The sequence below is a fragment of the Salvelinus sp. IW2-2015 genome, linkage group LG33 (assembly GCF_002910315.2).
Source record: "Salvelinus sp. IW2-2015 linkage group LG33, ASM291031v2, whole genome shotgun sequence".
In the NCBI taxonomy this organism is placed as follows: domain Eukaryota; kingdom Metazoa; phylum Chordata; class Actinopteri; order Salmoniformes; family Salmonidae; genus Salvelinus; species Salvelinus sp. IW2-2015.
This window is the reverse complement of record NC_036872.1, coordinates 30249263-30393441: the sequence shown is the minus strand read 5'-3', so window position 1 is coordinate 30393441 and position 144179 is coordinate 30249263. Positions and strand designations below refer to the sequence as shown.

Genomic DNA, 144179 nt, shown 5'->3' with positions numbered 1-144179 from the left:
GATCTTAAAAAAATTWAATAACAGTAATGGCATTATGTAACAAAGCAAAATATTTATTTCAAAACAGATAGTAGTAGAAGTAGTAAAAGAGGATACCTTTCAGACCATGCTGAAAAGGCTATTACAACAAGAACACCTTTTGTTCTTACAAATGTTCAACTATTCTCTGTGTTTGGAATGTCTTTACAACCTCAAGGAAAGTATTTCCCGAAGTTTCACAATCTGAACCCCCTTATTCCTCTTGTGTTGCAGCAGTGAACTGGTGGCGTTGTGGAGAGAACAATGTACTACAAACTAAAAAGTTGTGGGTTCAAATGGGGTCACAAAGTACAATGTTTATTCTGTCACAGTGCATGGACCAAGTAAATCAAATCAAAGTTTATTTGTCACGTGCGCCGAATACAACAGGTGTAGGTAGACCTTACAGTGAAATGCTTACTTACAGGCTCTAACCAACAGTGCAAAAAAGGTATTAGGTGAACAATAGGTAAGTAAAGAAATAAAACGACAGTAAAAAGACAGTGAAAAATAACAGTAGCGAGGCYATATACAGTAGCGAGTATTGATGAGGCTTATGTTAATAGTCTACGAAAGTACATATGTCACAAACTGCAGGATGTAAAGAAGACTGGAGCCACTCATCATCATCGGAAACAGTTGTCTGTGTTATGATTGCTCATTAAAGAGAGTCAGAGCAGTGGCTAATTAACTGTCAATTCCAGTATAAATGCAATTTGTAAATCAATTCCAAACTTGCCTTGAAGTCACAGGTATTTGATGCCGTGGTCAGATGGGCTTCCAAAGCAACCACAGAACAAGGTAATCCAAAACTCTGATAGTGTAAAAACCAAACTTATTTTCCAAACAGAAAGTATTTTCATTGGCTATATTCCATCAATGATTAAAGTCAAAGCGATCAGATTTACACTGTAAGTAAAAGGTATAGACTAGTAGCAGCTTTCTTAGTTCTAAGTCTTAGCATAGAGTGGAGGTCAAAAAACTTGAAGGTACTGCCATACCTGAGGCCTAGTAAACCCATACTGCCAAAAACCTAAAGGGATGGGGAACATGGGTAAAAAGGGGTGTGCCCAGGAAAGGCTCCATAATGCTTTTAAATACCGATGACAACCATAATAGAAAACCAAAAGATATGAGTTCAACAACCATACTCCATAATTCGTAGTATTATTCTAGCAAAAATGTAGCAAAAACAATACATTTAGCACAAATAAAGAAAATTCGAAWTTGGCTCCACCATCCAGTAAATTACTCAAATTACTTTACCTGCGAGCTTAGTAAACCTTTGGCAAAATCAGCACATATTTACAGTTCATTAGCTACTGCTCAGATAGATTTTTGCTAGAAATCATAATGTTGATGTCTGTTCCAAAAAGTTCAGTGTGTCTCCAGATTGTTTACATTCGGCAGTTTGACATATGAACTTTCAGAATGTATTAAAGCATTGAAGTTCTATTAAAATGTCTTTTTACTTCCCATTTGTTGCACCCCCTATGGGAAAATATGACTCCGCTACCCTTTACACCAGGAGCAACGGGGAGATCTGCATGGCATAGATACACTGAATATAATGAGAGAGAATACTTAAAAAAAAAATTCTCATCAAGAATCGGTTGGATAATTGTTATGTTGTTTTTGCATCATGAGCAATAATGTAACAAGAACACGCCAGACAAGAACACGCCAGACCCCCCCCCCCCCAGAAACTAAATATGGTTCACAGCACCTCTAGGTAGAGGTGGCATGACACACACATCTTCTTCGATTAAGGGCACACTTACATGCAAGTATCACAATATAGGTGATATAATTTAGGGACACCTTAACTCTCAAATAGTATATTCATATATTGGTTTTAGAACTTCACCCGGTTAATCACAGGTTAAAACAGTTGGTAGGTTTCAAATGGCAGAGCCAGCACTATTGGGCCTACTCAAGCTCACAGATTTAGCAGTAGGCAAAAATACAAGAGCGGCATGGAAATAAAATATATAAAACCAAAAGAACAGTGGCTGCAACATGTGCAAAGATGCAATGTGTGAAGGGGCTCTGCAAAGACACAGCATATTAGTCTCCAACACAAGTGTGCATTTGTATGACAAGAACCATGAAACAGAATTAAAACATGCAAGTGAGAACATACAAATATAAAACTAAAATACAAAATGACTTTACAAAGTCGCTGGTAGGCCAATGTGTATATCCAGTCACTCCCACAAAMACAGCGAAAGCCATGAATGTACACACATTCAAATATTACAACATTGTGAGTCCTGCATCGGGTTGGATACTCGCAGATCCACAAGGATAATCTGCAAGAAAATCTATTTGTGGGAGTATGCACTGTAAACCCACGGGTCAGGTTGCGGTTCAAATAAAACATATTGTGGGACGGGTTCAATTTTAATGATAATAAGAAAATAATTGATTTACCATATACTGTATATATACTGTTGAAGTCGGAAGTTTACATACACTTAGGTTGGAGTCATTAAAACTTGTTTTTCAACCACTCCACAAATTTCTTGTTAAACAAACTATAGTTTTGGCAAGTCGGTTAGGACATCTACTTTGTGCATGACACAAGTAATTTTTCCAACAATTGTTTMCAGACAGATTATTTCACTTACAATTCACTGTATCACAATTTCAGTGGGTTAGAAGTTTACATACACTAAGTTGACTGTGCCTTTAAACAGCTTGGAAAATTCCAGAAAACGATGTCATTGCTTTAGAAGCTTCTGATAGGCTAATCATTTGAGTCAATTGGAGGTGTACCTGTGGATGTATTTCAAGGCCAACCTTCAAACTCAGTGCCTCTTTGCCTGACAACATGGGAAAATCTAAAGAAATCAGCCAAGACCTCAGAAAAAAAATTGTAGATCTCCACAAGTCTGGTTCATCCTTGGGAGCAATTTCCAAACGCCTGAAGGTACCACATTCATCTGTACAAACAATAGTACGCAAGTATAAACACCATGGGACCACGCAGCCGTCAGACCACTCAGGAAGGAGACGCGTTCTGTCTCCTGGAGATAAACGTACTTTGGTGCGAAAAGTGCAAATCAATCCCAGAACAACAGCAAAAGACCTTGTGAAGATGCTGGAGGAAACAGGTACAAAAGTATCTATATCCACAACAAGTCCTATATTGACATAACCTGAAAGTCCGCTCAGCAAGGAAGAAGCCACTGCTCCAAATCCGCCATAAAAAAGACAGACTACGGTTTGCAACTGCACATGGGGACAAAGATCGTACTTTTTGGAGAAATGTCCTCTGGTCAGACAAAACAAAAATAGAACTGTTTGTCCATAATGACCATCGTTATGATTGGAGGAAAACGGGGTAGGCTTGCAAGCCCGAAGAACACTATCCCAACCGTGAAGCACGGGGGTGGCAGCATCATGTTGTGGGGGTGCTTTGCTGCAGGAGGGACTGGTGAACTTCACAAAATAGATGGTATCATGAGGTAGGAAAATTATGTGGATATATTAAAGCAACATCAAGACATCAGTCAGGAAGTTAAAGCTTGGTCGCAAATGGGTCTTCCAAATGGACAATGACTCCAAGCATACTTCCAAAGTTCTGGCAAAATGGCTTAAGGACAACAAAGTCAAGGTATTGGTACGGCCATCACAAAGCCCTGACCTCAATCCTATAGAAAATCTGTGGGCAGAACTGAAAAAGCAAGTGCGAGCAAGGAGGCCTACAAAACCTGACTCAGTTGCACCAGCTCTRTCAGGAGGAATGGGCCAAAATTCACCCAACTTATTGTGGGAAGCTTGTGGAAGGCTACCCRAAACATTTGACCCAAGTTAAACAATTTAAAGGCAATGCTACCAAATACTAATTGAGTGTATGTAAACTTCTGACCCACAGGGAATGTGATGAAAGAAATTAAAGCTGAAATAAATCATTCTCTCTACTATTATTCTGACATTTCACGTTCTTAAAATAAAGTGGTGTTCCTAACTGACCCAATTTTTACTAGGATTAAATGTCAGAAATTGTGAAAAACTGAGTTTAAATGTATTTGACTGAGGTGTATGTAAACTTCCGACTTCAACTGTACAAAGCGAAGCACAGCCGAGAGCTGCCCAGTGACACGGGCCTACCAGACAAGCTAAATAACTTCTATGCTCGCTTCGATGCAAGTAAACCTGAAACATGCATGAGAGCATCAGCTGTTCCGGACGAATGTGTGATCACGCTCTCCGCAGCCGATGTGAGTAAGATCTTTATCTTCTTCAGGATTGGTGGGTCCTCTTCTGGACGGTTGAGCTAACGTAGGCTAATGCGATCAGCATGAGGTTGTAAGTAACAAGAACATTTCCCTGGACATAGACATATCTGATATTGTCAGAAATCTTACATTCTTGTTAAACAGGTCAACATTCACAAGGCCCCAGGGCCAGATATATTACCAGGACGTGTACTCCGAGCATGCGCTGACCAACTGCCAAGTGTCTTCACTGACATTTTCAACCTCTCCCTGTCTGAGTCTGTAATACCAACATGTTTCAAGCAGACCAGCATAGTCCCTGTGCCTAAGAACACTAAGGTAACCTGCCTAAATGACTACCGACCCATAGCACTCACGTCTGTAGCCATGAAATGCTTTGAAAGGCTGGTCATGGCTCACGTCAACACCATTATCCCAGAAACCCTAGACCCACTCCAATTTGCATACCGCACCAACAGATCCACAGATGATGCAATCTCGATTGCACTCCACACTGCCCTTTCACATCTGGACAAAAGGAACCCCTATGTGAGAATGATATTCATTGACTACAGCTCAGCATTCAACACCATAGTGCCCTCAAAGCTCATCACTAAGCTAAGGACCCCGGGACTTCACACCTCCCTCTGCAACTGGATCCTGGACTTCCTGATGGGCCACCCCCAGGTGGAAAGGGTAGGTAACAACATATCTGCCACGCTGATCCTCAACACGGGGGTCCCTCACGGGTGCGTGCTCAGTCCCCTCCTGTACTCACTGTTCACTCATGACTGCACGGCCTGGCACGACTCCAACATCATCATTAAGTTCACTGATGACACAACAGTGGTAGTAGGCCTGATCATCGACAACGATGAGACAGCCTATAGGGATGAGGTCAGAGACCTGACAGTGTGGTGCATTGACAACAACTTCTCCCTCAATGTGACCAAGACAAAGGAGATGATTGTTAACTACAGGAAAAGGAGGGCTGAGCACGCCCCCATTCTCATCGACAGGGCTGTAGTGGAGCAGGTTGAGAGCTTCAAGTTCCTTGGTGTCCACATCACCAACAAACTTACATGTTCTAAGCACACCAAGACAGTCGTGAAGAGGGCACGACAAAACCTATTCCCCCTCAGGAGACTGAAAAGATTTGGCATGGGTCCTCAGATCCTCAAAAAGTTTTACAGCTGCACCATTGAGAGCATCCTGACGGGTTGCATCACTGCCTGGTACGGCAACTGCTCGGCCTCCGACAGCAAGGCACTACAGAGGGTAGTACGTACGGCCCAGTACATCACCGGGGCCAAGCTTCCTGCCATCCAAGACCTCTATACCAGGCGGTGTCAGAGGAAGGCCCTAAAACTTGTCAAAACACTCTAGCCACCCTAGTCATAGACTGTTCTCTCTCCTACCGCACGGCAAGCGGTACCGGAGCACCAAGTCTAGGTCCAATAGGCTTCTAAACAGCTTCTTCCCCCAAGCCATAAGACTCCTGAACAGCTAATGAAATGGCTACCCAGACTATTTGCATTGCCCCCCCCCCACACACTCTTGTACACTGCTGCTACTCTCTGTTATTATTTATGCAAGGTCACTTTAATAACTCTACCTACATGTACATATTGCCTCAATTACCTCGACACCGGTGCCCCCACACATTGACTGTACCGGTACCCTCCTGTATATAGCCCCACTATTGTTATTTACTGCTGCTCTTTAATTATTTCTTATCTCTTACTTTTTTGGGGGGTATTTTCTTAAAACTGCATGTAAGCAAGCATTTCACTGTAAGGTCTACACCTGTTATATTCAGCGCATGTGACAAATAAAATGTGATTTGATATTTGTGTGCAGTCAGAATGCTGTTTTTTGAATGTCCTGTTCAAGTAAAAAGTAAAAAATATATATATATATATTTTGCTAAACAGATGAGGGATAAATATAACCACTCACAAAATGGACCCGTCAAATTCATGAGATCTAAAAAATTGTTTTAACCACGTTTTGAAGCTATGCAGTGTTTGTTTACATTTAAATTGTTTGTTTAGAAACAATGAAGTAAAACAAGCTTATATTTTGTTTGGATGTGGTAAGACAGTTGACTTACGCTCATGAGTTATATTCTTCAATAATCAATAGCTTTATATAATTAATTTAAATGTCCAAAAATGTATGTGCCGATTTCAGATTGCCCCTTTTAAAGCTGCAATTATGTTACTTTTTAGGCGACCCGACCAAATTCACATAGAAATGTTAGTTATAGATATGTCATTCTCATTGAAAGTGAGTCTAAGAAGCGGTAGATCTGTTCTAAGTGTGCTAGTTCTATGCTTCCCGTTCGTATGTTTTGTTTTTGTGTCTTTTACTTTCGATTTTGTGCACCAGCTTCAAACAACTGAAAAATACAATATTTGTGGTTATGGAAAATATATTTCACAGTGGTCACAATGATTCTCTATTCAATGACTGCTTGTTTTGTCACAAACTAAAATTAGGCTAACTATTAGAACTTTACTAACCAGGAAATGACGGTGCGATTTCTGCATATTTCACCCTTAACAAACAGATACTTTAAGATGGTGCCACATCATCTTGCTGAGTCTACCTTCCTTTAACTTTAACTTGTGCACTTTTCCCAGCCTTTTCAAATAGGTGTGTCGATAGAGAGAGAGAGAGAGACCATGCCTCAGGATTACCTGGCCTGATGACTCCTGGCTGTCCCCAGTCCACCTGGTCCAGTCCACCTGCTCCAGTTTCAACTGTTCTGCCTGCGGCTATGGAACCCTGACCTGTTCACCGGACGAGCTCCCTCTCTCTCTCTCTCTCTCTCTCTCTCTACCGCACCTGCTGTCTCGACCTCTGAATGCTCGGTTATGAAAAGCCAACTGACATTTACTCTTGAGGTGCTGACCTGTTGCACCCTCTACAACCACTGTGATTATTATTTGACCCTGCTGGTCATCTATGAACGTTTTAACATCTTGAAGAACGATCTGGCCTTAATGGCCATGAACTCTTATAATCTCCACCCGGCACAGCCGGAAGAGGACCGGCCACTTCTCAGAGCCTGTTTCCTCTCTAGGTTTATTCCTAGGTTCCTGCCTTTCTAGGGAGTTCTTCCTTGCCACCGTGCTTCTACATCTGCATTGCTTGCTGTTTGGAGTTTTAGGCTGGGTTTCTGTATAAGCACTTTGTGACATCTTCTGATGTCAAAAGGGCTTTATAAATACATTTGATTGATTGAGAGAGGGAAAAGAAGTGGACCAGGTCTGATGACCATAGGCTGACACTTGTGATTAAACAGGGTTGATACTGGTATGTTTCGCCACAGGGCAGTAAGATCAGATCTAGAGATGGAATTCCATTAGAGTTTTTTAAATTAGGGCTTTGTCACCACCCCAGCACTCGATGATCACAGTAGACTACAATGTTTTTTGCTTCATACATGCATCCTGATGGTATCAAAAACAAACAAATAGGCCTCCCGAGTGGTGCTGCAATCTAAGGCACTGCTTGAGGCATCACTACAGACCCGGGTTTGATCCCAGGCTGTGTCACAACCAGCTGTGACCGTGAGTCCCATAGGGCGGTGCAAAATTGTCCCAGCATCGCCCGGGTTAGGGGAGGGTTTGGCCAGGGGGGCTTTTACTTGGCTCTTCACACTCTAGCGACTCCTTGTGATGGTGCGGGCTYCTGCAGGCTGACTTCGGTCATCAGTTGAACAGTGTTTCCTCTGACACATTGGTGCAGCTGGCTTCCGGGTTAAGTGTGCGGGTGTTAAGAAGTGTGATTTGGCGGGTCATGTTTTGGAGGATGCATGACTTGACTTTTGCCTGTCCCGAGCTTGTTGGGGAGTTGCAGCAATGAGACAAGATAAAATAAGCAGTGTGAGTCAGTCCTTTGTTCCACTGGTTTCCTTCCCTCTCTTTTTAGCTAACTTCAGCCACCGCTAATAAAAACAACTATAGGAGAAATTGGGGAGGGAAAATAAGTTCAACATTTGTGGCCAAATCAACTCAAATTAACTCTCTGACTTGGTTGGAAGTCACACGGATGTGATTTGGCCACAAATGTTGAACTTTATTTTGTTCCCCAATCACTCCCATAATTYTTTTCTTAGCGATGGCTAAAGTTAGCTGAAGTTAGTAATGGCTATTTAACCAAAACTGAACCAGGTAAGGAACCATCTGACTAGAAGGTGTAAAATACTGAACTATCCCTTCAGAATAGGAAATGTGGCAGGGGAATTATACAGCACTATAGGAAGGCAAATAGTGCTGTCACAGGTGCAGACATGGAGTGTGGCTTGCCTTTTACAGAGAGAGAGAGAGTCAAATGCTGCAATTTATATCCCAATGTTTGCAGTTTGCATCTAAGTTGCACCTACTGTTAGGAATTCCCCTGTTAAGAGCCCTCACTCCAGCCTCACCCATCCCCTACTGGCTCAAAGGAGGCTGGGGTCACCAATAAATGGGCACATTTCATCCAAATAGTTTGCAATGTAAATATTATTACACAAACATAATAAATAATGTTCTAATGCAATGTCCTTATCCACAATTGAAATGACTGAAAAATGCAGATCAAAATGTAAAAAAAGTGTCTCATTAAGAAAAATATAGCTTGATAAATCAAATTTTTCAAAGGGATATTGTCTATTCTCATGTGCATTCAACAGTAGCCTAATCTGCAAATGGCAAAGGAAAATGCATTTACGTCTCCCTTTACTTGAAAATKAAGTCCATTCGTCTGTCCTTCAGAGTGAACCGTTTCGTGATCAAACCGATCCAAAAAAGTGTTAGATTCTTGTCTCTGGTATCCAAAACTTTCATTTTGTCGCTGATAGATACACAGCAGAACCCCATTTCCTTATTTTATTCTGTAGAACACGAAAGCGTGCATCAGTTTTGATGAAAATCTCCTTTGACAGCCAGGACCATACACAGATCTTTTGGGGGGAATGTGCTCCCCCCAAAAATTGTCAACACAAAATGCTTTTTCATGATTATTACATCAAAGCAAGAACAAAAAATGAAGAATCTGATGAGTAAAGTATTTTGCTAAACTATTTTAAACTGCAATAAATGCTGCACTTTTCAGCAATGACCAACAATTCCAGTCACAATAGAAGATTGGAAGAAATTTAGCTTACTATTACTATATCAACCCAACTTGTTGACACTATGTATCCAACCTGACTGAAACTTTGATAAAGTGGAAGAAGTATTGAGGAGCAGGGAGGTTGAAGGTCACTTCAGGAATATAGCTGCTGCTTCACACTATCCCTAAAGAAGTCAGTAATGAGAGTAAAAAAAATGATAAAATAAATACCTAATTCCGTTTAGGTTTTCCCAAATTCAGTTCTCTCTGTTTTGTTTTTCCAGGTTTCAGATTTTTCCCTGTTTTTCAGGTTTTTGCTCTGAAAATCMCACTTTGATATGCTCCAGTACTTTAGCGACTTGACACTATATGAACTTTAAAAGTGAGATTTTCACTGGGCAGTTACTTTAAACTAYATCAAGAGACCACTTTTGAGGTCTGGGAAAAATCAAAGAAAAGTACATTTTGGGGTGTAGAAACCCTTTAATTTAAGTGCCACTGGCAAGAGCCTTGCTTGGTTAGGATGTTCCTGAAGCACACATCCCACTGGGCAAAAACTGGTCGAATCAATGCTGTTTCCATGTCATTTCAACCCCAAAAAATCTATGTGATGACGTTGAATCAAGGTGGAAAACTGATTGGATTTGCAAAAATAAAGGGCAATTTGACTTTAAAATTAAATCCAATGACAAATTAGTTGAAAACTTTACAAAATGTAAATCAAAACTAGACATTGAACTGATTGATGTCTGTGCCCAGTGGGATGTGATTGCAGAGTTTGCTGAACAAATTRCCACTGAAAAATCATGATATAATTCTTCCAGCTAGGCATAGACTACTTTGTAGTTAACATTTAATTGAGAAGGTTTTCAGGAAAGCCTTTCCATCTACCAGAAGATGGTTGTCATTAGCCTCAATGCTAACGGCTACACATAGTTGTAGACAAACGCTCACACACAGACAAGGGCATTTCTGTGCCATTGCCTGTTCAGAACAACAACAAAATATGTATACAACATTTTTTGGGGAAATTATACCACCACCCAAAAGAGCAATTTGAAGACTGGAAGGGCAAAGGGGTGTGTGATCTGCACAGGTAGAGCTCTATCTCTGCACGTGCCTGAGTATCATATCCAGAGGCCATCAGTAGCTGTTGTCCCTATCGGATGATTTCTGTCCCTTCCTCTGATGAAGGCCAGGAAGCACAGGTGTTGGTCTCCCACTCTGAATTACACAAAATTGTCCTTGGAAAACCCCAAATATATATATTTTRAGGTGCAGTATATTGTCCATTTGTTAGGTTGTTTTGCTAGCTAACTAGCTTCATTCAGTTCAAGGGATGCAACGCCAAATAATGTAGACAAGCCCACGTGTGCAGAACTTTCCCCAAGGTTAGCCACACAACATGTTAAGGCAATACGCATGGGCAAAACATGAAATCGTCTCAATGCAACAAATGAAGCTAGGCAAAGCAGCGAGACCTATGCTGACCCTGTCCATCAACACTGACTGGAGTCTGGAACGACCACACGGATCAACAATATGAATGGATGGGAAGGAAGGCATGCATATCCTGGCGCCTTTCCTGAGGTTTTGATACAGTTGTAGAACAATTTGAAATTTTGAGCATAAAAAACAACAGAATCATTGATAAAAAACACCAGATAACAAAAAATAATTACTTAACCATTTTTTTTWATCACAGGGTAAGCACTGCCTACCCTGACTGCATGTCATTGCCCCACACCGTACACACTCATATTGGAGTGATTCATCCAGCGATCAGATTTCCACCTCAAAACACATCTCTTTTCATGGTGTTAATCTAGAACCAACAAGTGCTCACAGTCGCACTGCAGAAATATACTTTTTTCCACGTTTCTCCAAACATCAAATTTCAAAGTTGCTCCAAACATCAAATGTTGACATCTTTGGGTTGAAAGTAAATTTCAAACAATTATCATACACATCAACCTACTCAGAATTGCTACACTCATAATATCTTGTCTGAATTTTCTAACATCTCTGGCATTGGCTTACAGGCAAGGGAATAAAACAAATATTGCTAGAAGCTATTTCTTGAATTCTAAATATCAGACCTTTGAAAGCTCTAATTTTGACCGTCATAATACCTCTGATGGCAGTAACTTTACAAGCACTAATTGTGGTCAATTTATACTGAGAATAGTATGGATATTTGGAGACTAAAAACCCCAACCTAGTGAGATATACAGTGGGGCAAAAAAGTATTTAGTCAGCCACCAATTGTGCAAGTTCTCCCACTTAAAAAGATGAGAGAGGCCTGTAATTTTTATCATAGGTACACTTCAACTATGACAGACAAAATTAGAAAAAAAAATCCAGAAAATCACATTGTAGGATTTTTTATGAATTTATTTGCAAATTATGGTGGAAAATAAGTATTTGGTCAATAACAAAAGTTTATCTCAATAGTTTGTTACATACCCTTGATTCGCAATGACAGAGGTCAAACGTTTTTTGTAAGTCTTCACAAGGTTTTCACACACTGTTGCTGGTATTTTGGCCCATTCCTCCATGCAGATTCCTCTAGAGCAGTGATGTTTTGGGGCAACACGGACTTTCAACTCCCTCCAAAGATTTTCTATGGGGTTGAGATCGGAGACTGGCTAGGCCACTCAAGGACTTGAAATGCTTCTTACGAAGCCACTCCTTCGTTGTCCGGGCGGTGTGTTTGGGATCATTGTCATGCTGAAAGACCAACAACGTTCATCTTCAATGCCCTTGCTGATGGAAGGAGGTTTTCACTCAAAATCTCACGATACATGGCCCCATTCATTCTTTCCTTTACATGGATCAGTCGTCCTGGTCCCTTTGCAGAAAAACAGCCCCAAAGCATGATGTTTCCACCCCCATGCTTCACAGTAGGTATGGTGTTCTTTGGATGCAACTCAGCATTCTTTGTCCTCCAAACACGACGAGTTGAGTTTTTACCAAATAGTTCTATTTTGGTTTCATCTGACCATATGACATTCTCCCAATCTTCTTCTGGATCACCAAATGCTCTCTAGCAAACTTCAGACGGGCCTGGACATGTACTGGCTTAAGCAGGGGGACACGTCTGGCACTGCAGGATTTGAGTCCCTGGCGGCGTAGTGTGTTACTGATGGTAGGCTTTGTTACTTTGGTCCCAGCTCTCTGCAGGTCATTCACTAGTCCCCCCGTGTGGTTCTGGGATTTTTGCTTACCGTTCTGTGTACATTTTGACCCCACGGGGTGAGATCTTGCGTGGAGCCCCAGATCGAGGGAGATTATCAGTGGTCTTGTATGTCTTCCATTTCCTAATAATTGCTCCCACAGTTAATTTCTTCAAACCAAGCTGCTTACCTATTGCAGATTCAGTCTTCCCAGCCTGGTGCAGGTCTACAATTTTGTTTCTGGTGTCCTTTGACAGCTCTTTGGTCTTGGCCATAGTGGAGTTTGGAGTGTGACTGTTTGAGGTTGTGGACAGGTGTCTTTTATACTGATAACAAGTTCAACAAGGTGCCATTAAACAAGTAACGAGTGGAGGACAGAGGAGCCTCTTAAAGAAGAAGTTACAGGTCTGTGAGAGCCAGAAATCTTGCTTGTTTGTAGGTGACCAAATACTTATTTTCCACCATAATTTGCAAATAAAATCATAAAAAATCCTACATGTGTTTTCTGGATTTTTTTTCTCATTTTGTCTGTCATAGTTGAAGTGTACCTATGATGAAAATTACAGGCCTCTCTCATCTTTTTAAGTGGGAGAACTTGCACAATTGGTGGCTGACTAAATACTTTTTTGCCCCACTGTACATGGAGAAGACTTAATCAAGCTAGTCGTCTTGACTACTTTCTTGTCTCTTTCTCTCTTGCATCAAAGGTTAAAAAAGTTTTAATAGGAGACAGAATGTGATCGGATCATCATCTAATTGGCATTCACATAACTCTCATAGATTTTCCACGTGGACGGTGATATTGGAAATTTAATCAATGTTTACTGGAGGACAACTTACTTTAACTAAGACAAAATAATTTATAACTGAATTTTTCCAGTATAATATAGGCTCAGCAAATCCCCTTATTGTTTGGGATACCTTTAAATGTACCTTCAGAGGTCATTCAATTCAATATTCATCAATAATAAAAAAAGCAGTTTCTGGCTAAAGAGACAAGACTAACAAGGGAAATCCATGAACTAATAGTACAGGCAGATAGCAATAAAAATGATACTACAGAGATACAAAATAAGTCAGAGGAAAAACAAAAAGAACTTGAGGAACTTATTCAAGAACGATCTAATGTAAACTTTTACAAAAATTAAGCACACTGGATGGAAAATGGAGAAAAATTCCCCAAATTCTTCCTGAATCTCCAATACAGTAACACTAACAAAAATAATTTGCAGAAACTCGTTACTGAAGACGGAGTCGTCTATGATTCTCCGAATGATATTTTAAAAGAGGAAGCTAATAATTTTAGGCAGATGTTCTCTTTTCTGTCTCATCCTTTCTCACTGAATGAAGATTATGGTAAGGAATTCTTTCCAAATAATATAAAAAATTGAAGATGAACAAATGTACAGAAAGATCAGTGTGAAGGCCAAATTACAGAGGAAGATTTTTTTGAGGCTATTCAATTCTTTTTCTGGAAAAACCCCAGGGCTTGATGGCATACCGGTAGAGGTATATGCAGCCGTGTTCATCGACCTGGCCAAGGCTTTCGACTCTGTCAATCACCGTATTCTTATCGGCAGACTCAATAGCCTTGGTTTTTCTAATGACTGCCTCGCCTGGTTCACCAACTACTTTGCAGACAGAGTTCAGTGTGTCAAATCGGAGGGCATGAAGTCTGGACCTCTGGCAGTCTCTATGGGGGTACCACAGGGTTCAATTCTCAAGCCGACTCTTTTCTCTGTATATATCAATGATGTCGCTCTTGCTGCGGGCGATTCCCTGATCCACCTCTATGTAGACGACACCATTCTGTATACCTCTGGCCCTTCCTTGGACACTGTGCTAACTAACCTCCAAACGAGCTTCAATGCCATACAACACTCCTTCCATGGCCTCCAACTGCTCTTAAACGCTAGTAAAACCAAATTCATGCTTTTCAACCGTTCGCTGCCCACACCCGCCYGCCTGGACGGCAGCATCACCACCCTGGACGGTTCCGACCTAGAATATGTGGACAACTATAAATACCTAGGTGTCTGGCTAGACTGGAAACTCTCCTTCCAGACTCATATTAAACATCTCCAATCCAAAATCAAATCTAGAATCGGCTTTCTATTTCGCAACAAAGCCTCCTTCACTCACGCCGCCAAACTTACCCTAGTAAAACTGACTATCCTACCGATCCTCGACTTCGGCGATGTCATCTACAAAATAGCTTCCAACAATCTACTCAGCAAACTGGATGCAGTCTATCACAGTGCCATCCGTTTTGTTACCAAATCACCTTATACCACCCACCACTGCGACCTGTATGCTCTAGTYGGYTGGCCCTCKCTAYATWYTCKTCRCCAGACCCRCTGGCTCCAGGTMATCTATAAGTCTATGCTAGGTAAAGSTCYGCCTTATCTCAGTTCACTGGTCACGATAACAACACCCACCCRTAGYACACGTTCCAGCAGGTATATCTCACTGATCATCCCCAAAGCCAACACCTCATTTGGCCGCCTTTCCTTCCAGTTCTCTGCTGCCAGTGACTGGAATCGAATTGCAAAAATCGCTGAAGTTGGAGACTTTTACTTCCCTCACCAACTTTAAACATCAACTATCTGAGCAGCTAACCGATCGATGCAACTATACATAGTCCATCTGTAAATAGCCCACCCAATCTACCTACCTCATCCCCATACTGTTTTTATTTTATTTACTTTTCTGCTGTTTTGCACACCAGTATCTCTACTTGTACATCATCATCTGCTCATTTATCACTCCAGTGTTAATCTGCTAAATTATAATTATTCGCTCCTATGGCCTATTTATTGCCTACCTCCTCATGCCTTTTGCACACACTGTATAAAGACTTTCTTTTTTCTACTGTGTCATCGACTTGTTTATTGTGTTATTGGCTTGTTTATTGTTTACTCCATGTGTAACTCTGTGTTGTTGTCTGTGTCACACTGCTTTGCTTTATCTTGGCCAAGTCGCAGTTGCAAATGACAACTTGTTCTCAACTAGCCAACCTGGTTAAATAAAGGTGAAATAAATAAMAATAAATACATATCAAGTCATTTTTGATATACTAATAGCCCCATTGTTAGATTGTTTTAACTACTCCTATATAAATGGGAGTCTGTCAGGTACTCAGCAGGAAGGTCTGATTTCTCTATTATTAAAATAAGACCCAAATGACAAATATAAAGACCCAGTCTATCTAAAAAACTGGAGCCCCCTTACACTTCAATGTTGTGATGCAAAAATACTAGCCAAATGCATAGCACTCAGAATTAAAAGGGTTTTACCAGGTATTGGTCATCCTGATCAGACAGGTTTTTTACATGGACGATACATTGGAGATAATATACGACAACTACTAGAAATAATAGAACATCATGAAACATATAAGAAGCCAGGAATGGTATTTATAGCGGATATTGAAAAGGCATTTGATAAAGTAAGAATGGATTTTATTTATAAATGCCAGGATTTTTTCAATTTCTGTAATTCTCTTATAAAATGGGTAAAAATAATGTATAGCAACCCCAGGTGTAAAATAGTAAATAATGGCTACTTCTCAAAGCGTTTTGAATTGTCAAGAGGAGTTAAACAAGGGTGTCCGCTGTCACCATATCTATTCGTTATGGTCATCGAAATGCTAGCTATTAAAATCAGATCCAATAACAACATTAGAGGCTTAAAAACAAAGGTGTCCATGTATGCCGATGACTCAAGTTTTATATAATGTCCGCAAGCTAGATCCCTGCAATGTCTCATTGAGATCTAGATAACTTTTCTATTCTCTCTGGACTAAAACCTAATTATGATAAGTGTACAATATTACATATTGGATCCTTAAAAAATACAACTTTTACATTACCCTGTAGTTTACCTATAMAATTGGCTGATGGTGAAGTAGACATACTCGGTATTCATATCACAAAATATATAAATAAGCTCTCCACAATGAATTTCAATAGAAAACTTGTAAAAATAGACAAGCTCTTGCAACCATGGAGAAGTAAATACCCGTCTATTTATGGAAAAATTTCCCTGATTAACTCCTTAGTCATATCTCAGTTTACTCACTTACTTATGGCGCTGCCTACTCCTGATGATTCGTTTTTCAAATCATATGAGCAAAACATATTTCGCTTTATCTGGGACGCTAAACCAGACAAAATAAAACGTGCCTATCTATATAATGAATATGAATTGGGTGGATTGAGATGATTAAATATAAAAGCACTAAACCTCTCTCTAAAAGCTTCACTCATTCAAAAGTTGTATTTGAACCCTAAAAGGCTCTCAAGTAGATTACTAAGAAAAGCTCATCCATTGTTTAAAAATTGCCTTTTTCCTTTGTGCAGATTGCCATGTCTCATTTTTGATTAATTGAAAATGATACTTTTTTCAAAGTATCTCTCTTTTTCAAACAAGCATTGCAGAGCTGGCTACAATTTCAATTTCATCCCCCTGAAAAGATAGAACAAATATTACAACAAATATTATGGCTGAACTCAAATGTGCTGGTTGATAAAATACCTGTATTTATGGGAAAGATGTTTGAAAAGGGTATTTTGTCCTTAAATGATATTGTAAATATATATTGTAAAGGATCATAGCTGGCGGAGGAATAAAAATAGCATAAATAGGAAAGTATACCAGTTTCATTTGAGGACCAGGATGTTGACAACTGTGCCATACAGATTGCAAAATAGTTGGGAAGAGATTTTTGATTTACGATTCCATGGTACATGAGTTGATATATAAAACAACGCAGGATTCAAKACTTCGTGCTTTTCAGCTAAAATTATCATATAGAATTCTTGCCACCAATAAAATGTTGAATATTTGGGGCATAAAATCATTGAAGCTATGCAGATTTTGTTGTGAGGATACAGAATCAATAGACCATTTATTTTGGTATTGCAGCCTGTTTCTGGTCTCAGGTTCAGGAAAGGCTGAAAATGCATATCAGTGATCTAAAATTAACCATAGAAATAGTACTGTTAGGAGATCTGGAGAGACCGGGTACGTCAATTACTAATATACTAATACTCTTAGTAAAAGTATTTATCTTCAACTCGCAATCTGTGGATTCTATTCGATTAGATAGATTGAAATTGTACGTTAAACATCACCGCATATTTGAAAGATATGTGTTGCATAGAAACCCGAAGTGGTTAGCAGAGATAGATGGGATGGGCTGAGGGAAAAACAAAGTGTTGGAGAAGGAAAAATAAAAGTGCAATATGTGCCATGTAAAAAAGCTAACGTTAACGCTCAGAACATGAGAACATATGAAAGCTGTTGGTTCCTTTTAACATGAGTCTTCAATAGTCCCAGGTAAGAAGTTTTAGGTTGTAGTTATTATAGGAATTATAGGACTATTTCTCTCTATACCATTTGTATTTCATATACCTTTGACTATTGGATGTTCTTATAGCTTCCGTCCCTCTCCTCGTCCTTACCTGGGCTCGAACCAGGAACACATCGACAACAGCCACCCTCGATGCATCGTTACACATCGCTCCACAAAAGCCCCTCTGCAAGGGGAACAACTACTTCAAGGTCTCAGAGCGAGTGACGTCACCGATTGAAGCGCTATTAATGCGCACCCCGCTAACTAGCTAGCCATTTCACAWCGGTTACACCAGCCTAATCTTGGGAGTTGATAGGCTTGAAGTCATAAACAGCTCAATGCTTGAAGCATTGCGAAGAGCTGCTGGCAAATGCGCAAAAGTGCTGTTTGAATGAATGCTTACGAGCCTGCTGCTACCTACCTCCGCTCAGTCAGACTGCTCTATCAAATATCAAATCATAGACTTAATTATAACATAATAACACACAGAAATACGAGCCTTTGGTCATTAATATGGTAAAATCCGGAAACTATCATTTCTAAAACAAAACGTTTATTCTTTCAGTGAAATACGGAACCGTTACGTATTTTATCTAACGGGTGGCATCCATAAGTCTAAATATTCCTGTTATATTGCACAACCTTCAATGTTATGTCATAATTACGTATAATTCTGGCAAATTAGTTTGCAACGAGTCAGGCGGCCCAAACTGTTGCATGTACCCTGACTCTGCGTGCAATGAAACGCAAGAGAAGTGACACAATTCCCTAGTTTAATATTGCCTGCTAACCTGGATTTCTTTAAACTAAATATGCAGGTTTAAAAAAATATATACTTCTGCTGTGTATTGATTTTAAGAAAGGCATTGATGTTTATGGTTAGGTACATTGGTGCAACGATTGTGCTTTTTTCGCAAATGCGCTTTGTTAAATCATCCCCCGTTTATCGAAGTTGGCTGTCTTTGCTAGGAAGAAATAGTCTTCACACAGTTCACAACGAGGCAGGCGGCCCAAACTGCTGCATATACCCTGACTCTTTTGCACAAAACGCAAGAGAAGTGACACAATTTCTCTAGTTAAAAGAAATTCATGTTAGCAGGCAATATTAACTAAATAATAAAAATATATACTTGTGTATTGGTTTTAGAAAGGCGTTGATGTTTATGGTTAGGTACACATTGGTGCAACGACAGTTCTTTTTCGCGAATGCGCTTGTTAAATCACCCGTTTGGCGAAGTAGGCTATGATTCAATGATAAATTAACACGCACCACATCGATTATATGCAACGCAGGACAAGCTAGATAAACTAGTAACATCATCAACCATGTGTGGTTAACTAGTGATTATATTAAGATTGATTGTTTTTTATAAGATACGTTAATACTAGCTAACACCTTACCTTGGCCTCCTGCTGCGCTCGCAGTGGAGTGCAATGTAATCGGCCATGATCAGTGTCCAAAAATGCCGATTACTGATTGTTATGAAAACTTGAAATCGGCCCTAAATAATCGGCCATTCCGATTAATCGTTGACCTCTAGTTTGTACACATGCATTTACTTCAACACTCTCTTCAAATAAACACATACAAGAACACACACATACATGTAATAGTGCCAGACATGCACAAACATATACAGTTGCCATTGCTGTTATGATTTTAATTGTCTTGATGTCCTTTGTTTTAAATGATTAATTCTTTTTAAATTGTAATTGTTGTTTGCTGTTTTCTTCTGTCTTTTCCTTTTTCTCTTTAGTTCATTCTCTTGGTTGTTAGTGCATTGGGGGGTTCTTGGGGGTGGGGAAAGGACTTTTTTTCTGGGGGGACTGTGGGAGGGGTCTCGAATGGTTGAGGGACAGCTWTTGGGGAACTGTGGGGATCTTGGAAGGTTCGGGTTCACGTTTTTTGGCCTGGTGGTAGATCGGTCAACATGCTCTTGAGCAGGGCACTGACCCTGGATGCTTCTGTGTGTCGCTCTGAATGGGAATCTGTTGGATGACTGGTATGATGTAGTCGTTGAGCGGCTTCACTGCAAGTATATTGTATTTTTCGAATATTCAATATATATATATTTTTTAAATTCCCCCCAAAAAATGCAAACAATTACCTATCATTGGGATTGAACGAGCAACCCTCGGAGCTGGAGCTCGCAGATTACTATGCACGTGTATGCGTGCACATGTATGTTTGTGCAGTCAGTGTAGAAATCTACGTCGTAATGCAGATAATTACTACCATGTGCTATTGACTCGGACCAGGTATGGTCTGACAGTGTTTCAGTGGTTGTAACCCAAGCTGCCTGCTGTGTTCATTAGTGACCACCAGCCTGAGGATCTCATGYCTGCCCATTTACATGGCAGGACCAATGGTGGTCCTAATTAAAAGGCCCCTTTAAAGCTCCTTAATTGAAACAATAGCAAAGCTGTAACGGTCGTCATAGTCGTTCTCCTCCTCAGACGAGGAGGAGCATGGATCGGACCAACACGCAGAGTGGGTAGTGCTCATGATAATTTATTAACTCGAAACTGAACACTTACAAATACAAAAAACAACAAACGTGACAAAACCGAAAACAGTCCCGTGTGGCACGAACACTGACACGAGATACAAACACCCACAAAACACACGTGAAACCCAGGCTGCCTAAGTATGATTCTCAATCAGGGACAACGATTGACAGCTGCCTCTGATTGAGAATCATACCCGGCCGAACACAAACATCCCAACATAGAAAATCACACAGACAAACCCACCCAACTCACGCCCTGACCAACTAAATAAATACAAGACAAAAGAAAACAGGTCAGGAACGTGACAAAAGCGGTCACCACGCCTGTGTTTTGGTCAAAAAGACAGATCTATGGATGCAAGGGCCGACCATCCATGATTTCAATACTATAGTTTAATCATGTTTTGATGCTATACAGTGTTTGTTTACATTTATATTGTTCACCAACATTGGAGTAAAACAAGGTTGTATTTTGGGTTCTGATGGGGTMCAACAGTTGAACTAAGCTCATGAGGCTCATGAGGAGTAAGTTATATTTTTCAAAAATCAATGGGTTTATGGTGTTGTCCGTTTTGCTCTACGACCCCCACAACTGTCATGGGACTCATCTGAAGGTAACCCGGTACAGGTTTAAAAAATGTATGGAAGTATGGAGGTGCCAACAAGCAAAGGGGTTAAATATGTGTCCAAAAAACAAAAATATTTCCTTAGCTTTCTTATATCTCCTAGATACTGTATTGTACAGACACTTCAAAACCTTATTCCCTTTTCCATGAATGTGTTATTCAATGTGTTTCTATGGGCTATAGACTTTTAGAGGTTAGCCAACTATTTAACAGTCTTATGGCTTGAGGGTAGAAGCTGTTCAGGTTCCTGTTGTCCAGAATTAGTGCCATGCAGTAGCGGAGAGGGAAGTCTATGACTTGGGTGGCAGGAGACAATTTTTGGGGCCTTCCTCTGACACCGCCTGGTATAGAGGTCCTGGATGGCAGGGAGCTCGGCCGTAGTGGTGTACTGGGCAGGTGATACAGCCCGACAGGATGCTCTCAATTGTGCATCTGTAAAAGTGTGTGAGGGTTTTAGGTGACAAGCCGCATTTCTTCAGCCTCCTGAGGATGWAGAGGCGCTGTTGCACCATCTTCACCATGCTGTCTCTGTGGGTGGACCATTTCAGTTTGTCAGTGATATGTGTGCTGAGGAACTTAAAACTATCCACCTTCTCTACTGCTGTCCTGTCGATGTGGATAGGGCGGTGCTCCCTCTACTGTTTCCTGAAGTACACGATAATCTCCTTTGTTTTGTTGACATTGAGTGTGAGGTTATTTCCCTGGCACCACACTCCGAGGGCCCTCACCTCCTCCCTGTAGGCTGTCTCGTTGTTGTTGGTAATCAAGCCTACTACCGTTGTGTCGTCTGCAAACTTGATGATTGAGTTGGAGGCGTGCATGGCCACGCAGTCATGGGTGAACAGGGAGTACAGGAGGGGACTGAGCACACACCCTTGTGGGGCCCCAGTGTTGATGGTCAGCGAAGTGGAGATGTTGTTTCCTACCTTCACATCMTGGGGGCGGCCCGTCAGGAAGTCCAGGACCCAATTGCGCAGGGCGGGGTTCAGACGCAGGGCTTCGAGCTTAATGATGAGCTTGGAGGGTACTATGGTGTTGAATACTGAGCTATAGTCAATGAACAGCATTCTTTACAAGGTATTCCTCTTGTCCAGATGGGTTTAGGGCAGTGTGGGTGTGATGGCGATTGCATCGTCTGTGAGTACCTATTGGGGCGGTATAGCACCATTTAACTGGTGTCTAGGGTGACAGTAAGGTGGAGGTTGATATGATCCTGACTAGTCTCTCAAAAGCACTTCATATGAGACAGGAAGTTGAGTGCTACTTGGCGATAGTCATTTAATTCTGTTACCTTTTGCATTCTTGGGTAACCGGAAAACAATTGAATGCAATCTTGAAGCATGTGGGGGACAGCAGACCGGGGATAGGGAAGATTGAATATGTCCGTAAACACACCAGTCAGCTGGTCTGCGCATGCCTTGAGGACGCACCTAGGGATGCCGTCGGGTCGGCAGACTTGCGAGGGTTAACATGTTTAAATGTCTTACTCAGTCCTTGGTAGCTGGCCTCGTCAGTGGCACTGTGTTATCCTCAAAGCAGGCAAAGACGTGTTTAGCTTGTCCGGAAGCAAGATGACGGTGTCCGCGACGTGGCTGGTTTTCCTTTTGTAGTCCGTGATTGTCTGTAGACACTGACACATACATCTCATGTTGAGCCGTTCAATTGCTACTCCACTTTATTATACTGACATTTTGGCCTGTTTGATTGCCTTGCGGAGGGAATGACTACTTTGTTTGTATTCTGCCATATTCCCAGTCACCTTGCCATGGTTAAATGGGGTGGTTCGAGCTTTCAGTATTACACGAATGCTGCAGTCTATCCATGGTTTCTGGTAGGTTAGGTTTTAATTTCTGGTTGGTAGTAGTTTTAATAGTCACAGTGGTTACAATATCTCTTACATACTACTTGATGAAATCAGTAACCGTCTCAGTGTACACGTCAATGTTATTCTCGGAAGTTACCCAGAACATATCCCAGTCCGCGTGATCAAAACAATCTTGAAGCGTGGATTTCGATTGGTCAGACCAGCGTTGAAATAGTCCTTGGCACGGGTACTTCCTGTTTGAGTGATGCAACAGGACAACGACCCAAAACACAGAAGTAAAATCAACACAGAAGAAAAACGCCTTCTGAGTGGCCCAGTCAGAGTCCTGACCTCAACTCGATTGAGATGCTGTGGCATGACCTCAAGAGAGCAGTTCACACCAGACATCCCAAGAATATTTACTGAAAGAAAGAGTTGTAAAGAGGAATGGTCCAAAATTCCTCCTGACCGTTGTGCAGGTCTGATCCACAACTATAGAAATCGTTTGGTTGAGGTTATTGCTGCCAAATGGGAGGTCAACCAGTTATTTAAAACCTCTTGAGAATACAGAGGTTAATTATTTCTTTCGCCTTTAGCATTATTTGCTCTAAGCGATTTAAACTTGCCTTACTTATTCAATCATTGCTCTTACTATATGCATATGAATCATACCATTGGAAAGAAGACAATCTCTTAGTTTCTAAATCAGTTTTCAAATTTTGTCTCTGAGTGATACAGAATGTCAATCAACAGCACTTTCCATGACCAAGAACATAAAATCAGATTGTGTTTTATGCTGGCTTCAAAGCTCTGCCTTATAGTGCGTCGTGCCCCCTATGACCAGAAACCACCTCGTTCTCCTTTCCTCTGGTTGTCAAGATGACTCAGAGGAGAATTCTTTGTTTATCTGGGACTTGACGTGAAATAGGAGCCCATTCTTGGCTGTGAACGACAACTTCGGGTTTACTGAATCGCTCGATATTTGAGCTGCGTTTGGTGTACGTGTTTTTGCCTGGGTTATATGCAAACCTATCTCCTGGTCGAAATTTGTTTGATTACATGGTGACCATATCATCGTAATGTATGTTTTTTTTCAATATAGTTTAACCTTTTGTCAAATAGGGGGAGACTGTTAGCATTATTTTTTTTTTTACATTTCAAATTAAACTGCCTCGTACTTCAATTCTTGATCGTACAATATGGCATACTTATTGTTATTATTGGATAGAAAAAACAGGTCCTATAGTTTCTATAGGATTTGAAATTTTGTCTCTGAGTGTACCAGAACAATTTTAACAGCACTTTTCATGACAGGGCTTCAGATTTCAGAAATTTTTTTAACCTCTGATCTGGGGTCTGTTTTATAACGGCCACAGTGAATGCTATGAAGAAACCGACACTGCCTTACGGCTTCCTCTGGGTGTCTTGTACTCCATCACGTTTTCAATGAAGTGGGACTGGGACGTTCACAGCCAATTATAAATGACCAAAATGTACACGAGACGTTCTTTCTCAACGTGCGCCTCAAGCGTGAAGCATCGACCTGTTCTCGTTCCAAGTCGTTTTCTAACCAGCAATATTTCTCCGGTCATGTTTCAGTCGTTATATTTGTTAACATCATAATTGTATGTGAATTTTGAACCGTTTTATATCAATTTATATTCCTTTAGTGCGATTTTTGAGGAATTTCTTTTGTTGTGCGTTCTGAGTTTGGACACACGTTTTAGGGATCGGTGTTGGTGCTGGACATTTCGAAGGACAGAGGACATCTATCGACCAAAAGACGTTTATAACATAGAAAGGATACATTGCCCAAGAATATGATGGAAGATCAGCTCAAAGTAAGCAATATTTTAATATGATAAACCGTGTTTCTGTTCGAAATATTTTAAACGCACTTATCGCCATTTTGTTTGGTATAGCTTTCACTTGGCCAACCCTGTATTTGAAAAAGTAAGGATTAATTTTTAAAAAATGTAAAATCAAGCGGTTGCATTAAGAACTAATTTGTCTTTCGATTCCTGTCAACCCTGTATTTTTTAGTCAAGTATATGATTAGCTTTTAATTGAAACTAAGATTCACTCTGATAGATGACGTCAGACATATGAGGCTTGATTTCCTAGTATTTCCATTGTTGTAAAACCACGGTTTGTATTGGCTAAATATGCACCTTTTCGAACAACTGTATATGTATGTTGTAAAATGATGTTACAGGGAGTTCATCGGAAGGAATTCTGAGAGGTTAGGTGAAAAAATTAAATATCTTTTGGCGGTGGTTACGTTCTTTTATTTATAGCGCTCTTCTGGCTGAATCGATGCTCTGGTACGTTGGAAAACATGTGAGTATGCTAACTTATCGATTTATTGTTTTTCGTCTGGAAAAACGCTTAAAAAATACTGAATATGATCTGAAATCAAACAAGACTGGGCTTTCCATTGCTGCTTTGTCTATTTTTATGAAATACTTTTTTATGATGAGTAATGTCCATGCACTTGCTCATATCTAGTAAATTCTAGTGGATTTGTGATGGTCGGTGCAATTGTAAACTGTGATTTCTACTGAAATATGCAACTTTTTCGTAACAAAAACTATCCTATACATGATATGTTTATCAGACTGTCATCTGATGTTTTTTTATCAGGTTATTGGCTATCAATATCATGATATACGAATTGGTGATAGCACCTGAAGGAGTAAGAAACTTATGGAGTGTAGAATAGTGGGTGTATATTTGCTAACGTCTTTAGCTAAATAGATTACATATTTGTCTTCCCTGTAAAAATTAAAAAATCGTGAATATGGTGGCTTTATTCACCAAGATCTTGTTATCTTTCATTGGTTGTCATTGACTTGTGATTCAATGATATTTAGATTGCTCTTACTATCTCTTCTGAAGCATGCTATCTATGCTAAATCAATGTTTTGGGGGTGGGGGGTCTCCGGATCTCGGGTTTCTGAGGCAGTAAAAGTTAATCAGATTATTTTGAATTTTTCCGGGAGTTTTTCGGTGTACCGTTGTCGGATTGTATTTACGTTTTTGAGAAATTCGTGCCACTCGGCCGAACCTGTGCTAAATGCACGATGGGAAAAGACATTTCTGGAACGGAACCAACGACTCATCTTGACAAAGACCACTTATCAACATTCTGATGACCAAGATCAGCCATTAGTAAGACCCAATTACGTTATATCATAATCTTTGTGCCATTTGATTGAACTGGACGTGGCGCCTAGCCGAAATCTGCCTTGGTAAAAAATATCAGTGTCCTCCGCTACGTGGTTAGCTAATAGATTACATATTCTGTCTTCCCTGTATAAAAGTTTAAAAATCTGAAATGGTGCTTTATTCACATAGACCTGTATCTTTTCATCTGGTGTCTTGGGACTTGCTGATTTAATCGATATTTAGATGCTACAAGTTGCTTGTGACGCTAGCTATCTGTGCTAATCAGTGGGGGTGACGTTGGGCGGTTGCTACCGGATCAGGGTTGCTACTCGTGAGAAGTTAATAAATCTAAGAGTTCACATACTTTTCCCACCCTGCACTGTGAATGCTTACACGGTGCGTTCAATAAAGACAAACGTATAATTGTTTGTGACTTATTAGTTTCAGCAGACTGTGATTGTCTATTGCTGTGACCTAGATGAAGATCAGATCAAATTTTATGACCAATTTATGCAGAAATCCAGGTATTTCCAAAGGGTTCACATATTTTTTCTTGCCACTGTATGTTGTCTTCTTTCAACGATTATTATCCCCTCGCACCCTCTCTCACCTTTCCCTATTTGTTATGATGCCTCCCTTCCTCTCTCCTCTCCAAATCTATCATTGCCACAATATTTACCCTTCTTTGTCTCCTCCATATGCTCTCTCTCCACCTAATGTGCTCTCTCTCTCCTAATTTTGCTCTCTCTCCTCATGTGCTCTCTCTCTCCTCATGTGCTCTCTCTCTCCTACATATGCTCTCTCTCTCTCCTACATATGCTCTCTCTCTCTCTCCTACATATGCTCTCTCTCCTCCTAAATTTCTAAAACTTTATTATTTTAAACATAAAATATTTTTAAATAACTGGGTATGCTATACCTTAGTACTATACATAGTACATACACAGTAACACTATGTTCAATGCTTTGTGCAGTACACAGATATTCATGGACATACAGTACATGAGAGTACATATAGTGAGCGTATCTAAGTTTCATTAAGGCCCAAGGGGCATATTTAGGTGACTCAGCAAGCAAAGAACTCTATCGAGCGGGGGAATATCCCACAGTTGTTACAATAACTCTCCAAGGAGGTCTCTGAATGAAAAACATTCCCCCCTTTCATTTCATTAGGAAATTACACACCATTGGTCAACCATTCCTGTCTTGGTTTCCTAGGCAATCCGTTTGCTGTAATTGAGTCTAATTCCCTAGCTCCTGGGCCTTTCCTCTCTTGTTGTTCTACATGATAAAAGAGGAAGACTGGATACACACACACACACAGGAAGGAAGGAATCATCCTCCAGTTTAGTCTCTGGTTCCTATACACGCCTGGAAACAAACTGCAAGCCCACTGTCTGAATGTTAATGATCCACTGGTGAGACGACCTAAATGGGCTCAGACCTGCTCATTCTCCACACCTAGACAGAATGACTGAAATAATACATGTAGTTCTATAGTATAATATGATTTTTAATAGAAAGTCAATGTCTTCATGTTCCTCTGGATATTCCATAATGAGATGCATGTCCTCTCTGAACACCCTAATGTCGAACTGTAGAAGGTGAGACAGAGAGCGAGGGAGGTCTCTCCTTTCAAACGGGACAAAAGCAATGGAAAATTGTGCGTTTCAGTAGAGTAAATATTGAGAGTAGGGAGACATGAATGTTGAGAAGAAAGGCATTTCTGGGCCATGTCTGTGTAGCGGTGCCAAAGGAGCCTGCGTCATCTGATCCATTGTTTAGTGAACGGGGGGATCAGTAAGCAAGTGGTTCGCCGGCCCGGCCCCTCTCCCTCCTCTCTCCCCAGCTGTAGCCTCTTCTCTGTTTATGTTTGCAAGGCCCTTGCCTTGAAGTGGGACTACACAAGCAAAGCCCCACCATATGTGAGTGGAGTGGAGTGCGCTCCAACCTCTCTTGCGTGCACAATCACTTTCTCTCTCTTTCTTTCTCCCCATCTATCTCTGTAATGTGGGGTCCTCTGTCTGCCCCTCTCTCTCTACCCCTCTTTCTCTCTCTCCATTTCTCCCTCTCTCTGCCTCTCTCCCTCTTTCTTCATCTCTCTKCCTCTCTCTCACTCCATTTCTCCCTCTCTCTCCATCTCTCGTACTTTCTCTGTCTTTCCTGCTCCCCTCCTGCTTGCCGAAAGTTCACCTTGTCCTTGACAGCACGCTCTTTAGGAGGAGATGAAAGGTAGGAATTTATATTCTTGAGTTTCAAAGACCTGCATCGAAGGACAGGGAGGATGGGTGGTATTACTTTGGAGGGAAATAATTACGCTTTGAAACGAGGTGAAAATCCTTTTTGATGTTCACAAAAACAAAAGTTGAGGGATATGGTGGAAATTATGTCACAGAAACATGTCAGAGAATGTAAATGTTCAAATATTTATTGTGGTGTGTCATACTTATACGTATATAGATTCTCTTTTTTTTTTATTTTATTTTTTTTCTACCATGTTATTGACTTGTTTATTGTTTACTCCATGTGTAACTCTGTGTTGTCTGTTCACACTGCTATGCTTTATCTTGGCCAGGTCGCAGTTGCAAATGAGAACTTGTTCTCAACTAGCCTACCTGGTTAAATAAAGGTGAAATAAAAATAAATAATTTTGTCATGGTTCCTGTCCAGGATGTCCTAGTTCAGCTCTGATGACTATTCTGGGCCTGCTCCAGCCTGTGTGTTGGGGTGATCTGGCCTGGTCCATAATGTGTGTTGAGTTGATCTGGCCTGGTCCATAACCATGCGTGTTGAGGTGGTCCGGCCTGGTCCATAACCATGCATGTTGAGGTGGTCCGGCCTGGTCCATAATCATGCGTGTTGAGGTGGTCCGGCCTGGTCCATAACCATGCGTGTTGAAGTGGTCCGGCCTGGTCCATAAACATTCGTGTTGAGGTGGTTCGACCTGGTCCATAACCATGCATGTTGAGGTGGTTCGACCTGGTCCATAACCATGCATGTTGGGTGGGCCGTGGTGTCTGTGTGCTTGTTTTGGACGCTCATTGGACTCTTTCCTCCCTGTTTACTTCAAAAACAAGCACTCAGCCTTAAAAGACAGCTAGGCTTTTGTTCTGTCCTCTCGCCCACCCACACAGGACCACTATATTTCATTTTTTCATACCCTCCCCTTCTTGTGTTCATCACTGAATGGACAATACTGGATAGGTGACTCAACACATGTGCCCGGCAGGGATGCGTGCTCAGCCTCCTTCTGTACTCCCTGTTCACCCACGACTGCGTGGCCAAACGACACCAACATCATCAAGTTTTTCTGATGATACCACAGTTGTAGGCCTGATCACTAACAACAATGACTCAGCCTACACGGAGGTCAGAGAACTGGCATTGTGGTGCCAGGACAGTAACCTCTCCCTCAACATCGGCAAAACAAAGGAATTGATTATCGACGTCAGGAAGCAGAGAGGTAGCCTTGCAAGCCATCTGTGCAGCGTTTCATGCAAGTTTACATGAAACGCTGCACGGATATCAATAATGTAAGCCTGGGGGATAAGGTCGCTTTGTGAGGCTAACAGAGAGGAGGACATGCCCCAATCCACATCGACGGGACTGCAGTGGAGAGAGCCAGACGTTTTAAGTTCCTTAGCGTAAAATCATCTTGGACCCCACACACCCCAGCCAAAGACTGTTCACTCTCCCAAAGACTGTTCACTCTCCCAAAGACTGTTCACACCCCAGCCAAAGACTGTTCACTCTCCCAAAGACTGTTCACTCTCCCAAAGACTGTTCACTCTCCAGACTGTTCACTCCCAAAGACTGTCCACTCTCCAAAGACTGTTCACACCCCAGCCAAAGACGTTCACGTCTCCCAAAGACTGTTCACTCTCCCAAAGCTGTTCACTCTCCAGACTGTTCACTGACCCCAGCCAAAGACTGTTCACACTCTCCCAAAGACTGTTCACCTCCAATCTGTTCCACCCCAAAGACTGTTCACACCCCAAGACTGTTCACTCTCCAAAAGACTGTTCACACCCAGCCAAAGACTGTTCACTCTCCCAAAGACTGTTCACTCTCCCAAAGACTGTTCACTCTCCAAAGACTGTTCACTCTCCAAAGACCTGTTCACTCTCCCCAAAGACTGTTCACTCTCCCAAAGACTGTTCACACCCCAGCCAAAGACTGTTCACTCTCCCAAAGACTGTTCACACCCCAGCCAAAGACTGTTCACTCTCCCAAAGACTGTTCACTCTCTTACTGCTGGGCAGACGATATCGGAGCATTGGGTCTCGGACCACCATGCGCAGAGACAGTTTTTACCCACAAGCCATCAGCCTGCTGAATACTTGAACTGGGATTGAGCCTACGCACCTTAGCACACATGCACTCACTCATTGTCACACACAAACACACACACACACGCACATTCACACTACACATGCATCACGACAGTTGCTGCTAGACTTCTATTTATTATTGCTAAAAATACAGCACAATTTAAACACTTTGCTCTCCATWTTATCCTCCCCAAAACACAAGGAAATGTTGTACTAAACATTTGTTGAGTGCCTTCATGCATTTGTATTTTATTTTTATTCCATTGAGCTTAAAATTTTTTGTGGCATTATTGAGAGGGAACCTGCAAGTCAGCGTTCTGCTTAGAGTCACATTGGCACAAGCTTTTTGAGATTTGGTTGGGGAACCCTCCCACCTTTCGGGCAAAACAAATATATTTCAATTTTAAAACTAATTTCATGCAATTGTACTCCTTTTGCCAGTGGGCGGAGAGAAGCTTTTGCATGCTTGATGCACATTTACTGTAATTCTGCACATTTTGCCATGACTTATGCCATGATCATAATGATATCTGACAGAGAGTGTCTAACAAAATCAATGGGGACCCCCTGGAGGTCAGGGCCCCTGGGCACATGCCCAAGGTTTAGATAGCTGGCTAGACTACCGTACCTAGCAATCTAAAACATGTTCGCTGACATGGGCTAATTGAGTGACTGTCAGTGACTGGCATAACAAGAGAGAAACTGCTGATGCAATACCAAATTTTGAAGTTGCACCATATGAATTATATTATTCTAACTCTCAACATTAAGCTGAGTCCCTACTGAGTTCCTAAAAACACAGCGCATAGCCTGGGTATAGGCAGATTACTTCATCCGACTCTCTATCTATTTATCTCCTTCTCTCGCCCTGTCTCTCTCTTATTCTCTCACTCACCTGTTCTTGCTCTCTCCCCATCAAACATACAGTTTTAAATGCTGAACTTGTGCCAACGTGACAAGGGTTCAATTGACTCATCACTTGATCCATGAAAAGGCTTTGAAATAGAACACTGAAAGGTGGTATTTAACGTGTTCAAGGTCCCACCATATAATGACCCAGTACCTCAGGTGTGGAAAGTCCAATCAATGAACACAATAAACGGAACACTTTTGATTTCAGGAGAAAGTGACATTCATCCTTCAAACTGTGGGTTGGAAGGAGAACGTACAGTAGCGTGAGTAACTACTAGTCTGTGTCAAACAGATCTGTCACTGGAAACTCCCTGTGTTTCACCAGGCAGACACTTGTGGTGTTCTCTACTGTGTGTGTGGTGCCTAATTCTTTCTAACCAGAGATGAATCTGTACTAATTGTGCCATTGGAACTGCTGTGAAAGGTGTATATTGAGTGCCCTCTAGTGGCTCTAGTTGCCATAGCACTCTGTCATCCAACCTGGGTGCTGGGTCTATCCACTTGGAATGAAACTGAACTCAAACGGGGAAGGACTGACTACATGAACTTGGCCAAGAAAAAACGCTTGTTTTCCTTTTCAATTGTGTAACGTTTTACTATGTTTATGCTATGGTTTGCACTAGTGATGTACAAGTCGACTCATAACCTGCAGTCCCCGCGGTCATAGTTTTATCTGGGTGGGATGAATAAACAGAAAACAACACCTTAAAAAATACATAAATGTAAACTGTCATTCTTGTGCAATTTATATCTATAGGTTGAGGTTTTTCTTTCATTATTTTAGGCTATCTGGCATGAGTGTATAAGCCTAAGGTTTGGACAGGGGTGTCAAACTCATTCCATGAAGGGCCTAGTGTCTGTAGGTTTGAGTTTTTTCCTTTCAATTAAGACCTAGACAACCAAGTGAGGGGAGTTCCTACTAATTAGAAACCTTAATTCATTAATCAAGTACAAGGAAGGAGCGAAAACCCACAGCCCTAGTTTGACACTGGTCTTTATGGCTAACATGCTGACTAGACCGGGCAGGCACTTCTGTCTGCGTGCGCCATCTTACGCAGGTTGATTTTGTTCATCCACACCAGAGGCGATCAGGACACGCAGGTTGATTTTGTTCATCCACACCAGAGGCGATCAGGACACGCAGGTTGATTTTGTTCATCCACACCAGAGGCGATCAGGACACGCAGGTTGATTTTGTTCATCCACACCAGAGGCGATCAGGACACGCAGGTTGATTTTGTTCATCCACACAGAGGCGATCAGGACACGCAGGTTGATTTTGTTCATCCACACCAGAGGCGATCAGGACACGCAGGTTGATTTTGTTCATCCACACCAGAGGCGATCAGGACACGCAGGTTGATTTTGTTCATCCACACCAGAGGCGATCAGGACACACAGGTTGAAATATTGAAACAAACTCAGAACCAACTATACTAATTTGGAGACAGGTTGAAATGCATAAAACACTCATTTAACATGCTGATCCCCCCCCACTCCCGTTGCAAAACATAAATGTACATATACATGTTATTCAATCATTGCAAGTCCCGCATCTCCCATCTCCTTTTAGTAGCATATTACCACATGGGTGATTGAAAGATGAACTGAGGTCCACACTTCAGTCCAGTTGGTGGTGGTAATGCACCTTAAAGTTGTTTGCCAGCCGCCATATAAAGTCCAAAGAAGAAGAAGAAGAAGACTGAAGGAAGAGAGTACTAGGAACTAACTCAGTTTACGCTTTTATCTGTGGATTAATTGTCGGAGTAGAGGACTTTTTGCATTTCAGGTAAAATAACAATCCAATGTTTATATCCCAGGACAAATTAGGAAGCTAGCTAAATTGCCATGAATGTTTAATGCTTTTTGATTTGTCCCCAAATGAATATAGTTGGTTCAGAGTTAGTTTTGATATTTCAACCTGCATGTCCTGATGTGTCTTGTGTGGATGGACAAAATCAACTTGCGTATGCCCGGTCTAGTCAGCATGTAACTGTAGGCGGACCAAATACCCTACACCAAGCCAAATAGACTCGTTTTTTCCCTCTGTGTATCAAAATKAACTATGTCAGAGTTGAATTCAATAAGGGAAATTCTGCAAAATGAAGAGTTGACAATAACGAGGGACAGAAAATAAATGTTTGAGAGAGATTTGCTGAAGTGGTGGAAGAGGATGATAGCAGTATGTTATGTGTGAAGATTGTGAGGTGCTATACAAATTCCACAGTCACAAGATGGGGATTTTAAATAGGCCTATGGCACCTCAAAGGAATTGTAGTCTACTGTTCAGATGGGTTAAAGCTACAATATGTAACTTTTTGGGCAACCCAACCAAATTCACATAGAAGTGTGATTTATAGATCTTTCCTTCTCATTGAAAGCAAGTCAAAGAAGCGGTAGATCTGTTCTATATGCGCTATTTCTATAATTCCCATTCTTAAGTTTCGTTTTTGCCTGGTCTAACCTCTCACATAGCCTTCATATTAACTCCTGAAGAATTAGGCATTTCCCTCAGTAAAATTATACACCAAATGTATGCAAAATGTTGGAGAAATACAATTTCTTTCATTCAGCATCTTGATAAAATGAGAATGAATGCACAGTTAGATGCCTTCTGTAGGGGTGCTATCTTAATCATTTTAATCAGCATCATAAAAGCTGATAGTATTTCAACCACATAAAATATGCATCCAAGCCAAACCGAAATCTTATCAGAAACATGTTGGTCATTTCACAGCTTTCTGTTTCCTTAGAACCAGTCAAACTGATGTCATTTAGAAAGGTTTTCTGTGCAAAATGTCTGTTTCTTTTATTTGTTATGGCATTTTCTCCCTGGCCCCTAAACGTCTTTGCTCCCCGACAGCAGAGATGACAGAGAACTTTACCGATGTCAAATAGATTGAGGCATTCATTCTATCGATTTGTGTCATTATTCTGGTGAGCAAGGGTTTATTTAGTATTCTAGGGAAACATATTAGGGAAGAAGAGAAGCTGAATGTAGGCCTGTCTAATTATAGACATGTTGACTAACAGCCTACCAAAATGTCGGTAAATATAAGCAGAAACATATCTAAATCAGGAAAATTACGTAAAAAATGTATCGGCTGTCTCTGCCTATACTATAGCTTATTTTCTATATTAGCCGGTTAGGCTAGGGTGCATGCCTCAGTTTTCACTTCATCACAAAGTTGGGAAGATGTGGATGGGTTATTAGCAATAGAATCCCACAGTGGAGGTGTCATAAACCCATTAAACTTAGCAGTCAAACAGGGAAATGGTTCCAATAATTTTACCACCATTTTGCCCATAGGGTATTTTGGAAACATTTAAAATAAGGGCTGTGTTTTGATAGGCTTACCCTGGCATGACCTTTTGATAACTATGTACAGTCGTGGCCAAAAWTTTTGAGAATGACACAAATATTAATTTCCACAATGTTTGCTGCTTCAGTGTCTTTAGATATTTTTGTCAGATGTTACTGTGGAATACTGAAGTATAATTATAAGCATTTCATAAGTGTCAAAGGCTTTAATTGACAATTACATGAAGTTGATGCAAAGAGTCAATATTTGCAGTGTTGACCCTTCTTTTTCAAGACCTCTGCAATCCGCCCTGGCATGCTGTCAATTAACTTCTGGGCCACATCCTGACTGATGGCAGCCCATTCTTGCATAATAAATGCTTGGAGTTGGCCAGAATTTGTGGGTTTGTAAGTCCACCCGCCTCTTGAGGATTGACCACAAGTTCTCAATGGGATTAAGGTCTGGGGAGTTTCCTGGCCATGGACCCAAAATATTGATGTTTTTTTCCCCGAGCCACTTAGTTATCACTTTTGCCTTATGGCAAGGTGCTCCATCATGCTGGAAAAGGCATTGTTCGTCACCAAACTGTTCCTGGATGGTTGGGAGAAGTTGCTCTCGGAGGATGTGTTGGTACCATTCTTTATTCATGGCTGTGTATGTACTAAGGCAAAATTGTGAGTGAGCCCACTCCCTTGGCTGAGAAGCAACCCCACACATGAATGGTCTCAGGATGCTTTACTGTTGCCATGACAACGGACTGATGGTAGCGCTCACCTTGTCTCCTCCGGACAAGCTTTTTTTCTGGATGCCCCAAACAATCGGAAAGAGAATTCATCAGAGAAAATGACTTTACCCCAGTCCTTAGCAGTCCAATCCCTGTACCATTTGCAGAATATCAATTTGTCCCTGATGTTTTTCCTGGAGAGAAGTGGCTTCTTTGCTGCCCTTCTTGACACCAGGCCATCCTCCAAAAGTCTTCGCCTCACTGTGTGTGCAGATGCACTCACACCTGCCTGTTGCCATTCCTGACCAAGCTCTGTACTGGTGGTGCCCCGATCCCKCAGCTGAATCAACTTTAGGAGACAGTCCTGGCGCTTGCTGGACTTTCTTGGGTGCCCTGAAGCCTACTTCACAACAATTGAACCGCTCTCCTTGAAGTTCTTGATGATCCGATAAATGGTTGATTTAGGTGCAATCTTACTGACAGCAATATCCTTGCCTGTGAAGACCTTTTTTGTGCAAAGCAATGATGACGGCACGTGTTTCCATGCAGGTAACCATGGTTGACAGAGGAAAAACAATGATTCCAAGCACCACCCTCCTTTTGAAGCTTCCAGTCTGTTATTCGAAATCAATCAGCATGAMAGAGTGATCTCCARCCTTGTCCTCGTCAACACTCACACCTGTGTTAATGAGAAAATCACTGACATGATGTCAGCTGGTCCTTTTGTGGCAGGGCTGAAATGCAGTGGAAATGTTTTTGGGGGATTCAGTTCATTTGCATGTCAAAGAGGGACATTGCAATTAATTGCAATTCATCGGATCACTCTTCATAACATTCTGGAGTATAAGCAAATTGCCATCATACAAACTGAGGCAGCAGACTTTGTGAAAATTAATATTTGGGATTTTGGATTTTTGGATTTCTATTTGCCATATATTTGTGTTATTCAAAACTTTTGGCCACGACTGTACATACTTWTTTTTTTTCAAATATACCTTTATTCTCCGCAAACCATACCACCCCTCCCCCAATTGGAGTAAACAAATAAACAATAACACTTGCACGGAACCCAAACCGGCTGCGCGCGTGCGCCATCGTTCGCTATTGTGCATAAATGTATTTTGTCCCCCTACACCAAGCGCAATCACGACATGCAGGTTAAAATATCAAAACAAACTCTGAACCAATTACATTATTATGGGGACAGGTCGAAAAGCATTAAACATGTATGGCCTTTTAAATAAAACTCTGTTTTTATTCCATGTTAAGGTGCGGTGAGAAGAAACTGGCTCACGTCAAATGCAACAGACCAAGAAGTCTTAACTCAAATAAATATAGTGTGTCATGATTTAGTTTACTATAGGAATAGGCCTGTGCTCAAACTGGAGCCAATAGCACAGTTCAGTTTACAGGCGTGAGCTGTCTGGATATCTTTACAACTGCTTGAGGTCTATAATTTCCATCCGGTTGTGCGTTTCCCGAAACAAAAGTGTTTCCAGCAATTCTGAGCGACGGGGAGGACAAAATAAATAAACAGTGGTACTTACAGATAGAGAATGTTTCAGGTCAGTGTAAACTAGCTAGATTATAGAGCCTAGATTCAATCAGACCAAGTGGTTACCGGTGAYAGCCGACACCCGCATAGCTGATGTTTGGCGGTTTCGGAGGTGTACTGTATTGGAGCTGTCAAATCGGTGAGCAGCTGCTCTTGATCATTGCCGCGAAGCCACAGCATCCCATTTGCATTAGAAGTTGAGCATGTGTAGGATGTATAGAATAATGACGCTCAAATTAAAAAGCATTAAACGAAGTAATGAGGATTTCTATCAACCTAATCGAGGTGTAGATTACATCTCACATTCCAGTGTTCCAACTTGTAAACAGGGCTGCATGGGATTTCTCTTAATGTGATTCCGTGCAGCCAATTTGACAGCTCTAACGCAGTTCAACYTCATCCACTGCCAAAACAACCACTATGCAGATGTCGACTAAAGGGGATCTGATTGAATTGAGCCCTTGTTCAAGCAAACCGCTATCCCTTTTCTCTCTCACACACACACTTGCTGACAATGTGAGCGATAAAAAAAATTGTAGTCAGAGCTAGGGAAGGATTTTGCAGTGTGTTCTTCTATCCTGGTGTCCACCTAAAATTGATTTCCATTCAAAATCTTATTTCCCTAACCTTAACCCAAATCCTACACCTAACCACTTACCATAACCCTCATTGTAACTCTAAACTCTAAACCTAACCCCCAAGCWTAAAATAGCCTTTGTCTTCATGGGGACATGGGAAATGTCCCCACGGGGGAGAATTTCTTGTTTTACTATCCTTGTGGGGACTTTCGGGGATTTTAGGTCCCCACAAAGATAGAACATAACGTGTTTGTCTTGTGTATTGAGCACTTCAATAATTTTCTTCAGTGATGTCTTTTGCTTTCGGAATTATAAAAAATAAATAAAAATCACCTTTATTTAACCAGGTAGGCTAGTTGAGAACAAGTTCTCATTTACAACTGTGACCTGGCCAAGAWAAAGCAAAGCAGTTTGACACATACAACAACACAGAGTTACACATGGAATAAACAAACATACAGTCAATAATACAGTAGAAAAAACAGTGTGTGCAAATGAGTTAAGTTAAGGGAGGTAAGGCAATAAAATAGGCCATAGTGGCGAGGTAATTACGATATAGCAATTAAACACTGGAGTGATAGATGTGCAGAAGATGAATGTGCAAGTAGAGATACTGGGGTGCAAAGGAGCAAAATAAATAAATAAATACAGTATGGGGATGAGGTATTTGGATGGGCTATTTACAGATGTGCTATGTACAGGTGCAATGATCTGTGAGCTGCTCTGACAGCTGGTGCTTGAAGTTAGTGAGGGAGATATGAGTCTCCAGCTTCAGCGATTTTTGAAGTTTGTTCCAGTCACTGGCAGCAGAGAACTGGAAGGAAAGGTGGCCAAAGGAGGATTTGGCTTTGGAGGTGACCAGTGAAATATACAAAATCAAATCAAATCAAATTTATTTCTCACATACACATGGTTAGCAGATGTTAATGCAAGTGTAGCGAAATGCTTGTGCTTCTAGTTCCGACCATGCAGTAATATCTAACAAGTAATATCACCTAACAATTCCACAACAACTACCTTATACACACAAGTGTAAAGGAATGAATACGAATATGTACATAAAAATATATAAATGAGTGATGGCCGAACGGCATTGGCAAGATGCAGTAGATTGTATAGAGTACAGTATATACATATGAGATGAGTAATGTAGGGTATGAAAACATTATATGAAGTGGCATTGTTTAAAGTGGCTAGTGATACATTACATCAAGATGGCAAGATGCAGTAGATGGTATAGCGTACAGTATATACATATGAGACGAGTAATGTAGGGTATGAGAACATTATRTAAAGAGACTAGTGATAAATTGATTACATAAATTTTTCCATTATTAAAGTGGCTGGAGTTGAGTCAATATGTTGGCAGCAGCCACTCAATGTTAGTGATGGCTGTTTAACAGTCTGATGGCCTTGAGATAGAAGCTGTTTTTCAGTCTCTCGGTCCCCGCTTTGATGCACCTGTACTGACCTCCTGTGACATCGGGTGGTGTAGGTGTCCTGGAGGGCAGGTAGTTTGCACCCGGTGATGCGTTGTGCAGACCTCACTACCCTCTGGAGAGCCTTCCGGTTATGGGCGGAGCAGCTGCCGTACCATTTACATTTACATTTAAGTCATTTAGCAGACGCTCTTATCCAGAGCGACTTACAAATTGGGCGGTACCAGGCGGTGATACAGCCCGACAGGATGCTCTCGATTGTGCATCTGTAAAAGTTTGTGAGTGTTTTTGGTGACAAGCCGAATTTCTTCAGCCTCCTGAGGTTGAAGAGGCGCTGCTGCGCCTTCTTCACCACGCTGTGCGTGTGGGTGTACCATTTCAGTTTGTCCGTGATGTGTATGCAGAGGAACTTAAAACTCTCCATCCTCTCCACTACTGTCCCGTCAATGTAGATAGGGGGCTGCTCCCTCTGCTGTTTCCTGAAGTCCACGATCATCTCCTTTGTTTTGTTGACATTGAGTGTGAGGTTATTTTCCTGACACCACACTCCGAGGGGCCTCATCTCCTCCCTGTAGGCCGTCTCGTCGTTGTTGGTAATCAAGCCTACCACTGTAGTGTCGTCTTCAAACTTGATGATTGAGTTGGAGGCCTGCATGGCCACGCAGTTGTGGGTGAACAGGGAGTACAGGAGAGGGCTGAGAACGCACCCTTGTGGGGACCCAGTGTTGAGGGTCAGCGTGGTGGAGATGTTGTTACCTACCCTCACCACCTGGGGGCAGCCCGTCAGGAAGTCCAGGACCTAGTTGCACAGGGCGTGGTCGAGACGCAGGGTCTCGAGCTTAATGGCGAGTTTGGAGGGTACTATGGTGTTAAATGCTGAGCTGTAATCGATGAACAGCATTCTTACATAGGTATTCCTCTTGTCCAGATGGGTTAGGGCAGTGTGCAGTGTGATGGCGATTGCGTCGTGTGTGGACCTATTGGGACGGTAAGCAAATTGGAGTGGGTCTAGGGTGTCAGGTAGGGTGGAGGTGATATGGTCCTTGACTAGTCTCTCAAAGCACTTCATGATGACGGAAGTGAGTGCTGCAGTGCGGTAATCATTTAGCTCAGTTACCTTAGCTTTCTTGGGAACAGGAACAATGTTGGCCCTCTTGAAGCATGTGGGGACAGCAGACTGGGATAAGGTTTGATTGAATATGTCTGTAAACACACCAGCCAGCTGGTCTGCGCATGCTCTGAGGACGTGGCCGGGGATGCTGTCTGGGTCTGCAGCCTTGCGAGGGTTAACAYGTTTAAATGTTTTACTCACGTTGGCTACAGTGAAGGAGAGCCTGTAGGTTTTGGTAGCGGGCCGTGTCAGTGGCACTGTATTGTCCTCAAAGCGAGCAAAAAAGTTGTTTAGTCTGTCTGGGAGCAAGACATCCTGGTCTGCGACGGGGCTGGTTTTTCTTTTGTAGTCCGTGATTGACTGTAGACCCTGCCACATACCTCTCGTGTCTGAGCCGTTGAATTGTGACTCCACTTTGTCTCTGTACTGACGTTTAGCTTGTTTGATTGCCTTGCGGAGGGAAGAGCTACACTGTTTGTATTCGGTCATGTTTCCGGTCACCTTGCCCTGACTAAAAKCAGTGGTTCGTGCGTTCAGTTTTGCGCGAATGCTGCCATCAATCCACGGTTTCTGGTTGGGGAATGTTTTAATAGACTCTGTGGGTACAACATCACCGATGCACTTGTTAATAAACTCACACACCGAATCAGCGTATTCGTCAATGTTGTTGTTCGCCGCAATGCGGAACATATCCCAGTCCACGTGATCGAAGCAATCTTGAAGCGTGGAATCCGATTGATCGAACCAGCGTTGAACAGACCTGAGTGCGGGTGCTTCCTGTTTTAGTTTCTGTCTATAGGCTGGGAGCAACAAAATGGAGTCGCGGTCAGCTTTTCCGAAGGGAGGGCGGGGGAGGGCCTTATATGCGTTGCGGAAGTTAGAATAACAGTGGTCTAGGGTTTTGCCAGTCCTGGTAGCACAATCRATACGCTGATAGAATTTGGGGAGCCTTGTTTTCAGATTAGCCTTGTTAAAATCCCCGGCWACAAAAAATGCAGCCTCAGRATATGTGGTTTCCAGTTTACATAGAGTCCAATGAAGTTCTTTCAGGGCCGTCGATGTGTCTGCTTGGTGTGGAATATCGACGACTGTGATTATGATCGAAGAGAATTCTCTTGGTAGATAATGCGGTCKGCATTTGATTGTGAGGAATTCTATGTCAGGTGAACAAAAGGACTTGAGTTCCTGTATGTTGTTATGATCACACCACGTCTCGTTAATCATAAGGCACACACCCCCACCCTTCTTCTTACCAGAGAGAYGCTTGTTTCTGTCAGCGCGATGCGTGAAGAAACCAGGTGGCTGTACCGACTCAGATAGCGTGTCTCGAGTGAGCCATGTTTCCGTGAAACAAAGAACGTTACAGTCTCGGATGTCTCTCTGAAATGCTACCCTTGCTCGGATTTCGTCTACCTTGTTGTCAAGAGACTGGACATTGGCGAGTAGTATGCTCGGGAGCGGTGCGCGATGTGCCCGTCTACTGAGCCTGACCAGAAGACCGCTCCGTCTGCCCATTCTACGGCGCAGTTGTTTTGGGTCGCCGGCTGGGATCTGATCCATTGTCCTGGGTGGTAGGCTAAACAGAGGATCCGCTTCGGGAAAGTCGTATTCCCGGTCGTAATGTTGGTGAGTTGACGTTGCTCTTATATCCAATAGTTCCTACCGACTGTATGTAATAAAACCTAAGATTACCTGGGGTAACAATGTAAGAAATAACACATAAAAAAACCAAATACTGCATAGTTTCCTAGGAACGCGAAGCAAGGCGGCCATCTCTGTCGGCGCCGGAAGTACATATAACTGCTGGAGCGCGTGCTGTGGGTGGGTGCTGCTATGGTGACCAGTGAACTGAGATAAGGCGGGGTTTTACCTAGCAAAGACTTGTAGATGACCCGGAGCCAGTGGGTTTGGCAATGACTATAAAGCGAGGGCCAGCCAACGAGAGCATACAGGTCGCAGTGGTGGGTAGTATATGGGGCTTTGGTGACAAAACGGATGGCACTGTGATAGACTGCATCCAATTTGTTGAGTAGAGTGTTGGAGGCTATTTTGTAAATGACATTGCCAAAGTCAAGGATCGGTAGGATAGTCAGTTTTACGAGGGTATGTTTGGCAGCATGAGTGAAGGATGCTTTGTTGCAAAATAGGAAGCCAATTCTAGATTTCATTTTGGATTGGAGATGCTTAATGTGGGTCTGGAAGGAAAGTTTACAGTCTAACCAGACACCTAGGTATTTGTAGTTGTCCACATATTCTTGGTCAGAACCGTCCAGAGTAGTGATGCTGGATGGGCGGGCAGGTGCGGGCAGCGATCGGTTGAAGAGCATGCATTTAGTTTTACTTGCATTTAAGAGCAGTTGGAGGCCATGGAAGGACAGTTGAATGGCATTGAAGCTCGTCTGGAGGTTAGTTAGCACAGTGTCCAAAGAAGGGCCACAGGTATACAGAATGGTGTCGTCTGTGTAGAGGTGGATCAGAGAATCACCAGCAGCAAGAGCGACATCATTGATGTATACAGAGAAGAGAGTCGGCCCGAGAATTGAACCCTGTGGCACCCCCTTAGAGACTGCCAGAGGTCCGCACAACAGGCCCTCCGATTTGACACACTGAACCCTATCAGAGAAGTAGTTGGTGAACCAGGTGAGGCAATCATTTGAGAAACCAAGGCTGTTGAGTCTGCCAAAAAGAATGTGGTGATTGACAGAGTCGAAAGCCTTGGTCAGGTTGATGAAGACGGCTGCACAGTATTGTCTCTTATTGATGGAAGTTATATCGTTTAGGACCTTGAGCGTGGCTGAGGTGCACCCATGACCAGCTCGGAAGCCAGATTGCATAGCGGAGAAGGTTAGGTGGGATTAGAAATGGTCGGTGATCTGTTTGTTAACTTGGCTTTTGAAGACCTTAGAAAGGCAGGGAAGGATAGATGTAGGTCCGTAGCAGTTTGGGTCTAGAGTGTCTCCCCCTTTGAAGAGGGGGAAGAATGCGGCAGCTTTCCAATCTTTGGAATCTCAGACGATACGAAAAAGAGGTTGAACAGGCTAGTAATGTCTTCTTTGTATTGCTGTAATTATGTCTCACGTGTGTACAGGTCACTTAATTCAGGGGAAGCTCTGGCCCAATGAAGGTGGCTCAGGGAATTTGCTGTCCCAAATGAGGCTTTCTAATGGAAGATGTCTGGTTTTAATCTAGGGAACCATTGTTGAATTGCTGGCTGACATGCGGTTACACATTGGGTCATCTCTGGCTGGCTTAAGGCACCCGTATCTGGGCCACTTCAGGACCGTAATTCCATACCAAATGTGGACCGGAAGAAGGTGGTCATTGAGGGCCAGGTCCATCCCAGATACATTTTGTTATCTTGGTAGGGTTTGGCTCAGGGCTATGACTAGCTTTAAGGTCACGGCTGTACAATGTATTACCATTTTAGGCTTAGGGTTAGCACTGTTATCCTACCCCTCTTTGGAGCCAAGGTGCGGGAATTAGGCTTTGGGCATCTCTGGATCAATTTGGGCAGCGGTCTAAGGCACTGCATCTCAGTGCAAGAGGCGTCACTACAGTCCCTGGTTTGATTCCAGGCTGTATCACATCCGGCCGTGATTGGGAGTCCCATAGGGTGGAGCACAATTGTCCCAGTGTCGTCTGGGTTTGGTCGTCGCTTGTGATGACGATAAACTGCCACTAGATAGTGACACAGACTAAAAACAATACATGTTACATTCTTTGAAATAATGTTAGCCATCCTAATATGCTCCCATTACTGTGCTTTATCAGTGAGACACACACGACATGCTGAACAATGTGTGTGTGTGTGTGTGTGTGCTTGCCTGCCTTCTTTTGCGAGTGCGTGCATATGTGTGTGTATGTCTGTCTGTCTCCCCTGTGTCTTGCTGTGTGTTGATAATGAGAGTGACAGACTGTTTGTTTCCCTCCTCTAGCTCAATCTCTTTCTCTCTCTGTCTCGGTCTTGAAGGGACTCCGACAGTAATATGCAGAACGAGGGAAGATTTTGGTCTCGGTCAATCTAACCTCCTCCCTCTCAACATCTATCATCTCTCCTTCTCATCTCTCCTTCTCATCTCTCCCTTTCTTCCTCTATCTACTGTATATTCTCTGACTCTATTCCCATCTTTCTCCCTCTAATTCATCATGTCCAATCACTCCAGTCACACTGTGCTTAGCCAGTCAACCTGCTCTGACAAGCTGGAACAACATCAGCTACCGGTAAGTGGGATGGAAAGTTATATTTGCTTCTTATTCTTATAAGTGGCCTTGTTGATTAGCTGTTGTTCACATCATCCCACAGTTGAGGTTTATATTTTTGAAAGCTTATATATGAATATTTTTAGTGATTTACTAAAGAGTGTAGACAGACAGACTGGCTGTCTGGTCATTCAATCGCCATCCTGTCTGTCTCGCAGCCTGGATGAGACTACACTGATACGAGTTACAGACACACTGTGTGTGTTAGTGTAGATATGGCTCCAGTCTCACGTCTTCACTCTGTTCTTCAATGAAAATTATTAGGAGTGTTCTTTACAACCAGGTCACACATGATACAAGTCAGTATTCCACGTAGGGACTTTCTCTGAGGATGTTGGGCGATGATGTGGAAACCTGCCACTAGGGGCAAAAGTGAGCACTGTTACCTTCAAGTAGGTTTCAGTTTTCATATCGAATTGTATTTGTCACATGCACCAAATACAACAGATGTAGACCTTACAGTGAAATGCTAACCTGTGCCCCCGCATATTGACTCTGTACCGGTACTTACTGTATATAGCCTTGCTACAGTTATTTGAATGCTGCTCTTTTAATTATTTTTAAATGTTTTACTTATTTTTTTTACTTCACTTTTTTCTTAAACAATCTCAGTTGCTCTCCACACTTTCCTCACCCACCTAGATAAGAGGAATACCTATGTGAGAACTCTGTTCATTGACTACAGCTCAGAGTTCAACACCATTGTCCCCTCTAAGTTTGTCACCAAGCTTAGGATTCTGGGTCTGAACACCTCCCTTGCAACTGGATCCTGTACTTCCTAACCGGCTGACYCCATGTGGTGAGGGTAGGCAACATCCCCTCTGCCACGCTGACCCTCAACACAGGGGCCCCACAGGGTTGTGTGCTTAGTCCTCTCCTGTACTCCCTGTTCACCCACGACTGTGTTGCCACGCACTACTCCAACACCATCAAGTTTGCTGACGACACGACAGTGGTAGGCCTGATCAAAGGCGACGATGAGTCAGCTTACAGGGAGGAGGTCAGTGACCTGGTAGTGTGGTGCCAGAGCAACAATCTCTCCCTTAAAGTCAGTAAGACCAAGGAGCTGAACGTGGACTACAGGAAACAGGGGGAACGAGCACACCCCCATCCACATCAACGGGGCTGCAGTAGAGCAGGTCGAGAGCTTCAAGTTCCTCGGTGTCCAAATCACTAGACTTTAAATGGTCCAAACACACGCACACAGTCGTGAAGAAGGCGTGACGGCGGCTCTTCCCCCTCAGGAGGAAAGTTTGGCCCTCAAACCCTCAAAGTTCTACAGCTGTACCATAGAGAGCATTTTGACTGGCTGCATCACTGCCTGGTATGGCAATAGCACTGCCCTTGATCACATGGCGCTACAGAGGGTCGTGCAGACAGCCCAGTACATCACTGGGGCCGAGGTCCCTGCTATCCAGGACATCTATATCAGGCGGTGTAGTAGGAAGACCTGTAAAATCTGCTATCAAAATGGCTACGCGGACTTTCTGAGTTCATCTTGTATCTTTATTGACTTTTTATTTATGCACTGTCTCTGTGCACACTCACAGCCCCCCCCCCCCCACACACACACTCCATAATGTATCTCATGTAAGTCGCTCTGGATAAGAGCGTCTGCTAAATGACTTAAATGTAAATGTAATTCCTCATCATTTGAATATCTCTGGTACTTGTAATGTTTTTTTAAATGTTGTATTTAGATATTAATGCATTTGATTCATCCACTGTCTTAATGATGGATGGTAATTTGATTTCCAGTCAATAATTTTTTCCCCCAAACGATTGTTGAGAGAAATACGGTCAAACCCATTGGGTATCTCATCACACCCTCATATGCCATATCTTGAAATATGCACATACTGGATGCATGTTTTGGAATATTTTTTATTCTATACAGGCTTCCTTATTTTCACTCTGTCAGTATTGTGGAGTAACTGCAATGTGGTTGGTCCAACCTCAGTTTTCTCCAATCACAGCCATTAAACTCTAACTGTTTTAAAGTCACCAGTGGCCTCATGGTGAATACCCTGATTGGTTTCCTTCCTCTCCGGCAACTAAGTTACAAAGGACACCTGTATCTTTGCAGTGACTGGGTGTAAGGGGCTAGGCATCCCGCTAGCGGSACAACTTCCAGTGAAACTGGAGGGCGCGCACTTCAAATAAATAATCATAAAAATCATGGATATTAAACATTTAGGTACATATGTGTCTTCTATCGGTTGAAAGCTTCAATTCTTGTTAATCTAACTGCACTCTCCGATTTACAGTAGCTATTACAGCGAAAGCATGCCATGCGATTGTTTGAGGATGGCGCCCCACATCAAAATATTTTTTCACCAGCACAGGTTTCATAAATTCACAAATAGCGAATAAATATTCACTTACTTTCTGAAAATCTTCCTCTGATTTGTCATCCAAAGGGTCCCAGCTATAACATGTAGTGTCGTTTTGTTAGATAAAATCCTTCTTTATATCCCAAAAAGTCAGTTTAGTTGGCTCCATCAATTTGAGTAATCCACTCGTTCAACATGCAGAGAAAGGAATCYGAAAATCTACCCCTAAACCTTTTTTCAATAAGTCAAAATAAGTTTCTATTTACCMCTCAGATACGCTAAAATGTAATCAAACTATAATATTTCTTACGGAAAGAAGTWTGYTCAATAGGAAACCGATTTTATCAGGTGCGTCCTGTCTTCATGGCGGGCAAACACGAATTTCCAAGACTATGTCCCTGTACTAAAACTGATATTTCTTCTTCATTTTTTAAGTTACAAGCCTGACACCTTGAACATAGACTACTGACACTATGTGGAAGCCATAGGAATTGCATCCAGGGAGCTAATTTTCGAAATGATCTCGTACTTGCCATTCTAAGAGGATGGTCTCTCAAAACAAAGACATTTCTGGTTGGTTTTTCTTTGGATTTTCTCCTACCATATCTATTGTGTTGTATTCTCCTACATTATTTTTTACATTTCTACAAACTTCAAAGTGTTTTCTTTCCAATGGTACCAATTATATGCATATCCTGGCTTCAGGGCCTGAGCAACAGGCAGTTTACTTTGTGCACGTCATTCAGTGGTCATTCAGTGGAAATTGAGAAAAAAGGTGCCTAGCCCTAAGAAGTTTTAATTTGAAGTGACAAAGTGTAATTAATAACTTCAGCATGCTCAAAGGGATATTCAATATCTGCTTTCTTATTTTTACCCATCGACAATAGGTGCCCTTCTTTGCGAGGCATTGGAAAGCCTCCCTGGTCTTTGWGGTTGAATCTGTGTTTTGAAATTCACTGCTCAACCGAACCTTTGTATGACAATTGTATGTGTGGGGTACAGAGATGGGGTAGTTATTCAAAAATCATGTTAAACACTATTATTGAGCACAGAGTTTGTCCATGCAACTTATGTGACTTGTTAAGGACATTTTTACTCCTGAACTTATTTAGGCTTGCCATAACAAAGGGGTTGAATACCTATTGACTCAAGAAATTTCAGCTTTTAATTTTTATTCATTTGTAAAAATGTCTAAAAACATTATGGGCCATTTACACAATCTCAATTTAATCAATTTCAGGCCGTAACACAACAAAATGTGGAAAAAGTCAAGGGGTGTGAATACTTTCTGAAAGCACAGTATATGATGATAAAATAGTGTATGTGTTGCAAGTGATCTATCACCTATTTCCCCAGTCTTTTCTTCACATATTCCAGTAGACTGTCCTGCATGCTCTCACTATGGAGGATCTGCTTGGGAACAGTCTTTACCATCCAACCCTGTAGGAGGGAGAGAGGCAAGTGGCATGGTTTCAGTGATGGCTCTGACTATACACTGTAAATACTTCTCCTTTCCAAATCTGTAAATGTTCTCATGTGTTTTACCAGTACTGTGTGACAGATGCTGCCGTAGGTCTTGTCCCCGGCTAGGAGGTACTCCAGGGACGACCTGACAAAGTCCTCCGCTGTCAGGGTCACCATGTTGGGCTTCTGGTAGCCCGTCATGGGGGTGGACACGCCAAATGGAGCCACTGCCTGTGACACAGAGATACAGGAAAGATAAATAGAGTAAATCAGACAAATAGAGCAGACAAAGTCAGAGGTCAGTTCCATTTCAATTCAGTCAAGTGGGGAAGTGAATTCAACTTCCAATTGAAAAGTGCCATTTATTTCCCTTGAGTACTTTTTTAAATGATTGATTTAGCTAGAATTTCAATTCACCCGCTAAACTGACGGAATTTCTATAGAATTCACCCCAGCTCTGATAGCAGATCCCCAGTACACAGTCAGTGCACATACGGATCATTTGAGCACCCTTCCCCCATTCATATGAATGTAAAATAGATGCATGCACACTGATGCTTAGATGTATCACTGCACCTGTATCATGACTCCTTTAGCTTTATATTCAGCCTGCAGACCTTGAGAGAACCTCTCCACAAACACCTGGACAARGACCGCCACATAGAAACGTTGAAATCACTTTGGAATTAGTAGTTTGTGTAACAAATAATCAGAATAATTTTTCAACAACTTACTGATCATCCTGTACTTAAATTAAGCTAAGTGAAGCGATTTCAAAGTGAAAGACAGAGCAGATCTGTACTAGCCTTTGATGCGCAGTACATTGTGTATATGGGGGAAGGAACACTGGCCACACCAGAGGAGATGTTCACGATCATTCCCTTCCCTCTGTAAGAGAATATACATCCAAATACATGGCTCTGGTCAGGACTACTCAAGCTCTACTCCTAACATTCATCAACATATGTTCATCAAGCAATTAACAGACAATTTCAGTAAACTGGACTTTTGATTAATTGACAGTGTGAATTCTCAATATTATATTGAGCAAAACCTCTCTCCAAAAACACCTCATCTCCATCCCTGGCAGGACTATWTGGCACATCTGTGGGAKAAAGTATAAGACAAGTCAGTTAAAAACAAGAAGACACCTAAAGCGATACCCATAGACTTCCACTCATTGCGCTAACGCTACTTAGCATTGGCCCGCGAAACAACCTATAACTTCCCTCATACAGGACACAGAGACATAAAAATGGTATCCAAGAGTTCATCTGACTCTGGGGAAGTAGATAAAGGGCGTCATTGCCAACATCCCGAGGTATACCTTTTAAGCATAAACACCTGATGTAATTCAATAGCAGTAGGTCTACCCACCTTGACCAAGGCTTTCACATTGCAGTTGATCACTTTAGTAATTTTCTGGAAGGAAAACAAATACAATAATGAAGTGTGTYTCCCTTTCTTTGTCTTCCGTCTCCCACCAGGTAACATCAATGTAGGTGAGAGGACATGTGAGGTACGAGGTCAGGCTAATAGATAACCAATAGTGTCTGTCTCCTCTCACCTGTTCMAGGTCTTTAGTCTGCAGGAACTTGCAGGGAATATGACTGGGTAGAATCCCCACGTTATTCACTGTGTGGATTGGATAAGATGTTAACTTTCATTGGCATTAGGTAGACCATTTTTGGAGATCATTATTTCTCCTTGTCTTATTTATAATACTATACTTAAGCAATAAGTCCCGAGGAGGTGTGGTATATGGCCAATGTACCACGGCTTAGGGCTGTTCTGAACGCACAACGCAACACGGAGTACCTGGATACAGCCGTTAGCTGTGGTATATTGGCCATATACCACAAACCCGTATTGTGCCTTATTGCTATTAAAAACTTGTTACCAATGTAATTAGAACCTTAAAAATAAAAATATAGATATTTTTTGTCATAGCCGTGGAATATAGTCTGATATACCATGACTTTCAGCCAATCATCATTCAGAGCTCAAACCACCCCGTTTATAATCAAATTTTTAACATTTCCAATAAATACGACTGAATGACACGACTTACTGCACTTACAAAAATCTGAAAACCACGTACCTAATACACCAATATTTAAGCCTTTCAGCTTCTCCTCAATGCACTCGTACATGTCATCCTCAGTGAAGTCGGCTACGATCACTTTCACTTTCTGACCCGTGGTTTCTTCTGTGAAAGAGCAATGTCACGGAATGAAGATCAATAGATACATTATTGATCCCATTGACCTAACATCTAAACAGTCCCCAATGACAATGTTGCTCATCCCAGAAGAAGAAGGATGTTAGTTCCTCCCACCTATCTCCAGTGCCACCCGATCCAGTTTGTCCTTGGTTCTGCTCAGGATCACCACGTTCAGCCCACGTCCTGCCAGCTGCACAAGTGGGATTGAACCACAGGAGTTAGTGATGGAACGTCAGGTAGGATTGAACCACAGGAGTTAGTGATGGACAGACAGGTAGGGTTGAACCACAGGAGTTAGTGATGGACAGACAGGTAGGGTTGAACCACGGGAGTTAGTGATGGAACGACAGGTAGGGTTGAACCACAGGAGTTAGTGATGGAACGACAGGTAGGGTTGAACCACAGGAGTTAGTGATGGACAGACAGGTAGGGTTGAACCACAGGAGTTAGTGATGGTAAGACAGGTAGCATTGAACCGTAGGAGATAGTGATGGACAGGTGGGATGTCACAGGCATATTCAGAAACAACAATGGGAACTTACTTCAAAGGCATATGCCCTCCCTATTCCGTCTGACCCACCAGTGACCACTGCAACAGAGGAAGATGGGATAGGATGTGACTGGAAAATCTCTTTCCACATAGCTGATAGAAGTAACCAGGCAGTAACATTTCCCACCACTACAGGCTTCATTCACCACAGCATGGGTGTACTGCTCCACTTAGAACTTCCCTTTCCTCTTCCCTCTCCTCTCCTGCAGACAATAAAAATAGGAATTTTCTTCTGTGTTTGTTTGCATATGCTATCTTGTCCTGACACAGTGTACTCATATACATACAGTGTGTTCCTCAGTTCTGATAAAAGGACCGCAAGGACAGAGAACCAACAGGAGATCAGTCTCTGTGTGTTTAATTTGACCTTTGTCCTGATGAGTCTGATTTCTGTTCACGCACACACACGCAGTATGTCCTCATTCTAGAACTGTGTGTGTTTTATACACTGTCAGATGTTTGACATTATACAATGGGTGGGTCTAATCCTGAATGCTGATTGGTTAAAACTGCATTCCAGCTGGTGCCTATTCCACAAGTTACCACCGGGTAAATCTACAACGTTAAATGCCTATTTACTCTGTTCCATCTGACTGCGCAATCCACTGTCTTATCAGCCCAGCCAGGCACCTTATAAACTTGATCTCCACTATAAAAAAAATCTAGACATTATCTCACATTTCTTTTCGACTAACATTTAGTTTTGCTTTCTGTCTCTCTGACACTTAATAAAACATTGTTTCAATATTTAAATTCGATCTCCAGCTGTCCCATAGTAATGAACATGTCGGGGTTGGGACGAGAGAGAGAGAGGCAGGCAGAGTTTCTCAGCCAGTYGAAATCATGAATCAGCTGGCATCATTTTTCTGGATATTTACAAAGAAATGTCAATTGAAAAAAGGTCAAACGAAACGAAGTGTAGCTAGTTTGCAGTCTTTCCAGCTTCAGTATGAGGTTATTGTGTTAGCTGTGTTGTTGGCTWGTTCCTCTGAACAACAGTGTCCTAATGAGAGAGCACAGGCGAAATCGTGCTTCRTTAGCGCATTGTTATGGATGTATCCAAAAAAATGTCACTAGAAAACAGCTTAAAATATTATTCTGGCAGCACTGTTTGACGTGTCTGTAAATTAGCCATAGTTGGCTATCTACCAAGCAAGGGATAAGAACGTTGTCAGCCAGTATGGCAATGGAACATTTAGAATGAACGTCTGGGTTGCGTCCATAGGTAAAGAACAAAAAGATTGAACAACTGGGTCGCATCTCTGGCAACCGAACCGATAGAACAAACGACCAGCTGGCTTGGGTAGCAACCCTAGATTTGTGTCGGAAATATATATATTTGGAAATATTAAATAGTATGGATAAAATAATCAAAATATTGGTAACCCGTTGTATAAATGTGATAATGCCCTCGAAGCCGGTGTTTGGTGAATATATTGGCACGGTTTGCCGGSCCGAGACTAAGTTTTGCCAGCTTCTCAGGCATTATCACTTAAGTAGAACTAACTCCAGATAGAATTCAGGGTGAATTGTATTGGGCAACTAAGCAAAACACTACAATTTCAGATTTGGACTATTCATTTTTATACAGTGTCATGCTAGCAGTGTCATGCTAGCAAAAGAGATACATTACTTTCATAAACTGCAGAATTAATTTGGAGAGTTTTCAATATTGCTGCGGTATTTGCAGTCCAGTGTTTATTTCTCTGTGGTCCCAGTAACAAACTCATCCATACTTTCTGACCATGAGGCAGTGCCTGGCTTGAAGAGCGAACAAAAACTAAAAATGTTTGTCTTCACCATGCCTTGGTAAACCAACAGGGCAGAAGAATCTTGTTGTTTGTGTTTGACTAATGCAATTCACTAATTGTATATGCTTGGGAACACACACATACAGTGATAGTGAACATAAAAGTTCAGAATAACAACTCCAGCCTTCGAGAACCTTCGAACCAAACTCTACCAAAGAAGCCCTGGTATGTTCCACTCTGAGGGGAAGGGAGGGATGTTAAGGGAGCATTGGTTATTGACCTTAATATAACAAAGGCAGCAGTATCTTAACGGAACTGAGTGGTCTTAGGGCTGTCCAAGCTAGCCTGCGTGTCTTTCTCCCTCAGTAGCTAGCTGAAGTATATCCAGTCTCCTCTGAATGTACAATGTCAGACTGTCTGTTTTCCTCCTCTTGACTCCTGTCTTCTCCTGAATTGCTTCAGGGCAGAGCGATGAAGCAAGAACAGACACAAAGCACATCTTGACGCACCAGAAACTTCCCACAGAGGAAGAATTAGAAACAACACGGTATGGGACACTGAAGGCTACACAAACACAAACACACACAACACAAAGACACACACTGAAGGCTACACAAACACACACAACACAAAGACACACACTGAAGGCTACACAAACACACGCATACACACAGACACAGACAGAAGGCTACACAAACACACACGCACACACTCTAACCAAACATGTCACGAACACTCAAAAAGGCTTGATAGTTAAAGGAAACAGAGAAAGAGAAAACAAACGTATGTTCATTTGATTTCAAATGAGCTTGAGAGACTCTTCCAGGTTAAGGGGAAGGAAGAGGATAATACGCTCCAGAACATACTGTTCTAATTGCTTTTTTCCCCCCTGCGCTGGATTGGAATTGAATAGAAGCAGAGCTTGGGAAAAGGGAGGTGGTCAGGCTACGTATTGTTGGTCCTTTATGGGGAAAGAGAACACCACAGTTTATAGCACTGTGGGAGGCAGAACACACTCAAAGGAGGAGAAGAGGACCCAGTAACACCAGTTGACTGCTCCCTCAGGACCACAGGACTAGTTGTGTGTGTCCCTGTGTGTTTCAGTTTGTGTGTGGGCGTGTATGTATTTTGATTGCGTAGCTCTCAGTGTCCCATACCGTGTTGTATAATGTTAGGTCAGTCAGTATATGATCTTTTAGGAAACTGCCTCGGAGACTTTCAGCCACTCCCATAGAGGGCCTGATAAGTCTAACTATATAAGTCTGACTATATAAGTCTGACTATATAAGTCTGACTATATAAGTCTGACTATATAAGTCTGACTATATACACTGCCTTCAGAAAGTATTCACATCCTTTCCACATTTTGTTGTGTTACAGCCTGATTTTWWAAAATTGATTACATTTAGATCACTGGCCTACACACAATACCCATGATGTCAAAGTGAAATTATGTTTTTCAAAATCAATCAAAAATGAAAGCTGAAATATCTTGAATCAATAAGTATRCAACCCTTTTGTTATGACAAGCCTAAATATATTCAGTAGTAAAAATTTGCTTAACAAGTCACATAATACGTTTCATTGACTCACTCTGTGTGCAATAGTGTTTAACATGATTTTGGTGTTTAACATCATTTTAAAATGATCTCATCTACAGTTGAAGTTGGAAGTTTACATACACCTTAGCCAAATACATTTAAACTCAGTTTTTCACATTACCTGACATTTAATCTAGTAAAAAGTCCCTGTTTTAGGTCAGTTAGGATCACCACCTTATTTAAAGAATGTGAAATGTCAGAATAATAGTAGAGAGAATGATTTATTTCAGCTTTTATTTCTTTCATCACATTCCAGTTGGTAGAAGTTTACATACACTCAATTAGTATTTGGTAGCATTGCCTTTCAATTGTTTAACTTGGGTCAAACGCTTCGGGTAGCCTTCCACAAGCTTCTCACAATAAGTTGGGTGAATTTGGCCCCTTCCTCCTGACAGAGCTGATGTAACTGAGTCAGGTTTGTAGGCCTCCTTGTTCGCACCCGCTATTTCAGTTCTGCCCACAAATCCTCTATAGGATTGAGGTCAGGGCTTTGTGATGGCCACTCCAATACCTTGACTTTGTTGTCCTTAAGCCATTTTCACAACTTTGGAAGTATGCTTGGGGTCATTGTCCATTTGGAAGACCCATTTGCGACCAAGCTTTAACTTCCTGACTTATGTCTTGAGATGTTGCTTCAAAATATCCACATCATTTTCTTCCCTCATGATGCCATCTATTTTGTGAAGTGCACCAGTCCCTCCTGCACCAAAGCACCCCACAACATGATGCTGCCACCCCCGTGCTTCATGGTTGGGATGGTGTTCTTCGGCTTTCAAGCCTCCCCCTTTCTCCTCCAAACATAATGATGTCATTATGCCAAACAGTTCTATTTTTTGTTTCATCTGACCAGAGAATGATTCTCCAAAAAGTATCATCTTTGTCCCCATGTGCAATTACAAACCGTAGTCTGGCTTTTTTATGGCGGTTTTGGAGCAGTGGCCTCTTCCTTGCTGAGCGGCCTTTCAGGTTATGTTGATATAGGACTCATTTTACTTTGGATATAGATACTTTTGTACTGTTTCCTTCAGCATCTTCACAAGGTCTTTTGGTGCGAAAAAAGTGTAAATCAATCCCAGAACAACAGCAAAGTACGTTCATCTCTAGGAGACAGAAGGAGTTGTCACGATTGTTATAAGGAGTGGACCAAGATGCAGCGTGGTATGTTTCCTACCTATTATTTGGAAGAGAAACTTAAAGAACAAAAACAATAAAGTGAACAAACGAAACGTGAAGCTCAGCGTAGTGCTCACAGGCAACTATACCTAGACAAGATCCACAAAAGCACAATGGGAAATGCTACATAAATTTGATCCCCAATCAGAGACAACAATAAACAGCTGCCTCTGATTGGGAACCATACCAGCCAACATAGACATATAATTCCCTAGATAACGACCCATATCAACACCCCGACCTAACCAACATAGAGAATAAACAGCTCTCTATGGTCAGGCGTGACAGTACCCCCCCCCCCCCCCCCCAAAGGTGCGGACTCCGACCTGACTCAATAGGGGAGGTTCGGGTGGGCATCTACCGTCGGGGGCGGCTCCGGTACAGGGGCGGAAGTACCCACTCCGCTCGTGGATTCATCGAGGAACTGGACCGTGGCTCGTCGCCGGAAGAACCGACCGTGAGTCGTCGCCGGATGAAACCGGACCGTGGGTCGTCGCCGGAGGAACCGGACCGTGAATCGTCGCCAGATGCTCCGGACCGTGGATCGTCGCCGGGGCTCCGGGCCGTGGATCGTCGCCGAAAGAAACCGGACCGTGGTTCGTTGCGGAGGAACCGAAGCGTAGATCGTCGCTAGGGACTCCGGACGCGTGGTTCGTCGACGGGACTCCGGACTGGGAACCCTCGCAGGAGGCTCTTGGATTGAAGAACCCCCGCTGGAGGCTCTGGACCGCAGACCATCGCTGCAGGCTCTGGACCGCAGACCGTCGCAGGAGGCTCTGGACCGCAGACCGTCGCTGGAGGCTCCGGACCGCAGACCATCGCTGAAAGTTCCGGACTGTGAACCGTCGTTGGAGGTTCCGGACTATGAAACGTCGCCAGAAGCTCTGGACTGGGAACTGTCGCCGGAAGCTCTGGACTGGGAACTGTCACCGGAAGCTTGGTGCGTGGGGCCGGCACTGGTGGTACTGGGCTGGTGACACGCACATCAGGACGAGCGCGAGGAACAGGCACAGGACGTACTGGACTGTGGAGGTGCACTTGAGGCCTGATGCGTGGGACCGGTACAGATGGCACCGGGCTGTTGACACGCACCTCAGGGCGAGTCCGGGGAGGAGGCACAGGACGTACTGGACTGTGGAGGCGCACTGGAGGCCTGATGCGTGGGACCGATACAGGTGGCACTGGGCTGATGACACGCACCTCAGGGCGAGTGCGKGGAGGAGGCACAGGACGCACTGAGCTGTGAAGGCGCATTGGAGACACAGTACGTATGGCCGGCACAGGATATCCTGGACCGAGGAGGCGTACTGGAGACCAGGAGCGCTGAGCCKGCACAACCGTCCTGGCTGGATGCTTACTTTCGCACGGCAAGTGCGAGGAGCTGGCACAGAACGCACCGGGCTGTGGATGCGCACTGGAGACACATTGCGTATCTCCGCAAAACAGGGGGCCTGACTGGTCCCACGCTCCTCACTGCGACTGTCTTGCTCCAGACACCAAACCATCCACTCTACCTCATCACTCCCCACAACTATCTCACAATACTCCTCGCTCAGTCTATCCCAATATTCCTCTTCGCTCTCAGACTCGCCCCTCGGCTTCGCCCACCAACCCGTGTGCCCCCCCCCCCAAAAAAGTTTTGGGGGCTGCCTCTCGGGCTTCCGTCGTGGTCGTGAACTTCGGAGTCACCGTTGATCCTCCTTTCTATCCCGGGCCCAGGATGTCTGCTCCTTCTGGCCATGCTGCTTGGTCCTTTGGTGGTGGGATCTTCTGTCACGATCGTTATAAGGAGAGRACCAAGATGCAGCGTGGTATGTTTCCATCCTTTTATTTGGAAGAGAAACTTAAAGAACAAAAACAATAAAGCGAACAAACGAAACGTGAAGCTCAGAGTAGTGGTCACAGGCAACTATACCTAGACAAGATCCCACAAAGCACAATGGGAAAATGGCTACCTAAATATGATCCCCAAACAGAGACAACGATAAACAGCTGCCTCTGATTGGGAACCATACCAGGCCAACATAGACATATAATTACCCTAGATAACCCACCCTTAATCAAACCCCGACCCAAACCCCGACACGAGTCTCCTTCCTGAGTGATATGACGGCTGCGTGGTCCCATGGTGTTTATACTTTCGTACTATTGTTTGTACAGATGAACGTGGTACCTTCAGGTGTTTGGAAATTGCTCCCAAGGATGAAGCAGACTTGTGGAGGTCTACAATTTTTTTTCTGAGGTCTTAGCTGATTTCTTTTGATTTTCCCATGATGTCAAGCAAATAGGCACTGATTTTGAATGTAGGCCTTGAAATACATCCACAGGTACACCTCCAATTGACTCAAATTATGTCAATTAGCCTATCAGAAGCTTCGAAAGCCATGATATCATTTTCTGCAATTTTCCAAGCTGTTTAAAGGCACAGTCAACTTAGTGTATGTAAACTTCTGACCCACTGGATTTGTGATACAGAGAGTTATATGAGAAATAATCTGTCTATAAACAAATGTTGGAAAGATTACTTGTGTCATGGACAAAGAAGATGTCCTAACTGACTTGCCAAAACTATAGTTTGTTAACAAGAAATTTGTGGAGTGGTTGAAAAACGAGTTTTAATGACTCCAACCTAWGTGTATGTAAAATTCCGACTTCAACTGTGTCAGATATGGGCAGAAAGCTTAAATTCTTGTTAATCTAACTTCACTGTCCAATTTACAGTAGCTATTACAGTGAACGATTACCATGCTATTGTTTGAGGAGAGTGTACAATTACTCCACAATACAAACCTAATTGACAGAGTGAAAAGAAGGAAGCCTGTACAGACTACACATATTAAAAAACATGCACTAAAGTAATACTGCAAAACATGTGGCAAAGAAATTAACTTTTAAATTAAGCGTTATGTTTGGGGAAATACAACACAACACATCACTAAGTACCACTGTACGCTTGAAATATATGGCAAGACTTGAAAATGGCTGTCAAGCAATGATCAACAACCAACCTGACAGAGCATGAAGAATTTAAAAAATAATCATGTTAAATATTGTACAATCCAGGTGTGCAAAACTCTTAGAGATTTACCCAGAAAAACTCACAGCTGTAATCTCTGCCAAATGTTATTCTAACATGTATTGACTYACAGGGTTGAACACTTATCTAATCAAGATAGTGTTTTATTATTAATATTTATTTTTACAAATGTTAGATTTTTTCTTCCACTTTGACATTACAGAGTAGTTTGTGTAGATTGTTGACAAAAAAATTACAATTAAATCCATTTTAATCCCACTTTGTAACACAACAAAATGTTGAAAAATTGAAAGGGTGTGAAAACGTTCTGAAGGCACTGTAAGTCTGACTATGTAAGTCGAAAAGGAAAAGTTGTGCGTGCATATGTATTCACCCCCTTTGCTATGAAACCCCTACATAAGATCGAGTGCAACCAATTACCTTCAGAAGTCACATAATTAGTTAAATAAAGTCCACCTGTGTGCAATCTAAGTGTCACAGGATCTGTCAGATGATCTCAGTATATATACACCTGTTCTGAAAGGCCCCAGAGTCTCCAACACCACTAAGCAAGGGGCACCACCAGGCAAGTGACACAATGAAGACCAAGGAGCTCTCCAAACAGGTCAAGGACGAAGTTGTGGAGAAGTACAGATCAGGGTTGGGTTTAAAAAAAAATATCCGCAAACTTCTGAAACATCCCACGGAGCACCATTAATGCCACTTATTTCAAAATTGAAGATATTGGCACCATAAACAAACCTGCCAGGAGAGCGGCCGCCTCCAAAACTCACAGACCCAGGCCAGGAGGGCAATTAATCCGAGGGTAACAAAGAGAACCAAGATAACTCCTGAAGGAGATGCAAAGCCCACAGCGGAGATTGTAGTATCTGTCCATAGGACACTTTAAGCTAGTAGCACTCCACAGAGCTGGGGCTCCTAGGAAACGAGTGGCAAGAAAAAAGCATTGCTTAAAGTAGAAAAACCAGCAAACACGTCTAGTGTTGCCAAAAGGCATGTGGGAGACTGCCCCCAACACATATGGAAGAAGGTACTCTGGTCAGATGAGCTAAAATTGAGCTTTTTGGCTCATCAACGAAAAGTCTGTCGGTGCAAAACCACGCCCTTCATTACCCGCCAGAGAAGCACCATCCGCACAGTGAATGCATGGTGGTGGCAGCATCAATGCTGCATCGTGCATCTCAATGACCAATTGAGAATCTGTGGTAAGATTGCTGGTAACACCAGCAGAACCAATCAACTTGAGAGTGTTCTGAGCAGTTGTTTGCCTTAAAGAATGGGGGTAAAAATCCTAGCGGTTAGATGTGCCAAGCTTAAAGAGACATACCCCAAGAGACTTGCAGCTGTAATTGCTGCAAAATATGGTTCTAGAGAGTATTGACTTTGGGGGGGTGAATAGTTATGCACGCTCAAGTTTTCTGGTTTTTTTGTGTTATTTCTTCTTTGTTTCACAAAAAAAAATATTTTGCATCTTCAAAGTGGTATGCATGTTGTGTAAATCAAATGATACAAACCCCCCAAAAATCTGTTTTATTTCCAGTTTGTAAGGCAACAAAATAGGAAAAATGCCAAGGGTGTGAATACTTTTGCAAGTCACTGTAACTCAGTTCTAAATCAGTCCCTGATTTGCAGTGGAACTGCTTTGAGGTCCAGAGTTGAGTTTGMGGGCTATGGGGTCTAAGAAAGCAAAATACCCATACATTCTATACACTTAGTTTAGGTGTGAAGCATGGAAACAGTGTTCAAATATCATGCTTTCCTTTCCTGGACTATCAATGATGTCAGCCAGTCCAATAATATTACCAGATAATACAATGTGTCAACATGACATCAATGTGACATTAAAATGGCGTTGATACCTGTGTCATGACATTGATAGTTATGGCATAACATTGATAGTTATGGCATGACATTGATAGTTGTGTTAAAAACAACTTTAATTCACTCACCAAAACTCCCCTCTATTCTTTAAAGGGACAATCAGCAGTAGAAACAACAACAAAGCGTAATCCCCGCCCCCTGTTTCAGTAAAAAGCTGATGGAACAAATCAAAATCAAATCAAATCAAATTGTATTAGTCACATGCGCCAAATAAAACAGTGAAGAAACCTTACACCTTACAGCTGACCTTACAGCTGGAGAAATGTAACCACTCTCAAATTCATAGACAGAGCTATGGATGCRAGGACTGACCATCCATGATATCAACATTTTAGCTTTAACCATGTTTTGAGGCTAYATAGTGTTTGTTTACGTTTACTTTGTTTACAAACGTTGGATTATAAAAAGCATATCTTTTAGGTTCTGATGGGGTTTGACCGTTGAACTAAACTCATGAGGCATTTAGAAGTTATATTCTTCAAGAATCAATGGGTGCATATTATTAATTTATAATATAAGTCCAAAAATTGATACAGCAACTGCTGATTGCCCCTTTAAAATCTCCTTAAGTGAACCACTGGGCTGTGAATGACCTTACAGAGTGTTCCCCAGGCACCCAGACATTTAAAGATCTGGGGGAAAAATTAATGGGTTTAATCTGGGTCCAGATGGAACTCGTTGTCCTTCAGTATAATTTGCACAGTGAGATCACACTGTGACCACAAGATGCCACACTTCTTTACATCCAGTGCAATACCTTAGGCCAGCTAGTCAGAGGTTTGATGCCACAAGGTGTTACAGGGAAAGGCATTCAAGTATAACATTTTCATATAAATGTTTAACCACTTCATGAGACATTACTTCCAGATGATCCTTCCAAATGACTTACTTATACAATAACTTATTTTCGCCTCCAATGGCAATATTCAGTGAACACACACACACACACACACACACACACACACACACACACACAAACAGTCCCCACAAGTATAGTTAAACATGTCAACACACACACATAAACACATACTCAGAGCTCACCTGCCCACTCTCCCATGGATGTAAAGAAGGACTCTGGCTGCGGGAACCAAACTCTGGGATGAAACATCTTAGCGAAGCAGACCATTTTCACTCCATAAAATACAATGACTGCAGTGCCAAGAGAGACAAAAAACACCTCCATGAAATCCATAGCACACAGACTAGCCCTTTAGAACTGCCTGTCTGCCTGCCACAACAAACTCTGACTCAGTCTGCTTTGACCACACTACAGCTCCTCAGCCAGAAATACCCACTGGGGAATGACCGGGGAATAGCCATCCCAAGCCCCTCCTCCTCCACACCACCACAACCACACACACACACACACACACACACACACACACACACACACACACACACACACACACACACACACACACACACACACAACACACACACACACACACACCACACAAGGCTACATAAACAAAACACACAAAAACAACAAACAAACAAACAACAAACACACACACACACACACACAGAGAAAGCCACAACAAAAACATACACCAAAATTAAAATCCAATCATATCAAGCTACAGCTTCCATTTCAGTGAAGGACAAAACAGAGAAGTTGTCAGATGTAGCCTCTACTTCTCTGTATCAAATTCAGAATGATTAATGACTTAATGTAGAAATGCTCTCATGCATTTCCTCACAGCTAAATCAAGACGACTTACTTTTGTAGTGTTTGAAAATACATACAGGCTTTCTTCAGAACAAGGAGATCGTTCCAGATTGACGTCGAAATTGGACGTCCTGAAGATGTCGGGAAATACCTTCAAAACCGGCCACGAGAGGTGAGAGGTCTATTGCCATAAAATAAGCTTGGGTTTTGCTAAGGTGTTGTGTACAGGGCTGCTGAATGGCTGTAATTACATTAAATGGAACGATTCAAAACAGCAGGATGTTTTGGTGATTAAACCAATGTACTTATTATAGTTTACAGTAAACGTCTACGTAAATGTCTACAAACAAAATGGATGCACAATGAAAGGTTTTGAATGTAAAACTGTCTGCGTTACAAGTGTTACCAGTTTGGAGTTCTGTACTAAGAGTTTTGAAAATTCACCACATAGTTGTGAAAATAGTACCATAGCGATTAAAATAAACAGTATAGTGTAGTGTACAAGGCAATGCTGAAATACCTGKGTTGTATATAACAATATATTCCATTCATTATCTGAATTTCATTGATACACTGTAAGCTGATGAATTTCAAGCAGAGAGACAGGCGATACTGTATCAGTTGACAAGTCACATAGAAAAGGTGATCTTGTACAATGTTGCATATAAAAGGTATACAACACCTTGCTAAGTTTTTACAGTAGTCAACTGCTTTACAATACCCCTACTTCTGATTGTGTCTTATGTATGTACTGTATAAGGGCAATAAAACTGTAAGGCTGACATATTTCTCAACTTGCTCACAACCTGCCATTGGAACTTTTTTTTTTTTAAGTTTAGTTATAGTCAAATACTGTATGGAAAATGATATTTACCACCTACTATTCTTTCCATTCAGCACTTTAAAAAGAACAGATTTGAAATGTGTATCTTTAATCTTTTGCTATTGTATTAAATGGTAGTTAAAATGACTAAATGGTGAGCCTATCATTATCTGGTGTATTGGTGACTAAACAAAATGTGCTCATGATATTTCACRGAAAACTTTGATTTTACATGAATGACTCAGGKGTGAAAGATGTGTGCACAATTAAAAGTTCTGAACATAAGATAGGGRCATTACAAGTGTTATCACCTTAGAGTTGTTTTACTTGAATACTGTACATCTGAAAAATGTGCCAAAGTGATTGAAAAAAACTGTTAGGGAAATGTGCAATACGTCTGGAAAGTAGAAACAAAAAGTATTTTATGTACTCAAATGTACTACTATGATGAGGACTTGTGATTTTACTTCACAGTAAGTTTTATACAAATCTGATATTGACAAGATCAGAGATGTGCTGTATGCAACAAATCAAATCAAAGTTTATTGGTCACGTACACAGATTAGCAGATGTTACAGCAGGTGCAGTGAAATGCTATTGTTTGTAGCTCCTACAGTGCAGTTATACAATACCAATATGCAAATAATACAGAAAGTCCAAAACAGAAATACATCCCCATGAGTGTACCACCCTCCCTCAGGCCATGGATGAAGCATGCAATGATTTCAATCCAGACCAACAGTAAACAACTCTGGAACGTTTTACTGCAGCAGGCTGTAAATTATGGTTAATTCTGGGAACATTGCTGTTTTTCAAATGGTACTGTAATTCATCCCCACAGAATAGTGTACTATACAGTATCTTTGGAGTTCCAAAAACCTTTTGACCACTAGTGGGTGCATTGCATTGTTGTTTCTGGTACATTAACATATTTTGAGGTGTATACATTTGTTTTTATTAAAAATATTTTCCTTCTTTATTATTTTCCCCTAACCCTATCACCCCTCCCCTAATGGGAGTAAAGTAATGGACAACAATACTTAGGGTTTTATATACTATATACATTTTATGGACATGGTATATTTTACATTAGTTATATTTTTTCTGTTCAGCTACCCTCAACCCCTCTCATCTATYTCTGAAAACCATCCAGTTTTGATTTCTAWTTGCCATATAATTTTCAACTGTGCTGTGATGTTTCACAAAAGTTCTGAACCTTTCTATTCTCAAAGTGTCTAAGATTGTAAATTAATGATAAACATTTTTGCTGAGTATTATTATATTATTGATCGATTGACTATGACTTTTCAAATCACCCAGCTAAACATTGTTTCTTTACTTTCTTTAATTTTATTACATTGTGAAATATGTCTTCAATGATCACATCTCTGATCACACATGGGATAGAAATTATGGAAATGTGATGTTCAGTCAATTTGAATGGGTAGTGCAAATGTATTGCCTAATGTGAAAACAGTGTAATGTACAGTAATTTACAGTACTGCAGCATAATACATTCAAATAACAATTTTAAAACATGGATCTTAAATGTTTTGCTATTGGATTAACTGGTTTTTAAAATTACTAAATTGTTGTATTTTGGTGATTAAACCAATGGACTTATTATGTTTCACAGTAAACATATTTTGGATCCATGGTTGTGTGGTGAAAGATCTCTACAAACAAAATGAATGCACAATGAAAGGTTTTGAATGTAAAACTGGCTTCGTTACAAGTGTTGCCAGTTTGGAGTTATGAAAATTCACGACATACTTGTGAAAAAAAAACTAACATCTGGGAATAATCTATTCTGAGTAAAACATATGCAAACACACACACACACACACCCAACATTCTCACACAGATTACATCACATGACAGCTGATTGTCAAATATTTTGATATTTTCTTGTGAACCTATTTAATCATGGGATAACGGGTCAATATTGTGGCATTTTGTCACCCTCTACTGGACCACACAGTTCATAAAAAGGCACAGAGATCACAACAGCAGAGTATATGGTACGCACTTTCACCTCACCTTCGAGMAAAGTGTGGGAACTGGGGCTAGACAGTGGCATGATGTGCACATGAAAACTTACCCCTTTACCACAACTACAATGTCTGATTGATTTTTAAAGGGGCATTCCAACGAAAAGGTTTAGTAAAGTACTATAGAATTGTAAGAGCGGGTAATGTTTTGTCATTGTGTCAAATCKGTATTTTTCACTTCCTCTAGATGTGAGCAGAGGAGTGTGTTCCGTCTTAGCTTCCTACATGCTCCACAACTCCCTGGCCTATAGGGCTGACTGGTCGTGCCTGTTCCTGGATGAGCCTCCCCCTGGAGACCACAGAGCAACAGTTCCATACAGGAAGACACCTAAGGATTCAGTATGAATCTCCCACTGCCAACTTCAATAAGATGACACAGGAAGTCGTGTTTATGTACCTGAGAGCTTATCCCCACCACCTGCTAGCTCTGTGGCATGCCCACTTCCCTGTCCCAACCCTTCTAAGACCGCGTTCTGCATGTGTGGCACTGTGACTGGACCCCACAGGTCACTTGCACTGTGAAAGCCCAAGGTGRATAGGGAGATGGTTGCCAGGCTGGAGCACCAGCAAAGTAGAAGTTGAGACTTGTTTAGTCTCATTGGTCAAACCCATGAAATCAGGAGGCAGAGACAGACGAATGCAAATATTTTACCTGTGAGGAACATACCTGTATCGCCTACTTGAATGTTCAAACAAAACAACCAGCACAGGTTAAATTATCATTTTTTTATAAAAAAATCAAATCTTGAAGATAGAGCGCTTACAGTAAAATGCAAAAACTGTGATACAAAACACTGTCACACATTTAGATTTTTTTTACTGAAAGTGCTATATGTTGAAAACTTTACTGATGTATAATTTTGGGGAGCATATAACAGTGGACTAATGAACATTATACAAAGTTTTTTGAGTGAACTATCACAAAAGTATGCTTGCTTCCCTGACAAGTGCATCATGGACTTGTTACAACTGTGTTGAGAAATGTTCCAGGAAAAGCACTTCTTCCATGTATATATTACTGAACAAAAAATGTCAAAGATTGTAAACATTCTGTGCAACAAATTTGAGAGAAATAAGCATGAAAGTATGGAACATTTCTGGGATCTTGTATTTAAGATAATGAAACACGGGCCACTTTACATGTTGCATTTATTTCTTTGTATATATATATATACACTGAAACATTTGCCATGGATCCTCAGATCCTCAAAAGGTTCTACAGCTGCACCATCAAGAGCATCCTGACTTGTTGCATCACTGCCTGGTATGGCAACTGCTTGGCAACCGACCGCAAGGCACTACAGAGGGTAGTGCAAACGGCCCAGTACATCACTGGGGCCAAGCTTCCTGCCATCCACGACCTCTATAACAGGCGGCGTCAGAAGCACCTAAAAATTGCCAAAGACTCTAGCCACCCTAGTCAGACTGTTCTCTCTGCTACCGCACGGCAAGCGGTACCAGAGCGCCAAGCCTAGGTCCAAGAGGCTTCTAAACAGCTTCTACCCCCAAGCCATAAGACTCCTGAACAGCTCCCCCTCCCTTTATTTTACAGTGCTGCTACTGTTATCGTCTATGCATAGTTACTTTAATAACTCTAACTACATGTACATATTACCTCAACTAACCCAGTGCCCCCACACATTGACTCTGTACTGGTATCCCCCTGTATATAGTCTCACTATTGTTATTTTACTGATGCGCTTTAATTACTTGTTACTTTTATTTCTTATCTGTATTTTTTTTAAACGTTATTGTTGGTTAAGGGCTCGTAAGTAAGCATTTCACTGTAAGGTCTACACCTGTTGTATTCGGCACGCAACTAATAACATTTGACACACACACACACACTTTACAATACAAATACTGTATTTGGATCCCCAGGTTTCTCTTCTGTGTGTGTGTGAGACTTGGTGGACATCTAAGCTTAGTTGGATATAATCATGTATTATGATCAATTGACCGTTTTGATTTTGCTTAGTGCAAACCTCGACTACATTCAAATAACCTGTAGCCAACATGCATATTGAGGTCTAAAAAATATAAAAGACAAAAACATAATATACATGTTTTAATAAGAAGTGCACATACTAGTACWTTCAGCAAGCACATTCACAATACACCAGGGTCCAGTAAAACAACCTCTTGACCTCCCAACACACATCTCCCAACACAAACAAAATAAGTCAATGATCCTTAACACTCAAGAGTTCCAGATGGATAATATTTGGTGGACTACTTATCGTATAAAGTTCTTGGGGTAGAGTTTGAATAACTTTCCTTCCTGTGTGGGTTCAAACCCGTATTTCTCCAGCTGTTCCTTATCAAAGGAGCCTTCCTCAAAGTCTTTCTGGATCTGTGGGGCCACMGTCTCAGAGAACAGACCCTCAGGGGTGACAGCGGGCTCCGTTCCAGCCGGGGTGCGGTACGACACGTAGGGCTTGAGTTTGAATCCCTCCAAGTYWGGCACCACAAACTGAGGGATCATTGCCTGTACTGGAACAAATTTTCTGCTGGAGGTCAGTACTCCCGTTGGCTGTGCCCCTCTGCCTTTGTAGTGAGTCCTTGAGCCACGCTTGCTGGTGAATTCAGCCATACGATCTGCTCCTCTCACAAGGCCCCTTCGAAGAGCATTCAATACACCCATCGCATCGAAGAGTTTGTCTCGAGCTGGAGGACAAATCTGTATGGAGTCAATGAAATGGGTGAGATTACAACTGATAGTTTAAACCTACTCTGGAAACAATATTAAGCAGCTAACTCAATCACTGCAGTTCGCTCCTCACTGTGGTGAACCTAGGTACCTTTATGGTATCAGTTCTTTCACATTAGTTTAAATTAAGTAAATGAGACTAAGATGAAGAATGAGAAATCAATTGGTATATTCTTGACTTCAGTTTCCTACCMTGTGCAAATTAGTCAATTGTTGAGCAACTACTGCTTCGCTTTCTCGCTAGCTACTAGTAACTAACGTTAACGGTCGATGTTATCATGCTTGTACCGTTAACGTTAGGCACGACTCTAATTACCACATGTTCCATGTTGTGATTCTTCCTGAAGAGATGGCTAATAATTGAAAACGTCTGAACATTGTCCTCTGTCCATAGTTTCGTTGCTGGCTGTTATAACTAGCTACATTGTATGTTGATAGCACGAGTTAACTAGCTAACGTTAGCTACTGTAGCTCGCAAAACACATGGCATGGGTTAACAACACACTCTCGGTTTCTAAACAGCTGTAGTGCGGACATTAATTGTTGAAGTAGCTAGCTAGATCAACATTTGGATAAAACGCACGATAGTTACTAGCTACATGACTTCGATTAATCTCACTTTAGCGATAATACGTGGAAATTCTACACACTCACCTTGAACAGTGCCCACCGGAAGATAGAGCGCACACGAAGACACCGACCTCAGAATAAAACGTTTTGTTATTGGTTGGATTCAGTCAGTGGTAGCCAATTGGAATTCCAKATACTGGCAGTGATTTAWCAAGGGCATGAAAATACATCTGTACAAKACTTTGACAGTGGAGAATAAAGTGGAACGTTTGGTAATACGAGCCAGTAAGYGAACATATTTTAATTTAACCATATAGTGTGGTGCAATTCCTTTGTGTTTATTTGACTGCATGGCAAATAAACTGCATAGCGGGACTTCGTATGTTTGTCTGTCAGTCCATTGAGCTCTGCGTGACAGTTGTTACCCAAATGGCCATATAGCCGACCGAGGTAAAGTTGGTTTTATATTCACACATTCGGACATTCAACAGACATTCGCCAAAAGCAATAAAAAAAATAAAAAAGCAATAAACAATTCACCATTTGTCACAAAATCATCAAACTAGATATGATTTATTCTATAAATGTCTAGCATACTGTAATGAAACAGCAGGGAGCAGGTCTGGAACCCTCGACCTTCTGGCCCGAGGTCCGGCGCGCTATCGACTGGGCCGCAAAAGCATGCTCGTGTGGCAGTTTCGATTTCCGCGCTTATAAACCCGGGGTCGTTACAATACTTTTACAATCTGTTTTGAGTAGAAATTCCAGTTTTGATTTAATAGAAATACATCAAATCTATCAAATGCCATTAAAAGCCGTATAAATCAATAACTAATTCACTGTTTGTCACAGAAACATCAAACCATGTATGATTTATTCTATAAATGTCTAGCATACTTTTACAACCTTTGCTTTGAGTAGAAATTCCAGTTTTGATTTGATTGAAATACATAAAATCTCAAATATTGCATTTAAAGATGAAGAGATCAATAACTAATTCAGTGATTGTCGCAGAAACATGTTAAAATATGCATTTATTTGCAATAACTTTAAAGAAATGTTAATTTCAAGTGCAATTTGTTCTAYATGAAGTTACACAATGTTTGCAAATAGTTATTTCTGCAAGGAATGTGAATTGAAAGGGATWTGGTAATACCTAATACCTTCACAGAACAGCGCAAACTGGCTCTAACCAGAATAGAAAGAGGAGTGGGAGGCCCCGGTGCACAACTGAGCAAGAGGACAAGTACATTAGAGTGTCTAGTTTGAGAAACAGATGCCTCACAAGTCCTCAACTGGCATCTTCATTAAATAGTACCCGCAAAACACCAGTCTCAATGTCAACAGTGAAGAGGCAACTCCGGGATGCTGGCCTTCTAGGCAGAGTTGCAAAGAAAAAGCCATATCTTTGTCCAGTGTCTGTGTTTTTTTGTCCACCTTAATCTTTTACTTTTATTGGCCAGTCTGAGATTTGGCTTCTTCTTCGCAACTCTGCCTAGAAGGCCAGCATCCCAGAGTCGCTACTTCACTGTTGAAAACAAGGACATTTCTAAGTGACCCCAAACTTTTGAACGGTAGTATATGTTATGGTTCACTCTTAGATTTCCTTATCTCCACTGTGGAATGTCCATGTTGATCCTCTTGGTTGTCTTGGTCCTCTTGATCCATCCACCTGTCTTCTTTGTTAGTCAGGCCTGACACCTTAGTTTTTTCCTGTAATCTAATTTAATATGACTGAAGATGCAGAATTKTATGCCAGSMCCCTTCTAATAGGGTAYAACAGACTCGTTAGAACTTTGACYACATGGCCTCTAGACGGACTACATGCCCTCTATCAAATCAAAACTKTAATGTTTACTCAAAACAAAGGTTGTAAAAGTATGCTAGACATTTTATAGAATAAATCATACATAGTTTGATGTTTATGTGAYAAACGGTGAATTAGTTATTGATTTTTACATTTTTAAATGGCTTTTGGTGAATGTCTGTTGAATGTCTAAAACCAACTTTACCTCGGTAAATAGCCGTCCACTGCCTGGACCTATGAGCACCAATTTAATATCTGGGATTAAATGTAATTGATTGGAAATATAGTCTTATTCTTCCATATTTCTTCAATAGATACATTAAGGCAAGGGAAACGTTTGTAGAGTGGTATGCCTGTGTTTTGTCAGTTTGTTGATCAAGCACAGCTAGGCAAAAAGTCCAGTTCTTGAAAACAATCCTGCAGTGCACCTGCTCAGTATTTTATGAACTTCGTTAGATCAGGCAAATTTGATATTTGATATACTCAGGTCTTATACAGGCCTTATTTGATTTGACTTTAAACCATTGTTATGCCTGTCATGAACAATCTGTTTACTACAATCTGTTGTGTAGTGTAGCCTCCTTGTTTGGGTGAGTCTATTCAAGTATGCAAGTGCAGTGGCCAGAGGGTGTCTGGTTACAGAGTGCAGSAGAAAGACACACTGTGGCAGTTCTCTGTGACTACAGCCAGTGAGTGATCCAGTGTTCTCATTTCTAATCTGTTTTGTTAGGGGAAGTTTTGCCTTAATTACTTTTTAGGAGTTCAATAATTCACACAATGCACCTTTAACCCCATTCCCTTCTGATTAGGCCTATCACTGTATGGAATGATTGAAGTGTGGGAGAAAGACTTTCTGACATATTCTCCAGTCTCTTCCACTGTGACCTTGTTTTGTTGTTGCCAGGAATGGATGACAAGGTGGATGACAAAGATGAGGACAGCTGCAGTACATACCCAGTAATAAACCAAGTTATATGTCTCCTACCCACTCTGAGGCAATAGTCTACCCTGTCTAATATGCAGTCTTTGATTCCATTCCTCTATCTAACCTCCTAAATGCTTGGTCATGAATACACATCAGATGAATGTTGGTTTCCTTTCGGTTTTGTAGAGCCTGGTGCCTCCAGAATGCAACATTGGGTGGAGGACAGAACAGAGACTGCTATGCCATTGGTAGGTAGCTACCCAACACTTTMTTCTCCAGCACTTACTCTGCAAAAAATGCTTTTGTGGCTGTTCTTAGATCAGCATGCCAAAAGCCTACTGTTTCTGCATCCCAAATTGCTCCCAGAGTAGGCCTACTAGGGCTTTGGTCTAAAGTAGTGCATTTTATAGAGAATAGGGTGTCATTTGGGACAAACCCCTAGCCAATATATTAGTGTGGATGTGGTTTGGTTCACRCCAAATAATCATCTTCTTTTCCCCTCCCAGTGGACTGGTGTGCTGATCGTAGCTGTACTGGGAGTGTCTCTCATAGGCGTTGTTGTGGTTTTATTCTACAGAAGACACGAACAGTACAGTCTGTATTGCCTGCCTCCATTCCCTAATAACTGAAGAGCTTACTATTTGATTTAATTGTTAGAATCAGTTGTTGTACAGTAACTACCTACTTGAATTAGCAAATATTTGAAACCAAAATATTTGAAACCAGTAAAATAGTGAACATTGTTCAAGTTTGTAACATTGTAATGAACCCCCCCCAAAAACAGTAAATTAGCTCTAAAAGCCATTTAGGCCTAATATGTTCATGGCATGTTTCTGTATGTGTTTTTCAGAGGAGCAGCAGCCTCACTATTTCTTCAGGAAAAGAGACAAAGTTATGCTTTATGGCAGAAAGATCATGAGAAAGGTCAGTCCCTCACATATTTTGTCTAGTGTGTCTCCCATAACTGTTATTGCGTTATTGTCAGTATAAATAGCACATAGAGATACAGTAGATTGTCTGTATGTTAGGCTCTACTGTAGCCTGGTCAAGCGGACTGAGCACTGCGCTCTGGTTTCATTTCACTTCACTTGTCAGAATGTGAGCTACCGCGCAATCAGGCTGGTTCCACAGAGTATATTTAAATAAAAATATGACTCCCTGTTTTTCTCCATACCAGGTGCAGACCTTGTCCTCTACCTCAACCCCTATCTCTACCTCAGGGTCCCAGAAGCAGCGAATCAGGAAGAGAACTAAAGTCCTGTCTATAGCATGAAAGTGAGTCATGACTACATTGTGTATTCAGATKATACCTGAAGTGATAACCTCTCTTTTCCTGATGAACAATTTGACCAAGTTTTGTTAGTTTTAAGGATGAGTTTGATCGCCACGCACTAAGGCTAACACTTTGTGTCCCAGATCCTACGCATTAGCAAGGAGCCTCCCACCCTGGTGGCTAAGGAGCCCCCTCCCTTTCTGCTGGAGGCTGACCTCAGAGTTTGACGTGCAGAACTCCCACCTGCCCTCTGAGGTGCTCTACATGCTCAAACATACGTCAACACCTAGACCAGGGATACTCAAATCTGGACCTTGAGTCCAGTTACACTGATAATTCTTATTCTTGCACTTTAATCCAGGCCGAAAATGTAAAAAATAATTTGTTCTTAATTGACTCGCCTGGATAATTATTATTTAAAAAAAAAAATAGGTTAAACAACAACAAACCCAGGACACATGGTGAGTTCAATTAACTACCAGATAAAAAATAAAACCAGAGTGTACCTAGACTCAAGATCCAGATTTGAGTATCCCTCACCTAGACTGAGTAAGTTATGGGTTCTCATGTTGTAAGGTGTTGCATTACCAACAGTTGTGTTAGCAAAGCCTGTGAGTGATAACCCATGTGTAATCCATCTCACCAGGGTCCTGGGCCACTTTGAGAAGCCTCTGTTCCTGGAGCTGTGTCGACACATGGTGTTTGTGCAGCTCCATGAGATGGAGCCTCTTCCCTCCCGGGGACATCGACGACAGCATCTACGTGGTGAAAGATGGCCGTCTGGAGCTCTGCATACATGAGAGTGTAAGGTCTCCACATGCTATATCTATCTGGTGCTGGAGACAATGTTATTTCACCTCAATGAATAGGAAAATGACAAAGGTATTTGCAGTGATTGAAAGGAAACTGTATTCCATCTGACAAACATTTCACCCCAAGGTCATGAGGTGAAGTGATCTCCGCCATTACGATGCGTTTACAACTACATGTATTATGTATGTAAAATTTGACAGTCAAATGAAAATTAAATGTATTTTGTTATTGGATGGRACAGATGTGGTTGTGAAGGAGGTGTTGCCAGGAGACGGTGTCCATAGTCTGCTCAGTATCCTGGATGTCATCACTGTACGTTACGCTTTCCACTCTGTCATTTACCCTTTGACTCAACTAGTGCATGTTTTTATATCCACTCCACTCTGATAAGTACCGAAGACACAGGAGGCTGGTGAGGGGCAAACGACTCATAGTAATGGCTGGAATGGAAAACCATGTGCCTGATGTATTTTATACCATTCTAGCCATTACAAGGAGCCCGTCCTCTGGTTTAAAGTGACACAAGCCACCACTGAACTAAGCTAGAATGAATTCCTCTCGTCCTCTACCACCTTATGCATCCCAGGGTCACTCAGCCCCCTACAAGACTGGATCTGCCAGAACTGCAGCCCCTTCTACCATACTGCGTCTTCCAGCTGCTGCCTTCCAGTGTGTGTTTGAGAAATACCCAGAGACTCTGGTCCGCGTTATCCAGGTACTGTTACTATCAATGACAGACTGTGTGCGTCCCACTACTTTTCCTAGGGTGTCCTAGGGTGCGTCCCACTACTTTTGACCAGGGCCCATCTGATTCAGTGCCATTTGGGATGTGATCTGTAGATAGGGAAATCAGCGATTATATAATATCACTCAAATACTGGAGATTACACCCCTGACTGGTTTGTATGCAACTGAAACATTATTCTGTAGCTACACAGCTAACCGCAAGATACAAAAATCGCTGAGTATTTAGTATTTTCAGGGACACAGCCTGGCTGTACTCTGTTCTGCTCTCCCAAAACAGTGGGGCCGTTGTTACTTTTTGTTGTCCTTTCTAGATCATGGTGTGCCTGCAGAGAGTGACCTTCCTAGCCCTTCACAACTACCTAGGTCTCACCACCGAGCTCTTCAATTCAATGTCAGACACATACACACAGACCTCAATAATTGTCAAGTTGTCTAGGTGTTATAATTATTTCAGCTCTGCCCAAACTTGAAAATGGCTTGCTCAACACGTGAAGGATGCAAAGGGACAACTCAATTCCTTTTTAGTGTTTTATTATGGTTTTGATGCCATTTGTTGAATATGTTGAAACAGTTGATTTGTTGAATAGAGTAGTTGAATGACAGAGGAATTAGGAATAGGTTGATAACCACTTCAGCGCCGGACAATGTTCTCCAAAAAAGTGTTCAGAGGTGCCACCAAACCTCTTTATCCCCCATGCATTCTGTGGTCAGAAAATATCCACAAAAAAAGAAATCACCACTCATTAAACATGTAAATTGTGCTAAGCACTGGATGCAACATAATAAATAATTCCAAACATTACATACCAGTTGCGTCTTTAGTGTTGAACAATTAGCTGTTTGTATGTCGAGGACCCAAGCAAAGCTAAGCCCAAACATTTTATACCCATGCTTATCTGCCAGGTGCGCATGTAAAAGTAGTCCTTCCAGAAATCCTGGCTCAATTTTTTAGTTCCACCYGTGTTTTTGGGTTATCTGCCCTCTTGAGGCCTGGAGTTCTTTAAAGGAAGAGCTGCCATTGTGCTCATGTTTTGAGTGTTCTGTTTTTTTCGCAACAATAATGAAAGATGATCCATGACTGGGTAATCTCGTGGGCAGACTACGTAAACATACATTGTATCATAGATCTGACAGACAGACACTGTATTTATACTATGGCTGCCGATAGCTAACGAGCAGCAATAGGTCTGGTGCTTGGGTTTTTCGACACTTGTTATTTGGACAAATTATGTTTTCGCAGGTTTTAGCATATTTTGAATTCTCAGAAGGGGTCGGGACATTCAGCCCATAGACTTTCCTATAACTTGCAAAGAGAGAGGGTGGAGCGCCTCGTTCCAGTTCCGCTCCTCATTCTAGCATCTCTTAATCTCTTCTTTTAACATGTATGGACCCAGCAGCTGACCAATTACTCAAGACTTTAGTTCTGGGTTAACCTGAGATTAATGACTGGGTATTTCATCTTTGAAGGGAATGCATAAACCTGATGGTTCTCTGTGTGTGTTGTGTTTCAGGAGAGCCAGGCAGTCCCCTTGGTGGCAGTGTGATAGGTGAAGCCAACCCTGACAGGGGTCTACACAGACAGCACTCCCGGTCTGAAGAGGCTGGGCCTGAGAGAGGGGGTTCTCATAGACCTAGGGCCTAGTGACACAGGTCAGTTATTATGRGATGGTCATCTCACTGGTCAGTCTCAGCATCATTGCATTGAATGATCATTTATCCTTTGGTTTTGCATATGTAACGCTTGTCATCTGGAGGAGAAGAAGAGGACCATGGTGCAGCGTTGTAAGTGTTCATATCATTTAATAAAATATGCAACACTAAACACGACAAACGCACAGTCCTGAAAGGTGACACAAACACTAAACCGGAAACAACCACCCACAAACAGGTGGGAACAGGCTACMTAAATATGATTCTCAATCAGAGACAATGATAGACATCTGCCTCTGATTGAGAACTATATCAGGCCAAACACACAGAAATACAACACAAGGACAACATAGAACACCAGACATAGAATGCCCACCCAAACTCACGCCCTGACCAACCAAAACAGAGACATAAAAAGGATCTCTAAGGTCAGGACGTGACAGCATAGGGTTCCATAATTCAGGTAACTTTCTCTCCAAAAAACAAATCCCAGTTGAAAGATTCCTGAAATCAGGAGGGTATAAGCAGAAAATCTGGGAATCCTCCAACTGGGGTTTCTGGGAAAACGTGGCAATTTTGGGAAAGCTACTGGAAATGTGAAACTCTAATCTGGATTATGTCTGGATTACATTTGGAACACTTTATCATGTAAATATTGATCCAGATGGATGAATGTGGAGGCTGTTATGTTATGTCACTATGGTGGCTTTCTGGAAACACATACTCATGGTGTTGCTGTATACTCATGGTGTTGCTGTATGGTGTTTCAGAGAATGGGGAGAGGAAGTGCTGTCTTTTAGATAGCAGCCCCACCACTAAAGGAAAGAGGTCTCGCTCTCAGTCCACTCCTGTGGCAGTGTCAAGTAAGCATCCATTACCTCATGCACACACACACACACACACCTGTACTGTACAAGCCCTGCTCCGTGTGTCTGAATGCTCTCTCCTCACACTCTCAGGTGTCATGTCTGCTGACCTCAACATGACGTATCAGCGAGCCAGAATACGAGAAGCAGCAGCTAAAGCAGAGACACCACCAGAAATGATGTCATAATGTCAGGCATGCACTCTCTTATCTGCTTTAGCACATTAGTGTCAAGATCAATTCATTGTCATAGTTGATGAAAACACAAACACATTTCACCTCTCCTCTATAGTGTGCATGAGTCCTGTCTGTCCAGTTGGCTGGGGCAGYAGGAGGACATCCACCGCATCGTTCTCTACCAATCAGACGATACCCTAACCCCCTGGACTCAGCGCTGCATCCGTCAGGCCGACTGCATCATCATTGTGGGACTAGGAGAGGCTGAGCCCACTGTGGGCGAGGTACAAAACGCACAGCCTTTAAGAAAAAAAAATCTTTAACCTTTATTTAACTGGGAAGTCCCATTCAGAAGACCTCTTTTACAAGGGGAACCTGATGAAGGGCAGCTGAATAAAGAATCAACATATAAAACCTTATCTGCCTAATTGGAATTAGGATAGTCAAGGGACTACTTTGTTTAAAGCAATATCTTATCAAGTGGAATTACTGGTAAAGAGTAATGAGTGTGTTTGTGTGTGTGTGGATTAGTGAAGTGTAAAGGGATTCTTAATTAGCTTTGTTAGGTTTAACCCCTATTAAAGTAAGTCTGTTAATTAGGGGTTGAATGACTGATGCTCTAGCTYAATGAGGAAGGAGATTAACAAAGCTTGTCTCTTTTACCCTTTAGAGACAGACTTTACGGTATGTTGCCTGTAAAATAAAAAATCTGGCAATATTTTTTAGAACCCAATTCATACAGTCCCATTTTTACCACATTCTCGCCAGGGTAAGCCTTTATGCCGGCATGTTTAGGAGTATGAGTAGACGTGGGCCGATGTGGTCAGACATCTATTTGAATAAATCAACTGAATATACACCATCCAAAGAAATCCATTATTAATTTGTTTTAAGAAACATTCGAAGAATAATGAAATGCATTTTCAAAATAACAGAATGGCATATTTTGAGCTCAATTATGTGCAGCCATGACGGCATCATCCAAATGAAATGTTATTTTGTTCATTTAAACAGACAAAACACACCTACCCTGATTACAGTCAACACCCATATATTTTATAGTAAGAATATAATGGAATATAACGGAATAAAATACAAAGAATATTTTTTCCACACACAACTGTCATATTAAAAAAAAGGTGATATTTTGAAACTGAGCCCAAGGCAAGCTCATGGTTTTTTAAATCCACGTTTCGTGTCTTTTCTACCCTCACTCTGCTTTGTTAAGGAGCAGGCATACGGTCTTACATTGAGTCTCTTCATCATGATACCCATAGAAAAGAATAGCTTGTGATCATATTTCACAACCTCCACAGGCTTTTGGACTATTTCATTCTCTGCTGTCTGATTGCTATGAAGGGATAATATTGATGGGCACCCAATCCCTCTTAAACAGTGTACTTCTTATAAAGCTACTACTGAATGTTTGAACACATATGGATCTGGTCCAATAGTTTATTATTACATGATGGATAGGACATCGTGTGAGATGCAGCTTGTGACAGAAGACTTTAGAGTTTCACAGCTATTTGTATTTCCAGATAACATTTCCACCCAGCTGTCAGTGACATCATGACTTGGGATGTGTTCCAGATGGCTATGGGGCTCTGGTCCAAAGTAATGGCCTATATAGGAAATAGGGTGCCATTTGGAATACAACCTTAACTCCACTGTGGGTATGACCCTGTTGTCTCTGTGCTGTGGCCTCTGTCCCCTAGTTGGAGCGGATGCTGGAGGGCAGTGCTGTGCGGGCACAGAAGCAGCTGATTCTGCTGCACAGGGAGGATGGTCCCCCGCCCTAGGGCACTGTTGACTGGCTCAACATGAGGAGCTGGATCTCCAAACACCTGCACCTCTCCTGTCCACACAGGGTCTTCTCCAAGAGGAGCCTGCCTAAACTGGTACCTTATATATATATATATATATATATATATATACACACACACACACACACATACAAACAGGCACAGAGACACACAGGCAGGCACAGGCAACGCAAGCACACGCACACACACACTTTTCCAAGAGCAGCGTGTCCAAGCTGGTACACACACACCTCAGCCAGAATAATCCCAGCTCCTCTCCTCTTGGATCATTCTGCTTCACTGCTCATATGATGTAGGTCTCAGAAAGAAGCCTTTAAAGGACAGCCTAACCTAGTCTGCTTCCCAAATAGCACCCTGTTTCCTATATAGAGTACTACATAGCACTCAAAAGTAGTGTACTAGGGAATAGGGTGCCAATTGGGATGAATCACTAATTTGCAGACTCTTCCCCTCTACCCCTGGTCTTGTGTTCCTGCTGTGGTCCTGTGTGGTCATCCTCAGAGAGAGATGTACGAGCGTGCTTTCCAGAAGCCTCCGGACCGCCACTCTGACTTCAGCCGTCTGGCCAGAGTACTGACAGGCAACACCATCACCCTGGTGCTAGGGGGAGGGGGTACTAGGTACTGCTACTCTCTCTTTATTTCACACTCCAGTGTAACATGCTCATGAACATGCAGCACAATCAGTAGGACTTTTGAAGCTGATTAGATATGTAATCTGCAGTAGTCATATTATGATTTCCATGCTGCATATTGTTACAACTCTGCAATTATATAAAGACCATTATTTTGTGATTTTAGTCCCATGTAATGGTTTTTCCACATTTTTGCATAACTTTACATTTATAGTATAGTGCTCTTAGTCTGTTTGCTCTGCATTACTCTCTCCTCTGTCTACCTTGCTGTGTTTCTGTGAGGCCTGTCTTTTGATTATGGCCTTTCTGTCTGTCTTGTCTACTTTCTGCTTCTCTTTCCTTTCTGCTCTGGCATGTCCAGGAGCTGGGTCAAGGTGGGTACTACTCACTCTAGTCCCCTAAATACTGCTCTACTTGAATGTCCACTAAAGGCTTCTTAGGCTGAACATCCCCCCTTTCCCCTTCTTTTACTCACACACTGACTGTGCTTATTGTACAGTGTTATTTTTGGGGAATCTGTAACCTAACCGTGGTCTGTGTTCCTCTATCCAGGGGCTGCTCTCAAGTTGGCATCCTGCGGGCGATCAACGAGGCAGGAATCCCTGTGGACATGGTGGGTGGAACCTCCATCGGCTCCCTGATGGGGGCGCTGTACGCTGAGGAGAAGAGCAGCAGCCCTATGAGGGTTCACGCTCGCGAGTGGGCCATGGTGAGTAGGTACAGGACCACAATGAAAATAAGTCAGACTTTGTGTTTAGCATTTTTGATGATTTTTGATGTATGTATTGTTGTACTCCAGTGGCTGAGACAACTCTATATTTTAAATATGTCAAATTAAATTCAAGGAACTGGATTAAATGCATTAAAGAAGTTTACTGTATCTCTCTCCCCTCTCCATCCCTTGGACATGGGGTCCATCTTCAAGAATGTGTTCGACCTGACGTACCCTGTGACCTCCATGTTCTCTGGGGCTTCCTTCAACAGCATAAGCTCTGTCTTTAAGGACAAACAGATTGAGGTGAGACTGAATAGGTTATACTGTAGTCCACTCCCAATGACAGGATTCCATTTCTAATAGTGACTGGTTAAAGAATAAGCCTCGTGCTGTTTTTTTTGTGGTTAATATGACCACATGTCCTGAATTGTGCGGGACAGTCCTGCATTTTGGCCCTTTGTCCCACAACCAAACAATCATATCCCGCATTTTATCAACAAATTCAAACAGCACTAATTTAGATGGGTTGATTTGTCCTGCATTTCAGTCAGACATTCCAACTTGTCTCTTGCATTCACATTGCACATATGAAAAGATATACAGTTCCTTCAGAAAGTATTCATAGCCCTTGACGTATTCCACATTTTGTTACGTTACAGCCTGAAATCAAAATTGATTCAAACATTTTCTCACCCATCTACACACAAWATCGCATAATGACAAAGTGAAAACATGTTTTTAGGAATTTTTGCAAATGTATTAAATGAAATACAGGAGTATCTAATTTACATAAGTATTCACACCCCTGAGTCAATACATGTTAGAATCACCTTTGGCAGTGATTACAGCTGGGAGTCTTTCTGGGTAAGTCTCTAAGAGCTTTGCACACCTGGATTCTACAATATTTGCACATTATTCTTTAAAAAGTATTCATGTTCTGTCAAGTTGGTCATTGCTAGACAGCCATTTTCAAGTCCTGCCGTAGATTTTCAAGCAGACTTCAGTCAAAACTGTAACTAGGCCACTCGGGAACATTCAATGTTATCTTGGTAAGAAACTCCAGTGCATATTTGGCCTTGTCTTTAGGTTATTGTCCTGCTGAAAGTTGAATTTGTCTCCCAGTGTCTGTTGGAAAGCAGACTGAACCAAGTTTTCCTCTAGGATTTTGCCTGTGCTTAGCTCTATTCCGTTTATTTTTATTTAAAAAAAAACTCCATAGTCCTTGTTGATGACAAGCATACCCATAACATGATGCAGCCACCACCATGCTTGAAAATATGAAGAGTGGTACTTAGTGATGTGCTGTGTTGGATTTGCCCCAAACATAACACTTTGTATTCAGGACATAAAGTTAAATTCTTTGCCATATTTTTTGCAATTTTACTTTAGTGTCTTATTGCCAACAGGATTCATGTTTTTGGAATATTTGTATTCTGTACAGGCTTCCTTCTTTTAGTTCCCCAGAGCTTAGACAGTTTGTTTATAAATAGTACAACGGGATAAAGTGGGAGCAGGTGAGTTCAGCTGTGTATTGACAGGGGTCGCATTTCATATTGAAAGTCAAGTGTTTTTTTGCTTGAATAGAGTGATCAGGGACATGCAACTATAGTTTTCCTTCAAAGAAAACTAATTAGTGCAACACATTTGGCCAAAAATAGCTTAATTTTCATCAGATGACAAGTAAAATGAGCTTACATTGAAAAAGCAAGGTATTTTTTGCGAAAACAATTAATGTCCATCATATTTCTAGAGCGTTGTCTGCTGATAGAATGCCATTTCATGAATTCTCATCCAAGTGGAAAAGTGCAGCTGAAGCACAAAATGAGTCTGATGCTGCCCCGAAATTCCAATAAGAAGCATTTTAGTTCTGTTTTTACAAAACACAGCAAGATATTCTATAATTCTGTGTTAACGCGACCTCTTGACTTGCTAGTTATCTAAGTAAGCAGCTGAATTAATAAGGTTACAGAGCATCATATTGTGTTAGCTTTCTGCCGTGTTTAAGAAGTCAAAGCCCTTGAAACCATCAAATCCTCCTCTCCACCCTCTCAGGGTTGGCCGTCTTAGGCTCTGCACACTCCTGGATTGCATCCTACCTGGCAGGTCGCTCCTACCAGGTGGTGTGGAGAGGATCTGTGTCTGCACCACGTACTCTCACTACTGGTGTCCCCCAGGGCTCGATTGTAGGCCCTCTACTCTTTTCTTTTTACACCAAGTCACTTGGCTCCGTCATATCCTCACATGGTTTCTCCTATCATTGCTATGCGGACAACACTCAACTTCTCCTTCCCCCCTTCTGACACCAAGGTGGTAGATATCTCAGCTTTAGGGCTGACCCTATTTAGTCGAGTGGTCGATTGTTTGGTCAATAGGCTGGTGGTCGACTGAGATTTCTTTAGTTGAGCAGTCGCAAATAAAAAAATGTAATCATGGCACACGAGACACCTGTCTGATTCGTGTCCATCTCAGTGGACTGACTAATCCATTGCGGAGGCCACGGGGATGGCAAAGTCCATCACTCTAAGACAGGCATTGGCAATGTAAGGCATGCGTGCTACGAGGGTATTTGCCTCTGCACACCAATAAATGTTATAAAATTGAGAAAATAAGTGAAATTGCATTTGTTTCAATTGCATTGGTTCTCCATAAATGGCTACTGATTTGGACATGATACCGTTTGTGAGAGAGTATTCCTTAAGCCTACGGTATGTGTGAAGATAATGTGTCTTGGGTGTAATTTTCAAATGTTGAGTCAAGGAGGGCTTTGATGCACAAGGCACATCTCTCTCCAGAATGCACTCTTTCCGCCAATTTGTGTGCATTCCTTGTTTCATAACTGCATTGTGTGAACTGTTTTCCCTTTGATTGTTAGTTTGATTGTCTATCAATTCACCATTACATGTGTCGTGACGTGACTATCATTAATGTGTTGATGGTTAAATTATCAATTCAATTAACTAGGTTTAACTATTAAGTGATTAAATTAATCATGTAACAATTAACTCATTAGCAATCTTGGGGCACCACAGAAGTTTGTTTAATGAGTTACCATTTCCCGAATTAACTCAAGAATATATCGGAATATCGTTATCATACCAGTCATTCATCAATCATTTATTACCTCATATCAGTCTCATTCTGAACGTCATTGATTTCAAATCTGCACGAACCCTAGTCTAAATGATGACTCAGCAATACACAAATTGGCGTAATTATTTATTTATTTACTAAGTAACTGATCCCACAGAATTACATAAGCACACACACAGGATAGATTATATGTTGAACTGATTACTAACATAATACAATGAAAAGTCCCTAGTGGACTAACCCGATATGACAGCTTCTTAAACAATAGAGAGGGGGTGGGGACAGATAAAGAGCAGGAAAGAAATCATACATACAGTTGGAAACCTATGCTCATGAGAATGTGAACACTTTGCACATGAACGACCGCTCATTCAAAAATAATTGTAATGTATATATATACACTTGTATGTCTTTGTTGTCTGTTGAAACCACTCGATCCGTCTACAGCGAGTAGTTCGATGCAAGTCTCTGGTTGTTCACCAGAGGTCACAATGTCCTTAGTAGTTGTAGAAGGCTTTCTTTGTCTCTGAGTGTTCGTTAGACTGGATACATCAAAGGTACATACACGGTGGTCCTCGGTCGAGTTTACTAGGCTACCGGTATTTAAACAGCTGCAGACTGAATGTTCCGGTATATTCCCTATCCTCTTCACTCGCAAGTTCCAGAGGGTCCCACCATTTTCTGGTCTTATAGTTTTAAACCATTTGTCACATATTCAGCTCATGCTGCACGTATGCTGGTCTGGTAGTTTTAAACCCTTTTACACGCCAGTAGCAACCCGGCAATGTACTGGTCTAGTGGTTGACTATTCAGGGTACAGATAGAACCACTTTACACACCGGCAGCAACCCGGCATGTTTTGGTCTGATATGTTAATTCTTTAGGAGTCCTTTATAAGCACTCTGGCAAAATGGACGTTCCATCCTTTTGGCATAATGTCTGTGCTCACGTGGGTGTCATTACTGACTGGGTAAAACTTCATTTGAAAAACAATTATCTAATTTAGAAGGCTAAAATCACATTTCATCTTCTCACAAATAGATTTATATTTAATCATATAAAGTTTTACAACATTTAGATGTAACTGACATATATATTGTGAAAACTCAAAGTTAATGTTTCTGTTATAATGTCTTTAATGATATCAAAAAACAATAAATTATCTGACATGATTGTTCTTTAAGTCCCTCCCGACCATTTCCCACATTCTTTGTGTTAGAAATATTGTTTATTATCCACTTTTGGATGTTGGGAGTTTTGGCGGGAAGAATCGATTTGTAACAAAATAGTTATTTCCCCTCAATTCTGCATGGCAAGGGAGAGAAAGTTCCTGCAAGGAGAGGGTGGGGGGGTTCTTGAAACCTTTGATCTCCACCCAGGAGGGCAAGTCATGACACATCACCAGTAGGCCTAGTACATTTACCGTTAACTTGTTTGGGCTGCAATCCCGACACAGGTACACTTATGACGTTCTGCATCGCAGTGCATCGCAGTGCACATCGCAGTGCACTGCATCGCAGTGCTAGCTGCGCCACCAGAGTCTCTGGGTTCGCGCCCAGGCTGGGCTGGGTTCGCGCCCAGGCTCTGTCGCAGCCGGCCGCAACCGGGAGATCCGTGGGGCGACGCACAATTGGCATAGCGTCGTCCGGGTTAGGGAGGGTTTGGCCGGTAGGGAGGGTTTGGCCGAGGGAGTTGGGAGGGATATCCTTGTCTCAGTATGTAAAAATTTAATAAAATGTATGCACTCTACTGTAAGTCGCTCTGGATAAGAGCGTGTGCTCGGCCGGTAGGGATATCCTTGTCTCGTATGTAAAAAATGTAATAAAAATATTGCACTCTACTGTAAGTCGCTCTGGATAAGAGCGTCTGCTAAATGACTAAAAAATGTAAAATGTTAAAAAAAAATGACAACATCCAGCTCAAGGGCAAGGCGCGGAAATTCAAAATCTAGTTTGTTAAAATATTTAACTTTCACACATTAACAAGTCAATACAGCATATGAAAGGTAGACATCTTGTGAATCAAGCCAACATGTCCGATTTTTAAAATGTTTTACAGGGAAGACAAAATATGTAAATCATTAGCTAACCACGTCAGCCAAAAGAGAGCACTTTTCTAACTCCATCAGTTTTTTACTCCGTCACTAGCTATCACTAATTCGACACAAATAAAGATATATATAGCCACTAACCAAGAAACAACTTCATAAGATGACAGTCTGATAACATATTTATTGTATAGCAGTATGTTTTTTTTTGAATGGTATAAATCATAAATTACATTTCAGCTACAATCAGAAATTGCACCGAAAAGCAGCCATAACATTTACAGACACCAACGTCAAATAACTAATTACTCTCATAAAACATATCTGAGAATAACATACTGTGCAGCAATTGAAAACAGGATTCTTGTGATTCCAGACAATATTTCCGATTTATTAAATGTTTTACAGCGAAAACAAATTGTAGCGCTATGTTAGCATAGCCACAATAGCCAGAACCACACTGGGCGCCCGCGACCAGTTGACATGCACGACAGATATATGAAATAACATTATAAATTGGGTTCTACTTTGGCTGATCTTCATCAGAATGTGGATCAGGGTGTCCTTTGGCCAGATGAGTCGTTGTTTGGAGTCAGGATGGCAACTTTCCCTTCTCACTTAGCATTGGCACTGGTCGACTGGCACGGATTTGGTCCAACGTTAAAAAGTCAGAGAACGGAACAGCGCAAAACTCCCGAAAAAAATTCAAATAATCTGATTAAACTATAATTGAAAAAACATACATTTACGATGATAGGTCTCATTTATCAAATAAAAACCCAGCCGGAGATTGTTCCGTCCCAAACACAGCAAAACAGACGCAATATCACTCCCAAGTCGCCGCGCTTCAGACTTCCGGAAGTGGTCGGTCACGTCAAAGAAATAGCTTCTTATTCAACCTCTGAACAAAGATATTCACTAAATTTCTTCTCTCATACCCTCTTGACACCCAGAGCAAGGCGTACGGAGTTGTTCGTAGGGTCTTACGTATAATGACCATGTATAGGCATAACGTTGAAGCGAGCATAGATTTCTGACATTCTACTTCTTGGTCAGGGAAAGTGCTGCCAAATGACTTCTGTACCACTCAGAGAAAAAATTAGAACGGTTTTAGAAACTAGAGATTGTTTTCTATCCAATATTAATATTAATATGCATATTGTAAGAGCAAAAATTGATTAAGAGGCCGTTTGAAAATTGGCACATATTTTCCAGTTTTTCCAATACGCCCCCTGCAGCCATAACAGGTTTTAATTCCCATCATTTCTCATCTACAATGTTTGTTTGGTTATGATAACTTCTGTTAATGCATTCAATATACAGTATTATTATTATTATTATTATTATTATAACAGTCATTTACCGTTCTCATTGTCGGAGTGGACACGTTTGTTGGTGGGGCTCACGACCTATGCTACACTTGTGAGAAACAAGTTTTGGTTTATTTCATTCTATTTACGAGTTTTGTAAATGTATTCCTTATATTCTGTTTGGAGCACTCCTGTCAATGTTGAGCCAGGGCGCACACCTGATTACGCAGAAGTAGGCCTATAGACTACCGGGCCTGTGCGCAAATGAATAAATCTGCCCATTTGGGGATTTCTGATTCTTAACTCACCACCACTAATGAGCTGTGGAGCTTGGTAAAGTATTCTTTCTCCTCCTCAAACAGCAAGTAAACAAAGTCTGTCTTTATATCCATTGAGAATGACAATACGTCCTCAATGTATTAGAAAAATATTTCCAGCTCGCTCCCTTTCGATAACCAACGAGCCTCAGTGTGAAAGGGAAAAATGTAATTCTCTGATCCAGTGTAAACTTAATCAAATACCTGGTTACTTCTTATCCCTTGCGCAAATACAGCCATGTCTGTCTAGAGCTCACCTGCTCAGGACACTCTGAGGGCCCARAATAGTTTATACAATGTTGCAAGTTTGCTAGTCATGCTGCTGGGCCTTATCCATGCTGCTGGGCCTTATCCAGTTGATACAATGTTGCATGTTCGTAGCAGACAGGCTAGAGAGAGTAGAGAGATGAATGCAGGGAAAATGTATGGAGTAAAAAGTACACACTTTTCTTTAAGAATGTAGTGAAGTAAAAGTTGTCAAAAATATAAATAGTAAAGTACAGATACCCCAAAAATTACTTAATTAGTACTTTATAGTATTTTTATTTAAGTACTTTACACCACTGATAGAATATTTATTTATATCAGGATATTCTACCTGAAATGTTTTTATTGGTTGGCTTTATGTAGGCAATTTTTATCTAGTTGGCAAGAGAACAAAAACATGTTATTATAATTGATATAATTGCATAATGGCAGAATCTGCAAAGGCCAACAGGAGCGGGAGGAAGGGGCGGGTCGGGAACATTTTTTTTCTTTCTGGTTAGGCTATCTTGATCTCTGGCTCCCTTTTGAGTAATATGTGTCTTAATTATTTATTCAAACAGTGCGCTTAAAGTATCAGACAAGCTCAGTGCATTGTTGGTATGTCTACAGTGCATTCAAAAAGTATTCAGACCCCTTGACTTTTTCCACATATTGTTACGTTACAGCCTTATTCTAAAATTGATTAAATGTTTTTCCCTCATCAATCAACACACAATAACCCATGCCCCCTTTAACAAACCATCTCCTTTTTTTCTGCCATTTTTAACCGACTCAAGCTTACCCTCTTCCTCTCTGTCTCTCTTCTTCCCTCCATTCCTCCTCTGTATTTATTCCAAGCATACATATACTTATGATAATACTGCACTTCTCCTGACATACATCTTGTTCTTGCCTTCTCAAGGGATGTCATTTAGCCGGCTGTCACAATCTCTGTACAATCTGCACGAACCCCTCGGGATGTAGCACTCAACAGTGCATCCCACTTGTAAAGCAGCTGTTTCGTCTTGATGTTCTTATTTATCAATAGCTACCGCGACACTTTTCCATTTCGACAGTTGCTATCCATTGGAGTGCTGCGATTAGATTATCAAAATTCTGGGGCGGGGCTTAGCGAAGGGTCAATTGGAGGCTGCATTTTATCCATTTCTATAATGATATTCAATAGGCTACATCTGTCGGTACAAACTTAGGATGTCAGTTACATTTTTATTGTGCTCTTACCTTATTCAAATTTACATAAGGTCAAACAAGATAAGGTGAAATCCTCTGTGTGGTGGTTTTAGATGATCCTCTCTTAATTTCCCTTTCCCCCTCTTGCTCCTCATACTGTCCTAGGACCTGTGGATCCCCTACTTCAACGGATATCACTGCTTCATCCATGAGGGTTCACACTGACGGTCTGTCTGGCTTTACTCTCTGTCTATGTCCCTATGTAGTATACTACTTTTGACCAGGTCCCTTAGGGTTCTGGTTAAAAGTAGTTCACTATCAAATCTTATTTTATTTGTCACATGCGCCGAATACAACAGGTGTAGGTAGACCTTACCGTAAAATGCTTACTTACAAGCCCTTAATCAACAATGCAGTTCTAAGAAAATAGAGTTAAGAAAATATTTACTAAATAAACTAAAGTATAGTGAATAAGATATAATTTGATGTGTGCCCTGGTCAAAAGTAGTGCACTATATAGGGAATAGGGTGCCATTTGGGACATATCATCTAGCTCTTTGACTCTCTAGAAGTATTAAACCTCAGCATTCCCTCCTCCTGTAGGTTCCCTGTGGAGGTATGTGCGTGGCAGCATGTCACTGTCTGGGTACATGCCTCCCCTCTGTGACCCCAAAGATGGACACTTACTCATGGACAGTGGCTACATCAATAACCTACCTGGTCAGTTTTCATATGACCATGTCTCAAATGACTATAAAACATGAAATTAAAAGTCAGCATACTTGTAATACTGTACAAGTTAGAGACATTAACTTGCATGTGATGTACAGTACACAGTAGATGCCATGGTTATTGGTCAGTCTTTACCTCTGTCTCGCTCTCTGTATATAGCTGACGTAGCTCGCTCCATGGGGGCCAAAGTAGTGATTGCCATCGACATGGGCAGCCAGGACGAGACTAACCTCACCAACTACGGCGACTTGCTGTCTGGCTGGTGGCTGCTATGGAAACGCTTCAATCCCCTGTCAGAGAAAGTCCAGGTGAGTAAGGGGGCTGCTAGATAGCCCAGTATACTTCAGGGTTATTTAGTTGACAATGAGTAATCTCTCGGTTGTTGATCACAACAGATCTATCTAGACTGTTTTGAGTGCTCCCTCCTGTTTACCAGGTATTAGTCCGTTTTTGGACATTTTTCTGGGTAAGCCCTGGAATTGGATTCCTGTCATTGTTGTTTGGAGACCCCTGCTACTTTCCTTTGCTTGCGTAAGCGTGGAGGCCTACCTGCACTCCCATGTATTTGTGTGCTCTAATTCACTATAAAGATCCTGAACATGGCTGAGATCCAGACCAGGTTGGCCTATGTCTGCTGCGTTCGTCAGCTGGAGTTGGTTAAAGACAGTGAGTACTGCGAGTGCATCCGGCCGCCCATCGATCACTATGGCACCTTGGAGATTTGCAAGTTCGACGAGATCGCTGTGATTAGCCCTGTTTCTCACTGGYGGCATCCCAAATGGCACCCTATTCCCTATATAGTGCACTGCTTTTGACCAGAGCCCATAAAGTAGTGCACTATGTAGAGAATAGGGTGCCATTTGGGACATAGACACCTTAGCTGTGTCATCATGATCTCACCTAATCCCCCTTTCTTTGTCTCTGTCTCAGGAGGTGGGCTACCAGCACGATAAGACAATGTTTGACATGTGGAGTCGTAGTGGAGTTGTGGATAAGATGATGAAAGACAGACATCAAGAGGAATTTCACAAGACCAAGAGCTGCAATGTGAGTTAGCAAGTTACACAGACAGCTTCCTAACTGCACCACATCTAGTTTCTATTTCAGATGTGTTGCACCAGCATTTCCAACCCTTACTCCGACCTTTGCGCACCTCTGGCTCTTGTTGTTTTGATATGGTTTTTACTGTCATTTCTGACTGATTGCTTCCAACACTCGCTGTTAGGAACCTGTTATGAACTGGAGTGTAGCAGTTTTCTCATTTACAGTAGCAACGGTCATCAAAATTGTTAAAAGATTTTGAAAACAATTCTAATAAATGCAACAGTTGGACAATGGATGTAGATTCTCCAAACTTTTTGAATTTTTATAATCCATCAGATATTGACAAAGATTGTGTTGGCACAGACAAATAATGAATGGAGTTCAGGGATTTTGGTGGGAATTCAGGTATTAGATTTGTCAAATTTCACTTTTTTTCTTAGAATGCACTCACATATAAATTGTCTTATTGTATCAGGTATTTTTTTTTTWATATTGTGGGTTAAAATAAAGAAAATGATATGTACCTAATTTGCATGAATAAACAGGCTGTATTTACACATATTAATACATTAACATAAAGAAGTGGAACAGGGCTGCAACCACCATATCACTATAATCGTTGCTAATTTACAGTCGCCAATAAATGTTCCTTTGGACTTCTTTGACTTAGCCTAGGTCCCAGCCTGTTTCTKCTCTCTTGCCAATTCCCTATTGAATTGTCATGCCAATTGTTTGCCGTGACAAGGAGTTGGCAAGATGGCAGAAAMAGATTTGAGACCAGGCTATTATTGACTGCCTTTTGTGATCCTCGGTCTGTGTGTCTCTCAGGTGGTCACATGTCCCAATGCCTCCTTCACTGACCTGGCAGAGATTGTCTCTCGAATTGAGCCTGTCAAACCAGTCCTGGTGAGAGGGACGGACACACACACACCTAATGTACCTTTCTGATTCCTGTGTTTTTCGCTCTCCGTCCCTCAGAGTTATCAGACGATTACCAGATGGACTATGATGATTACCAGACGGACTATGATGAGGAGGCCAGAGAAAGTGCTCTCTCTGACTTTGACATGTCTAATCCCAACAGTGGAGTGGAACACACAGAGGGGGAGGAGACTGCAGACACAGCTGACACAGTATGTACAAGTTTGAGTTCCAATTGGTCCCCAATTCCCATTCGGAATGCACACGTAGACCCACTGAAGCAGGATCCAGTATTACCTTTACTAAAGTTATGCTAACTACTAAATAAACAAAGAACCAAGGAATTCTCAAGAAGAAAAAAATAAAGTCAAGAGATCAGTTTTACAAAAACATTGTTTTCCTTGTTTAATCTCCTACAACTACTCACCTCTTTTCATTCTGTTTCATGTTATCTCTCCATCTTCCTATCGCAGGATGAAGAGATTCAGATCAGGGTCCGACATCACCAAACCAAACGACCACCAAACCGCTCAGACAGTGTTGATGATGCATAACATCCATCATATTCATGATGTACTGTTTCTCTGTCCGGTTGACAGTGGTCCTCAATGCCAGTCTAGACATTATTATTATTATGTTAGGATGTTTATCATTTTTCAGCTGTTATGTTAAGGTTAGGTTGTATTATGATCAAGGTCATAACATTTACATTTCATTCATAATACTTTTGGTTACATGAAACTATATGAAGAGAAGTTGTACAATGCAATGTTTTTTGCTGCCATGTGTGTCTTTCACATTCATGGTGGTAACAGAACAGCTCCTTTCTGATTCATCGATTGATAGTGATTGATTGTAGCCAGTACCAATAATTTATTAATGGAGCTGGAAGCCTGACCTGGGGGCAACTATGATAAAGGAAATATTAAATCTTATTAGATTGGGTTGCAAAACAATCTTATCATTCTGCTAGTATTAACATTATACATGGTATTGTTGTTTTACAGTGAATGTATTACTTTAATTATGTAGAATATGTATTGTTATTTACATTGTTAGAAAGGACACTGTTGAGTGCCATATTATCAGGGATTTGTGTGTGATACCTAACAGTAGTTGTATTTTTTTTTCTCCTTCCCTTTCTTTAGATTACTTTAGATTACTAGAACGTTTTAGTCAGGGTTATGTAACATCTGTAGTACACTACTAAGAATAAAAGGTGGAAAATAGTTCCTACTTTGATATGATTTTGCAAACACTATGGTTTTGTCCTTTATGATTTGAAAACGGATGATTTAACCCATAAGAGTCTAAGCCCAGTCTAAGGGAGGTTGTACTAAGCTATATGGAATTGTTTTAATGAGGTCATACCATCATTTAGCTATTTGATTTGGAATTATAAGACGCCTGGAAATATAAAAGAATATATATAAACAAATAATTGTGGGCCTTACTGCTATTAGCCCATATAAACACATTGAATAACAGATTCACTACATGGAACAGATAGTACCCCAAAAAATGAAAAGGAAGTTTGTTCTGAAGTGTGAGAGATATACAGTATTAGAAAGATGTCCCAAAAAAATGGGAAAAAAAGTTTTCTATGCCTGTAACCCCTTATTTTTTTGTCACTAAACAGTCTTCATACAGTGCCTTCGGAAAGTATTCAGACCCCTTGACTTTTCCCACATTTTGTTACGTTACAGGCTTATTATAAAATGGATGCAATTGTTTTTTCTTCCCTCATCAATCTACACACAATACCCCATAATGACAAAGCCAAAACAGGTTTAGACATTTTTGCTAATTTATAAAACACATAGGTATTCAGACCCTTTACTCAGTACTTTGTTGAAGCACCTTTGGCAGCGATTACAGTATTGAGTCTTCTTGGGTATTACGCTACAAGCTTGGCACACCTGTATTTGGGGAGTTTCTCCCATTGTCTGCAGAGCCTCTCAAGCTCTGTCAGGTTAGATGGGGAGTGCTCCTGCACATCTATTTTTATGTCTCCAGAGATGTTCGTTCGGGTTCAAGTCTGGGCTCTGGCAAGGCCACTCAAGGACATTCAGAGACTTGTCCCGAAGCCACTCCTGCGTTGTCCTGTTGGAAGGTGAACCTTCGCCCCAGCCAGAGGTCCTGAGCGCTCTGGAGCAGGTTTTCATCAAGGATCTCTCTACTTTGCTCCGTTCATCTTTGCCTCAATCCTGATTAGTCTCCCAGTCCCTGCAGCTGTAAAACATCTCCACAGCATGATGCTGCCACCACCATGCGTCACAGTAGAGATGGTGCCAGGTTTCCTCCAGATGTGACGCTTGGCATTCAAGCCAAAGAGTTCAATCTTGGTGTCATCAGAACCAGGGAACCAGTCAGGCATTAAGTGCTCAAACCACCTGTTTTATAATTAAGCAATAAGGCCCAAGGAGGTGTGGTTTGTGGCCAATATACCACGGCTAATGGCTGTTCTTACGTACGACGCAACACGGAGTGCCTGGATACAGCCATTAGCCGTGGTATATTGACCATATACCACTAACCCCTGAGGTGCCTTATTGTTATTAACTATTATTAACTGGTTACTAAGGAAATTAGGGCTCCCGAGTGGCGTAGATGTCTAAGGCACTGCATCTCACTGCTAGAGGCGTCACTACAGACCTTGGTTCGATTCCAGGCTGTATCACAACCGGCCGTGATTGGGAGTCACATAGGGTGGCCCACAATTGGCSCAGCGTCGTTGGGGTTAGGCCGTCATTGTAAATAAGAATTTGTTCTAAACTTACTTGCCGAGAAGGTTAATAAAAATATATATATAATAAATTGAACTGATTTATGTTGATCAATAATAGCATAGCATTTGATGATAGTTTACATAGCTTTGTAAACTCAACTCCGCCCAGAGATCTAAACCAGAGCTACTGTTTACATTACATTAGCCCAGGGGTTCTTAAACTTTTTTAGCTCGAGACCCATTGGGCTGCCCCAAATCGTCCTCCAATGACACAAATGAATAAGTGTACTTTCGTAAATTGCTTCCAGTGTGTCAGAGTGGGTTTTGGGTTGTTCGTAAATTCAAAGCGTTGTCAGATTGTCTGTTCGTAAATTCGAAGCGCTCGGCAGGTTGATCAGAGCGTTCTGACCTCACAATGGCAGTGTAGCACCCAAACTATCGAAAAGTTGGCTAGCTTGCTAGCTACTTCCAGACACAAATGCGAGAACACCTCACTGACCATTTTCCTCGCCCTAGCAGAGCTGGTTTGGATGTTTTCATCTTATATAGAGCGACTGTAAATGTGTTGCTGGCAACAATTGAATTACGTTTTTTTTGCCCACGTTTACTGCGCGTTTGTAAATGCATTAGTTATTCTGCGCCCTGGCACTCAGACGAGAGTGCTCTGAAATCGGAGTAGTTAGTGAATTTACGAACGCACCTAGTGTGGCTACCTCACGTGCCTGTTATCAAACACGTATTTATGTTTTATTATGACATCTCAATAGAATGATATAGATCACTACAGGATATTGTCATACGCGTGGCAGAAACCTATTGAAAAGCGACGATAAAACACAAATGTCGTACAGCAAAAGACAGGGCAGTATGCAGTCAGCGGATACAGAGCAGCCAACGATGCTGACTCTGCAAGAACAGCGACTCCGCATACAACAATTAGGTAAAAGTTATTTGTCCACGGGTAGGCCTATTTCTGAGGGATAATACATGCACGTTTAGTGTAAACATTCAAAAGATAACTAAGTGAAGTTCTAAACCACTGTAGCCTAGATAGATATCGAATGCCTGGCTATCAGTCACACCTTGACACAATTATTGATTCCGTGTTTGCCATGAGGTCGCATCGGCAAAGAGCTCCTGTACATTTTGTAAATATTTCCATAACTAATAAATTTTGGGCATTTTTCCTCTGCAAACATTGTTTTAAAAATCTACATATATAGCGAATTAATATCAGAATCCACCACGGAGTTTCAAAACTGAAGTTGGCAAGCTAGCTAATGTGTTAGCTGGCAATTGTTTTAATTTGAATGCCAGCCATCTGTCCGGAGGTTTAGGATGGAGAAAAGCCCGAAAGCAAGACGGCTGATGTATTCACTGTAGTAAGGACTAAGTAACAAGGCTACTATTGAATTGTTAATGAAATGTGGCGTGCTTTCTGGCGTAGCCCCACCCAAGTGTGTGCTTAATTTTGGTAGTAGTGAAGCCTAGCTAGTTTTCTACACCTACAACGGAGTCCATGAACTGCAGTTGCTGAGCTCAAASTTCATCAGTCCTACTATATGGAGACGCCAAACAGACGACGAGGCACCGTAATGGCTGCCTGCCACTTGACTTGCTCCAGAGACCATTGCGCTCCCCCTCCACCTTCCGATGTTGCATGATCACTCAAGTCATGAACTTTCCGACGGTCTCATTAGCCTAAACAATGCAGCCGGCAATACAATCGTATCCCCGTGGACCGGTTCATACCAAAAACACCCATTCAGGCTGCAAATGCATCGTTTTTCATCCTTAACTAGATTTAATGGCGGGAAAATAGCAATACTTTCTTTAGAAAAACACAATTTTCCACAACAATGCTAATGCTACTTCCTGATGACTTGCACCCTTGCATTCAGCCAGGAGTAAACAACAGACTGCTGCAACTGTATTGGCTGAACGCAACATGGGACAAGCGTTCCTAGGCATGAGCTACTTTAGCATGGTGGGGGGAAAAATGGTTTCATAAAGAAAGTACACATATTTCCGTTTTTCCCCCCGCCATCTCGCCATTAAATTGACTTAAAGAGGAAGTCAACGCCTTTACTGACTGTATAGAGAATGTTTTATGTACGAACCGGTCCACGGATGATATAGTGTATGTGTTTTTTTCATGCTRCATACGATGCGATGCGTTTGGACGCAGATGAAAACGACTCAATATCACCATCTGCTGGTCTTTGAGCTGTTCTGTTATGACCATCCATCTCATGGATTATGTTTTCTAAATTGCGTGTCTTTTTAGTGTTGCTTTAAAGTGCTTTGATATTCTTTATGTAATGAATAGCGCTATAAAAGTTGAATAAATTATTTTTAAAATACTTTTATTGCTAAATATATGATAGGCTACATAAAATTTACTAAATTTGTTATTTAACCTTTATTTAACCAGGTAGGCTAGTTGAGAACAAGTTCCCATTTGCAACTTTGACCAGGCCAAGATAAAGCAAAGCAGTTGGACACATACAACAACACAGAGTTACACAAGGAATAAACAAACATACAGTCAATAATACAGTAGAAAAAGTCTATATACAGCATGTGCAAATGAGGTAAGATAAGGGAGGTAAGGCAATAAATAGGCCATGGTGGAGAAGTATTAACAATATAGCAATTAAACACTGGAATGGTAGATGTGTAGAAGATGAATGTGTAAGTAGAGATACTGGGGTGCAAAGGAGCAAGATAAATAAATACAGAATGGGGATGAGGTAGTTGGATGGGCTATTTACAGATGGGCTATGTAYAGGTGCAGTGATCTTTGAGCTGCTCTGACAGCTGGTGCTTAAAGCTAGTGAGGGAGATATGAGTCTCCAGCTTCAGTGATTTTTGCAGTTCGTTCCAGTCATTGGCAGCAGAGACCTGGAAGGAAAGGCACCCAAAGGAAGAATTGGCTTTGGGGGTGACCAGTGAGATATACCTGCTGGTGCATGTGCTACGGGTCGGTGCTGCTATGGTGACCAGTGAGCTGAGATAAGGCGGGGCTTTACCTAGCAGAGACTTGTAGATGACCTGGAGCCAGTGGGTTTGGCGACGAGTATGAAGCAAGAGCCAGCCAACGAGAGTGTACTGGTCGCAGTGGTGGGTAGTATATGGGGCTTTGGTGACAAAATGGATGGCACTGTGATAGACTGCATCCAATTTGTTGAGTAGAGTGTTGGAGGCTATTTTGTAAATGACATTGCTGAAGTCGAGGATCGGTAGGATGGTCAGTTTTACGAGGGTATGTTTGGCAGCATGAGTGAAGGATGCTTTGTTGCGAAATAGGTAGCCGATTCTAGATGTAATTTTGGATTGGAGATGCTTAATATGAGTCGAAGGAGATTCAGGCTAACCAGACACCTAGGTATTTGTAGTTGTCTACATAATCTAAGTCAGATCCGTCCAGAGTAGTGATGCTGGATGGGCGGGCAGCTGCGGGCAGCGATCGGTTGAAGAGCATGCATTTAGTTTTACTTGCATTTTTGATCAGTTGGAGGTCACAGAAGGAGAGTTGTATGGCATTGAAGCTCATCTGGAGGTTAGTTAACACAGTGTCCAAAGAAGGGCCAGAGGTATACAGAATGGTGTCGTCTGCGTAGAGGTGGATCAGAGAATCACCAGCAGCAAGAGTGTCATCATTGATGTATACAGAGAAGAGAGTCGGCCCGAGAATTGAACCCTGTGGCAAGTGGTCCGGACAACAGGCCCTCCGATTTGACTCACTGAACTCTATCAGAGAAGTAGTTGGTGAACCAGGCGAGGCAATCATTTGAGAAACCAAGGCTGTTGAGTCTGCCGATAAGAATGTGGTGATTGACAGTCGAAAGCCTTGGCCAGGTCTATGAATACGGCTGCACAGTAATGTCTCTTATCAATGGCGGTTATGATATCGTTTAGGACCTTGAGCGTGGCTGAGGTGCACCCATGACCAGTGGGATTCGAAATGGCCGGTAATCTGTTTGTTAACTTGGCTTTCGAAGACCTTAGAAAGGCAGGGTAGGATAGATATAGTTCTGTAGCAGTTTGGGTCTAGAGTGTCTCCCCCTTTGAAGAGGGGGATGACCGCGGCAGCTTTCCAATCAATGGGAATCTCAGATGATACGAAAGAGGTTGAACAGGCTGGTAATAGGAGTTGCAACAATTTCGGCAGATCATTTTAGAAAGATAGGGTCCAGATTGTCTAGCCCGGCTGATTTGTAGGGGTCCAGATTTTGCAGCTCTTTCAGAACATCAGCTATCTGGATTTGGGTGAATGAGAAATGAGGGAGGCTTGGGCGAGTTGTGGTGGAGGGTGGAGGGTGGAGGGCTGTTGATCAGGGTAGGGGTAGCCAGGTGGAAAGCATGGCCAGCCGTAGAAAAATGCTTCTTGAAATTCTCAATTATAGTGGATTTATCGGTGGAGACAGTGTTTCCTAGCCTCAGTGCAGTGGGCAGCTGGGAGGAGGTGCTCTTATTCTCCATGGACTTCAGTGTCCCAGAACTTTTTTGGAGTTTGTGCTACAGGATGCAAATTTCTGCTTGAAAAAGCTAGCCYTAGCTTTCCTAACTGCCTGTGTATATTTGTTCCTAATTTCSCCGAAAAGTTGCATATCACGGGGGCTATTCGATGCTAATGCAGAATGCCACAGGATGTTTTTGTGCTGGTCAAGAGCAGTCAGGTCTGGAGAGAACCAAGGTCTATATCTGTTCCTGGTTCTACATTTTTGAATGGTGCATGCTTATTTAAGATGGTGAGGAAGGCACTTTTAAAGAATAACCAGGTATCCTCTACTGCCAATCAAATGCTCTATAGATTGCAATTATTTTATTCATCACCCCTCTCTCATTGACTTCTGTTCCCTGTATATGATGTTCAGAGCGGCAGGCCCAGGCAGAGTACAGTGCTGCCAATGAGATTTTAGAGAATGATCAGAAAGCCCCACGAGGTGGAAGGACCCTGAGCAGGTCACTGCCCAAGCCAGGACTGTCAATGGAGGTACATATACACTGAACAAAAATATAAACGCAACATGTAAAGTTTTGGACCCATGAGCTGAAATAAAAGATCCCAGAAATGTTCCATAAGCACAAAAAGCTTATTTCTCTMAAAWAAAWWWTTTTTGGCACACATTTGTTTACATCCCTATTAGTAAGCATTTCTCCTTTGCAAATATAATCCACCCACCTGACAGGTGTGGCATATCAAGAAGCTGATTAAACAGCATGATCATTACACTGGTACACCTTGTGCTGGGTACAATAAAACGGCCACTCTAAAATGTGCAGTTTTGTCACAACACAAAGCCACAGATGTCTCAAGTTTTTATGGAGTGTGCAATTGGCATGCTGACTGCAGGAATGTCCACCAGAGCTGTTGCCAGAGAATGTAATGTTCATTTCCCTACTATAAGCCATCTCCAATGTCATTTTAGAGAATTTGGCAGTAAGCCCAATAGCCTCACAACCACAGACCACATGTAACAATGCCAGCTCAGGACCTCCACATCTGGCGTCTTCACCTGCGGTATCATCTGAGACCAACTACCCAGACTGCTGATGAAACGGTGGTTTTGCACAACTGATTATTTTCTGCACAAAACTGTCAGAAACGTCTCAGGGAAGCTCTTCTGCGTGCTCGTCATCACCAGGTTCTTGACCTGACTGCAGTTTTGTGTCGTAACCGACTTCATTGGGCAAATGCTGACCTTCGATGGCCACTGGCACGCTGGAGAAGTGTGATCTTCATGGAGGAATTCCTGTTTCAACTGTACCGGGCAGAGAGCRTGTATGGCATCGTGTGGGCGAGCGGTTTGCTGATGTCAACGTTGTGAACAGAGTGCCACATGGTGGCGATGGGATTATGGTATGGGCAGACATAAACTAAGGACAACGAACACAGTTGCATTTTAACGATGGCAATTTTAATGCACAGATACCGTGATGAGATCCTAAGGCCCATTGTCGTGCCATTCATCCGCCGCCATCACTTCATGTTTCAGCATGATAATGCACAGCCTTATGTCGCAAGGATCTTTACACAATTCCAGGAACTGAAAATATCCCAGTTATTCCATGACCTGCATACTCACCAGACATGTTACCCATTGAGCAAGTTTGGGATGCTCTGGGTCGATGTGTACGACAGCATGTTCCAGTTCCCGCCAATATCCAGCAACTTCGCACAGCCATTAAAGAGGAGTGGGACAGCATTCTACAGGCCACAATCAACAGCCTGATCAACTCTATGCAAAGAAGATGTATCGCGTTGCATGAGGCAAATGGTGGTCACACCAGATACTGACTGGTTTTCTGATCCACGCCCCTACTTAAAAAAAGATATCTGTGACCAACAGATGCGTATTTGTATTCCCAGTCATGTGAAATCCATAGATTAGGGCCTAATGAATGTGTTTATATTGACTGAATTCCTGATATGAACTGTAACTGTAATATCTTTGCATGTTGTGTTTATATTTTTGTTCAGTTTAACTTCAAATCAGGCAGAGAGAGAGGTGGCAAGCTTGTAATGACCCGTGCGTGCGTAGACAATATTAGCTTTGTATGAAGGCATTACATTTTTGGAAGAGCCCAGTTGTATATGCCGGCTTGTCCATAATATGCTTGTATATCTCTGTGCGTAGAGCATTGTGGAGCGGGAGAAGCGTAGGCGGTGTACTCTGATAGAGCAGCACAACGGGTTGCAGTGTTCCGTGAGGGCCAAGGGGTCTCACCTGCTGGAGATGGAGCAGGCCATGAAAGCCCTGGAACTGGACTCCAATGCGGATGGAGACGAGCAGCACTACGACCAGGTGACACTATATAGTGGAAAGGGTATCATTTGACAGACTCAATTGTCCCCAAAAACGTAGAAGAAACCAAATGTCAAGGTTTAGCACCATGGACAGCACCACTCACACAGTTCTTACTGTTCAGTTTAGTTTATTAGGATCCCCATTAGCTGCTGCGCATGCGGTAGCTACTCTTCCTGGGGTCCACATAAAACGTACAAATACAGTTGAAGTCGGAAGTTTGCATACACTTAGGTTGGAATCATTAAAACTCATTTTTTCAACCACTCCACAAATTTCTTGTTAACAAACTATAGTTTTGGAAAGTCGTTTAGGACATCTACTTTGTGCATGACGCAAGCAATTTTTCCAACAATTGTTTATAGACAGATTATTTCACTTATAATTCACTGTATCACAATTCCAGTGGGTCAGAAGTTTACATACACTAAGTTGACTGTGCCTTTAAACAGCTTGGAGAATTCCAGAAAATTATGTCATGGCTTTAGAAGCTTCTGATAGGCTAATTGACATCATTTGAGTCAATTGGCAGTGTACCTGTGGATGTTTTTCAAGGCATACCTTCAAACTCAGTTGCCTCTTTGCTTGACATCTTGGGAAACAAAAGAAATCAGCCAAACCTCAGAAAAAATTGACCTCCACAAGTCTGGTTCATCCTTGGGAGCAATTTCCAAATGCCTGAAGGTACCACGCCTGTACAAAACACCATGGGACCACGCAGCCGTCATACCGCTCAGGAAGGAGACGTGTTCTGTCTCCTAGAGATGAACGTACTTTGGTGCGAAAAGTGCAAATCAATCCAGAACAACAGCAAAGGACCTTGTGAAGATGCTGGAGGAAACAGGTACAAAAGTATCTATATCCACAGTAAAACGAGTCCTATATCGACATAACTTGAAAGGCCGCTCAGCAAGGAAGAAGCCACTGCTCCAAAACTGCCATAAAAAGGCCAGACTACGGTTTGCAACTACACATGGGAACAAAGATTGTACTTTTTGGAGAAATGTCCTCTGGTCTGATGAAACAAAAATAAAACTGTTTGGCCATAATGACAATCGTTATGTTTGGAGGAGAAAGGGGACTTTCAAGCCGAAGAACATCGTTCCAACCGTGAAGCACGGGGGTGGCAGCATCATGTTGGGAGTGCTTTGCTACAGGAGGGACTGTGCACTTCACAAAATAGACCGCATCATGAGGAAGAAAAAATGATGTGGATATATTGAAGCAACATCTCAAGACATCAGTCAGGAAGTTAAAGCTTGGTCGCAAATGGGTCTTCCAAATGGCGATCACCCCAAGCATACTTCCAATGTGTGGCAAAATGGCTTAAGAACAACAATCAAGATTGGTGGCCATCACTAAGCCCTGACCTCAGTCCCATAGAAAATGTGTGGGCAGAACTGAAAAAGCATGTGCAAGCAAGGAGGCCTACAAACCTGACTCAGTTACATCAGCTCTGTCAAGAGGAATGGGCCAAAACTCACCCAACTTATTGTGGGAAGCGTGTGGAAGGCTACCCGAAACGTTTGACCCAAGTTAAACAATTTAAAGGCAATGCTACCAAATACTAATTGAGTGTATGTAAACTTCTGACCCATTGGGAATGTGATGAAAGAAATAAAAGCTGAAGTAAATAATTCTCTACTATTATTCTGACCTTTCACATTCTTAAAATAAAGTGGTGATCCTAGCTGACCTAAGACAGGGAATTTTTACCAGGATCAAATGTCAGGAATTGTGAAATAATGAGTTTAAATGTATTTGGTTAAGGTGTATGTAAACTTACAACTTCAACTGTACATGACAAAGTACAGAACAGTAATAGACAACAAAAAATAAAATAAGTTATATGTACCAAGAGACAACAAAAATAGTATTTCCACACTCCATATATACAGGACAATTTCATTAAATCTTTAGAAAGAGGAGAGGCAAAGGAGTTGGTGTGTGAATGACCTTGTGCAAGTTGACATTGAGTGACCATGACTTGTTATGATACCCACGTGAATGATGTCTAGGATCCAAGCATTTACGCTGCACAGTAATTGGCTTGATGTTTTTTTATTGTTGACATTTCCATCTTCCATGGCAGCGTGTGAGAGAGCTGGAGAACAGTCTAGAAAAGATGACCATCAAAATCACAGAGGCTGAGAGGATCCAAAAAACCTACCTGCGAGTCTGTGACCACCTACATCAGGTCTGTAACACTATCACATTCACAAATATCAGCCTTTCTTTGTGGACATTGAATTAAATAAAATTGTTAACATTGAATTCAAGTCTCCCTTGGGAGATATTCTCCAGTCAGTGTAATCCCGATCAACAGACCAGTGTGACTAGGTAGGACTGGCAAAGTGGCTCAAATGGCATCCTATTTCCTATACAGTGCACTGCTCTTGACAAAAGCCTTATGGGCCATGGCCAAAAGTAGTGCACTACAGAGCATTGGGCCAATGCGTTTTTTGGATTATGACGCATTTACATGACACTTCAACGTTCTATGGCAGCCATGTTAGCGCCCCATTAACATTACATATGGAATATTTAAACAATGCTACAACTGAATGTCTAGAATTAKAACAATATTCAACATTCTAAATATATGGCTATGGTGCACAATGTAGGGAATAGGTGCCATTTGGGACGCTGACAAATCTAGCTCCAATGTAACCTGGGGTTGGGTTGTTTGTTCCTGGTTCAGGAGGTGCGTGAGATGCCCATGGCTCTGGATCAGCTGCAGAACTCAGTGGTCAGCGGGCAGACAGAGCTGGGAAAGGTGGCCCACATGTCTCACACCGCAGTGGCTGCTGTGGACTGCACTAAGGTAAGGCAAATCGGGGATCCAGTAACTTTTAGCCCCCACTTGTCTATTTTGGGATGTTTACATTTGAATAACATAACATTACCTTCGGTTACATGTCTTTGTATGATTGGGAAAAAATAAGAGAAAAAAGGTAAGGCTCGTTTGAATACCGGCCAGGATGTGTGCATGTCTTTTCACACTACATTAGTAGGATGTGTGTATGTCTGTCTGTCTTTCGCCTCGAGTCAGCTGGTTCAGATGGAGAGGCAGCTAATGGTGGAACGCAGGATGATGGAGAAGGAGTTGAGTGAAAGGAGGGGAGTGAAAGAGAAGGAGGTGGAGGGTCGGCTGGAGAGAGAGAGGGAGGGAGAGCGACGAAGCAGCAAAGGAGCTCAGAAGTTGAAAGAGCAGGTGAGAGAGAAAGAGATGGAGGGAGAGAGAGCGGGCTGAACCTGTGGGGAACAGAGGGAGAGAGAGGGATGGAGCTGTGGGGAACAGAGAGCGAGAAAGAGAGGGAGGGAGGGAGAGCAAGAGGGAGGGAGGTAGGGAGAGGGATGGGCCTGTGGGGAACAGAGAGGGTGAGAGAGAGGGAGAAAGAGAGAGCGAGAGGGATGGGGAACAGAGAGTGAGAAAGAGACAGAGGGAAAGAAAAAGGGAGAGGGAGACAGAGGGATGGACCTGTGGGGGAGAGAGAGAACAAGAGGGAGGGAGGGACCTGTGGGGAACAGAGAGCTAGAAAAAGAAAGAGCGATTGAAAGGGAATATTTAAAGTGAAAGAACACACTAGTCAAGAGCTGGAATGGGCAACTATGATGGTGCCACAAAAAATCTGAASTCATCATGAGGGGCCACAGTGACTCACCGGTCTGCATACCCACACATGCAGTCTGAGCCGGCCCTAAGCAACATTTTGTTGGGGATACCTTGCAAGAATTTATTGTTTGCTTGACAGCGGAGAGAAAAAAAAATGTTTTAGAGCTAATTTACTACTGGCAGCTAGACTAACTTACCAAACTAAAAAATGTTAGCTGACATGGGCTACTTGAGTGACTGTCAGTGACTGACATGATGAGAAAAACTGCTGATGCACAACCAATTTTCGAAATTGTAACTTGTGTATTATACTATTCTAACTCTCAACAGTAAGTTGAGACCCCGACAGAGTAAAACAATTAAATAAATAAATAAAAATCGGAATTGATCCACAGGCTTACAAAAGAGGGGTGCCCCACAGGCCGCCAGTTGCCCATCTCTGGTCAAGAAGGATGTCTATTGCAGTCAATGAGCGTTGTTGTTTTGCAGGTTCGAAGAGGGACTATCAGAGAGGGACTGGCTGAAGAGACAGCTCATATCAGAGGTACTATGACAGGGGATCTTTCACCACAGACACTTATGTATTCAAATAAATACAGTGAATACTACGCATCAGATCACCCATGTCCAGATAGTACTCTAGCTTGAAGGCAATAATATTCTGAATCATACATCATTTGCATGAGAAAAGGCAATATGCGTACATACAACGATATCCATTTTTCATGTGCTCACATTTTATTTCCCCATGTAGAGCAGGGAGATGATGAAATGATGCGTGTCTGTGTTGTGTTCTCCTCCTGCAGCCCAGCAGACCACCCCTGTCTCCACTACTCCCCAGTCCATATTCAAACTGGTGGAGGATATTGATGCTCTGAGAGAAGCTCTCAGCTGCACTGATCTGCAGGTATGGTGGCCCACTTGGATCATTTAGCACTATTATATGCAGTATCTAATAAGCACTAATAAGCAATGCATTACCTATTATTCATCTTACCTTTTTATGTAAGCCACTGTTGCAAACAGCACTATGTCCCGTGACACATTGATGTAGGTGTTTCATTTTGTTGAGTTATATTGCAGTCAGAGGAGCCTAGTGAGGGGGAACGGCTCATAATAATGAATGGAATAGAGTAATTGGAATGGTATTAAACACATGGAAACTTTGATGTGATGTTTGATGTGTTTGAGACCTTACGTGAAAACCACATGAATTTCACGTGAACATGTGAAGTGTTCCAAAAACACGTTCTCATGTGATCACGTGATCTTATGTGAAGTTAATGAGATAACGTGACAACATGTGATAGCATGAAACTACACATATGAAAACGTGATCACTTGTTACAGAAAAAACAAAGGTAGTGAAACAAACCCCAAGACTGGTAACTTTGTTCAGAGACTGACAGTCTCTGAACAAAAATGTAATCCACACTGGTATAAGGCTTCAAAAGTGTTTAACAGGACAATGTTTCTCCCCCAAACTGGGTCTTTGTCAGGGCTAATTGCTCACCAAGTACCACTGTATATACGTGGACTTCCTGGGCTGCCGAACTTGAGTTGGTCATCCTGTCAACATGGCAGTCAGGTGCTTGGAAGTCTCTTTGAGCTGACTATGTGTCCACCTCTTCACCTGTTTCTCTGTCCACTGTGTAGGAGCTGGAAACACGGCTGGTCTCTCAGAAGGCCATCAGGGAGCAGCTGCACAACCAAATRACCCAGTGTGAGGAGCTGGTCAGGCAGAGCATGGATACCTTGGCTGCCTTGGAGCTCCAGTACGCCCAGCTCAAGTTCAGCGCTGGGCCCAGCTCTGACAGGTACAGTAGAGCTACACAGAAGAGTGGTACTCCTGTGTCATCCATGGAAAAAGAGGAAAAGATCTGAAGAGACTTCAGATCTCGAGCCTCAGAACTTGTGGAGGAGAGAGGAAATACAATTGAGACTCACCCTGTTTATCTAAAGGTTTGAGCAGCTGAAGGAGGAAATGCAGGCGGAGCTTGAGCAGGAAGAGGAGCGTTGCAGCCATTGGAAGGACAAGCTTGGAAAGGCCCAATCAGTGCTGCATGGGGTGGAGAAGGGTGTCAACAACCTGTTCTTCAGGATGAGCTGCGTGCAAGTGAAGGTAGCCATTTTATCCCTTTCTTTATATACAGTGCATTCGGRAAGTATTCAGACCCCTTGACTTGTTCCACATTTTGTTACGTTACAGCTTTATTCTAAAATGGATTAAATCCTTTTTTCCCGCTCATCCTGAGTGCTCTGGAGCAGGTTTTCATTAAAAATCTCTCTGTACTTTGCTCCGTTCATCTTTCCCTTGATCCTGACTAGTCTGTGCCTCGACACAATCCTGTCTCGGAGCTCTACAGACAATTCCTTCGACCTCATGGCTTGGTTTTTGCTCTGACATGCACTGTCACCTGTGGGACCTTATGTGTGCCTTTCCAAATCATGTCCAATCAATTGAATTAACCACAGTTGGACTCCAATCAAGTTGTAGATGGACAGTTCAGTCTCATCTGGCCCTTTCTTGGTCACCATGAAAAACAAACCCCTGGTCACCTATCAGCCAGAGGCTCTGTTCTTTACCACTACAGTTCTCATTATACATGCCAGCCCTTGGTGATCTCAATCAGGAATAGAGAGGATTCTAAACCAAATTTCTCTGTCTTGTTGTAGGACTCTCCCAGGGAGTTGGGGGGTCTGGATGCAATAGAGAAGCTGAGGGAAATCGGCGCCCGTCTGCCCACACTGCAGACCACAGCTTCAGAGAAGACTGAGGAAAACACAGCTGACCATGAGAAGGTGAAACACTGGTTTACTTTCTTTCCTCAGCCCTCATCTCTCTCTACCTCTTTTCTCTGAGCCTGAATCTCTCCCCTCTGATCTCACCCCTCTCCCCTCTGATCTCACTCCTCTCCCCTCACCCCTTTCATCTCACATCTCACCCCTCTCATCAGTCATCTCACCCCTCTCATCAGTCATCTCACCCCTCTCATCAGTTCATCTCACCCCTCTCATCAGTCATCTCACCCCCTTCATCATCTCAGCACTCATCTCACCCCTCTCATCAGTCAATCTCAATCCCCTCTCTTAGTCACTCTCACACCCTCTCATCAGTTCATCTCACCCTCTCATTCAGTCATCTCACACCTCTCATCAGTCATCTCACCCCTCTCACTCAGCTCATCTCACCCCCTCTCATCCTCAGTCATCTCAACACCTCTATCAGTCATCTCACCCCTCTCATCAGTCATCTCACCCTTTCATCCTCATCTCACCCCTCTCATCAGTCATCTCACCCCTCTCATCAGTCATTCTCACCTCCTCTCATTCAATCATCTCACTCCCTCTCACAGTCATCTCACCCCTCTCATTCAGTCATCTCACCCCTCTCATCATCACTCCATCATCTCACCCTCTCATCAATCATCTTCACCCCTCTCATCAGTCATCTCACCCCTCTCATCAGTCATCTCACCCCTCTCATCAGTCATCTCACCCCTCTCATCAGTCATCTCACCCCTCTCCCTTCCCCTCTCCCCTCAGGTGTGGAGCTTCCTGGAGCAGAGCACCATGATGGAGCCCAGGAACTACAAGAGGGCCAGCAGCCCTGTGTATGACAGTACCTCAGAAGGTATGCTTTTTTGGGGGTGTATGGTTATGCATGGTTTTTCAGTATATTGTAAACAAAATCTTATTATTAACAGCAGGAAGTCATTGCTGTACATTTCCATAATGGCTGTTGAGTGCTTGGCTAATGGTGTTTGCTTATTGTRTGTATTACCTCCGGTTCCACCTGCTCCTCACTGCTCCTCTCCTCCCTCTCAGATACATTCCAGTTCCGCAGTCAGGAGGAGGACTGCTCCATGTCCCGCGAGGAGATCAAGCGTCGCAGCATCCAGCTGATCGAGGTGCACCAGCCAAAGAAGAAAGCTCAGAGGAGCAACACAAAGAGCTAGAGACAAGCTCCAGCTGTGGCCCTCTATATCCTACAGGGAGTAAAGCTGAGGAAATAATAAACAGGCTCCTAGTATGATTTTACTTTTTTTGTTGTCTACTTTATACCTGAGTTTGTTACTGCTATGATTAAAGTGGAACTGACAGCGTTTTAGCTACATGAAATCCTATTATAATCTGTTCATATACATCTCCAGGAAGAATGACACCTTTCGTGAAATCCAAATGGCAGTTATAGTCTTGTCCCATCACTGCAACTCCCAACTTCGGAGAGGTGAAGGTCGAGAGCCAAACGTCCTCCGAAACACGACCCTGCCAAGCCACACAGCTTTTTGACACACTGCTCGCTTAACCCGGAAGCCGGCCGCCACAAGGAGTCGATAGAGTGCGATGGGACAAAGACATCCCAGCCGGCCAAATCTTCCCCTTACCCGGACGACGCTGGGCCAATTGTGCGCCGCCTCATGGGTCTCACGGTCTCGGGCGGCTGCAACACAGCCCGGGATCGAACCCAGATCTGTAGTGACTCCTCTAGCACCAATCAGTGCCTTAGACCGCTGCGCCACCGGGAGGCATATGACACCTTTTTTTTCTTCTTTTTTACATTTTCTGACAAACAAGCACTTAGATATGGTCATTTTCATAAATGTCTAGAATGTTTGGGAATGATATATAGTAAGGCTTTTGTGAAAATTCTATAGCAATACAGAGTGGGAAAGCGGCCATGTATATGGACAAGTAATAGACACTGCAGTAAATAAAACCATCCGTCTTGTCGTTGTCTACACAGACCGGTGTGCCATAGCCAATCAGAGCTACAGTAGGCCTATATGCAAATAAGCCATTTGCCACATGGGCCTGTCATCATTCACTTTGAACTGGACTGTGTGTTTACAGGCAGAAGCAACAGCGCAACATTAGATTAGAATGCATNAAGCCATTTGCCACATGGGCCTGTCATCATTCACTTTGAACTGGACTGTGTGTTTACAGGCAGAAGCAACAGCGCAACATTAGATTAGAATGCATTTGCCAAAAGCAACTAAATACACCTGAATGAATTTCTGCAAATATGTAAATACCACGGGAGTCCATTTAAATTTGGGAACTTCACAGTCCTATTGATCAAACAACCATGAAAAGGTAGGCTCTTCTTCCGTTACGCACATCAACAACAACAAGATCAACAGCTAATGCTAGCCAGAATGAGATAAGCTAAAAATCTAACGAGGGAACATTCAGTGAACCTTTCAAACTTTTTTAAACTAGTTGGCTGTCAAAATTGCACGAAACGATGGGGAATAGTAGCTTGCTCATCCTGCATGCTTGTCCCAACCCATGTTTTGACAACAGAATGGGAACATGCCTGCCTGCCCGCCCATTCGATCGATGCCAAATACATTTGATTGACAACTAAGAGATATGCTAATTGTGGATAACAGTCGTTCAAGTTCAGCATAGCTAGCTAGCAAAGTGATTCACATTTCTTGTCATCTAAACAAATGATACCTTGTCTCTCTAGCTGTAGCCACCAAAACACGATTTGAGTGGAGTCGGTCACTCACCCCCTCCTCTAATGACATGACATCCTCCCAGCTGCTAGGTAGATAATATTAGGCTCTGTGTTTTTAGCTTGCTAAATAAATAGCTAGCTACATGAATAGATACGCTAGCCCAGGGGTGTCAAACTTAATCACCGGACGAACCATATTGAAAAAAACAACGAATTTGCGAGCCAGATATAGCCTATTTGTTTTTACAAAAAAACGTGCAACTCCGATGCAAACTGGCTTTTGTTTTATTAGAAGAAAATTTCCCTTTTATAATTTACATTTATAGGATGCTGTATATAGCATTTTAACATATTAAAACAAAAGAGAGAAATAGTATTTGTCCAGCCTTTGTTGCTGTGCTTGCATATGTGCACAATATTCTGTGACCCTAATAAAGAAGTATTTAACAACTCCAAATAACAAAAATATGGCTATAGATTGTTGTTACATTTTAACTTGAAATGTGTTTTTAAAAATGTTTGCAGCTTGGATCACCTGTGTGGGTGAATGCAGCATTGCTGTATGGTGCACTCAAAATGTATTGTAATGACCCTTGGTTTATAAGCGCGGAAATCGACTCTGCYGCACGAGCATGCTTTTGCGGCACAGTCGATAGCGCGCCAGACTTCGGGCTAGAAGGTCGAGGGTTCGAGACCTGCTCCCTGCTGTTTCATTACAGTATGGTACTTGAGTCAGCCTAAGATACTTCTCAAATGTTGCTGTAATAGCCCTTCATGTTTCTTCTTTGCATGGTGTTTTATTACAGGTTTAGTTTTTGGTTATTCATTGTCAAGCTTTAAAAACCTCTTAACCTTTACAGCCCCGGCGTTCCGCTAGCGGAACTCCTCCCACATTCCACTGAAAAGGCAGAGCGCGAAATTCAAAACATATTTTTTAGAAATATTTAACTTTCACACATTAACAAGTCCAATACAGCAAATGAAAGATACACATCTTGTGAATCCAGTCAACATGTCCGATTTTTTAAATGTTTTACAGCGAAAACACCACATATATTTATGTTAGCTCACCACCAAATACAAAAAAGGACAGACATTTTTCACAGCACAGGTAGCATGCACGAAACCAACCAAACTAACCAAGAACCAACCAAACTAACCAAGAAACAACGTCATCAGATGACAGTCCTATAACATGTTACACAATAAATCTATGTTTTGTTGGAAAATGTGCATATTTGAGGTATAAATCAGTTCTACATTGCTGCTACCATCACAGCTACCGTCAGAAATAGCACCGAAGCAGCCAGAGTAATTATAAAGACCAACGTGAAATACCTAAATACTCATCATAAAACATTTCTGAAAAATCGATGGTGTACAGCAAATTAAAGACAAACATCTTGTGAATCCAGCCAATATTTCCGATTTTTTAAGTGTTTTACAGCGAAAACACAATATAGCATTATATTAGCTTACTACAATAGCCTACCACACAACGCATTCATTCAACAAGGCACGTTAGCGATAGCAATAGGCACGTTAGCGTTAGCGAATAAACCAGCAAAAGATATAATTTTCACTAACCTTCATAAACCTTCCTCAGATGACAGTCCTATAACATCAGGTTATACATACACTTATGTTTTGTTCGAAAATGTGCATATTTAGAGCTGAAATCAGTGGTTATCCATTATGCTAACGTAGCATCTTTTTCCCAGAATGTGCGGATATTTCTATTAGACTCTCACCTATTCTGACCAAATAGCTATTCATAAACATTACAAAAAAATACATGTTGTATAAGAAACGATAGATTCATTAGTTCTAATGCAATCGCAGTGTTAGAATTCTAAAAATATCTTCATTAAGGCTTACGTTATGGCGAGAGATGCCCAAAACCTGGGTGCAAAACTACTAGTACACAGTTCGACAGATATATGAATAGCATCACAAAATGGGTCCTACTTTTGGTGATCTTCCATCAGAATGTTGTACAAGGGGTCCTTTGTCCAGAACCGTCTTTGTTGTATTTAGAACGTCGTTTTTCCCTCTTGAATTAGCAAGCACACTGGCCAAGTGGCGCGAAGCTATCCTTCCTGAACATATGCAGACAAAGCAACACGCCTAACGTCCCGAAAAAATTTCAATAATCTAATAAAAATATATTGAAAAAACATACTTTACGATGATATTGTGACATGTATCAAATAAAATCAAAGCCGGAGATAGTATTCGCCTATACGACAGCTTTTCAGAAGGCAATTACAGGTCCCTCCACGCGCCTTCCAGAAAACCGAAAATGGGGGACACGTCATTCCAAGAGGATTCATCCATCTCAGTCCAAGATAATCACCTCATTTCTCCTCTCACTTCCTCTTGACATTCTAGGAAGGTGTATGACGTGCAAGTATATTCATACGTATCATGCCCATTTATAGGCAGGCCCTTGAACACAGCATCGATTTCAGACTTTCCACTTCCTGGTCAGAAAGTGTGCTGCCAAATGAGTTCTCTTTTATCACAGACAAAATTCAAACGGTTTTAGAAACTAGAGAGTGTTTTCTATCCAATAGTAATAAAATATGCATATTTACGAGCAAGAATTGAGTACGAGGCCGTTTAAATTGGGCACGAATTTCCCCCAAAGTGAAAACAGCGCCCTCTTCCTTTAAGGATCGGACCCTTTTTTTCAATTTTCGTCTAAAATGCACAACAAAATCTAACTGCCTCTAGCTCAGGACCTGAAACAAGGATATGCATATTCTTGATACCATTTGAAAGAAACACTTTGAAGTTTGTTTTAAATGTCAAATTAATATAGAGAATATAACACATTAGATCTGGTAAAATATGATCTCAACCCGAAAAACTCAACTCTTTTTGTATTTTTTTGTACAATCTTTGAAATGTAAGAGAAAAGCCATAATGTATTATAATGTACAAATCTGCCTCAGTTCCACCAGCTCTGTCAGGAGGAATGGGCCAAAATTCACCCAACTTATTGTGGGAAGCTTGTGGAAGGCTACCCGAAACGTTTGACCCAAGTTAAACAATTTAAAGGCAATGCTACCAAATACTAATGAGTGTATGTAACTTCTGACCCACTGGGAATGTGATGAAAGAAATAAAAGCTGAAATAAATCATTCTCTCTACTATTATTCTGACATTTCACGTTCTTAAAATAAAGTGGTGATCCTAACTGACCTAAAACAGGGATTTTTACTAGGATTAAATGTCAGGAATAGTGAAAAACTGAGTTTAAATGTATTTGGCTAAGGTGTATGTAAACTTCCGACTTCAACTGTATGTCTATGTCCTGGGATTTTTTTTGGTACTTACAACCTCATGCTAATTCCATTAGCCTACGTTAGCTCAACCATCCCGCAGGGGGACACCGAAGCCAGATTCAACATTTTAGTGGCCTAGCATGGCCGCGGCTTGTGTCTGTACACTTTCCTCCGCTGCACGCTGTCAACGGGACACACAAAAGCAGCACAATTGAATTGTAATCAGGCTGTAATTTGTAAAGTAGATACTCAACTGTTGACACTTTATACTCGCTTGTGTGTCCTATTCAGCCCTGCGGGCCTTGTGTTTGACACATGTGTGCTAGTCTATTAGCCACGTTATGAATGCCTTGTGATCATTGCCCTTGTTAGTTTCATTGTATTGACATTCCCAGACTGTTCAAATGTCATTGAAACAAAAACGTGCATCCCGAATGGGTGGAGGCAGCAAATAACGTACTAGTTGAGAGAATGCCAAGAGTGTAAAAAGCTGTCATCAAGGCAAAGGGTGGCTACTTTGAAGAATCTCAAAAAAAAAAAAAAAAAAAAAAATATTTATTTTTTATATTTTTTTTACACTTTTTTCGTTACTACATGATTCCATATGTGTTATTCATAGTTTTGATGTCTTCACTATTATTCTACAATGTAGAAAATAGTACAAAATAAATAAAAACCCTGGAATGAGTAGGTGTGTCCAAACTTTTGACTGGTACTGTAGATTATGATTGTCTGTTTGTTTCATATCTGCAAAGTAGTTATTAAAATATTGTCAGTTCCACTTTAATGATTTGGTAGGGTCAAAAGTCAGGGAGATTAAAGTAAGGTCTAACAAACTACATTTTTTTGTTTTGTTGCCATCCTCTGCATATCTTAACAATTCATAAAATGCATCATCTGGGACATAATCAAACCATGGAGAGTGGAGACCCAATGAGCTGGAGTGCGATAGTGTGATACTGCACCTCTCTCATTAACCATAGGGTGGTGGCATTGTGCATAATATTCTGAAGTGTTGAGTGTGTACGACAGAGAGTGATATGGAAACGTGATTGAATATGAAAGGCAGAGGAAGTTATGGAAGAATCTGATTATGAGATGAACTAGCTGGGGAGGTGAAAGAGGAGAGAGCAAGAGGGATGGACCTGTGGGGAACAGAGAGAAAAAGAGGGAGGGGAGGGAGGTAGGTAGAGGGATGGGGGGGTCATCTTGCCTAATGGCTTGGTTTGACATTCCTTTTGTTTATAAGGCTATAAACATCTAGTGGAAAGCCTTCCCAGAAGAGTGGAGGCTGTTATAGCAGCAAAGGGGGGACCAACTCCATATACATGCCCATGATTTGGAATGAGGTGTTTGACGAGCAGGTGTCCACATACTTTTGGGCCTTTGGAAGAAATTAACCACACTAGATCATAAAGAATATAAAGCCCATGCAGAGCCACCTGGTAGAGAAAGCTGAAAATAAAAATTGAGAGAGTGATCGCTAGCAATATGGCTAAAACCCTAAGGGCAGTATTGATTTAATCTGTTTTAGTGGTCCGTCTTGCTCCCATTTTCAATCCTCAGCACAGAACTCTCCTCCTTCTCCCCGATCCTTCTCCATTCCTCCTTTCCTCCCCCCTCCTCCTCCACCATCTTCCTCCTCCTCCTCCAGATCCCAGCTTCCAATATCATCCATTTTGAAGGGGGGGGGGGGGAATCTGGTCCCTCAGGCAGCGAGGCAGGTTAGTGGGGCACCGCGCAGAGGCAGACAGCTCCAGTCCGAAAGCCCCTCCGGCTCACATGCGATACATGCAGCACACATGACCAATTAGCTCCCTGAGTAATTAGCATGTGGTGACGATGGTGGCACGTTGCTCAGTCAGTCGGGCCACACAACCAAATCAATGAGCCAACTGTGTGCCGTAAACATACTATTTCCTATATACTCTTAGATAAAATGTTGTCAAAAAGGGTTATTTGCAGAGGGATAGGGTTCTACCAAGAACTGTTTATCTGACCCTTTTGGGGGGGTTCTTAGAAACACTAAGGTTCTTTGAAAGGCAAAGGGTTCTACGTAGAACCCTTTTCATCCTACAAATGTAGGATCTTAATTTGAGTCAGTTTGCTACAGCAGGAAAATAATCCTGCAGCAGCAGGAAATGTGAATGATTATGTGGATTATAATAAATTTACATTTTTGTAGGGGTTGATACATTTTTCGTAAGGGAAAATCAAGTCTGACATTTTAAAGTGGAGATTACATTCTTCAGAAGCCTTTTTAAACTTCAAAAACACTACAAGTTTTTAATTTCCTACATTGCAGGAAAGTTTTCCTGCAACAGGGTGATCAAATTAAGATACTATATCTGGAGGAAATAATTATTGAAAGGCAAGAAGGGTACATAGAAACCCTCTGAATCTGAATAAGAATTTTTATTGTGTTTTTTTCCATTTGTGTTTACCACAGTGTTTAAACTTTAATATCAGAAGTTTGAGGTAGGTGTTAGAACGTTTTAAACTGTACCTACAGTATATGGGAATGTTTAATCCCCAAATATTCCTATATAGGTACAGTTTAAAACATTATAACACCTACCATTTTACATGCAGTACTGACATAATTGATATCTTTCCCATGATTTCTGTCTTTAAAAATAGTATTCTCTGTGATTTTATTGTATGATGCAGTGTATTGTATGGTTCACAGCAAATTGGCCAGTTATACCTACAGTAGTATCTGAGTTTGCAAGAAATGCCCCCGGCTAAAGTAATCTTCTTGTTATCTCCTACATGATCAATTTATCAACATTAATGTAGACTGCTGTATTGTCTTGCTCGCTTTCCCGCTCTCTCCCTCCTACAGTTATGTCAGGAGAATGACCTTGACATGTTTCAAAGCTAAGGCTCATCAAATCCTAGATGTAATGAATGCTGATCTCTGTGTTTCTTCTTCCAAACGCTGAAAGATGAGATGAACACTGGAGACCTGACTCAGTGTGCAGCATTAGAGATTCACCACACCACACATGGCCAGATTCTCTCACTTCTCTTAACTGACTAATACCGTGGACATATCATACATAAAGTTGCCAAAATGTGTCAGATACTGTATGAATCATGCAGGTTGCGTCTCAAAGGGCACCTTATTTGCTGTAGTGTACTTCTTTTGAGCAGAGCTCTATGGGCCCTGGTCAAAAGTTGTGCACTACATAGAAAATAGGGTGCCATTTGGGACGCACCCACAGTAAAACGTAATTCCTCAGGGTTGTCTTTCTCAGCTATGTGACAGTCTTCTCCCTACTCTAGTTGGTAACCCAGTGAGCAAAATTATGTTCAAAATACATATTTTAGACGTTGACATCAGGAGCATTTTAGGTGCTGAATGAGGTAAAAATACATCTTTTCCAGATGTTGAAAATGCATTTTCCAGACGTCTAAATAATGTATTTTCTGGGGATCGAAAACGTTGAATCAGGTGCATTTTAGGTGCTTGAATGAAAGGTGAAAATATGTATTTTCTGTATGTTGGGGTGGCAGGGTAGCCTAGTGGTTGGASCGTTGGACTAGTAACCGAAAGGTTGCAAGTTCAAATCCCCGAGCTGACAAGGTACAAATCTGTCGTTCTGCCCCTGAACAGGCAGTTAACCCACTGTTCCTAGGCCGTCATTGAAAATAAGAATTTGTTCTTAACTGACTTGCCTAGTTAAATAAAGGTTAAATAAATAAATAAAATGTCAAAAACACATTTATTTTCCGGACATTGAAAAGATGTATTTACAGACGTTGAAAATATATATTTTTTGTTAAGGCCAGACAAARGTTATTCAATGTTTTAACGGATTTTCCCCCCAGAAAAGTCAGGTGAGCTAAAAAATAACAGTACTTTAGCACATTGTCCTAGGCTCTTGTGCAGGCTCTAGTCTAGGCCAAATGTGAGCTTCAAGAGTTTTATTATTCCATGAAAACCTATGCTATTTTTCTTTAAAAGACGGCAGATGTTACAATGTTGTTATAACCATGAGAAATGAAACACAATGGGAAGTATAACTTGTGACAGTTTCTTTATTCCTGACAAAAAACATGCAATCCAAACTCATAATGTAACRTGATGTATAGGGTAATAGATATTTAACATTTTTGTCTAATTTCATTATTATTATTATTTATTTCAACTTTTTCACCTAGTAGGCTAGTTTAGAACAAGTTCTCATTTACAATCTCATTTACAATACAACAATTAATTCAAGAATGATTGACAATAAATAATTGTAATCAAATGAAAATGTTGATGTATAATAATGAGTTCATTACCAGAATGCATCTCTATAGGCATTAACAAAATATTCATACAAATATGATTAGGTCTCATAGACTAGCCCTTGTAGAAAGAGGGTGAATCAAGTTAGGTCTGCCAAATTAATCTAGCATTGGATACAATCTAGCATACATAAATCTAGCCATAGAGTATAGCCTATCGTCATCAAAATATTTTTGTTTTGTTTATAACATGCACAATTAGAAGCAGCAATCTACAGTTAAAGTCAGAAGTTTACATACACCTTAGCCAAATACATTTAAACTCMGTTTTTCACAATTCCTGACATTTAATCCAAGTAAAAATTCCCTGTTTTAGGTCAGTTAGGATCACCACTTTATTTTAAGAATGTGAAATGTCAGAATAATAGTAGAGAGAATGATTTTTCAGCTTTTATTTCTTTCATCACATTCCCAATGGGTCAGAAGTTTACATAGCATTGCCTTTAAATTGGTTAACTTGGTCAAACGTTTCGGGTAGCCTTCCACAAGCTTCCCACAATAAGTTGGGTGAATTTTGGCCCATTCCTCTTGACAGAGCTGGTGGAACTGAGGCAGGTTTGTAGGCCTCCTTGCTCACACACACTTTTTCAGTTCTGCCCACAAAATGTTCTATAGGACTRAGGTCAGGGCTTTGTGATGGCCACACCAATACCTTGACTTTGCTGTGCTTAAGCCATTTTGCCACAACTTTGGAAGTATGCTTGGGGTCATTGTCCATTTGGAAGACCCATTTGCAACCAAGCTTTAACTTCCTGACTGATGTCTTGAGATGTTGCTTCAATATATCCACATAATTTTCCTCCCTCATGATGCCATCTATTTTGTGAAGTGCATCAGTCCCTCCTGCAGCAAAGCACCCCCACAACATGATGCTGCCACCCCCGTGCTTCACGGTTGGGATGGTGTTCTTCGGCTTGCAAGCCTCCCCCTTTTTCCTCCAAAAACATAACGATGGTCATTATAGCCAAACAGTTCTATTTTTGTTTCATCAGACCAGAGGACATTTCTCCAAAAAGTCCCCATGTGCAGTTGCAAACCATAGTCCGGCTTTTTTATGGCGGTTTTGGAGCAGTGGCTTCTACCTTGCTGAGCGGCCTTTCAGGTTATGTCGATATAGGACTTGTTTTACTGTGGATATAGATACTTTTGTACCTGTTTCCTCCAGCATYTTCACAAGGTCCTTTGCTGTGGTTCTGGGATTGATTTGCAATTTTCGCACCAAAGTACGTTCATCTCTAGGAGACAGAACGTGTCTCCTTCCTGAGCGGTATGACGGCTGCGTGGTCCCATGGTGTTTATACTTGCGTACTATTGTTTGTACAGATAAACGTGGTACCTTCAGGCATTTGGAAATTGCTCCCAAGGATGAACCTGAGGTCTTGGCTGATATCTTATGATTTTTGTCCACAGGTACACCTCCAATTGACTCAAATGATGGCTATCAGAAACTTCTAAAGCCATGACATCATTGTCTGGAATTTTACAAGCTGTTTAAAGGCACAGTCAACTTAGTGTATGTAAACTTCTGACCCACTGGAATTGTGATACAGTGAATTATAAGTGAAATAATCTGTCTGTAAACAATTGTTGGAAAAATTACTTGTGTCATGCACAAAGTAGATGTCCTAAACGACTTTCCAAACTATAGTTTGTTAACAAGAAATTTGTGGAGTGGTTGAAAAATTTGTTTTAATGACTCCAACCTAAGTGTATGTAAACTTCAACTGTATAGAGCAAGCTTGACTAAATTTGAGCCCAGTWACTTTGCTCAGGACAGGACACTGTTTCGATTGTCTCGTCTGGCTGCCATGAAAACCCCCATCTTGGAGATAGTCGATCACATCATTGTGGAGCTGCTGATCTGCAYGAAGTGTGTKCGTTCCGCTGGCGATGTACTTTGCTGGACATGCTGGCTGTTCTCGGCGCCGCATCATCACTTCAAACGCATTCCGTCTTTGATGTTATTGTTTGGCCTACTACTACTGGTAGTACCGCTACCAGGGGGGGTACTGTCACGACTCCTACTGAAGGTGGCTCCCCTTCCTGTTCGGGTGGCGCTCGGCGGTCGTCGTCACCGGCCTACTAGCTGCCACTGATCCCTTTTCCTTCCTTTTCTGTTTATTAGTTGCACCTGTGTTTAGTTAGGCTAATTGCTTGGGCTTTATTTTCCAGCTGGCCCGCCTGCTGTTGTGCGGGATTATTTCAGTGTACACGTGTGTACACGGCTGTAGGTCACGGTTGTCCGTGTGTTTGTATTTTTGCTGGACTGTTTAAGTTCCCCGTGTTTGGGGCATTTGTTTGGGTTGGCGTCTGTTCACCGTTGTGGTGCATTAAAAGTAGCGCTACGCTGAACTCTCTGCTTCCTGCTCCTGACTTCTTCCTCCACTACACCCCGGGCGTTAGAGTGGCSCTTCTCTTTTACAGTCGCTTTACATTTTAATATAGAGCCGTTGCAGAAAGTGTCGAAGTCTGTTGTTCTTTTGAGTCAGGAGACAGTAGGGAAGAGGRAATCTATGATAATGAAGAGGATTTACATAATAATGGCCTAGACACTGCTGAGACTAGGGACTGACAGTTCACCCGGGTGCACAGCTTGGTTGATTGACAGGTGGAATATTAGACATTTGGCAGAGAGGACCCTGATTGACTTCTGCTTAATCATTCTTTCACTCTAGTGTGTTTTTGATGAGTGAAGCTGTAGAGATCAAACAATCAAACGATGTTTTGATACCAAACAACTGCTGCTTTGTTATTTTTTGAAATCCCAGATTGGCCAGATAATCTATCTTGCAAAATGGAATAAAGATGTGGGCAAGGTTTATATATTATTTTATGAATTATGTCTGTTGTTAATTGAGTAATTCGTGTTGGGTTAATTCTTATGTAAATTGGCAAAGTTTGAGTTTTTTTGGTTGACCTATATTAGATTTTATTTTCAATCTTGTTGGTTATTCAAACATGAAAAACAATTACAAATTTAAGTTATGGAGTCCGCTTAAGTTTGTATTTTCTATGTAAGGGCAGTTTTATGTTTAGAAGCTGCTCGTAAGGATTCTTAGTGACATCCAGGGAGGAAATGACAAGGACACCTTTCAAGAAAGTTACTGTGCTTTAGAATTACTGAAAAAAGTCAGGGACTTCAGGACAGCAACCTCTTTCAGCTGCCATTATGTTTTCATTTGACAGACTTCAGGGACCTTTCAAAACTCTTTTTGAAGTGTATACCTTCTACACTGAATCATATGTTCTGCTTTGGTCAACTCACCAGTTCTGAGCACAGTGGTTTCAAGATTCTCTAAGGAGTTCAAGGACAACATCAATCTAAAATATCTATGATTAGATTTGAGTTGGGGAATAGGAAGCGAACGCAGTGGTCGTCACTAGTTACAACTGTCACAACGTCAGAAGGCCCGCCTTCTCGACCAATCAGATGAGGGAATGTGATGACACGTATGCTAACCTGCTTACAGGGGCAAAAGAGAGACATGCATTTGTTTTATATATTGGTCCATCAAAGCTTTGGTTATTTATTAAATATAGTAAAACCAACCGTTATAAATGCAAAGTGCTAATCGGATGCCTTATTCAAACTCAGCATGCAAGCTTATCATGATATTTTCCCTTACTTTTAGTTACTTGTCTTAACTGAAAATAGGTTTACTCCAATATCTGCATTGTTTTTCAAATGGAATGTAGACAAACAAATTGACACATTTTCATTTCAGATTTTTATTTTCAAAWTCCACAAGGTAAACATACACAGTTTCACATAAATGTTCACATTTTGGGCAGACCATCTGACTGTGTAGCTGTGTTAACTAGTGATGACCAAAGGGGTCGCTTATCCATTTTGAGACAGCGTTTTGCACACCATAGAAAGAAATACATATATTCACAGAGATTCATTCTTAAATTATGTGTTCAAATTTAGAATTCAATCCCTCACACATGAATTACCTAAATATGAATGGCAGATTTTTAAGTTATGGAGCTAAAGCKTTTCTGTGTTTACGCTGAGCTTGTACAGTACAGTTGGAATGCTATGGCAGCTATGCTATTTTGTCAGGTGATGATGAGTCTAACTATAATTAGACCCAGTAATTAGACCCAGCCAGGCTGGATCTGAAATGGCAACCTATTCCCTAGTGCACCACGTACTAAGGTCCCTGGCCAACAGCAGTACACTAGGGAATAGGTTTCCATTTGGACCCCAGACTTGGCAGAGGCCTCCTGATGACAGTGGGGGAGCTGGTCTGATTGGTCCAGTAATAGGGAGTGATGATAGAGGGACCTACAGGTAAGAATAGCACCTACTGAGGGTGCTCCCCGAATGGCACCCTAGTTGCTATATAGTACACTGCTTCTGGTCAAAACTAGTGAAAATATGTTGGGAATATAGGGTGCCAATTGGGAGGCAACCTGAGCCCCGTTGTGCAGCTATTTCTGCCTGCTGCTGTTTTCTCAGTGGGAGGGTAGGATGCTAGTGTGCCTGTGATGTGCGTCAGGCAACAGTGAAGCTTCTAAAAACAGCTCTTGCTCGATGCACGTGAAGACTCACACAACCACACTACCAAGGTACCAAGCTTCACACCCCTACCCGCCCTGTAAAAACTGAACAATGTGCTTACTACAGCACAACAGACCAGCTAATTATACTGGAACACCTAGGCTAGCACGTCTAATATGTGTGTTAAATTCAGAGAAAAGGTCCATATGGGATTGGCATGTGATTAATCTCAGCAACCCAGTACCAAATCACACATCTTTCACGAGAGACGAGTATGTAACAGAGCAGGTTTTAAAATACACTATACAATGCATTCGGAAAGTATTCAGACCACTTTCCCTTTTCTATATTTTTGTTACATTACAGCCTTATTCTAAACTTTATATTTGTTTTAAATCCTCATTAATCGACACACAATATCCCATGACAAAGCGAAAACAGTTTTATTTTTTATTTTTGCAAATGTATTACACATGAACAAATACCTTATTTACATAACTATTCAGACCCTTTGCTATGAGACTCGAAATTGGGCTCAGGTGCATCCTGTTTTCATTGGTCATCCTTGAGATGTTTCTACAGTCCACCTGTGGTAAAATCAATTGATTGGACATGATTTTGAAAGSCACACACCTGTCTATATAAGGTCCCACAGCTGACAGTGTATGTCAGAGCAAAAACCAAGCCATCAGGTTGAAGGAATTGTACGTAGAGTGCCAAGACAGGATTGTGTTGATGCACAGATCTGAGGGAAGGGTACCAAAATATGTCTGGAGCATTGAAAGTCCCCAAGAACACAGTGGCCTCCATCATTCTTAAATGGAAGAAGTTTGGAACCACCAAGACTCTTTCTAGAGCTTGCCGCCCGGCCAAACTGAGCAATCGGGGGAGAAGGGCATTGGTCAGGGAGGTGACCACGAAACCGATGGTCACTCTGACAGAGCTCCAGAGTTGCTCTGTGGAGATGGGAGAACCTTCCAGAAGAACAACCATCTCTGCAGCACTCCACTAATCAGGCCTTTATGGTGGAGTGACCAGATGGAAGCCACTCCTCAGTAAAAGGCACATGACAGCCCACTTGGAATTTGCCAAAAGGCACATAAAGGACTCTCAGACCATGAGRAACAAGATTCTCTGGTCTGATGAAACCAAGATTGAACTCTTTGGCCTGAATGCCAAGCGTCACATCTGGAGGAAACCTGGCACCATCCCTACGGTGTAGCATGGTGGTGGCAGCATCATGCTGTGGAGATGTTTTTCAACGGGAGGGACTGGGCGACTACTCAGGTTTGAGGGAAAGATGAACGGAGCAAAGTACAGAGAGATCCTTGATGAAAACCTGCTCCAGAGCGCTCAGGAATTCAGACTGGGGGTGAAGGCTCACCTTCCAACAGGACAACAACCCTTAGCACACAGCCAAGACAACGCAGAGGTGGCTTCGGGACAAGTCGGGACAAGTTTCTGAATGTAGTGGCCCAGCCAGAGCCCGGACCCAATCGAACATCTCTGGAGAGACTTGAAAATAGCTGTGCAGCGATGCTCCCCATCCAACCTGACAGAGCTTGAGAGGATCTGCAGAGAAGAATGGGAAAAACTCCCCAAATACAGGTGCGCAAAGCTTGTAGCGTCATACCCATGAAGTTTTGAGTCGGTAATCGCTGCCAAAGGTGCTTCAACAAAGTACTGAGTAAAGGGTTTGAATACTTATGTAACTGTAATAAATCTTTTTTTTTTTTTTGTATAAAAAACTATTTTTGCTTTCTCATTATGGGGCTTTGTGTGTAAACTATTTTATACATTTTAGAATAAAGCTATAACAAAAGTAATGGGGTATGAATACTTTCCGAATGCACTGTATATACCAAAGTATGTGGACACCCCTTCAAATTAGTGGATTTGGCTATTTCAGCCACACCCGTTGCTGACAGGTGTATAAAATCGAGCACACCACATGGAATCTCCGTAGACAAACATTGGCAGTAGAATGTTCTTACTGAAGAGCTCAGTGACTTTCAACGTGCCACCGTCATAGGATGACACATTTCACATTCATCAAATTTCTGCCCTGCTAGAGCTCCCCCGGTCAACTATAAGTGCTGTTATTGTGAAGTGGAATCTTCTAGGAGCAACAACGTGGCAGCCGCGAAGTGGTAGGCCACACAAGCTCACAGAACGAGACTGGCGAGTGCTGAAGTGCGTTGTGAGTAAAAATCTTCTTTCCTCGGTTGCAAACAGTCACTACCGAGTTCCAATCTGCCACTGGTAGCATCGTCAGCACAAGAACTGTTTGTCAGGAGCTTCATTAAATGGGTTTCCATGGCCAAGCAGTCACACACAMGCCTAAGAAACCCAATTCTCAATGCCAAGCGTCGGCTGGAGTGGTGTAAAGCTTGCCGCAATTGGACTCTGGAGCAGTGGAAACGTGTTCTCTAGAGTGATGAATCACTCTTCACCATCTGGCAGTCCAACGGATGAATCTGGTATTGGTGTATGTCAGGAGAACGCTACCTGCCACAATGCATAGCGCCATCTGTAAAGTTTGGTGGAGGAGGAATAATAGTCTGGTCCTGTTTTTCATGGTCGAGCTAGGCCCCTTAGTTCCAGTGAATGGAAATCTTAACGCTACAGCATACAATGACATACTAGACAATTCTGTGCTTTCAACTTTGTGGCAATCGTTTGGTGAAGGCCCTTTCCTGTTTCAGCATGACAATGCCCCTGTGCGCAAAGCGAGATCCATACTGAAATGGTTTGTCAAGATCGGTGTGGAAAAACTTRACAGGCCTTCCCAGAGCCCTGACCTCAACTCCATCGAACACCTTTAAGATGATTTGGAACGCCGACTGTGAGCCAGGCCTAATCGCTCAGCATCAGTGCCCGACCTCACTAATGCTTGTGGCTAAATGGAAGCAAGTCCCAGCAGCAATGTTGCAACATCTAGTTGAAAGCCTTCCCAGAATAGTGGATGCTGTTATAGCAGCAAAGGGGGTGACCAACTCCATATTAATGCCCATGATTTTGGAATGAGCTGTTTGACCAGCAGGTGTCCACATACTTTTGGTCATGTAGTGTATCTCCCAGCTTGAGTGATGAATGGTTTAGGAAGATTGGTTTGACAAATATGTTTGTGTGTGACTCTGTTCTGGTTAGAGGGATTCTGCCCTGTGATGGCGCACGTCCCAGTGGTGCTCTCAAGGTGCTTGGTGCTTAATAATGGGGAGAGGATGTGATATACCCACTGGTCCATATAGTCAACACATGACTGAACACTCGTGCTCATATCAATAAGTATGGTACATATTCTCGACCATCTGCGCTGTACACCAGGAGGGATCCTCTTCCTCCTCATTGCACCCTGCAGTCGTTTTTTTCTTCACATTTCTACATGGATGCGTCAGAAGTTGCACGCTGTTCCTTACACAGTGCACTTCATGGGCTCTGGTCAAAAGTAATGCACTATATAAGGAACAGAGTGCCATTTGGGACGCAGTCCATGACATTTAGAAATCTCAACATAAGTGGCTAGTTGTTTCTGCATTCATTGCCGTGCGTTTTGATGGAGTTAAAAAAGTCGTACTGTGCCAACATCATGTTCCTCTCCTCCTCCTCCTTCCTTCTTTCTCACCTTCTCCACCTCACACTGATTTGCAGTGTGTCCTTCTTCCACACGTCGCTGACATTCTCTCTCTTTTCCACCTCCTACATACTTTCCATGTCTCCACACTTCCCTGTCACTCTCAAGGTTTTTGTGTTGTGGACAAAAATAAATGGTAGCCTATGTCATTCCTGCCTACTCATATGCTGTAATTGAAAAATTGAGAATGTGTAATAATCATCATGTACTCACAACTGCGTCTCAGTTATTCAAATGTTGAACTTAATGTACGGAAAGAAATGGTCTGTTTTTTATTCTACAGTATATTGTTGTTGGACTGTGGTTCTTCTCCCATTCTTGTTTACAGTTATAACAGAGTCATTTTCTTTCTCTCACTTCATGGCTCACCTGAATTTGAATTGAAAGGAGAGGTGATAATGATGATAAGAATCATTTTGTGGATATTTTACATAGACCTGAATGACTTTTGTTTGCTTTTTGCCTCTGTTGTTGCAGAAGACTGTGAGACTTTATGACTTTAAATGTGTGCATTTTAACACATATGAGACGGACCTCTCTTCAATGTTTCATAGAAATGTATTATTATTCTGTTAGAATTCTAGCCCTAAAAATTGCCAAAGACTCCCAGCCACCCTAGTCATAGACTGTTCTCTCTGCTACCGCACGGCAAGCGGTACCGGAGCGCCAAGTCTAGGTCCAAAAGGATTCTTAACAGCTTCTACCCCCAAGCCATGAGACTCCTGAACAGCTAATCAAAGGGCTACCCGGACTATTTGCATTGACCCCACCTCCATTTTTACGCTGCTGCTACTCTGTGTTATTATCTATGCATAGTCGCTTTACCTCTACCTACATGTACWTATTACCTCAATTAACCTGTGCCCCTGCACACTGACTCTCTACCGGTACGCCCTGTGTATAGCCTCGCTACTGTTATTTTATTGTTGCTTTTTAMTTATTTTTTAAAAACTTTTTAAAAACTTTTTTTAAAGTTTATTTTAGTAAATACTTTCTTAACTCTTATTCTTAACTGCATTGTTGGTTAACGGCTTGTAAGTAAGCATTTCACGGTGAGGTCTACACCTGTTGTATTCGGCGCATGTGACAAATAAAATTTGATTTGAATTGATTTTATTTATTTATTTCATTTTTATTCAACCTTTATTTAACTAGGCAAGTCAGTTAAGAGCAAATTCTTATTTACAATGACGGCCTACCAAAAGGCAAAAGGCCTCATACAGGGCCTGAGATTAAAATAAATAAATAAATACAATAGAAATATAGGACAAAGCTCACATCACAACAAGAGAGACAACACAACACTACATAAAGAGAGACCTAAGATAACAACATAGCAATACAGCAACACATGACAACACAGCATGGTAGCAACACAACATAACAACAACATGGTAGCAACACAACATGGTAGCAGCACAAAACATGGTACAAACATTGGGCACAGACAACAGCACAAAGGGCAAGAAGGTAGAGACAGCAATGCATCACACAAAGCAGCCACAACTGTCAGTAAGAGTGTCCATGATTGAGTCTTTGAATGAAGAGATTGGGATAAAACTGTCCAGTTTGAGTATTGCAGCTTGTTCCAGTCGCTAGCTGCAGCAAACTGAAAAGAGGAGTGACCCAGGGATGTGTGTGCTTTGGGGACCTTTAACAGAATGTGACTGGCAGAACGGGTGTTGTATGTGGAGGATGAGGGCTGCAGTACATATCTCAGATAGGAGGGAATGAGGCCTAAGAGAGTTTTATAAATAAGCATCAACCAGTGGGTCTTGCGACAGGTATACAGAGATGACCAGTTTACAGAGGAGTATAGTGTGCAGTGATGTGTCCTATAAGGAACATTGRTGGCAAATCTGATGGCGGAATGGTAAAAAACATCTGCATATAAATGGATGAGCTTCCTACTGCCTGAGCTATGTTGTTGATGATCTCCGTCTACAGATGCAGAGACCTGAATGACTTTTGTTTGCCTTTCCCCTCAGTTGTTGGCTTGTTGCAGAACAAATGTTCTGCAACAGTTCAAATGACTGTGACACTTTTTTTATTTTCTGAAAGACTTGCCTTTATAAGGAATACTGACTGCTCCATTACAATGCCTTTTGGTAAGCTTTGGAATCCTCCACTTTCATGTCCTCTGGGGCATTGTCAAGGCAAGCAAGCTCTATCTTTCTCTCTTCAACAACATCATTTGAAGAGGCTTCAGCAACTCCATTTGAAGAGATGATAACACTCTTCAATGACTGATAGAATTAATTCTAATTCTGTTAGAATCATATAATTAATTCTAATTCTGTTAGAATCATAGAATGAATTCTAAATTCTGTTAGAATTCAGTCTAATTCTACAGATGGATGTTCGCTAAAAGGAACTGAGACTGATGTGTGTGAAATATGGGCCAGAATGGGAACAAGATGGAGTCTGTTGACATTTACTGCAAGTTCCTGTTTGTTCATGCATGGTTTTAGTTGAAATGGCCACACAATTAGATTATGTTCTCTATAAACTATATCCTATTACTAAAATCAACCAGTGCTTCACATTCAGATATCTACAATATCTTGGCAAGGTGAAGAAGAAGAAACATGTAGCCTAGGGATGATAAAGAGGGAATGGCTGCACCCCAAGTAGTGAGGCTGATTTGGGAGTAGTTGTCTGAATGTTGACATTGATGGCTCAGTGACTCTTCAGCGTGACAGAAGGTTGATCCAATTAGCCATTCCAGCAATCCAATTAACTTCCTACACATGATTTGCAGCCTACTCACTGTCTGACCCTCCAACGCAACACAACCAATGCTGCCAAACTCCACCTAATGATACTGATGTAATTCCTTCCTATCTACCTCCTTTCATCAGGTCCTCTCTACCTCTCATCCCTCTCTCTACCTCCTCTCATCCCTCCCTCTCTACCTCCTCTCACCCCTCCCTCTCTACCTCCTCTCCCACTTTCCTCTCTAATCTCTCCCTCCGTCATCCTACGCTCTCTGACCCGCTGTCCTCTGCCGCTCTTACTCCTCGTCACCTCCCTCTCTACCCCTCCTCTCCCCTGCCTCGCCTCTACTACTCTCACCCTCCCCTCTACCTCTCTCACCCTCCCTCTCTTATCTCTTTCCCTGCATCTGTCCATCTCTCCTCTCCATCTGTCTACTGACTCTCCTTCGTTGCTCCAACACGCATGTCTTTTTCCATACGTATCTCTCCTCCTTTGCTCTCTTTCCATCCTTTCCTCATCCTCCTCCTGCTCCATCCTCCTCCATAACATCTTTCCTCATCCTCCTCCTGCTCCATCCTCCTCCATAACTCTTCTCTCATCTCCTCCTGCTCCATTCTCCATACTCTCTTCTCCTATCTCCTCTGCTCCATCTCCTCATAACTCTTCACCTCATCCTCCTCTGCTCCATCCTCCTCCATAACCTCTTCTCCTATCCTCCTCCTGCTCCATCCTCCTCATAACTCTTCTCCTCCATTCTTCTTCCATCACTCTTCCTTTCGTCTTCCATATCTCCCCATGATATTAAAGAGCAACTAATCTCTCTCCAGGACTGTCATCTCATTGGCGGCCAATCCATCAGCTGAATGTTTGTATTGTCAGTTGGCTCTCCAAGGTCATATTTAAATGAATTTCTCAATAATCTGCTGGTGAATTAGAGGTATATTGCTGTATCCTTGAGCAAGGTCGGAACAGTAATTAGCAATAATGCAACCTGCTTCAATGTGTAGATCAAACGACAGCTATGCAATGTGAAGATATGTGTACAATATGGAATTTACCATAGTGGGCAGAGAATGGATTCGATGTCAGACATGATTTTGGGCAGCCGAGTATGTTTAAGTGTATGCGTATGTGGTGCGTACGTTGTAGTTGTATGTGTGCATTTGTCAGTGTGTTCTGTGTGTGTGTGAGAGAGAGACATGCTACTTCAATAAGACCAAGAGTTGTTACAGCCTCAGGGACTGGTGAGGTTATAACTGCAGCGTCTCTGCCTCAACTGACCGCTGTTAACTAACTGTAGTGTCCCCTCTGCCTCACCCTGGCCCTGTTTAACCTAACTGTAGCATCCCTCTGCTTTACCTGGCCTGTTAAACCTAACTGCAGCGTCCTCTGCCTCACCTGACCTGTTAACCTAACTGTAGTGTCCCTCTGCCTCACTGGCCCTGTTAACCTAACTGTAGCGTCGCTCTGTTTACCTGGCCTGTTAAACCTAACTGTAGCGTCCTTGCTGCACGCTGGCCCTGTTAAACCTTAACTGTAGTGTCCCTCTGCTCCCTGGCCCTGTTAAACTAACTGTAGTGTCCTCTGCCTCAACCTGGCCCTGTTAAACCTAACTGTAGTGTCCCTTCTGCCTCACATGGCCTGTTAAACTAACTGTAGCGTCCTCTGCTCACCTGGCCCTGTTAAACCTAACTGTAGCGTCCTCTGCCTACCTGGCCCTGTTAAACCTACTGTAGTGTCCCTCTGCCTCACCTGGCTGTTAACTAACTGTAGCGTCCTCTGCTCTGGCCTGTTAAACTACTGTAGCGTCCTCTGCTCACCTGGCCTGTTAAACCTAACTTAGCGTCCTCTGCTCACTGGCCCTGTTAAACTAACTTGTAGTGTCCTCTGCTCACCTGGCTGTTAACTAACTTGTGTCCTCTGCTACTGGCCCTGTTAATAACTAACTGTAGTCCCTCTGCCTCAGCTGGCCCTGTTAAACTAACGTAGTGTCCTCTGCTTTACCTGGCCTGTTACACTAACTGTAGCGTCCCTCTGCTTTACCTGGCCTGTTAAACCTAACTGTAGCGTCCCTCTGCTCACTGGCCTGTTAACCTACTGTAGTGTCCCTTGCTTTAACCTGGCCCTGTTAAACTAACTGTAGTGGTCCCTCTGTTTAACCTGGCCTGTTAAACCTAACTGTAGACGTCCTCTTCTGCTTTACCTGGCCTGTTAACCTAACTGTAGCGTGCTTTTACCTGGCCTGTTAATTAGCTGGTGCGTCTCTCTGCGTTACCTGGCCGCTGTTAAACTAACTGTATGTCCCTTGCTGTTTACCTGGCGCTGTTAAACTCTAACTGTGGTCCTGCTGCTTACCTGGCCTTGTTGTAACTACTGTAGCTCGCTCTGTTTACCTGGCTGTTAAACCTAACTGTAGTGTCCTGCTGCTTTACTGGCCTGTTTAACATCTAACTGTAGCGTCCTTGCTGCGCTTTACATGGGCCTGTTAAACCTAACTTGTAGGTTCCCTTGCTTAGCCTGGCCTCTGTTAACTAACTGTAGCGTCCGCTCTGCTTTTAGCCTGGCCGTGTTACTAACTGAGTAGTGTCCTCTGCTCCACCTGGCCCTGTTAAAACCTAACTGTAGTGTCCTCTGCTTTACTGGCGCTGTTAAACCTAACTGTGCGTCCTCTGCTCTCACCTGGCCCTGTTAAACTAATGTAGTGTCCTTGCTTTACTGGCCTGTTAAAGACTACTGTAGGCGTCTGCTGTTACCCTGGCCTGTTAAACCTAACTGTAGTGTCCTCTGCTTTACTGGCCTGTTAAACTAACTGTAGGTCCCTCTGCTTTACCTGGCCGTGTTAAAGCTAACTGTGGACGGTACATGTCTGCTATCTCACAGGTGGGTGTTAACCGTGTAAAAACTGGGTCAGCGTGCGTATGGACTCGGACCACATAGTCAGGTGGACCAGCCCAGGTTTAGAACGAAGAACTTCAGGTCGAAACTGAAGTGTAGTGTCCCGTGCATGCTTATTAGGCAGTGGCACTGTTAAGCTCTAAAGTAACTGTAGTCAGCTAGGCCAGGGTTAAGGCAGAGGCGTGACTTCGTCTTACAAGTGGATACAGTACAGCAGAGTGAGGCGTCTGTCTAACGGTATTAAGCGTGTCGCTCCCTGCGTCGCTGTTACTTACCGCAATGCACTAGTCTAACACGCTCTCTTAACTGTATTAGCAGCGTCGGTGGCCATTGGTAGGGCATGTAGGCCGGGTGGACCGCTTACAGTTTCTGAGGTTTGAACAGGGGCAGGTGAGGCAGAAGGGCATCGTTAACCTCGCTTACGCGTTATTAACTGTAACTTAGCGCAGCGTATCACTGCAGTGATGGGATATGCTCAAACTATTAACTGGAACGAGCACGCTGTGTAGGATTTAACCTCAGGGTTCATGTGATAGTGTAGCATGTACGCGTGTATACGTCGGTCTCTAGTTGGAGCTCAGTTAATGCCTAACTGTGAGCGTCCTCCTGCTGGCTCACTGGTCCTGTTACAACCTAACTGGGTAGCGTCTCTGTCCTCACCTGGACCTGACTGTAGAACGGTCTAAGCTGGTAAACGCTGCTAGCGCTCTCTACGCCGTTGTACGCTGCACTCCGGAAGTCCTTCTATCCTAGACTGTGGCGGGTGCCGCTTCTGCCTTTGCTGGCGCTGTTAAAGCCTCAGTACTGTAGCGCTCCTCCTTGCTTTTACCTGGCGCTGTTTACCGTAACTTACTCGTCTGCTTTCCTGGCCCTGTTAAACTAACTGTAGTGTCTCGTACTCGTCACGTGGCCCTGTTACCGCTATTGTGGTCGCTCTGCTTTAGCTCCTGTTTAACTAGACTGTAGTTCTCTCTCTGGTGTTAAAGGTAACAGGGTGTAGTTCTCTTTTACGTGGCGCTTTTAAACCCCCTAACTGTAGCGTTCTCCGTATCCTGCCTGTTAAACCTGAACTGGTAGTGGTGCCTTGTGCGTGTTTAGCAGATGAGGGCCGGCTACAGCTGTTATAACAGGAGTCACCGCAGAGCAATGACAGCTTAAGGTTACACAGTGACTTCACATAGTAGTACACCTGGTACAAGGCCGGGCTCTTACACACGGCTAGTAACAGGTGGCTCTGTTAATAGCTTAAGAGCTAAGATACAGAGGATCACTTACAGGTAGGTTACCTCAGGGGGCCAGGTTGCATGGGCAGAGGATACGGCTTATTACAGGTAGGCTAACAGGCAGGGTAAAGCAGAGGAACCAAGAGGAAGGTCCAGGAGGCCGACCGCTGTTGGAAACTAGGCGTACCCAGTGAGAGGCGGATAATGGGAGAGGGTGAGTCTTTACCACTAGGTACATAGGGGCCAGGGAAAGGCAGAGGGACGCTTAAAGTTTTAGGTTTGAAAGCGCCAGGGTAAAGGCAGAGGGACGCTCTGCATCAGTGTATTAAAGGTTAACACCAATGGCCACGGTAAAGCGTGGGCGACACTACAGTATGGGTTTAACAGGGGAAAAGGCGGCAGAGGGACTACAGTTTAGGTTTCTCGATACACTAGGTGAGCGGGCGTCAGGGCGGAAGGCAGAAGAGCCACAGCGTCATGGCTTAACCAGGCGTGTAAAGGGCACAGGGGTGCCTGATGTAGATGATAACTGTTGCGTCGTCAGGCCGCTGCGCGCTGCTTTACCCAGGAGGGGTGGCCTATCGGTACGTGCTTGGAAAAAGCAAAGGTAAGGGTCAAGCGGTCCGCAGTTCCGAGCGGCGCTCCACAAGGGTAACAGGGGCAGTAAGCAGAGGAACTCCTGGGCTGGGACTCTCAGGGCAGGCTAGGGCGCCGCTTACGTAGGTTAAACGGGGGTGAGGGTTAAGCAGAGGCGCACGCTGCTAGTATAAGTTTTAGACGTGAAACTGTTTTAGTCAGTCCCCAGCGTGGACACGGTAAGCTAGCAGAGGGTGGATAGCACTTAACAGTTACCGGGTTACAGGGGCCAAGGGAGGCAGAGGGACCTCCAGTAGGTTTTAACAGGGCCAGGTTGAAGGTGGCCAGCGATGAGTTGAATAAAATCAAGTTAGTCTACAGGGGGCAGTGAGGCCAGAGTGACAGCTCATAAAGTTTGGTTACAGGGCAGGTTGGAGGGGTAGACGGGCGCTTACATGTAGGTTCTGACTACAGGGTATTGACGGCACGAGGTGGAGCGCTACTAAGAGTTTGATGGGTAACAGGGCAGGCATTTTGAGGCAGAGGGACGCTGAGTATGGTTAACGGGCAGGTGAAGCGTCAGAGGGACACTACAGTTGAGGTTATTTCTAACAGGGCTGGTTGACTGTGGGACAGAGGGACGCCGTTACAGTTAGGGCTTTTAACAGGGCAGGTGAGGAGAGGGACGCTACGTTTTTAGGTTTAACAGGGTCAGGTGAGGCAGAGGGAACTACGTTTAGGTTTTTTTAACAGGGGGCAGTTGAGGCAGAGGGGACACTACAGTTAGGTTTAACGGGCCAGGTTGAGGCAGAGGGACAGCTACAGTTTTTGACGGTTTATCGACAGGGTGCAGGGGCCGGGCGCTCGGCGGGTTAGGGATCGCCGTATAGGAACGTGGGAGTAAGGTCCCTCGCGGTGCGCGGACGCTTACGGTGCGGGGCGGCTGGCTTAAGCGTACCGGGTAGGGCTGATATGTGTTCCCGTCTGCCTTGCCTGTGCCCTGTTAAACCTAACTGTGGAGTCTCCCTTCTGCTTTACCTGGCCGGCTTAAACTCCTCACTGTAGCGTCCGGCCTAGCGCTCTTATGGCCTGTTTAAACCTAATGTAGCTTCCCTATGCCTTAACCTGGCTGTTAAACCTAACTGTAGCTGTCCCTCTGCTTTCCGTGGCTGTGTAACCTAACTGTAGCGTCCTCTGCTTTCCTGGCCTGTTAAACCTAACTGTAGCTGTCCTTGCCTCACCTGGCCCGTGTAAACCTAACTGTAGTGCGCCTCTGCCTTCACCTGGCCTGTTAACACCTAACTGTAAGTGTCCCTCTGCTTTACCTGGCGCCTGTTAAACCTAACTGTAGCGTCCCTCTGCTTTACCTGGCCCTGTTAAACCTAACTGTAGGTCCTCTGCCTCACCTGGCCCTGTTAAACTAACTGTAGTGTCCTCTGCTACCTGGCCTGTTAACCTAACTGTAGTCCCTCTGCCTTCCTGCCGTGTTAAACCTAACTGTAGCGTCCCTCTGCTTGTACCTGGCCCTGTTAAACCTAACTTGTAGCGTCCCTCTGCTTTACCTGCACTGTTAAACCTACTGTAAGGCGTCCCTCTTGCTTTACCTGCCCTGTTAAACCTAACTGTAGGTCCCTCTGCTCTACCTGGCCTGTTAAACTAACTGTAGCGTCCTCTGCCTCACTGGCCCTGTTAAACCTAACTGTAGCGGTCCCTCTGCTTTACCTGGCCCTGTTAAACCTAACTGTAGCGTCTTCTGCTTCCTGGCCTGTTAACCTAATGTAGCGTCCCTCTGCTACCTGGCCTGTTAAACCTAACTGTAGGTCCCTCTTGCTTACCTGGCCGCTGTTAAACCTAACTGTTAGCGTCCCTCTGCCTCACTGGCCTGTTAAACTAACTGTAGTGTCCCTCTGCTCTACCTGGCGTGTTAAACCTAACTGTAGCGTCCTCTGCTTTACCTGGCCCTGTTAAACCTAACTGTAGCGTCCCTCTGCCTCACCTGGCCCTGTTAAACCTAACTATACTGTCCCTCTGCTACCTGGCCCTGTTAAAACTAACTGTAGTGTCCCTCTGCCTCTTACCTGGCCTGTAAAACCTAACTGTAGTGTCCCTCTGCTTTACCTTGCCTGTAAACTAACTGTAGCGTCCTCTGCTACCTGGCCTCTGTTAAACCTAACTGTAGGTCCCTCTGCTTTACCTGGCCTGTTAAACCTAACTGTAGCGTCCTCTGCTCACCTGGCCGTGTTAAACCTAACTGTAGTGTCCCTCTGCTTTAACTGGCCCTGTTAAACCTAACCTGTAGGTCCCTCTGCCTCACCTGGCCTGTTAACCTAACTGTAGCGTTCGCTCTGGCTCACCTGGGCCCTGTTAAACCTAACTGTAGTGTCCCTCTGCTTCACCTGGCCCTGTTAAACCTAACTGTAGTGTCCCTCTGCCTCACCTCATTGACAGCTATTATGCTGCATTGACAACCAACCAGTAGGATCAACAAACAATTCTGCTATTATTTCTAGTTGTCCTCCGCAATGCAATCATGAGATATATGAAGCAAAGAGCGCAGCATGAACCAGTTGTTCTCCACAATCATGATTGCCTGTAGTCAAAGATAATTTACTGTATGAAGAAAATATATGAAGCAAAGAGCATAGCATGAAAGTGTTTCATGGACTGTGTCTATGTAAAATATACAGCCTATACAGTATGTGGATTCAGCCCCGCTTTCCATCACTGTCCTTTCCAATACTATTTTCATTTCATAGGTAAGTCTGTTTTGGTGTTTTTCATGACACAGTGTGCTATATGTCCTGCTGTGAAGCTGAGTAGGGTCTGTTTCATTGGATCTCCAGCGTGTGTATGGCAGGCAGGGATAGGGAGTCACAGAGCAGAGGCATGTCTGTTCTCTGTTCATGTTGAACAGTAGTACAAGTACTGTTGGAGAGTACTGCATGTCTGGGACTTCTGTGTAACAGACCTGTGTTCAAACTCTATTGGAAATAATTTCAAATAGTAGAGCTTGGCTTGATAGAGCTTGGCTTGATAGAGCTTGGCTTGATAGAGCTTGCCTGGCGCAATGAAGCCAATAGAACAGAAGCAAAACTGCAAACCCTGCCTATCTGTCACTCAAGGCAGTCTAAAGCAAATGCTACAAGTTTTTGYTAGATTTCAAATAGTATTTGAATCCAGGTCTGGTATGTAAAAGAGAAAGCACGGAGCAGAGTGTATGTTCCGACCACTATTCTCATTGGGTCTGTCTCCATCCTTCACCCCTGTTCATTACTGGTACCTACAACCTGGTGGGTGCCCTCATCAGTAACAGCTTACCAGCAGTATGACAGTATAATTTATTGACTTGGTCCTCCAACAATTTCACAACTAAATGTGTGGGACACTCAGTGCTCTGTCCTCAAGTTGTGATAGTCCTGTCAGTACAGTACAACACTCAACTGTACACTAGGTCCATCCATATTCATTCAAATAGACTGCTATTTTCTCGGGCAATCTAGTACAATAATATTCATTATGTTTGAAATCATCTGTACTGTACAGTGCATTCGGTGAAAAAAAAACAATTTTTGTTATGTTACAGCCTCATTCTAAAATTGAATAAATTGTGTTTTTTTTCTCATCAATCTACACACAATACCTCATAWTTACAAAGCAAAAACAAGTTTTTAGAAATGTTTTCTAATTTATAAARRTTTGGGAAAAGTCAAGGGGTCTGACTACTTTCCGAAGGCACTGTATGTACAATGTTGTATTTATGCACACTTTATAGGATTTCAGTAGGGCTGTATTTATTCACAGTGTGTAAGATTTCAGTAGGGCTGTATTTATGCACACTTTATAGGATTTCAGTAGGGCTGTATTTATGCACACTTTATAGGATTTCAGTAGGGCTGTATTTATGCACAGTGTGTAAGATTTCAGTAGGGCTGTATTTATGCACAGTGTGTAAGATTTCAGTAGGGCTGTATTTATTCACAGTGTGTAGGATTTCAGTAGGGCTGTATTTATTCACAGTGTGTAGTGATTTTCAGTAGGGCTGTATTTATTCACAAGTGTGTAGGATTTCAGTAGGGCTGTATTTATTCACAGTGTGTAGGATTTCAGTAGGGCTGTATTTATTCACAGTGTGTAGGATTTCAGTAGGGCTGTATTTATTCACAGTGTGTAGGATTTCAGTAGGGCTGTATTTATTCACAGTGTGTAGGATTTCAGTAGGGCTGTATTTTCACAGTGTGTAGGATTTCAGTAGGGTGTATTTATTCACAGTGTGTAGGATTTCAGTAGGGCTGTATTTATTCACAGTGTGTAGGATTTCAGTAGGGCTGTATTTATTCACAGTGTGTAGGATTCAGTAGGGCTGTATTTATTCACAGTGTGTAGGATTTCAGTAGGCTGTATTTATTCACAGTGTGTAGATTTCAGTAGGGCTGTTATTTCACAGTGTGTAGGATTTCAGTAGGGCTGTATTTATCACAGTGTGTAGGATTTCAGTAGGGCTGTATTTATCACAGTGTGTAGGATTTCAGTAGGGCTGTATTTATTCACAGTGTGTAGGATTTCAGTAGGGCTGTATTTATTCACAGTGTGTAGGATTTCAGTAGGGCTGTATTTATTCACAGTGTGTAGGATTTCAGTAGGGCTGTATTTATTCACAGTGTGTAGGATTTCAGTAGGGGCTGTATTTATTCACACTTTGCTGAGAGCTGCTCCGTCCTTTCTTAAACATCGCTCTGTCTCCACTTCTTCACTTCTCCACGCAGCCTTTCTCTCTGTGTAGGGTTACAACATTCCAGTAACTCTCAAAATTCCCACATTTTCCAGAAATCCTGGTTGGAAGATTCCGGAATTCCTGCTTATTGCCTCCTGATTCCAGGAATATTCCAACCTGGATTTTCTACGGGAGCAGTGTTAGGGTTGTGTGTGTGTGTGTGAGTGTGTAGTGTTAAACCTACTGTCACTTTAGATGGGCAGCGGGACGCGAGCAGAGTTAGACCACCACAGGAGGAGAACACAGATGGCTTCTTAAATATTCATGGGAGTCCATTTGTCAGCTATGTGTGTTGGAGCTAGTGCTGCTTGAGAGAGAGACTTTGACTTTTTGTCTTCCTTTAATGAAACATCTTCATTTCAGTAATCATTAATGATGTGCCTTCACTCCTGTTAGGCTCCTAATGTTCCTTACCTTAATGCAGAGGTTGTAGACGGCTTTACCTGCCACCCCCTCAAACTCCCCTAGGCTCGGAGTGTTAAAATCGAACAAGTCCTCCAGACCCCCTTACCAGTCCCCAGTCTCTGCCGTCACCTGCAGTGGCGGAAACATTGGTGGACCCTCCCCCTTTGGCCGCTCAAACATCCCCCTTACCGACTCAGACGGAGAGTGCCTTCTGGACCCTCCTTCTGGACCCTCCTTCACGAATCTCTCCAGCAGCCTAAGAGACGTTATTCCTGTTTGTTGTGCCAGGACTTCCTCCTCTCCCAGCAGTCGCAGGTCACCCAGCCTTAGCAAACCCGCTGCCATCAGTTGCYTCTGCAGGGTGGCCGACTGATCCGATCTCAAAGGCATGACTGGGTTGTGGAARATAGGCTCCTCCCACACCCACAGCCCAGGCTCCACACCCCCTTCTCGTGTGGTCCTTAGCAGCTGCCAGGCCCTCAGCACCGCGGAGTAAAAGTCTGAGAGACCTGCTGTACTCATCCTCTCCAGCTTCATGAGGAACAGCTGCCAGTCCAACCCTAATCCGCCAGTTCTCCTCAGCAGCGCGCATGCTGGTTCCCTCCAGCCGACATCAGTATGGTACAGCAGGCTCTGCACCGCCTTTAGTCGGAAAGCAGCCACCCTGCCCTCCTTCGTGGACGGTCATGTACAACACTGCCGCCCTCAGACAGTGATGGAACGACCAGAAAAAAATCCACCAGTTTGTTTTGCAGGTCTGCAAGCAGGGGGGTTGAGGACAGCCAGTTTATGCCACAGGGAAGATGCCACCAGGTTGTTGATTATCAGCACCCTACCTCCACCTGACCAGTCTTAACATCACTGCCTGTGACAGCCCCTCCCAGTTCTTCCTGACCCACCTCTCCGAGCCCAGGCACGCCCCCAACATTTTAAGCCATTCACAACCCCACTGCAAACCACCTGGAAGCAGAGGAGTGGCCCTATCCCCCATGCCCCACATAACAGAGCTTTGCTCTTGCCCCAGTTTACCTCAGCTGACGAAGCTCCCTCAAACACCTTCAGACTAGTCTCCAGTGCCTGCATATCCTGACCATCCCTAACCATCACAGAAATGTCATCTGCATACGCTGACACTGCTATGCCTGCCAACACACCCATGCCTGTCCAGCACACTCCTTGCAGTCTCCTGTGTAGCAGGCCCAAAAAAGTCTCAATGGCTAGTGTATATAACTGCCCCGATAGAAGGCATCCTTGTCTAATGCCCCGTCTCACCCAGACTGGCCTACTGAGCCCCCCTCCCACCTTGAGCATAGATGACGCCCCAGCATACAACATCTTCACACAGGTCAAAAACCTTTCCCCAAATCCAAAAACAGACATCACATTAAAAATATACTCATGGTCCACTCTATCAAAAGCCTTCTCTTGATCATCAAATCAAATCAAATCAAGTTTATTTTATATAGCCCTTCGTACATCAGCTAATATCTCGAAGTGCTGTACAGAAACCCAGCCTAAAACCCCAAACAACAAGCAATGCAGGTGTAGAAGCACGGTGGCTAGGAAAAACTCCCTAGAAAGGCCAAAACCTAGGAAGAAACCTAGAGAGGAACCAGGCTATGAGGGGTGGCCAGTCCTCTTCTGGMTGTGCCGGGTGGAGATTATAACAGAACATGGCCAAGATCTAAAGAGACCAGTCCAAAGTTCACATTAGAACCTCTCGACAAGTCCAACATGTCCCTGATTAAGAGCATGTTGTCCGTGATTGAGCATCCCGGTACACAATATGTTTGGTCCTTGTGTATTATAGAGTCCAGATGGGACTTCAGTCTGTTAGAGAGGACCTTGGCAAATATATTGTGGTCTGCACAGAGCAATTCCACAGGCATCCAGTTCTTAAGTTCACACAAGTCCCCTTTTTTGGCAGGAGAGTCAGAGCCGTCCGACGACAGCTCATCGGCAACTCTCCTACCCCGATGCATTCACGCAACATGCAAAAACAGTCCAGTCCAATTATTCCCCAGAATTTTTTATAAAAGTCCACTGGGAGTCCATCGACCCCTGGTGCATGGCCATGGGACATCTGGGTTACAGCCACTGCCAGTTCATAGGACAACAGAGGAATATCCATTTCATCCCTCTGTGCCAGAGAGAGCTTAGGGAGCTCTGCAAACAAGACCTGAGCACACATAGGATCACACAGTTCTGCCCTATACAACTCAGTATAAAACTCCACAGTCCGCATCTCCCTACCACAGAGGTCACCAGCCCATCAGACAGCCTTAGACAATGCATACCCTTGGCTTCACCGCTCTGTCTTTCCAAACCAAATAAGAAAGAGCTGGGAGTGTCCATCTCCTTGAGCATTGAGAACCTAGCTCTTACAAGTGCTCCCTTTGGTTTAACCTGTAAAAACTGCCCAGGTCCCTACTTAATTCAGCTAAATTAGCCTGGAGGCCTACATTGCTTTGCCCCACCATCTCTACCTCCATTTCACTAATACTACGCTTGAGTTCCTCCAATACTCTCCTAGCCTCTGAGGATGACAGAGCTGTATACTGTTGACTGAAGAGCCGAATTTGGACTTTCCCCACATCCCACCATTGACTCATACTCCTCTCTTTGCTGCCCCCACCTTTCCCCAAAAATCTGGAAACCAGAGCAAAAAGTAGCATACTGTAAGAGTGTTACGGCAGATTTCCTCCTCTTCGTCTGAAGAGGAGGTGTAGGGATCGGACCAAGACGCAGAGTGGAAAGTGTTCATATTTTAATGAAAGTAAACTGAACACTTCAAGATACAAAAACAACAAACATGACCAAACCGAAAACAGTCCCGTGTGGCACGAACACTGACACGAAATACAATCACCCACAAAACCCCAACACCAAACAGGTTACCTTAATATGGTTCTCAATCAGGGACAACGATTGACAGCTGCCTCTGATTGAGAACCATATCAGGTCAAACACAGAAATAGACAAACCAGACACAAAACATAGAATGCCCACCCAACTCACGTCCTGACCCACTAAAACAAACACTTAACACAATAACTAGGGTCAGAACGTGACAAAGAGCTTTACATTAAAGCATCCAATTGGATGCATGCCGAGGCCCTGGTGAAATGGACAGCCAAGCCACGGTTATGTGGTGATCCGAAAAACCCACAGGGAGAATGGTAGTGCCCAACAGCCTATTGCTCTGATTCCTGGACATATAAAAATGATCAAGTCGGACTGCACTCACCCTAGCCCCAAAGACCTTCACCCATGTATACTGTCTTGTGTCAGGARGTTTAGTTCTCCAAACATCCACTAGGTCGAACTGATTAATGATGTCCCTTAACACTCCCACTGACACTGAATGAGGCTCTTCCCCATTTCTGTCTTTTGTAAAATCCATTGTGCAGTTCCAGTCCCCGCCGTCTCCTTGGGCGCTACCTGTTAGAATTCCTGTCTAAGACACCCACAAGGAACCCCCCCCCCYCYTCTCTCCCTGTGTTAGGCGCATACACATGTATAAAGACAAACCCCATGTTGTTAATTTCTGCTTTTACAACAAGCAGCCTAACCCTACACACCTCCTTTTAGGAGCACATCTTTACAGACATATCCCATACAAAAAGGACTGCCACCTCTGCACTAAAATTTGGCACAACACACTTGTCCCCTTCCACCAGAGCCCCCAACTGACTTCATTCACCACATCACTATGCGTCTCCTGCAGAAACAACACCTGTACTTATTTTTTTTTACATATTCACCCAACACACTCCTCTTTCCCGGATCTCTGGCACCATTTATATTAAGCGAGCCTACCTAAAGAGTCTAAATAAGAAGTGGGAGAAAAGTCAGCAAAGAAAGAGACCAATAGCATTGCTCAAAAAGCCCCAGTGCCAGAAAGAAACTATTCATCTGAACAGCGTCTGAAGTTAGACCTTTACGCACTATTGTGACCCACTTCCTCAACATAAACCATTTCCTGGGTGAGAGGACACCATGCCCCTCATTTTTCATAGGATGTTGTGCTGATCTTACAAACTTTCTCGGATCAGAAAACAATACTTTTTCCCACTTTTCAGGAACCTTGTCAGTTCCCTCACCGTGTACTTTGACACCTCCTCTACTTGACTGGCTGTCAGCTCTGGACCCATTGAGGAGGAGTCTGAAAAAAAGGCCCCCTCATTATCCTCTTCCTCAGACTCATTTTCCTCCTCCTCATCTCCATCTCCCATCCTGACCACCTGCCCTTTCTCTCTAGGCTGAGAAGCCATCATGCACACCACACCTTCCAAACCCCAGGAAACTAAAACTCTGTCCTCTTCCACCCTAACTTTGAAAAAAAACAGTGGATACCGCTAAAACAAATAGTGCATTAACCCTCCACCATAGAAAATAAAAATTGAAAGAAAAGACCAAGGACAGAATCAAGAAAAGAAGTTAGGACAGAGCCCTCCACACCAAACACTCAAACTCCCAAAAAACTCCCAGCATGTCACTGCGAGAGAGAGAGGAGAACTTCAAGCTTCCCTGTACAAACAAAGACACAGGGGAGTGTACGTGAGGTGCTGTTGAACTGGATTCTCTGGGAGGGAAGACACGCCCATGTTGGCGGTCATCTTGGTGACCATGTGACGGCCATTTTTAGATGCTCAATACTGGCTGACGCTCATGTAAACAAAAACCGTGGAGACCCAACAGGAGAAACTATTTGCAAAGAAAGTACATTTACATTGCCTGTAAATATAATTGTTAGTAATTGTTAGTATAATATAATTATGAGACAGGCTTTGTTTGTATTCAGACACTCAAAGCCAGGCCTTTTAATCAGACTAGAATGTTATTTGGAGGTTGGGTTGGGTGCCCATTACTACGGCTTGTCTGTGTGTGTATGCTGCCTGCACTTCATGCCTATTCATTTGCGTTTGTCCTAGTTAAATCCTATATTCCATCCATCTCTAAGACTGGGCAGGGCCAACCATAGGTCTGGCCAGGCAGACAAGTACCCACCATGCTTGCCAGAAGGCACCTTTAAGTATAGAAAAAGGCAGGTACTCTTCTCTATGACTTTCTCGCAATCATTTTGATTATTTAAAATGTCCCAAAACCTCTCTAAAAAGACCTAAACTTCTCTCCTAAAGCCAACCCCATCCCTGGCTAATGTTGTGGTCTGAATTTCTCCCCCACTATCTGCCCATTGTACTAATAAACACACCCCCAGGAGACTGTCTTAACTCTTCCTCTTTTGGCTGCAAATCTGAAGAGGACTCGCTAGTAAGTACATCTGCATGGTCAGATGTCCAAATGTGCTCTTAGCATTTGTGTTCTCTATGATGTCCACATGGAACTCTGTTTCTAATCTATCAGGCTGTAATCTCTTCTACAAATATGGGGAAAACATTCACGCTACTTTCTTCCTCTACAATCTTTCAAAAAGTGAAGGGTGGTTCGCACACACAAATAGACAAAACAGAAATTCATTTTTCATTTTCAATAAATGAATTTCCTTCTTGCTTTTCAGCAGGCATGGGAAAAATTCACACTGATATCTCAGTGTCAAGTGTGTGTAAATGAACCATACTTTCTCCACTTCTCTATCCATCCCTTGGTCTCTGTCTGGAAGTCTCTGCTGTCCTCAGTAGCAACCCGTCAGTCCTGTGGTTCCAAAGACACATGACACATCCCAAATGGCACCCTACCCCCTATATAGTGCATTACTTTTGACGGGCGCTGGTCAAAAGTAGTACACTATATTGGGAATAGGGTGCCATCTGGGATGCTGCCACATATCTTTTTTTTCTTCTTTTTTTACATTGCTGTTACATGCTGCCGTTCCATCATAGACACTGTCCGTGGTGCTGAAAGAGCTGTTGTGGAGAGTGGAGTGGGGGTTGTCCGTGGTGCTGAAAGAGCTGTTGGAGCTTGGGGTGTTGACCACAGCAGTAAACCACTCCTGCCAATAGAATTTGGTTAGATGGATGGTATGGTTGGTCAATGATGTCATCTCGGTATATAATGTGTTGATGTCAGTGACAAGGTCACCAAGATAGATGATGATTCAGGCTTTGCTTTGAGGCAAGGGCTGACTTACTTCCTCTTCATAAATAATAATTGTGCCATAGGATGCACAATTCAATGGGATATGAGTCATGCCTATTGAGTACCTCTTAGCAAAAGTGGAAATGAAAGTAGGCTACTCAATCTAGAGTATACAATGTGATATTAATGTTTTCTTCCAGTCAGTTTTTATTCTCACTGTCCTTGCAACTGGTTTCATAATAAATGAACAATTCATGGCAATCAGTTAGCTAACCAAAATGCCACTATTCCAAATCATATCATATCAAATCAAAGTTTAGTTGTCACGTGCACCGAATACAACCTTACAACCTTACAGTGAAATGCTTACTTACCTCTTACCTCTGCGCTAACCAATAGTGCAAAAAAAGATATTAAGTGAACAATAGGTAGGCAAAGAAATAAAACAACAGTAAAAAGACAGGCTGTATACAGTAGCGAGGCTACATACAGACACCGGTTAGTCAGGCTGATTGAGGTAGTATGTACATGTAGATATGGTTAAAGTGACTATGCATATATGATGAACATAGAGTAGCAGTAGCGTAAAAGAGGGGTTGGCGGGTGGTGGGTGGGACACAGCGCAGATAGCCCGGTTAGCCCGGCACCGCTTGCCATGCGGTAGTAGAGAGAACAGTCTATGACTGGGGTGGCTTGGGTCTTTGACAATTTTTAGGGCTGTTCTATTCAAACAGCACACTTCTGGTATGTTCCATAGACGGCTCTGAATGACCCAGCCCTCACCTGCTACAGTCATGTCATTCCGTGACTTGACTGTGTGTGTGTGCGT

General features: G+C 42.5%; 3 protein-coding genes, 1 long non-coding RNA gene and 1 pseudogene across 5 annotated transcripts; 3 read left to right on the top strand and 2 right to left on the bottom strand.

Moving 5' to 3' along the window:
• Positions 1–47687: 47687 nt before the first annotated feature.
• Positions 47688–61509, bottom strand: LOC111957416 (17-beta-hydroxysteroid dehydrogenase type 3). Its single transcript, XM_023978230.2, has 11 exons — positions 61255–61509; positions 50763–50809; positions 50335–50410; positions 50098–50205; positions 49564–49631; positions 49374–49418; positions 49067–49101; positions 48803–48884; positions 48573–48638; positions 48078–48227; positions 47688–47972 (listed from the first exon to the last, which is right to left on the bottom strand). The coding sequence occupies exons 1-11, from the start codon at positions 61403–61405 to the stop codon at positions 47877–47879; spliced, it is 924 nt and encodes a 307-aa protein (XP_023833998.1). The 5' UTR covers positions 61406–61509; the 3' UTR covers positions 47688–47876.
• Positions 61510–66811: 5302 nt separating this feature from the next.
• On the bottom strand, positions 66812–67400 carry LOC111957840 (large ribosomal subunit protein mL41). The gene has a single exon (XM_023978867.2). It carries the CDS (start codon positions 67398–67400, stop codon positions 66993–66995), a length of 408 nt encoding a protein of 135 aa, XP_023834635.1. The 3' UTR covers positions 66812–66992.
• Positions 67401–68221: 821 nt separating this feature from the next.
• LOC139023601 (uncharacterized) lies at positions 68222–71813 on the top strand. 2 transcript variants are annotated; one of them, XR_011474758.1, is made up of 5 exons: positions 68222–68321; positions 70748–70800; positions 70955–71016; positions 71275–71357; positions 71619–71813. It is a non-coding gene; the product is annotated as an uncharacterized lncRNA (long non-coding RNA). The 2 variants fall into 2 exon arrangements; XR_011474757.1 differs by having other exon boundaries at positions 71275–71362.
• A 942-nt stretch (positions 71814–72755) lies between these two features.
• Positions 72756–91595, top strand: LOC111957839 (patatin-like phospholipase domain-containing protein 7; annotated as a pseudogene).
• LOC111957565 (coiled-coil domain-containing protein 183) lies at positions 89359–107562 on the top strand. The gene is made up of 15 exons (XM_023978424.1): positions 89359–89448; positions 90274–90351; positions 90426–90578; positions 90840–90903; positions 97975–98093; positions 99739–99906; positions 101999–102103; positions 102608–102730; positions 104012–104066; positions 104329–104429; positions 105179–105339; positions 105485–105644; positions 106199–106324; positions 107069–107156; positions 107351–107562. The coding sequence occupies exons 1-15, from the start codon at positions 89359–89361 to the stop codon at positions 107479–107481; spliced, it is 1722 nt and encodes a 573-aa protein (XP_023834192.1). The 3' UTR covers positions 107482–107562.
• Positions 107563–144179: the final 36617 nt, after the last annotated feature.